This window comes from Amblyraja radiata, chromosome 1 (genome assembly GCF_010909765.2).
Source record: "Amblyraja radiata isolate CabotCenter1 chromosome 1, sAmbRad1.1.pri, whole genome shotgun sequence".
In the NCBI taxonomy this organism is placed as follows: Eukaryota; Metazoa; Chordata; class Chondrichthyes; order Rajiformes; family Rajidae; genus Amblyraja; species Amblyraja radiata.
Window position 1 is genome coordinate 161222028 of NC_045956.1, and position 124429 is coordinate 161346456.

Consider the following 124429-nt stretch of genomic DNA (forward strand, 5'->3'; position numbering starts at 1 on the left):
AGATAGTCTGAGGTTCTCTAATGAAGTAGATCCAATGAGTAGTTCAGGACTACTCTCTAATGTGGGCGGCCCGGTGCGGGGCGGAGACGGTGCTCCGGTGGCTGAGGCGGCGTTCTGGCGGCAGCGACCTGAATCCGGGGCTCGGCCGCAGGCCAGTGGACGACATAGTCGGGAGCTCGCAGGGCACAGGCTGGTGCCTGTTTACCGGAGCTCCCGTGGCAACAGCTGCGTCCGCTGGACTGGAGGGCGGCAGCTTCGACCACCCCCGGGCCGCGGAGCTTGAACCGCGGGACTGACTTACCATCGCCCGGTGGGGTATCGCCTCAGCGCAGAGGGAGAAGAGGAGGGAAGAGACAGTAACTCTAAGACTTTTGCCTCCATCACAGTGAGGAGGTGCTTGGTGAACTCACTGTGGTAGATGTTAATTTGTGTTTATTGTGTGTTGTTTATTATTACATGTATGGCTGCAGGCAACAACATTTCGTTCAGACCGAAAGGTCTGAATGACAAATAAAGGATTCAATTCAATTCAATTCAATTCAATTCAATTCAATTCAATTCAATTCAATTCAATAGTTGTGGTAGCATAGTTCAATTGCCTAATAACAGCTGGGAAGAAGTTGTCCCTGGATCTGGAGGATTGCGTTTTCACACTTCTATATCTTTGGGTCGATGGGAGAGGGGAGAAGAAGGAGTGGCCAGGATGCTTGTCGTCCTTGAGTCTTGAGCAGATGATCACCAGTTGTTTCCATTGGGGTTAATGGATGACCTTTAAGTATCACTGCCCAATTCTTTCCTTAATTTTATGACAGATAAATTTAATAGACTCCTATTTTGTGCATTCATCACATCCATCCTGATCAAATTGATCACAACTTTCTCTTCCCTGCTGAAATGTTGTTCTTTGCTCTAGCTTTAAAAAAAAACGGTTCCCCTTTATCAATGGATATTATCCAATTTGCTGCAATGAATTAAGTAGAATGGGTTTTTTCCTATAAATTGGTCATGTATACCTATGCCTAATGTCTTTGACTTTCCATATGAACAATCTTAGTGTAAATTAATAAATGTGAAACGAAATTTGGGGTTAACAGGAATGGACATCAAAGGTCAGCCCTTCCACTGATGTCAACATTCCATGAATTAATAAAAAATGTTTTTCGAAATGCATTTAATACACAATGGGATTGTTCTGCACCTAGGGTTTGTAATAATTGGTGTAGCTTGTCTAATATGGCTTTTCTTCTATCTTGAATTCTTATTCAGTTATCAATTCTTTTTTGGGAGACTCTTCAGTGAAACTGTGCAAATAATCTGCATCTTCATTCTTCCACTGTTATTTATGCTTCTTATTACTGTGCGTCTCGTTATTTATTAGACATTACAATGTAAAAAAAACATACCTATTTCTTCATATAGTCTTTGATATTTTCCGTTCTTATGTCCACTTTGCTGTATTTTTGCTGATCAGTTTATTCTATTCACTTTACACATAGAAACATAGAAAATAGGTGCAGGAGTAGGCCATTCGGCCTTTCGAGCCTGCACTGCCATTCAATATGATCATGGCTGATCATCCAACTCAGTATCCTGTATCTGCCTTCTCTCCATACCCCCTGATCCCTTTAGCCACAAGGGCCACATCTAACTCCCTCTTAAATATAGCCAATGAACTGGCCTCAACTACCTTCTGTGGCAGAGAATTCCAGAGATTCACCACTCTCTGTGTGAAAAATGTTTTTTTCATCTCGGTCCTAAAAGATTTCCCCCTTATCCTTAAACTGTGACCCCTTGTTCTGGACTTCCCCAACATCGGGAACAATCTTCCTGCATCTAGCCTGTCCAACCCCTTAAGAATTTTGTACGTTTCTATAAGATCCCCCCCTCTTCTAAATTCTAACGAGTACAAGCCGAGTCTATCCAGTCTTTCTTCATATGAAAGTCCTGACATCCCAGGAATCAGTCTGATGAACCTTCTCTGTACTCCCTCTATGGCAAGGATGTCTTTCCTCAGATTAGGAGACCAAAACTGTACGCAATACTCCAGGCGTGGTCTCACCAAGACCCTGTACAACTGCAGTAGAACCTCCCTGCTCCTATACTCAAATCCTTTCGCTAAAACATCTTCTTTTAAAATATATATTTGTTGTGCATACCTTTCAAAATATTGTGTATGTCTTTTAAATTGCACACAGTTTTAATGTTCATTATCTATACATGGCATTCCACTTTTGGCTAGATATCTTTTAATAGAAATATACTTACTTTGAATATTAACTCTGCTTTAAATATTACTGTTAATTTTCCATATTATTCTCATGTTTATCTTTTTGTAGCAATCTTTGTTTCCTTATTGATTTTCATTTGGTGTATCATTTTTATCGTGATAATATTGATTTTTTTTTTAAATTCTGTCTAAAAATTCAAAATTTGATTAATGTTTCCGTGTTGTTTACCCTTCCTGGTCTTTGATCTGCTTTGGTTTATTCCCTGGTACAGTATTTATTTGCTTTTTTCACTTCTTAAATAATGAGCTTTTAAGATAATAAACTCCATTTGAGTTTAGTTTATTATTGTCACATGTACTGAGGTAGAGTGAAACGCTTTTTGTTGTGTGCTATCCAGTCAAGGAAAATACTGCACATGACTACAATCAATCCTTCTACAGTGTACAGATACAGGGTATAACATTTAGTACGATAAAGTCCAATAGAAAATTGTTCAAAGGTCACCAATTAGATGGGTAGTCAGAACCACACTCTAGCTGGTGAGAAGACTGTCCAGTTGCCTGATAACAGCTGGGTAGAAACTGTCCCCAAATCTTGAAGTATGTGGTTTCACGCTTCTGATGGTACTTGGGAGAAGATGGAGTGACCTGGGTGAGACTGGTCCATGACATGATGATGCTGGCGGCCTTACAGACACAGCGTGAAGTGTAGATGGAGCCCATGAAAGGGAGGTTGATTAGCGTGATGGTCTGGGCTACATCCACAACTCTCTGCAATTTCCTGCAATCTTGGATGGAGCTGTTCCCAAATCATCCCGATAAAGTTGGTGAGGGTTGTTGGGGTCAGGCCAAATTTCGTAAGGCTTCTCTCTTCGCCCCACAGCGTCTTCAGGCATGGTTAGATGCGTAGGGGTCTGCTTTCTAATCAATACCTCGTGGTGTTCAGACGTGCTGGTGCTGGCGAACTCATGCTCCCCAGACTTGGAATATCTGACTGTGAAGTGCCGTCACTACTACCTACCGAGTGAATTAATCGCAGCTATCCCGACGGCAGTCTACATCCCTCCCCATGTGGACAAATTAACTACAACAGTTTTGAGTCCAAACACCCTGAAGCTGGGGTCATTGCAGCCAGGGACCTAAATCAAGCCAACCTCAGGAGCCTTCTACCAAAGTACCATCACCATATCTCTTGTCCCACTAGGGTTTAAAACACACTCTAACATGCCACACATCCATTAAAAAAACGCCTACTGCTCGATTCCTCGGCCACCTTTCGGGAAATCTGATCACATAGCTAGCTGTGCCTCTACCCTCTACCTACAAAAACTGAAGCAGGAAGATCCGGCACAGAAAGTTCAATGCAGGTCGGCGGACACAGATGACATCCTGGGTGAATGTTTGGAGTCAGTGGACTAGATGAATGTGGCCAACCTGAATGACTACGCCACTGCTGGGACCGACTTCATCAGCAAGTGTGTAGAGGAATGTGTGCCAAAGAAGACAATCTGAGTGTTCCCCAACCGGAAACCATGGATGAACCGTGAGGTACATTGGCAGGTGAAGGCCTGGTTCACTGCATACAAGTCGAATGATCATGAGCGGTACAAAATCATTCGACTCAAAAAGGCTACCAGCAGTATCAAGGACCCACACCATCCTGGCCACACACTCATCTCTCCGCTGCTTCAGGTGGAAGGTACAGGAGCCTGAAATCTGCAACATCCAGGTTCAGGAACAGCTTCTTCCCCACAGCCATCAGACTATTAAACACAACTTCAAACAAACCAGAGTTTGTTTGAAGTTGTGGTACACATACTATAACAGCCTATTGCACTTTATCTGTTTATTTATCTGTGTATATATATATTCTATGGTATATGGTCACACTGATCTGATCTGTATTTATGCCTACGATATTCTGTTGTGCTGCGGCAAGCAAGAATTTAATTGTCCTATCTGGGACACATGACAATAAACTCTCTTGACTTGACTTGATTTGAAAGCTCGCTATGATCGTCAGAAAGCCATCAAGCACGCCAAGAGACAATACAGGGACAACTTGAGTCCCAGTATAATCATTCGGACAGCCACAGACTATGGCACGGGACGATTACTATAACTGGCTGCAAACCGACATCAGGCAACATTGCTGGTGATAGTGCTGGTGAAAGTCCCACCTGATGAACTTAATGCATTCTATGCTTGCTTTGAGCAAAAGGCCAATGGGACAATTTCATCTTTCCCATTAGACTCAAATGTGTCTTTCCTCAGGGTCACTGTTGCAGAAGTTAGATCGGACCTCTTGAGCTGAACCCACGGAGAGCAACTGACAGAGTCTCTGGCCATGTTCTTAGGAACTGTGTGGACAAACTAACGGGAGTATTCACGGACATCTTTAATCTCTCCCTAGGTTTTGAAGTACCCACCTGCTTCAAGAAGACCTCTATCAACCCTTTTGCCAATGAATAGCAAGATTCCATGCTTTGTCCCATGCCAAATGGCCTTGACATCTACCATCATGAAGTGCTTTGAGAGGCTGGTTATGGAACGCATTAAATCCAGTCTACCAAGCAGCCTTGATCCACTGTAGTTCACCTTCCGCAAGAACAGGTCCATGGCAGATGCCATCCCCCTGGCCCTACACTCATCCCTGGAACACCTGCATAAGAGAAACACCTACATCAGACTTCTATTCATAGACCACAGCTCTGCTTTCAATACGATTATCCCATCCAAGCTCATCTCCAAACTCATGGAACTTGGAATCCGCACTCACCTCTGCAGCTGGATTCTCGACTTCCTGACCAACAGGGCTCAATCAGTAACAAATCAATCTCTGTGATAACCCTCAACAATGATACCCGGCAAGGGTGTGTTCTCAACCCCCTCTTTACTCCTTATACACTCACGACTGTGCAGAGACGGAGTACAGGAAAGAGATTCAGAACTTCGTTACCTAGTGCCAAGCCAACAACAATGTCAGACACAGGAGATTGTTTGAAAGGGGATACTTCAGGAAGTGAAATGGTACGCATACATTGCCGGCGCCGAAGTAGAGATGGTTGAAAGCTTCAACTTTCTAGGAGTAAATATCACAAGTGTCTTGTCCTGGACCAGCCATATTGAAGCAATGGAAAAGAAAGCACACTGATGCCTCCACTTCGCAAGAGGCTTAGGAAGTTCGACATGATCCCAACAACTCTCACCAGCTTCGACAGATGTGCCGTGGAAAGAATTTTATTGGAATGCATCAAATCATGATATGGGAACAGCTTCATATAAGACCGCAAGAAATTGCAGAGAATTGTGGATACAGCCCGGACCATCTTCCTTCCATAGACTCCATGCTGCCTCGGCAAGGTCACCAACATAATCAAGGCCAAGCCTCACTCCGGTCAATCCCCCTTCTCCCCTCTCCCATCCAACGAGAGGTACAGAATTGTAAAAACCGCACACCTCCAGATTCAGGGACAGTTTTGTCGAGCTAGCTGTTACCAGGCCACTGAACCACCTTATCACTAACTGAAGAGCAGTTCTGACCTACCATCTGCCTCATTGGAGACCTTCAGACTATCTTTAATCAGATTTTATTAGTTTATCTTGCACTAAATGTTATTCCATTTATCCTGTATCTATACACTGTGGATGTCTTGATTGTATTCATGAAAAGTTTTTCTGATGACTGGATAGCACGGACCAAAAAAGCCTATATATCGGTGAGACCAAACGCAGATTCGGCAATCGTTTTGCTGCCTTTGCTCAGTCTGCCTCAGCCTACGTGATCTCCCAGTTGCCAAACACTTTAACTCCACTTCCCATTCCCATACTAGCCTCTCTGTCCTGGGCCAAACATAAATTGGAGGAACAGCATCTTGTATTTCACTTGGGCAGCTTACAACTCAGCAGATTGAGTATTGATCTCACTAACTTGAAGTAGCCCATGCATCCCCTCTCTCTCCGTCCCTCCCCCACTCTAGTCATCGTACCAGTTTTACTGCCGTCTTGTTGAGTTCCTCTGTCTGTATATTCATTGACACCTATCCCACAGCCAACAATGGCCAACAATTGCCTATTGTGTGCCCCACATTACCTTATCATTGCTTTTTGTATATCTTCCATTCATTTCTCCTAAGTACCATCTATATCTCTCGTTCCCCTTTCCCATGACTCACAGTCGGAAGAAGCGTCTCGATCTGAAACGTCACCTATTCCTTTTCTCCAGAAATGCTGCCTGCCCCGCTGAGTTACACCAGCCTTTTGTGCCTGTCTTCCCTGAACCTCGGTTCATGTGACAATAAACTAAACTACACATTTGGAGGGGATGCTGTTGTTATCATCATTGCTTCGGGGTCAAGGAAAAAGCGTTCTCGTCGCGGCCCTGTTTCCACCAATGTTTCCACCACCATGCACAAGAAGCGACAAGACAGACACCATTGCATGCAGATGCCGAGAAGTGTGTTCAACTCTGGCTGAACAACTTCTAATCTTGTGTGTGGACTCGATAAGAAGAAGACCATTGCTTCATCTCCATTGCATCCAAATCCCCAATTCCCAATTCCTCACAATATCAGAGTACCTTCATCAAAAAGACTGCAGCAACTCCAGAAGATATCTCGCCATATCTCACCATCTCGCCTAGGACAAAATGTCGGCGAATAGTCCTTGCAAGTAATGATCAGATTTTATATGATTGTTTTTTTAAAGCTGCCTCTTTGAAATTGCTGATGATGCTTTATCAACGGTGGTTTCTGATAAACCAACACCCACTGATGAATACCAATAGCAATACAAACGTACTATTATAATGAGCCTGAACTGCAGAATTTAACAGGTCAAACTGGAAAATCCAACCGAACAGCAAATATGTTTCAGATCCAGATCAAGATTTAAAAAGTGATTTTTAGATATGTTATATAAAATGTTTTTTTTGTAAATGTCTCTGCTGAGAAAATGTAAAGGGCCTGTCCCACTTTCACAATCTAATTCACGGCCACTGCCGAGTTTGCTCTTGACTCATACTCACAGCATGGTTGGCACGAGGTCGTAGGAGGTCGTAGGTAGGTCATGATGGTAGTCGTAGGTACTCATGGCATCAAGTAGGTCGGGGCGTTTTTGCAACATGATGAAAAATGTCCACAAGTAAAAAAGGTCGTGAATTAGGTCGTGAAAGTGGGACAGGCCCTTAAGTATCAGTTCAGTACAGGTTCAATCTATATTACTTCAATCAAGGTGATCCACTGGAATAAAGTTTTGCTTTCTAACGACAGGCCATAGCTGGTGGAAAGCACACAACAGTACAACACAGGAACAAGCCCTCAGCCCATAATGTCTGTGCTGAATGAATGCCAAGACCAACTCTTATCTGCCTGCACATAACTCATATCCCTCCATTCCCTGCATATCCTGTGCCCATCCAAAGTCTCTTAAATACCACTATTGTAATTGCTTCTACCACAATGCCCAGAAGCGTGTTTTAGGCACCCACCACCCTCTGTGCACAAAACCTGCCCCACATATCTCCCTTAAACTCACAGTCTGCGACCCCAGCATTCTTGGTGTTTAAGAAGGAACTGCAGATGCTGGAAAATCGAAGGTATACAAAAGTGCTGGAGAAATTGGTGATCCCTGCGTAACTCCATTGGTCACAGACCTCCAGGCTGAATAAATCCTTCCATCACAACCATCTGCCTTCTATCAGTAAGCCAGTTCTGAATCCATATGTTCAATTCACTGTTAATCTCATGCATCTTAATCTTCTGGATCAGCCTACCATAATAATAATAATAATAATATAATAATATATCTTTTATTGTCATTGCACGTCAGTGCAATGAGATTTAGTGTGCAGCTCCACTGATGTGGACTTCATCAAATATCTCACTAAAATTAATGGAGATTATATCCACCCCCCTACCCTTATTGATCACCCTTGTCACCTCCTCCAAAAAAACAATCAAGTTAGTAAGGCACGATCTGCCATCTACAAACCCATGCTGACTATCCCTAATTAACCCATTCTCTTGCAAATTAGAGTAAATCATATCTCAAAGAATCCTCTCCAATAGCTTCCCGACTATTGATGTGAGGCTCACCAGTCTATAATTCTGTAGATTCTCTTCTTAAATAAAAAAACAACATTAGGCTCGATAGATACAAAAAGCTGAAGTAACTCAGCAGACAGGCAGCATCTCTGGAGAGAAGGCATGGGTGATGTTTCGGGTCTCGAAGTCTCGACCAGAAACGTCGCCCATTCCTTCTCTCCAGAGATGCTGCCTGTCCTGCTGAGTTACTCCAGCTTTTTGTGTCTATCTTCCAGCATCTGCAGTTCTTTCTAATACATTGACTACTCTCGAGTCCTCTGGGACCTCACCTGTGACTAGACTAGGCAAGATCTTTGTCAAGGCTCCCGCAATATCCTCTCTTGCCTCTCAATAACCCGAGATAAATCCCATCAGGTCCTAGGGATTTACCCAACTTAATGATCTTTAAGAGTCCCAACACCTCCACCTTCCTAATCTCAAACTGTCCATGTATATTAATATTCTCCGTACTGATCGCACTGTCCTCCATGTCCTTCTCCTTCGTGAAAACAGTAGTTGAGTACTCATCTGGTACCTCGCCTACATCCCCAGACTTCAAGCACAAATTCCCTCCTTTATTCTTGAGTGGTCCTGCCTTCTCCCGTGTAAGCTTCTTGTTTTAATATGTGTAAAAAGCTTTAGGATTTACTTTGATCCAACTTGCCAAAGTCATTTTGATGCCCTTTTGGCCTTTGTTTCGTTTAGAGATACAGCGTGCAAACAGGTCCTTCGGCCCACCGAGTCCACACCGGTCAGCGATCCCCACACACTATCTTACACACACGACGGACAATTTACAACTTTATCAAGCCAATTAACCTACAACCATGTACTTCTTTGGAGTGTGGGAGGAAACCAGAGCTCCTGGAGAAAACCTACGCAGGTCATGGGGACAACGTACAAATTCCATACAGGCAGGACTCGTGGTCAGGATTTAACCCAGGTCTCTGGCTCGTAAGGCAGAAACTCTCCCACCACGCCGCTTAATCACTGGCTCGAGTTTGTTTTTTCTTTTTTTAAATATTCCTCAAAGGCCCTGTTTGATTCCATCTTCTTAAACATTGCATGTACTTCGTCATTCTTATTGACCAAATGTACCTCTCTAGTAAACCAAGGTTTTCTTACTTTGCTATTCTTATTCCTCCTCCTTACTGGAACATTCAATTCTGAACTACGATGAACTAGCCTTTAAACAACTCCCACAAATCAGATGTAGACATGCCATTAGCAACCACTCTCAGTGTATCCTCCCGAGCTCCTGCCTAATAACTTTGCAGTTTACCCTACAGCAATTTAGTATCTTCCTGCAAGGTCCAACCTTCTTCCATTCAACACAACCTTAAAACTTATGGAGTTGTGATCACTATCTCCAAAATGCTCTTCCACTGAAACACCCGTCACTTGGCCAGGCTCATTTCCCAACACAAGGTCCACTATTTTCCCTTCACAGGTTGGAAAATAGACATATTTTTTCAAGAAAACCTCCAGCATACACCTCACAACGTCTGACTTTCAACGTCTGCCCCATCTAAGCCTTTGGTACTGATCAAGACCCAGTCAATACTGGCAAAGTTAAAGTCACCCAGAAAGACAACTCTGTTGCTTTGACATTTTTGGTAATCTGCCTACATAACTCTCACTCTACCTACCTCTTGCTTGCTATTGAGGGGACTCTAAATCCCATTAGAGTGCTTGTACCTTTTCTACCCACATCACCAACCCTCCAGTAGGTCCTCTCTGAGTGCTGCTGTGCCAATCTCCCTGATTAGTAGTGCAACTCCTCCACTTCTCCATCTGAAACATTGAAATCCCGGAACATTGTCATGACCCCCTCGCCATCCCATTTCAGCAATGGCCACATCATAGTCCCAAGCAACGATTCAGTCCCAAGCAAAGTTCAGCTGCTTTCTCCACAATACTCCTTGCATTGAAAAAACCCACACTTCAGCCGATCAGATCATCATATTCCTTCATCTCTCCCTGCCTGTCCTTCCTTTGAGACTTACTGGGCCTGAGCTCTACCTTCCCACCACTCCTTCCAATGTCTGATCTATTACTCCAATTCCTGCCCCCCAGTCTCTCTAGTTTAAACGCTCCCGAGTAGCACTAGTGAACCCCCCTCCCGTTCAGATGCAATCCGTCCCTCTTGTACAGTTCACTTCTGCCCCAGAAGAGATCCCAATAGTCTAAAAAATGGAATCCCAGTACCCTGCACTCACTCCTGAGCCATGCATTCATCTGTCCTATCTTCCAATTCCTATCCTGACTAACACATGGTATCAGGAGTTATCTGGAGATTATTACCCTCAGGGTCCTGCTTTTTAATCTTCTGCCTAACTCCTTATATTCACTGTGCAGGACCTCATCCCTTTTCTTACCTATGTTTTATTGTGCCAATGTGCATAATAACTTCCGGTTGCTCGCCCTCCCCTTGAAGTGGAGATCGTCAATAGCTTCAAATTCTAGCTGAGGGCATCAGCAATAATTTGTGCTGGTCCAATCAAATTGGCGCCATGGCCAAGTGCAATTGGATCCTCGCCTCGTCACCAGTTCCTTTTCAATAACCATCAGCACAGGAGCACCGCAGGGCTGTGTGCTCAGTCCCCTGCTCTACTCAGTCTATACCCATGAATGTGGTCAGACACAATTCCAATTCCAATTCTGTAAATTGGCTATTGCATGTTTGCCAACTATAATGCTTAGTAATTATAACCGCCTAATTATAACATTCATAGTGTAAAGACTCGCCCACTGCCTGCCAGTAACTGTAGCAGTGTGAACGTGTAATGACCTGCTTGCAAGATCTTGACCTGAATAATAAAGATGCTTGTGTTTCAACCTGTGTGAGTTTGAGATCTTTACATGGTGTCATAAGTAGGACGAATTCTCCGTTCTGAAAGTCTCGTTTGTTCCCACTGACCGCTTGCGCCGCCTCGCCGAACACACCGCCGCCGACAAAACTTCCCAACTGCTGACTTTCATCATCACAGGCGGATGGCCAAACAAACAATCTAACAATCCTGCTGATTTACGACTTTACTTCCTGGTGCGTGACGAACTAGTACTACAGGATGGAGTGATTGTTAAAGGTCACAAGACGGCCATCCCCTCATCCCTGCGAAACGAGTACTATGAGGAGATCCACGGTGGTCATCCAGGCGTGGAGGCTACCTTACAGCTTGCGAAATAAATGATTTAATGGCCCGGAATGACCAAGTACATTCGGGAACAAACAGAATCATGCATGATCTGTAACAGACAGGCACCGCACCAGGAAAACAACCCCTACAGTCGCAACCGGCTCCCCCTCTACCCTGGACATCGGTGGTTGCCGATATCTTTGACAGGCACGGGAAGCACTATCTCGTGTTAGTGGACTCGTACTCTAACTGGTTTGAAATTGACTTTCTGTTAACCATCTCCTCAGAGATAGTCGTCCAAAAGCTTAGGATCCATTTCGCTGCACATGGAATTCCAGCTCGTCTCCAGACTGACATCGGGACCCAGTTCACCAGTCAAAAGTTCAAAGACTTTGCAAAGTGGTGGAACTTTCAACATGTCACCAGCAGCCCAGAATATCCACAGTCCAATGGGCTTGCAGAGAGTGCTGTTCGGAGCGCCAAACAACTCATGGAGCGCTCCTATCTAGCTAAATCTGGTTACCTGGACCTGTTGTACCTGCAAAATATTGCTAGAGATAACATTCTAGGATCTCCAGCCCAGCGCCTGATGTCCCGCAGAACGCGACCTCCGTAGCCTGTCGCCCAAGATCAACTAAAACCTAAAGTTGTCACCCCCGCTGTAGTACAAGAACGCGTGGGTTGATGAGGCAGCTCCATACCGTACGAGGACCGGGCGGGTTAGCAAGCCACCTGTTAGATATGGTGATTCTGTTTATCCCCATTATTATTAGATGTGGCGATTTGCATTTAACATTTTATTTACTCGTTGCAGTAGTAATGCTTCATTTATACAAGAAGAGATGTAGATTGGCTATTGCATGTTTGCCAATTATAATGCTTAGTAATTATAACTCCGCATAATTATAACTTTCATAGTGTAAAGACTCGCCCACTGCCTGCTAGTAACTGTAGCAGTGAACGTGTAATGACCTGCTTGCAAGATCATGACCTGAATAATAAAGATGCTTGTGTTTCAACCTGTGTGAGATAGAGCTCTTTACAAATTCCATCATTAAATTCGCCAATGACACCACTATTGTTGGATGAATAACAGGTAATAATGAGTCAAAGTTTAGGAGGAAGATCAAAAATCTGATTGAATGGTGCCAGAACAACAACCTTGCTCTCAATGTGAGCAAGACCAAGGGGATGATTGTTGATTAGAGAAGGGGTTAGCCGAGCATCCATGAACCTGTCTTCACCGATGGGTTGGCGGTGAGGAGAGTCAACAAGTTCACATATTTGGACGTACATACCTCTGAACATCTGACCTGGGCCCAGCACATTGATGCAATCATAAAGAAAGCCTCTACTTCCTTGAAAGGTTGAGGAGAGTCAGTTTGTCAACAAATGCGCTCTTGAACTTCTACGGTTGTACAGTAGAGGGCATTTTGAATTGTGCATCATGACCTGGTTTGGCATCTCAAACACCCGGGAGCAAAGGAGATTACAAAAAGTGGTGACATCACCTGGTTCATCACAGGTGCAGATCTCCCCCACATAGAAGGGATCCGGTTGAGGCAGATGCAATAGGTGCATTTAAGAGACTATTAGATAGGCACATGGATATGCAAGGAATGGAGGGATATGGAATATGTGCAGGCAGATAAAAGTTGGTCTTGGCATCATATTCAGCACAGACATTGTGGGCTGAAGGGCCAGTTCCTGTGGTGTACTGTTCTATGATCTAAAAGGTAATATGAAAGGATGGACAGGTATTCTTGATTTACATTTGGGTATAGTAGGAGAAAGGTTTTGTGGTACTATTTTTTTAAAGATTAAAGAAGAATTAGTTAAAAAGATGGAGAGGAAAGAGTATGGAGGGAGATAAAGAGTTACTATTTCAAGTTTATGGACCTGGAAAATCCGAAAATTAGGTATTCAATTGGATTGGATGTCATCATGTTACCTTCCATCACTTTCCTGATGATTGAGAGCATTTTGGACAACTTTTACTGTCTATCTTTTTCACTTTTATCTGCTAGATTTTTTATAATGAACTAGACCAAGTGGGACCTGTTGGGCATCGGCGTTCACCCCAGGGGGGTGAGGGGGGTGCGAGGGGTATGGGGGGGGGGGGGGTGTTGGGGGGGCGATGAGAGTTCACCCCCCCCCCCCCGATCGGCTCTACCCACTCCCTGCCTTGTGGCCAATCACCAGGATCGTGGGGCAGCAACCTCATTACCGTTGGCAACGTCCCATTGTGATGTAATTGTGGCAGTCGGCAGATTGAGAGCCCATTGTGATTGGTGCAGTGTGAATGGCATTGTGACGTCATCACTGGAAGCTCCTGGAAAAAGGGCTGTCTGTGAGAAGGCCGTTTGGGCTTTTTTTTAAACTTTAATCATGAATAACTTTTGAAATATAGCATGAAATCTAAAGTGAACCTGATTACGGTGTGGAGAGGAATCAGAAGTTGAGGAGCAGCCCCTTCAGATATTAGTACAGTGGCAGCAACCTCGTTACCATTAGCAACATCCCATTGTGATGTCATTTGTAAATGAGATCCATTGTGATTGGACGTCTGTGAGATGGCATTGTGACATCATCACTGGAAGGTGCTGCAAGAGTCTGCCACTGAAAAGCAATTTTTTTTTCAAATTGGGCTTTTAATTAAACTTTAATCATGAATAACATTTGAAATATAGCATGAAATCTTAAGTGAAGCTGAGTACGGTGTGGGACCAAAATGCAACCAGAAGTTGAGGAGCAGCCCCTTCGGATAGTGGTAGAGGGGCCGCAACCTTGTTACCGTTGGCAATGTCCCATTGTGAAGTCATTGTGGGAGCTGGCAGCCAGCTTGAGAGCCCATTGTTACCGTTGGCAACGTCCCGTTGTGATGTCATTGTGGCTGTCGGCAGCCAGCTTGAGAGACCATTGTGATTGGTGCACTGTGAGAGGCATTGTTACATCATCACTGTGAGAAGGTTGGAAGCTGTCTGTGAGAAGGCAGTTTTGGCTGTTTTTTGAATTTCAAGGATCAATAACTTTGGAAATATAGGTGGGAATGCGACGGGAAGATGTTTATCGCCACCATGGGAGAAATGTGAGTAGGATGTGTGAAAATGAGAAGGCTGTGAACTAGCGTTTGGAAGAAAATAGGAAAACTAGTTTGACATATCGTGGGCACAAACAAGATGAAGACTTTTAGTTAGATAGAGATGAAAAAAAATTAAAATGGGGAAATATTTTGGAAGTTGCATATTTCCCGTAAATTCCAAATGTAGTAAGGGTATAAATTTAGTATGCTCAGTGTTATATGTTATATATGTGGAGTGTGCAAATCTTCTCATTTCTTGAGCAACCTCTCAGCATAAGCAGGCATCAACGATTAAACTCACCATTGTCATCAATGCGCCAGCATAGGCTTGGGTCTATTGAGAAAAATGTGCTTGAAGATGAAGACCTCCACCCAGGCATTGAATTCATGGTTAACTGTGCAGTAATGATCTGCACCCAGTCACATTGTCTTCTACGCTATTCTACCGAGCATGATTCACTGGAATTGAAGAACCGTCTCGACCCGAAACGTTGCCTATTTCCTCCGCTCCATAGATGCTGCCTCACCCGCTGAGTTTCTCCAGTATTTTTGTCGACCTTCGATTTTCCAGCATCTGCAGTTCCCTCTTCAACACTAGAATTAAATGATCATTGCACTCCATGGAGTTACTACCCAATTTTTAAAAAGATTATCCTTTGACAGTTATAGCTCCATGATCATTTCACTTTCTAATTTCCAACCTGATGGGAGGTCTCAGTACATGAACTTTGTCATGCAAATTGTACCTCTTCTTGTTTTTGGATTTTCCATTTTTTAATTGCCTCTCCTCTATTTCCCCTTTCAAATTGGGTATATTATGAGGTTTGAACAACCTTTACAGTTCCAGCACTGTTCTCAAGAGGCCCAATGCAATCTTTGAGAACCACACCTTATCTTCTATTGGGTCATGTGCAGTCTTCGGGACTCAATATCAAAATTTTGTTCTTTAGGTAACTCATTGAGGTATCTTTCTCTATGGATCTGAACTGATCATTTCTATCTATCATAATGTTGTTTGAGTTAATTTCTAGTCTGTTAGTAAACATGGAATGAGACACACCAGGTAAAAGACTGGTTTCGAAAACTTTTATATGGTGCTTTCCAAATACCTTTTGGCAATAATGAATACGCATTTACAGGATCTCCTGACCTATCCTGCTCCTCACATCCTCAAAGCTGTCTAATAAATTTGTAAATTACAATTTCAATTCATACAACTTATAATTTACTTTTTCCACACGTACAATCACGATGACTCTACTTAACAGTTTTGTTATTTTCCAAGGATACTTCCGTAAGATTGGATTCCAGCATATGTTTTGCTATTGACAGATGTTGGGGGAAATTGCAAATGTTTCGTTTTTTTTGCTTCTCTTGAATAAGGTCGACGCAATTTGTGTGCATCGTTGGTACACAAAATTGCTGGGGAAACTCAGCGGGTGCAGCAGCATCTATGGAGCGAAGGAAATAGGCGACGTTTCGGGCCGAAACCCTTCTTCAGACTTGTGTGCATCGTTGTCAGCTTCCCCTCATCCCACACTGAACCCCAGGATATTTCATGGATAGAGTGGATGTGGAGTGGATGTTTCCACTCGTGGGAGTCTAGAATTAGAGGTTCAGTTATTCCTTCAGCCCTTAATCCATGTCTCTCGTTTCCCTGTCCCCCGACTCTTAGTCTGAAGAAGGGCCTCAACCCCAAACCTCACCCATTCCTTCTCTCTGGAGATGCTGCCTGTCCCGCTGAGTTACTCCAGCATTTTGTGTCTGCCGTCAGTTTCTAGCTCGGATTGAATGGATAGTTGAACTGTACACTATGCTATAGGATCTTTGCTTTGCACGTCTCTGCGAGGTTTGTCCCAGGAGGCGTGGGTGGCGGGAAGAGGCGGAGTTGAGGTGCGGGCTGCGTCTGACGGTCGCCGGCTGCGCCTGTATTTTGACTTGGCCTTGGTGTAGCAGCGCTTTGTGGCTGTTTCGCCGTCGCCGTTGCCGTGCCGTCGCCATGGCGTTCACCCTGTACTCGCTGCTGCAGGCCGCGCTGCTGTGCGTCAACGCCGTCGCCGTGTTACACGAGGAGCGCTTCCTCAACAAGAGTGAGTGATGTACCCGGGCCCACTGCCGACACAAAATAACCTCAGCTCAACAACTGGCGCGGGAGCATATACCCGTCTTAAAGGGGAAGGCCTCCGACGTCACAATGAGGAGGCTTTAAATGGGCGAAAGCCCTGCCCTGGGTCTTCCCTTCCCTTTCATGTCATGTCATGTCATACCATGCCCTTACCTGCCCCTCTCCTCACTGCCCTTACCTGGGTCTTCCCTTTCATGTCATGTCATGTCATGCCCTTACCTGGGTCTTCCCTTCCATGTCATGCCCTTCCCTGCCCTGGGTCTTCCTTTCCCTGCCCTGACTCGGTCTTCCCTGCCCTGGGTCTGACCTGTGTCTTCCCTTCCCTGCCATCCTCTTCCCTACCCTGCCTACTTCCCTACCCTGCCTACTTCCCTACCCTGCCCAATTCCCTACCCCCTCCTCTCTCTCCATACTGGTAGTCATTCAACTTCATCCCATGGCAGCGAAGCCAGCTAACCTTTAATTTGTGGTGTTGATTACCTTTAATCCCTATTCCAGGACACCTAAACCAACTGGTTGATAGCCTGTCATCTCCATCCCAGGATATGGAGACCAGCTGCAGTGTTGGTAATCTGTCGTCTCCATCCCAGAGTATTGAGACCAATTGCAGTGTTGCTAACATTGTCTAAGTGGACTTTAACAAGGCCTATGACAAGGTCCAACATGGTTGGCTAGTCCAGAAGATTCGATTGCATGGAATCCAAAGTGAGCTAATCAATTGGTTTAGGTTTATTGACGTCATGTACACCATGCGCAAGTTGCATTTTACATGCTATCCAGTCAAAACATATAATTAGGAATAGGTTTAATTAGGCTAATTTGGTTTTAGGAAATAGATAAAGGTTTCAAAGATCTTTTATTGTCACGTGTACCAATTAAGGAACAATGATATTCAATTTACCATAGTCATACTAAAAAAAGCAACAAGCAACGCAACTACATAAAAGTTAACATAAACATCTACCGCAGCGGATTCCCCACATTCCTCGCTGTGATGGAAGGCAATAAAGTCTAATCTTCTTCCCTCTTTTTTGTCCCGCGGTCCGGGCAGTTGAACCATCCGTCGGGGCGATCGAAGCTCCCGCGTCAGGGCGATCGAAGCTCCTGCGGCTTGGAGCTCCCGAAGTCGGTCTCTAACTAGGGACCGCGAGCTCCACGATGTTAAAGTCCGCAGGCTCCCGCGGCTGGAGCTCCCAGGTCGATCCCTGGCAAAGGGATCGCCAGTTCCACATTGTTGGGGAATGGGTTCCTCGGGAGTTGGAACAGAGTTGAGCTGGAGTTAGCACTTCTTCTCCGCGCTGGCTGTATGTCTGGGGCTGCCACTGCTCCGGGCCGGTGTCCCATCAGTCCAGAGTCACCCCGGATATCTCTGGCCGCCCCTGGACAGGGATGGGACACACGGGAGGGGACGGTAGTGAGACTCCACTCACAAATCTGCCTCCTGGGGTTATGCAGGAGAGAGGTGCGTGGTTCGCCCCTGTATATTAACCCGGAAGCCCGAGTGAGAATGGAACCCATACACCCAGGCTGAGGGGGACCGGACCATGATTGTCAGTGCTGAGATTTCTGCATGGACCAGTGGAGAAGGGAGAAAATGTGTCGTTAACTCCAGTAGCAATTCAACAGTGCTTCCAGGGCCGGAGACCCGGTTTGATCCTGGCTACGGATGAAACACAGGTCTGTGTACACGCAGCAGCTCAGCTGCCGAAAATGTTTTTCTCGAGTGACCCATGACCTGGGCATGCGCAGTCAGAATACTGAACTCGATTATTATTGTAATTTGTATCGAGGTACAGTGAAAAGCTTTGGTTTGCATGCTATCCAATCAGATCAGATATACAATACATAAATACAATCACGTGAAACTCAAGTACAATAGATATGCAAAGAGCATGAGAATGCAGAATTTAGTTCTCAGCATTGTAGCACATCAGTTCCATAGACAAAGTCCAATGTCCCCACTCCGGGTAGAAGTGAATCGGGCAGTACCCTATCTTGTGGAAGGACATTTGGCTACACATATAAGAAGGAATGAACAACCAAACCTTTTTTGAACCAAGGAAGGTTAAAGGGTAACTGGAAGCTTTTTACAATGATTGGTATTTACAAATATTGGTAAACTGAAGTAAGAAAATCAATAAATAATCCAATAGGATGTTCAGAATAAAACTATTTGACCATAGAGAGGTGAGAATGATACAGGATGTGGTTGAAGGAGAGGCTGGGTGACCTGTGTGTACAAAAGTTTCGGAATTGCTTAACGTTAGAAGCAATAGTGAATATTCGGCTTGACCCCTACAACTCTCACCAACTTGTACAGATGTGCCATAGAAAGCGTTTTATCAGGATGCATCACAGCTTAGTTTGGGAACAGCTCTTTCCAAGACTGAAACAAATTGCAGTGAATTGTGGATGCAGTTCCAGACCATCACACAAACCAACCTCCCTTCCATTGACTCCATTTATATCTCACGTTGCCTCAGCAAGGTCGGCAGCATAATCAAGGATGAATCGCACCCTGACCACTCCCTCTTCTACCCGCTCCCATTAGGTATAGAAGTGTGAAAACGCACACCTCCAGATTCAGGGACAGTTTCTTCCCAGCAGTTATCAGGAAATATCCTACCAATACCGGAGAGCAGTCCTGAGCTACTATCTACCTCACTGGTGACCCTCGGAATATCTTTGATCTGATTTTACTGGCTTTACTTTGCACTAAACGTTATTCCCTTATCATGTATCTATACACTGTAAATGGCTCAATTGTAATTACCGTATTTCTCGGCGTCAAAGACGCTATTTTTCTACCCTAAAATAAGGCCCAAAAATGTACCTATGTCTTGGAGGCCGAAGGTTAGATTGTTAGTCAAGAAAGATAGACTTGGCTATCCCTCAGTACAGCAACATCAAGAACGATGTTGCTGTACTGAGGGATAGCCAAGTTTATCCCTCATTGCTGGCAGCTGATTGACATTCTCTGGCTGGGTGGCTAGGTCCAGTGGCTAGGGGGGGGGGGGGTTGAGTTCCTTTCCACGGTGTGTGAGGAGTCTGGCCCAGATCAGCACGGCCTGGGCTGTACAATGTAGCAAACTTGGCTGGGCCTAGAAGTAAAGTTGCGGGGACGGCTGAAGCGTTGAAAAGGAGGGGGTCGGGAATCATGCCAGCAACTCACTCAGTAGCTCGGGTGGTTGCGAGCGGCCGCCAAGACCGGACAGCGGAACAGCGGTGGTTGGCAGGTAGCTACTGGGCGGAAGGCTGGCTGCTCCGTCCCGAGCTCACTCTCTATCTCTCTCTCTCTCTCTCTCTCTCTCTCCCCTTTATGTGATCTCCCTGAGCCAGGAAGTCCCCATCCCTCAGATCTGAACCGCACAGTGCATTGTGGGACAGGCAAAGATGGAGGCTCCCCGGTCCTCATTGCCTCCTTGAAGGAGTTTCACATCTTCCTTTCTACTGACTAAACCAAACACTTGATCCTGTCCCGCCAGCCTTTTTTCAAAATTTAGCAACTCAAAATGGGGGGTGCGTCTTTGGCACAGGTGCGTCTTCATTGCCGGGAAATGTATTGTCTTTCCGCTGACTGGTTAGCACACAATAAAAGCTTTTCACTGTACCTCGGTACACCTGACAATAAACTAAACTGAATGAAATAGAATGCAAATCCCATTGGTCTAGTAGGCACAAAAACTGCAGAAGCTGGTTAACAAAAAAATATAATGTTCTTAAGTAACTCAGCAGATCAAACAGCATCTCTGGAAGGCAAGGATAGGTGACGTTTCGGATCTGGACACTTCTTCAGACCGTAGTAGGGGGAGAATGCTGGAAAAGAGGTGGGGATGGGGCAAAGCCTGACAAGTGATAGGTAGATATAGGTGAGGTGGGGGGTTATTTGCCGATTGGTGGACAAAGGACGGAGATGAAAATAAGCCGGGTGGCGCCGTCAGTGATGGCAGCCTCGCCAACAGTCTGCGTGCCTCTTCATCTTTTTTGTTATTTTTAGTGTGTATATCTTAAAAGTAAAAAGTTAAAAGTATATCTTAATATTATCTGGTTTGTTTTATGTGGGGGAGGGGGTTGGGGGAAACTTTTTTCAATCTCTTACCTTGCCGGAGATGCGATTTGTTTCCGGATCGTATCTCCGGTCGCTCTGCGGCATAACATGGAGCTGGCGGCCTTGCTGGAGACTGACTTTGAGCCCCACAGTGAAGCCGTGGACTTACCATCGGAGCCTGTGATGTCTTGCCTGGGATCAAAGCTCCAACAGCGGCCTGCAGATTTCAACATTGAGGAGCTCGCAGTCTCGGGTAGAGACTGATGTCGGGAAGCTCCAAGCCACACGAGGTTCGACCAGCCCCAATCTGAGATCTCCACAATGCGGGAGCTTGATCGCCCCGATGCGGAGGGCTCGGCCGCCGGCTGCGGGAGCCAAGATCGCCCCGACAACGGAAGGTTCATGTGCCCCGACCGTGGGAGAACAAAGAAGGGAAGAAGATTGAACATTTTTTGCCTTCCATCACAGTGAGGAATGTGGGGGAGTCGCTGTGGTGGATGTTCATGTTATAAATGTATTTGGGTGTCTTGTTGCTCTTTATTGGTATGGCAAATCAAATTCCTCGTATATTGCAAAACATACTTGGCTAATAAATTACTATTATGATTATGAAAAGGATGTAGGATAAGGAGAGGTGAAATGTGAAGCCAGAGGAAAAGATGTAGATGGAAGGGGAATTGGGAGGAGAGGGGGGCAGGGGAAGATAGTGGAAGATTATCTTATTTATCTCGGTTCGATTCAAACTCAGTTCCTGGTGTAACGGTTAATTAAACTTTTATTTTAGTGTCTCTTACAATCTATCCTGTGTTGGACTGGCTGTCCAGGAGATGCAACATACCAACTAATGAGGAGGTAGTTTGGGAGAATTTTCCTTCCTTTCTCGGCTCTGGGCAGCATTTTGGTATTTGTATTAACCAAGAAGCCAGCGCAGATATGTAAATCTATTAAACAAATGTAATAGAAGTTGACTAAATTAAAAACAAAAGTTCATATAATAATATTGTGGAAGACAAATCCCAGAATTACATTTTGGTGTGATAAAGTGACATGCTTATTTGAATATATGGTCATAACTAAATTTCAACTGACAATGTCTTTGTAGTTGGCTGGGGGGCAGACCAGAGTGTCGGTGGTTTTGGAGAAGAACCAGGCATTAAATCACAGCTCGTAAACCTGATCCGATCTGTACGCATGGTCATGAGATGTAAGTTTTACTGTTTTTTTAATTCCACTATTTCAAACTAGACGTTGGTCTTATTTTGTGCTAATTGCAGGTTGCAGCTTGATCTCTTGTACAAAACATTTTTCATTTGGGACTGTGGAGAAGCATGGTTATTGTCCAAGATGCAATACTCTGCATTGCCTTTTTTCTATCTAGTTTTTTTCCCCTGAAAGTAATGGATCCTTGGCACACACGTCACCAGATACTTAATAGTATTTTGCAACAAACACATTCTTTACATTTTAACCCATACCAGCTGAAGCTGATCTTATTTTGTCTTGATATCTGTATTTCTAGCAGAAATCATTAAACAACAGGAATGCATGCTGTTAGGAATGTGTGTCTATTCCTCTATTGAGTCCAAAGAAGTTTAGTTTAGTTTAGAGATACAGTACAGCGTGGAAACAGACCCTTCGGTCCACTGAGCCGCGCCGACCTGTGATCCCCGCACACCTGCCCTATCCTACACACCAACACAAGGGACCATTTACAATTTTCCCAAAGCCAATTAACCTACAAACCTGCCGTCTTTGGAGTGTGGGAGGAAACTGGAGCTCACGGAGAAAACCCACGCAGGTCACGGTGAGAACGTATAAACTCTGTACAGACAGCACCTGTAGTTAGGATCGAACCAGGGTCTCTGGCGCTGTGAGGCAGCAACTCTACCACTGTGCCACCGTGCTGCCCACACCCCACATGTAGTGGTATCCACATCCATTGAATTTGATATATTCATTATAAATGGGATCTCAGATCTTTCTTGACACAATTTCATATTCTGATTCATTATATTATTGGATTTATTATAATATGTTACCACAATCAATAATTAACTTTCCCTTGCTTCTTATTTCTAGTGCCATTAATGGTAGTGAATTCTGTAACAATCGTACTCTTGCTACTTTTCGGGTGAAGAATTGAAAAGGCATCAATATCATCTTCAGTGATGAGAAGAAAAAAGGTTTTCTACAGGAGTGGAGAGTTGTAACACTTCCTGATGTTTGACTCCATATTCTCAAAGATTCCATCAAATATATGCAAGCAAACTCATTTCATTATTTACTGCATTGTTTTATAGTCCACAAAAAAATAAAGAGATCAGTGACAAAAGATGTGTCGATATCCTATGCAAGCTGAACTATGGATCTTTACAAATTGTTTGAAATTAAATGCATTTTCAGTTCTTTTTGAGTTTCTGTAAAGTTGCTGCTTTTCTGTGCACATTTTTACATGTTTAGAGTAGGTTGATTATGTGTGGGAATGTAAACATGGGGAAATCTTATAGTTGTAGGATATTATATAAGCTGGAGTAGCGTGGAGTCTGTGTAACAGTGGAGTTACACAGAGCTGCTGTCAACAGGTCATTGCATTGAAATAATTGATTTATTTTCATTGATGCCAGATGTAAATTAAATAATACCTGTAAGAGCCAGTAAATAACGGCTGGGAGTGCATGAAGCACAAACGGTTGACACGCAGGAACGAGAAGCAAAGAAATGTTGCCCTCCAGCACAAGAGACGTGGAGCATAAATATAGGTCTGAAGATAATTCCTGGGAATAAGAAAAGGGGCAGGCCATTTAGGACTAAGATGAGGAAATGCCTTTTCACCCAGAGAGTTGTGAATCTGTGAAATTCTCTGCCATAGAAGGCAGTGGAGGCCAATTCACTGGATGTATTCAAGAGTCACGGGAAACACAAAATGCTGCAGCAACTCAGTGGGACAGGCAGCTTCTCTGGAGAGATGGAATGGATGACGTTTTCAGTTGAGACCCTTCTGCAGACAGAATCAAGGGATATGGGGAGAAAGCAGGAACGGGGCACTGATTTTGGATGATCAGGCACTGATTTTGGATGATCAGCCATGATCATATTGAATGGCGGCGCTGGTTCGAAGGGCCAAATAGCCTACTCCTGCACCTATTTACTATGTTTCTCTGACCCAAAATGTTGCCTGTGCATTTCCCTCCACAAATACTTCCTGGCCTGCTGAGTTCCTTCAGCACTTTGGCGTTTGCTCAAAACTCCAGTATCTGCAGACTTGTATCTATAAAAATAGAAGAGTGGTGATGCAACTTTGTAAGGCAGTTATGAGACCACACGCCAGGTGTACTGTGTACAGTTTGGTCTTCATTTTGGATGTAACACTTGCATTGGAGGCAAAGGTGAGAAGGTTTACTATGTTGAATTCATGGGATGAAGGCGTTGACACGAAGAGAACGGATCGACTTAACACTCATTTAATTTAAAGGATTGAGGATTAAAGGATTGAAACATAATATTATGAAAGGGGTCTCCCATAGTACATGTATTCAGAACTGGGGGTAGAATAAGGAAGGTAATGCAATTTAAGGAAAGTAAGCCAATTCAGTTTCAGTTTGGTTTATTGTCATGTATACCGAGGTACAGTGAAAGGCGTTTGTTACGTGTTAACCAGCCAACGGAAAGACTATACATGATTACAATCGAGCCATTCGCAGTGTACAGATACATGATAAGGGAATAACGTTTAGTGCAAGGTAAAGCCAGCAAAGTCCGATCAAAGATTGCCTGATAACAGTTGGGAGGACAATGTCCCTGAATCTAGAGATGTGCGTTTTAACACTTCTGTACCTTTTGCCCGATGGGAGAGGGGAGAAGAGGGAGTGGCCAGAGTGCGACTCGTCCTTGATTATACTGCTGGCCTTGCCGAGACAGCATGAGGTATAAATGGAGTCAATGGAAGGGAGGTTGGTTTGTGTGATGGTCTAGGCTGCGTCCACAATTCGCTGAAAAGTCATGATTCTTTATAATTCTTTACCCCAAACAGCTGTGGAAATTGAGTTATTCCAGGCAGTGATTAGCAAATATTTGACCTCAAAGGAGTCAATGGGTATTTGGAGAGCAGGAACGTTGTAGTGAGGACAAGAATGGTTCAGCTGTGATCTCATTGAATGGCAATGCTGGTTTTGGGTTATTCCTACTTTTCTTCTTAACAAAGCCAATAGAATTGTGTCTTATATAAATCTCATTTTAAAAGATAAATAATATTTCTGTTAAAACAATTATGGAGAATATTTAGGTTTCGTACTAAAATGATAACTGAATATGGAACCGATTCTGACCTGAGATAAGACATAACATGAGGCAATCTAATGAAGATCAGAGTGATAAAGGTATATTAATTTAGATATAATGTAGGATTGTGGGCTATATTTAAATTTTATTACAGAAATTTGGAAATCTTTGGCCACTGAAGATGTGCCTGATGACTGGAAGATTGGGAATTGTACCCCTTTTTCTAGAATTATTGAAAAACATTTTGAGGTGCAGGATGAATCTACACTTGGATAGGCTAGCATTACTCCAACCATGCCTTTATCAGGGGTTAAACCTAACCAATTTGTTCAAATTTTTTGAAGTAGTATCAAATTTGACTCAGAACTGCTGTAGCTTTGGGAGCAACAACAGCAGCAGGAGGAGATTAGCAAGAGATACGACTGATTGGCTCTAGCCCAAGTGGGAGGAGAGAAGTGAAAACAGTTTAAGTACAGGTCAAGGACAGGCAGACTTGACTCAGAACTGCTGTAGCTTTGGGAGCAACAACAGCAGCAGGAGGAGATTAGCAAGAGATACGACTGATTGGCTCTAGCCCAAGTGGGAGGAGAGAAGTGAGTCAGTGCTGGGAAAACAGTTGAAAACTGAGGAATTTGGTTTGTAAATTGGTAAATCAGGCAATTTATCAGTCAATTTAAGCAAGACTGCTCTTAGCGAGCGGCAGTGAGTGAGATGCCTTGTGAGGGAAGTGCCCTGTGAGTAAAGTGTGAGTCTTTGGCTCGAGAGTCTTCGGAGAGGAGACTACGCAAAACACTGCAGAGGGAGAGACGAAAGAAGGAGATGACAGGCAAGCTGATTCAGTGTGATGCTTGCAGTATGTGGGAGGTCAAGGACACCGCTGGTGCCTCTGGCTGCTACAAATGCGAAAAGTGCATCCAGGTAGAGCTCCTGAAGGGCCGTGTTGGGGAACTGGAGAAGCAAGTGGATGACCTCCGGTTCGTCCGAGAAACGGAGTCGTTCCTCGACAAGTCCTACAGTACGATTGTTACACCTAAGGTACTGGAAGAGAGAAGGTGGGAGACAGTGAGAACGGGAGGGAAGCATGGAATGCCAACGTCCCCGGGGGTTGTACCTCTTGTGAACAGGTTCACCCACTTAGAAGCTGTCGGGACAGAAGAGGTGTTTACACTGGGCGGCGGACTGGCTTGTGATGCGAATAGGGCTGTTGAGCCAAAACCAAAAAGGCCTAAGGCAGGCAACGCCATTGTAGTAGGAAACTCCATTGTGAGAGGTACGGACAGGGGTTTCTGCGGCAACAGACGGGATGCGAGGACGGTGTGCTGCCTTCCTGGTGCCAGGATCCAGGATGTCACGGACAGAGTGCAGAAAATCCTCAAGGGCGAAGGTGAACATCCGGAAGTGGTAGTGCATGTCGGCACAAACGATGTCGGAAAGAAGGGGATGAATATTCTGCAGCGTGACTTTAGAGAGCTCGGAAAAATGCTGAAAAGCAGGACCTCCAGGGTTGTTATCTCCGGTTTGCTTCCAGTTCCTCGTGCTGGCGAGAGCAGGAACAGGGAGATACGGGACCTGAACGTGTGGCTGAGGAACTGGTGCACGGGGCAGGGATTTAGATTCTTAGATCACTGGGATCTGTTTTGGGGTAAGGGGGAACTGTACAAAAGGGACGGATTGCATCTTAACAGGTGTGGGACCAGCATTCTGGCAGGCAGGTTTGCCACTGCTACACGGGTGGTTTTAAACTGAATAAGGGGGGTGGGGTGTCGAATGGGCTAGTGGAGGATGGAGTTAAAGGGAAAGGGTTTCTTAAATGTGTGAGCGTAGAGACAGAGGGGTGTAAAATGAGGGTAGAATCAATAGGTAGCAAGGTGAAAAGTAAAAGTGGCAGGCCGGAAAATCCAGGGCAAAAATCAAAAAGGGCCTCTTTTCAACAAAATTGTATAAGGGGTAAGAGTGTTGTAAAAACAAGCCTGAAGGCTTTGTGTCTCAATGCAAGGAGCATTCGTAATAAGGTGGATGAGTTGAATGTGCAGATAGCTATTAATGACTATGATATAGTTGGGATCACGGAGACATGGCTCCAGGGTGACCAAGGCTGGGAGCTGAACATCCAGGGATATTCAATATTCAGGAGGGATAGAGAGAAAGGAAAAGGAGGTGGGGTAGCGTTGCTGATTAGAGAGGAGATTAACGCAATGGAAAGGAAGGACATTAGTTTGCAGGATGTGGAATCGGTATGGGTAGAGCTGCGAAACACTAAGGGGCAGAAAACGCTGGTGGGTGTTGTGTACAGGCCACCTAACAGTAGTAGTGAAGTTGGAGATGGTATCAAACAGGAAATTAGAAATGCGTGCGACAAAGGCAAAACCGTTATAATGGGTGACTTCAATCTACATATAGATTGGGTGAATCAAATTGGCAGGGGTGCTGAGGAAGAGGATTTTTTGGAATGTATGCGGGATAGTTATCTAAATCAACATGTAGAGGAACCAACGAGAGAGCAGGCTATTTTAGACTGGGTATTGAGTAATGAGGAAGGGTTAGTTAGCAGTCTTGTTGTACGTGCCCCCTTGGGCAAGAGTGACCATAATATGGTTGAGTTCTTCATTAGGATGGAGAGTGACATTGTTAATTCAGAAACAATGGTTCTGAACTTAAAGAAAGGTAACTTTGAGGGTATGAGACGTGAATTGGCCAAGATTGACTGGCAATTAATTCTAAAAGGGTTGACGGTGGATATGCAATGGAAGACATTTAAAGACTGCATGGATGAACTACAAAAATTGTTCATCCCAGTTTGGCAAAAGAATAAATCAGGGAAGGTAGTGCATCCGTGGATAACAGGGGAAATCAGGGATAGTATCAAAGCGAAGGATGATGCGTACAAATTAGCCAGAAAAAGCAGCATACCGGAGGACTGGGAGAAATTCAGAGACCAGCAGAGGAGGACAAAGGGCTTAATTAGGAAAGGAAAAATAGATTATGAAAGAAAACTGGCAGGGAACATAAAAACTGACTGCAAAAGTTTTTATAGATATGTGAAAAGAAAGAGATTAGTTAAAACAAATGTAGGTCCCTTGCAGTCAGAAACGGGTGAGTTGATCATGGGGAACAAGGATATGGCGGACCAATTGAATAACTACTTTGGTTCCGTCTTCACTAAGGAAGACATCTGCCGGAAATAGCAGGGGACCGCGGGTCAAAGGAGTTGGAGGAATTGAGTGAAATCCAGGTTAGCCGGGAAGTGGTGTTGGGTAAATTAAATGGATTAAAGGCCGATAAATCCCCAGGGCCAGATAGGCTGCATCCCAGAGTACTTAAGGAAGTAGCTCCAGAAATAGTGGATGCATTAGTAATAATCTTTCAAAACTCTTTAGATTCTGGAGTAGTTCCTGAGGATTGGCGGGTAGCAAACGTAACCCCACTTTTTAAGAAGGGAGGGAGAGAGAAAACGGGGAATTACAGACCAGTTAGTCTAACATCGGTAGTGGGGAAACTGCTAGAGTCAGTTATTAAAGATGGGATAGCAGCACATTTGGAAAGTGGTGAAATCATTGGACAAAGTCAGCATGGATTTACAAAAGGTAAATCATGTCTGACGAATCTTATAGAATTTTTCGAGGATGTAACTAGTAGCGTGGATAGGGGAGAACCAGTGGATGTGGTGTATCTGGACTTCCAGAAGGCTTTCGACAAGGTCCCACATAAGAGATTAGTTTACAAACTTAAAGCACACGGCATTGGGGGTTCAGTATTGATGTGGATAGAGAACTGGCTGGCAAACAGGAAGCAAAGAGTAGGAGTAAACGGGTCCTTTTCACAATGGCAGGCAGTGACTAGTGGGGTACTGCAAGGCTCAGTGCTGGGACCCCAGCTATTTACAATATATATTAATGATCTGGATGAGGGAATTGAAGGCAATATCTCCAAGTTTGCGGATGACACTAAGCTGGGGGGCAGTGTTAGCTGTGAGGAGGATGCTAGGAGACTGCAAGGTGACTTGGATAGGCTGGGTGAGTGGGCAAATGTTTGGCAGATGCAGTATAATGTGGATAAATGTGAGGTTATCCATTTTGGTGGCAAAAACAGGAAAGCAGACTATTATCTAAATGGTGGCCGACTAGGAAAAGGGGAGATGCAGCGAGACCTGGGTGTCATGGTACACCAGTCATTGAAAGTGGGCATGCAGGTGCAGCAGGCAGTGAAGAAAGCGAATGGTATGTTAGCTTTCATAGCAAAAGGATTTGAGTATAGGAGCAGGGAGGTTCTACTGCAGTTGTACAGGGTCTTGGTGAGACCACACCTGGAGTATTGCGTACAGTTTTGGTCTCCAAATCTGAGGAAGGACATTATTGCCATAGAGGGAGTGCAGAGAAGGTTCACCAGACTGATTCCTGGGATGTCAGGACTGTCTTATGAAGAAAGACTGGATAGACTTGGTTTATACTCTCTAGAATTTAGGAGATTGAGAGGGGATCTTATAGAAACTTACAAAATTCTTAAGGGGTTGGACAGGCTAGATGCAGGAAGATTGCTCCCGATGTTGGGGAAGTCCAGGACAAGGGGTCACAGCTTAAGGATAAGGGGGAAATCCTTTAAAACCGAGATGAGAAGAACTTTTTTCACACAGAGTGGTGAATCTCTGGAACTCCCTGCCACAGAGGGTAGTCGAGGCCAGTTCATTGGCTATATTTAAGAGGGAGTTAGATGTGGCCCTTGTGGCTAAGGGGATCAGAGGGTATGGAGAGAAGGCAGGTACGGGATACTGAGTTGGATGATCAGCCATGATCATATTGAATGGCTGTGCAGGCTCGAAGGGCCGAATGGCCTACTCCTGCATCTAGTTTCTATGTTTCTATATTGAGGGTATATATTGATGCAGAGATTGACCAGCACGTTGCCTGGGCTGGAATATTTTCAATTACAAGTTTGAATTAGGTTTGTTTCCCTTTGCGCAAAGGAAGTTGGAGTATTTTATTGTTAAAAAGGAGGGAGGGGAAGTTGTTCCAAGTCACAAATCGCATGTACAGCTTCAAGAATCGGAAGGGTCTAGACACAAAACATCACCTCAACATCAACCAGAGCCAGAACATATTCTTCACAAATGCTGCCAGACTCGCTGATGTTCTTACTTTGTAAACCAACATCTGCAGTCTCATGTGTCTATGAATTACTCCAGCATTTGTGTCGTTTTGTAAACCAACAACTGAAGTTTGTGTCTAGTAAAACCAACATCTGCAGTTCCTTGTGTCTACAAGTTACTCCAACGCTTTGTGTCTTTTTCCGTTGTGAACCAGCACCTGCAGTTCCCAGTCCTCCCGCCTGAGGTCAGCCAGTGAGTCAGTCTTTGGTCGCCAGCGTGGGCTCAGGTTGACTCCTCCATTGCTCCACGTTCACGCCGAGGACGAGCCTCGGGCTGGCGGGCGGACGGTGACGCAGGCGGGGAGCGCGGAGTCACAATAAACCGCCACGTCGAGCTTTTAAACAACACCAGTCACGCGGACAATTGAAGTTCGGTTGGAGGGGAAGAAGCCGAGTTATAAATAGAGCAAGAAGCGTCTGCGGCAGGTTGGTTGCGTGAGTGACGCGGCGGGCGTGACGTCATCGGTTAGTGCTTGGGGGGGGGGGGGGCTGCGTCTCTGCGCTGTGATTGGTCGCCGGGGGGAGGGGCCTGCGTCTCTGCGCTGTGATTGGTCGCCGGGGGGGCTGCGTCTCTGCGCTGTGATTGGTCGCCGGGGGGGGCTGCGTCTGCGCTGTGATTGGTCGCCGGGGGGGGGGGCTGCGTCTCTGCGCTGTGATTGGTCGCCGGGGGGGGGGGCTGCGTCTCTGCGCTGTGATTGGTCGCCGGGGGGGGGCTGCGTCTCTGCGCTGTGATTGGTCGCGGGGGGGGGGAGGCCAAGCGGCCCATCAGCTCCATGCTGCCCCACACGTCATGATGTCCATACTGATCCATCACCACCATACTGACCCATCATGTCCATGTCGCCTCGTCAATAGGTTTTGTTCTGTGCTATCTGAAATGGAGATTTAAAAATCAATTAATTCCTTGTACTTACAACTACTTCTTTATTAAGATTCATACATTGTGGAAACAGACCTTAAGGGGTCAAATTCCAGACACTCCTTTCCTAACACACTTTAAGGAGCATTGTGCAGTGATTCAAGGGGAGGGCCCTATGTAACCTTTGTCAGGACAACTCAGGAGGAGAAATTAAATACAGCCTTATCAGCTGCACCCATTGCTCAAGAACAAATACATGTATTTCTGACATTATGAGTGCATGAGATGGTGATTAATTGTCCTCCACCACATTAATTCCATATTAATTTTATTTTTGTTTGGGCTTGTGCTAATAGATTACTCCCTATCAGTGGAGAATGTCAACTCGACGAATATTAAAGGCCGTACTAATAGACCTCAGTGGAACGCTGCACATTGAAGAATCAGCTGTGTCTGGTGCCCAGGAGGCACTGCAAAAGTAAGAAAATCTAAATGTATTGGTCTCTGTCATGGTAACTGGCGTCATATTTATATGTATCACATGAAACTAGGAGTCAGAAAGGTCAGAGGATACATGTTGCCAGGATGTAAAGGAATGGCAGATGAATAAACCAAAACATTTATGTTCAGTGTGCTTGAAGTGTGCTTATTACATTCGGATCCAGGTGAGGATCTGGTATTGGCGACGAGGATGAACTAGTAATTGTTTGTTCAACTTTTGTAGCAGATATGGCATTTAACAAAGCAGCTGGAATTAGAAGTTTGAATTCATTCAACCTGAATGGGGAGGCGAGTGTTGCGAGCGCAAGGTTTGAGGCATGGCTAGAGGAATTCAACTCCCACCTGTTTTTGTTGTTTCCAATGTCGTTATTATTTATTTGTTACGTTGGAGCTCCACTCGGGCAGTGCGCCTGAAATTTTGTTGTATGTATTTACAATGACAATAAAGTGTATTATTATTATTATTATTATGTATTATTATTATTCATGTCCCTGTGTAAATGCCTCTTAAATGCCACTATCGTACCTGCTTCCACCAAACCCCCCAGCAGCACGTTCCAGGCACCCACCAATCTGTGTAAAACTAAAACCTGTCTTGCAAATCTCCTTTAAACTTTCTCCCTCTCACGTTAACGCCGTGCCTAGGGTATTACATTTCTACCCTGGGGAAAATAATCTTGCCATCTAACCTATCTATGGCTCTCATAATTTAATAAATTTATATAAGAGTAGACCGAGTTGGACCCGTTGGGTCCCGTCCCCTCGACGCGCAATTGCGGGGGGGGGGGGGGGGGGGGGGCGGTCTGCGGCATCACACACACACTAACCACCCCTCACACACACCCACACACACACTAACTACCCTCCCCCACACACACTAACCACCCCCCTTGATATTATATTAATATTATTTATTGGCTCCTTTTATCCCATCCCCGCCCTATCCACTGATAGCCCCCAACTCGCAGGCGCGTCTAGAGGGGGGGGGGGTAGAGAGGGAGAGAGAGGGCAGAGAGTTAGGGGGCAGAGACAGAGAGAGTGGGGCAGAGACAGAGAGAGAGGGGTAGAGAGAGAGAGAGGGGCAGAGAGAGAGGGAGGGGGCGGGGTGAGAGAGGAGGGAGAGAGTGGGAGAGGAAGGGGGAGAGGAGGGGGGAGAGGGAGGGTAGAGAAAGTGAGGAGAGGAGGGGGGAGAGGAAGGGGGGAGAGGAGGGGGGCAGAGAGAGGAGAGGAGGGGGGAGAGAGGAAGGGGGGGTGAGCTCGCAGCTCGTGGCTGGGCAGTTCACAGCTCGCGGGGGGGACGTCACTCGCAGCGTGCATATCGAAGACGGCAGCACGCAGAGCCATTGTGACGTCATCAGCCAAAGCCGCTTTATTTTCAAAGTTATTTCAGATTCTTGAACATTTTGATTAATAACTCGAGAAATAATGCATGAAATTTTCAGATAAGGCGATTTTTGACTTCGCGGCATAAATCTCTATCGGAATTTGTAAAAATGTCACCGTTAGCGCATCGTTTTTGCGAGAAGATGTGATCACACACAAATAAATTCACACACATACATACACATTCTGTATGTATGACGCACTTTTATACATTTTGGTCTAATTTTCCCAACTCTTCTCTCATAACTTCACTGTTGTCTTTGTTTAAACTTAGCCCTAGTTTTGCAGTAAAATCCATCACTTTCAAAGTCATTGCCAAATTCTATCTTATTGTGGTCACTTTCCCTTAAAGCTGCTGTAGTTGGAGATGCTTCTTACACACATGGTTTTGTAGAAAACTGGAAGCACCCATGACCTTCCAAATGGTGCAGCAATTGCAGCTCACTTGTCTCAGCTCTTCTATTCTGCTTCATACTAACCTATTAAAGTGTCAGAAAAGAATTGCTGCCCACGGACCCGAATTACACTCTGTTGAACTCTGTTAAGGGATATTTGGACAGCTACATGGATAGGAAACGATATGGGTCAAATGCAGGCAATTGGGACTAGCCTAGATGTGCATCTTGTTCAGCATGAATGAATTGGGCCGAAAGGCCTGTTCATGCTGTACAACTATATCAGAATAGCTAATGTTAGGATTGTCACCTTGCAGACCCTTTCAATCAGACACCGCATTTTGAAGACCATACACCTCTGACGACCACAGTGTATGTTGTGGTTTCTGGAATCACTTTTATTTCAGTTCCCAAGCAAAACTGGATTAATTAATTGTTTAAAAAATGCTCTTTTATTGAACCCACGCTAGATTATAAAAAATAGAAAAATTCCAGTTGTTTCTCCAGATTTGGGTTATAGTGCTATTAGTTTGTATTTAAAGCTGAAATAATGTGATTTCCACATTAGGTAAGTATGCACATATACAGTTCTGTTACAAATGCTTTAATACAGAAGCACTTCTCTGCAAATAATCGACAAGAGGTGCTAACATGTATTTTGTACAATTTGACATGCTTAGGTTACGCAGTTCTCCTGTAGCTGTGAAGTTTGTGACCAACACCACCAAGGAATGTAAACGAACTCTGTTTGAACGGTTGCAGAAACTCAGCTTTGATATCCACGAGGATGAGATTTTCACATCTTTAACTGCGGCCAGGAACTTTGTTGAGCAGAAACAGGTCAGACCTTTACTATTGGTAGACAACAGTGCACTTGAAGATTTTGAAGGTAAGCTGTCTTTTGAATGGGTGGTGCAATGAGCCAAACACCATTTACTTCTAAGGTCCTTTTACCTCTGAAGCTGGGTTACAATTCAATCTACAATTCTGAAGTTGCAATCAATGATCTTGAATCAGATTTTGAGAATTTATTCATTGCAGAATTTGAGAACATGCAGTAATATAAGCTGATTTGTTCTGTAGTACCAAATGAGTCATATGTGGTCAATCTTGTGATTGATAATGATTTGAATTAACTACTTGTTTATGTGAAAAGATCACACAGCATTATTGAAGAAGTGAAAAGTAGCTGTTCCAGAATGCAGAGAATCCTTTCTTCTACAAACAAATTTTCAAGGAACAGGTCACTTATTTCATTGCTATTTCGAGGACATGGCTGAGAACAAATTGAGTACTATCTTGCACCGCACAGCAACATTGATAAGGTTCCTCATGGTACCTGGAAGGTTAGATTGCATGGGATCCAGGGAGAGCTAGCGTGATAGAGAACTGGCTTCACAGAGGGAAGCAGAGGATGATGGTGGAAGGTCATTTTTCAAACTAGAGGCATGTGACTAGTGGTGTGCCGCAGGGACCAGTGCTGGGCCCATTGCTGTTTCTAGTTTATATCAATGGTAAGAAAAAATAGGGGAATCAAGAACCAGAGGGACATAGCTTTAAGGAGAAAGACAATAGACAATAGGTGCAGGAGTAGGCCATTCGGCCCTTCGAGCCAGCACCGCCATTCACTGTGATCATGGCTGAACATCCACAATCAGTACCCCGTTTCTGCTTTTTCCCCATATTCCCTGACTTCGCTAACTTTAAGAGCTCTATCCAACTCTCTCTTGAAAGCCTGCAGAGAATTGGCCTTGACGCTGCCACCGGAGCACCGTCCCAGCCCCGAGCGGGGCCACTGCCACTGGAATGCCGGAAACCACTGTGCCCCCTGGTTTTGGACTCCCCCCAACATCAGGAACATGTTTCCTGCGTTTAGCGTGTCCAAAACCTTAATAATCCTATATGTTTCAATAAGACCTCCTCGCATCCTTCTAAATTCCAGAGTATACAAGCCCAGCCACTCCATTCTATCAACATATGACAGTCCCGCCTCCCCTCGTGAACCTCCCTCAAAAGCAAGAATGTCCTTCCTCAAATTTGGAGACCAAAACTCAACACCTCTTGTTATGAAGGCCAACATGCCATTCGATTATTTCACTGCCTGCTGTACCTGCAAGCTTACTTTCAGTGACTGATGAACAAGGACCCCCAGATCTCGTTGTACTTCCCCTTTTCCCATCTTGATACCATTCAGATAATAATCTGCCTTCCTGTTTTTGCCACCAAAGTGGATAACCTCACATTTATCCACATGAAACTGCATCTGCCATTCATCTGTCCATTCACCCAACATGTCCAAGTCACCCAGCATCCTCATAGCATCCTCCTCACAGTTTACACTGCCACCCAGCTTTGTGTCATCTGCAAATTTGCTAATATTACTTTGAATCCCTTCATCTAAATCATTAATGTATATTGCAAATAGCTGCGGTCCAAGCACCGAGCCTTGCGGTACCCCACTAGTCACTGCCTGCCATTCTGAAAGGGACCCGTTAATCCCAACTCTTTGTTTCCTGTCTGCCAACCAATTTTCTTTCCATGTCAGTACCCTACCCCCAATACCATATGCTCTAATTTTGCCCACTAATCTCCTATGTGGGACCTTATCAAATGCTTTCTGAAAGTCCAGGTACACTACATTCACTGGCTCTCCATTGTCCATTTTCCTAGTTACATCCTCAAAAAATTCCAGAAGATTAGTCAAGCATGATTTCCCCTTCGTAAATCCATACTGACTTGGATCAATCTTGCTACTGCTATCCAAATGTGCTGCTATTTCATCTTTAATAATTGACTCCAGCATCTTCCCCATCACCAATGTCAGGCTAACTGGTCTATAATTCCCTGTTTTCTCTCTCCTGCCTTTCTTAAAAAGTGGGATAACATTAGCTACTCTCCAATCCACAGGAACTGATCCTGAGTCTATAGAACATTGGAAAATTATCACCAATGCATCCACGATTTCTCGAGCCACTTCCTTATGTACCCTGGGATGCAGACCACCAGGCCCCAGGAATTTATCAGCCTTCAGTCCCATCAGTCTACCCAACACCATTTCCTGCCGAATGTGAATTTCCTTCAGTTCCTCCGTCACCCCAGAACCTCTGGACACTGGTACATCAGGGAGATTGTTTGTGTCTTCCTTAGTGAAGACGGATCCAAAGTACCTGTTCAACTCATCTGCCATTTCAATGTTCCCCATAATAAATTCACCTGTTTCAGTCTTCAAGGCTCCAACTTTGGTCTTAACTATTTTTTTCTTCTTCAAATACTTAAAGAAGCTTTTACTATCCTCCTTTATATTCTTGGCTAGCTTACCTTCGTACCTCATGTATTCCCCCAGTGTTGCATTTTTAGTTATCTTCTGTTGCTCTTTAAAAGTTTCCCAATCCTCTGGCTTCCTGCTCCTCTTTGTTGTGTTATACCACTTCTCTTTTATTTTTATTCCCTTGTCAGCCACCCAGATTGGTCTCTTCTCCTGTCAGTCAATGCCATGGCCGGGATGGCAGACAGGAAACAAAGAGTAGGGATTAACGGGTCCCTTTCAGAATGGCAGGCAGTGACTAGTGGGGTACCGCAAGGCTCGCTGCTGGGACCGCAGCTATTTACAATATACATCAATGATTTGGATAAAGAGATTCAAAGTAACATTAGCAAATTTGCAGATGACACAAAGCTGGGTGGCAGTGTGAACTGTAAGGAGGATGCTATGAGAATGCAGGGTGACTTGGACAGGTTGGGGGAATGGGCAGATGCATGGCAGATGAAGTTTAATGCGGATAAATGTGAGGTTATCCACTTTGGTAGCAAAAACAGGAAGGCAGATTACTATCTAAATGGTGTCAAGTTGGGAAAAGAAAAAGTGCAACGGGATCTGGGGGTCCGTGTACATCAGTCTATGAAAGTAAGCATGCAGGTACAGCAGGCAGTGAAGAAAACGAATGGCATGTTGGCCTTTATAACAAGATGAGTCGAGTATAGGAGCAAAGAGGTCCTTCTGCAGTTGTACAGGGCCCTAGTGAGACCACGTCTGAAGTATTGTGTGTAGTTTTGGTCCCCTTATTGAGGAAGGATATTCTTGCTATTGAGGGATTGCAGCGTAGGTTTACAAGGTTAATTCCCGGGATGGCGGGACAGTCATATGCTGAGAGAATGGAGCGGCTGGACTTGTACACTCTGGAGTTTAGAAGGACGAGAGGGGATCTTATTGAAACATATAAGATTGTTAAGGATTTGGACACGCTAGAGGCAGGAAACATGTTCCCGATGTTGGGGGAGTCCAGAACCAGGGGCCACAGTTTAAGAATAAGGGGTAAGCCATTTAGAACGGAGATGAGGAAACACTTTTTCTCACAGAGAGTTGTGAGTCTGTGGAATTCTCTGCCTCAGAGGACGGTGAAGGCCGGTTCTCTGGATACTTTCAAGAGAGAGCTAGATAGGGCTCTTAAAGATAGCGGAGTCAGGGGGTATGGGGAGAAGGCAGGAATGGGGTACTGATTGGGGATGATCAGCCATGATCACATTGAATGCCGGCGCTGGCTCGAAGGGCCGAATGGCCTACTCCTACACCTATTGTCTATTGTCTATCCCAGTGTTCTCGATATGGCCTCCTGCACATCGGCGACACCAAGCGTCGAATTGGTGACCATTTCGCTAAACACTTGTGCTTGATCCACCAAGGCCAACTGGAACTCCCGGTTGCTAACCATTTTAATTCCTCCATTGCCAGAGTGAGGCCACATACAAACTGGAGGGACAGCATCTCAGGTTCTGCTTGGGTAGTTTACAACCCAATGGAATGAACATTGAATTCTCCAATTTTAGGTAACTAAACCCCTTCGTCCCCACACACACCTCCCCTGTGCCTCAACAGGACTCTCACCTATTTCTCCCCTCCCACTCCCCAGCCATCTATATTTCTTCCTGTTGCTTCACAATGCGCAACCTGTATTTTCACCCCATGCCTTTGTCCAACCATCTGTTTATCAATCCATCCCCCTCTCACCTGTATCAACCTATTATGCCAGAATTTGGTCTGCCCCTCCTCTTTCCCAGCTTTCTTCCTCTCCATACTTTTTTTTCACCTTCCATCACAGTGAGGAATGTGGAGGAGTTGTGGTGGATGTTTATGTTCAAATATATTTTGTGTGTCTTGTTGCTTTGTACTGGTATGACTGTACGGCAAATCAAATTCCTCGTATGTTGCAAAACATACTGTGCTAATAAAGTATCATTATGATGATCATTATGATACAATTAGTCTGAAGAATGGTCCCGACCCCAAGCGTCATCCACCTGCTGAGTTACTCCAATACTTTGTGTCTTTTTATGTAAACCAGCACCTGGAGTTCCTTGAAGCAGACTGCTCATGGTTTTTCTTATTATTTGTACCAATATTTGTATCATTAAGCCATTTATGGTGGGTCAAATACCATTCGAAATAAGATGATACTACCCAATCTCATTATTCGCAGGATTTTTGCAGTCAGTTGAAATTAGTTTCTCTTTCAGATTTGTCACCGAGGAACCAGTTGTATGGAAAGAAAACTGAAATAAAAGCAGTAACATCTGTGGGGAGGGTAGTTAAGTTATCGAATACACAAAAGACAGTTGGTGTCTTCAGCAAAAAACAAAGTGTTGTAGGAACTCAGCAGGGAACTAAGTTGGTGTTTAAGTCAGCCACTCTGCATCCGATGAAGGGTCCTTGATGGGAAATGTGAACCACTCTCCAGAGATGTTGCCTGTCCTGCAGAGTTTTGTTTTATCATGTTCAGTTTTATTTCAGATTAAGTTCAAAACTAAAGACGACATCTAATACAGATTTGAAACTTTGAGGCAGAAACTGCTTCAGATTATTTCCAGATTGTATTTTTGTTGCGATCATTTCCTTTCATATTTAATGGGTTCTGGTAGAAGTGAGGCTCCAAAGGTTTGGATGCTATCCATTTAAGAATAGATGCTTCACTGAAAAAAGGTGCAATTTCCCCAGAAAGCAGCTCAAAAGAACCTTTTATAAACCCAATAAGTACCACATCAGATAAACTGACATGCATAGAACATAGAACAGTACAGCACACATGCAAGCCCTTTGGCCCACAATGTCTGTACAGAAGATTATGCCAAAACCGACTCTTATCTGCCTACACATAATCCATATCCCTCCATTCCCTGTATATCCATGTGCCTATCTAAAAGCCTCTTAAATGTCACTAATGTATATGTGTCCACCAGCACCCCGGCAGCACGTTCTAGGCACTCACCACTGCCTGTATAAAAAAAACTTGCCCTGCACATCTCCTTTAAACTTTGCCCCTCTAATCAAAACAATCCAACCCTGTCCACCCTCACTCTGTAGCTAATACCCCCTAATCCTGCCATCTTTCTGGTAAATCGTCTCTGCACCCTTTTCACCGCCTCCACATCTTTGCATTGAGGCGACCAGAACGGCATGCAATCGTGCAATACTCCAAATGTGGACGAATCAAAGTCCTATAAAATTGCAATATGACTTCCTGATCTTCTTATACTTCTTCTTCTTCTTCTTCTTCTTCTTCTTCTTCTTTGGAGTTTTACGGCAGCCGGCATCCACAATGTTGCATTGCTGCCACCTTCTGGCTTCACTCCACAGTCCTCATGTCTTTACATTATATCATTTTTATAAGGCCAGAGGCCCTCAAGAAATTAAACAACACCTTTACTCCTTTTCCTTCCCCTCCATACTCTAGAATGTTCTTTTCTGATATATCTGTCATTCCAATTTTCTTCATTTCATTGATCAAAACTCTTCTTTCTGTTTCATATCTTCTACATGCAACTAGAGCATGCTGAACTGTTTCTGGCTGATGGCATTCCTCACACAGCCCAGTAGGGTATTTTCCCAACATTTTTAATGTGCTGTTCAGGTGAGTGTGTCCTATCCTCAATCTTGCTAATACTACCTGTTCTCTCCTGTTCCCCCCTCTTCTTGCTGTAATGCCCACTGTATTTTGTAGCGAATAGAGGTGTCTCCCATTTGTCTCCTGTTCCCAGTATTGTTGCCATTCCTGATTTATTTTCTTCCACACAATGTGTTTTCCTTCAGATTTGGATAATTGTAGGTTTACCTCTATGTTCTCTTTTTTAACGGCCTCTTTTGCTAATTTATCCACTTTTTCATTTCCTAGCACACCAATGTGTGCTGGGACCCACAACAAAGTCACGTCACTGCCCTTCCTTGTTACTTGGCTTAATAGTAATAGAATTTCATACACTAGGTCAGGCCGCCTATGGGATGCACCAGACCCAATACTCTGGATTGCAGACAATGAGTCGCTACATATTAATACTTTGCATGGTTGCACCTGTTCTATCCACCGAACTGCCATCAAAATAGCGTACAGTTCCACTGTATACACTGCCAAATAGTTATTTGTTCTTTTGCAAATCTCAACATTCATCCCTTGCACTACCACAGCTGCCCCTGTTGTTTCAGCTACTGGGTCCTTTGATCCATCTGTGAAAATTAAGAGGTGTTCCCTGTATCTATTATATATATGGTTATGGTATTCTGTTTTTAGGTCCGAATTTTTTTCCCTCCTTTTTGCCTCCCATATCTCCAGATCAACTTTTGGGATGTTCAGTAACCATATTGGGACAGATGGCCACAATACTGCAGGGCAGAACTCTTTGTCCTCTACTTCCATGTCCCTTGCCACACCTCCTCCAACCCAGCCGAAGCTTCCAGACTGAGCCACCCCTCTCTCCCAGCACTCCTGTACTACCTGTTTTGTTGGGTGGTTCTCTCCATGACCCTTAAGGCTTAACCAGTAATTAGCCATTAGTTGTCTGCGGCGCAGTCTCAACGGCATCTCCCCAGTTTCCACCTGTAGTGCACATACAGGTGACGTCCGCACACCTCCTATACAGATTCTTAGAGCTTCCGCTTGGACTTTGTCCAACTCGGACAACACTGACTTAGATGCTGACCCATAAGCTATACTGCCATACTCTAGTCTGGATCTGATCAGTGATACATAGATATGTTTAAGAGATAATATATCTGCTCCACACTCTAAACCTGCTAAACATCTCATTACATTGATGGCTTTTTTGCATTTTCCAATTATTTTTGTAATGTGGACCCTCCATGTTAATCTGGAGTCAAAATGGACTCCCAGGAAACGGAAATCTTTTACTCTTTCCAAATTGTTGCCGTATAGTTTTAACTGGACATCCTCTTTAATTTTCTTCCTTGTGAAAACCATTGTCTTTGTCTTCTCTATAGAGAATTTAAAACCCCATTTCACTCCCCACTCTTCCACCTGGGCTATCCCTTGCTGCATTTTACCCACGATAAAATCTATATTCTTCCCCTTTCTCCATAGGCTGCCATCATCTGCAAAGAGCGATCGCCCCATCTCTGGTTGAATGTTTGCAAATATATCATTAATCATGATTGAGAATAGGATCGGGCTTATCGCACTTCCTTGGGGAGTTCCATTCTCGACTACACATTTACTAGAGATGTCTGACCCTATTTTAACTTGGATACTTCTACCGTTAAGAAAATCCATTATCCTTCTTATACTCAATACTCAATATATTCTTATACTCAATGACTCGACCAATGAAGGCATGCATACCTATCTTCTTGAGCTATCTTTGCAAGTAGCAGGTAGATTTGTTTGCAGATAACATTAAGCATGATCCCAAGAGATTTTATAAGCACCTAAAGTGAAAAAGGGTAACCAGGGAGAGAGTGGGACCCCTCGGGAATCAAAGCGGTTAACTCTGTGTGGAGCCACAGTAGATGGGCAAGGTCCTTAATGGGTATTTCTCCTCTGTTTTTACCATGGAGGAAGACAGGAGGATGGGGGATCTTGGGGTAGACACTGGAAGTATCTTGAGAACTGCTGTAGATTTGGGAGCAACAGCAGCAGGAGTTTAGCAAGAGATACGACTGATTGGCTCTAGCCCAAGTGGGAGGAGAGAAGTGAAAACAGTTAAAGTAGAGGCCAAGGACAGGCAGACTTTACTCAGAACTGCTGTAGATTTGGGAGCGACAGCAGCAGGAGATAGCAAGAGATACGACTGATTGGCTCTAGCCCAAGTGGGAGGAGAGAAGTGAGTCAGTGCCGGGAAAACAGTTGAAAACTGAGGAATTTGGTTTGTAAATTGGTAAATCAGGCAATTTATCAGTCAATTTAAGCAAGACTGCTCTTAGCGAGCGGCAGTGAGGTGAGGGAAGTGCCCTGTGAGTAAAGTGTGAGTCTTTGGCTCGAGAGTCTTCGGCGAGGAGGCTGAGGAGAGGAGACCACGCAATACGCTTGAGAGGTAGAGATGAAAGAAGGAGATGTCAGGCAAGCTGATTCAGTGCGATGCTTGCAGTATGTGGGAGGTCAAGGACACCGCTGGTGCCTCTGGCTGCTACAAATGCGAGAAGTGCATCCAGGTAGAGCTCCTGAAGGGCCGTGTTGGGGAACTTGAGAAGCAAGTGGATGACCTCCGGTTCGTCCGAGAAACGGAGTCGTTCCTCGACAAGTCCTACAGTACGATTGTTACACCTAAGGTACTGGAAGAGAGAAGGTGGGAGACAGTGAGAACGGGAGGGAAGCATGGAATGCCAACTTCCCCGGGTGTTGTACATCTTGTGAACAGGTTCACCCACTTAGAAGCTGTCGGGACAGAAGAGGTGTTTACACTGGGCGGCGGACTGGCTTGTGATGCGAATAGGGTTGTTGAGCCAAAACCAAAAAGGCCTAAGGCAGGCAACGCCATTGTAGTGGGAGACTCCATTGTGAGAGGTACGGACAGGGGTTTCTGCGGCAACAGACGGGATGCGAGGATGGTGTGCTGCCTTCCTGGTGCCAGGATCCAGGATGTCACGGACAGAGTGCAGAGGGCGAAGGTGAACATCCGGAAGTGGTAGTGCATGTCGGCACAAACGATGTCGGAAAGAAGGGGATGAATATTCTGCAGCGTTACTTTAGAGAGCTCGGAAAAATGCTGAAAAGCAGGACCTCCAGGGTTGTTATCTCCGGTTTGCTTCCAGTTCCTCGTGCTGGCGAGAGCAGGAACAGGGAGATACGGGACCTGAACGTGTGGCTGAGGAACTGGTGCACGGGGCAGGGATTTAGATTCTTAGATCACTGGGATCTGTTTTGGGATAAGGGGGAACTGTACAAAAGGGACGGATTGCATCTTAAAAGGTGTGGGACCAGCATTCTGGCAGGCAGGTTTGCCACTGCTACACGGGTGGTTTTAAACTGAATAAGGGGGGTGGGGTGTCGAATGGGATAGTGGGGGATGGAGTTAAAGGGAAAGGGTTTCTTAAATGTGTGAGCGTAGAGACAGAGGGGTGTAAAATGAGGGTAGAAGCAATAGGTAGTAAGGTGAAAAGTAAAAGTGGCAGGCAGACAAAACCAGGGCAAAAATCAAAAAGGGCCACTTTTCAACATAATTGTATAAGGGGTAAGAGTGTTGTAAAAACAAGCCTGAAGGCTTTGTGTCTCAATGCAAGGAGCATTCGTAATAAGGTGGATGAGTTGAATGTGCAGATAGCTATTAATGACTATGATATAGTTGGGATCACGGAGACATGGCTCCAGGGTGACCAAGGCTGGGAGCTGAACATCCAGGGATATTCAATATTCAGGAGGGATAGAGAGAAAGGAAAAGGAGGTGGGGTAGCGTTGCTGATTAGAGGGGAGATTAACGCAATGGAAAGGAAGGACATTAGTTTGGAGGATGTGGAATCGGTATGGGTATAGCTGCGAAACACTAAGGGGCAGAAAACGCTGGTGAGTGTTGTGTACAGGCCACCTAACAGTAGTAGTGAAGTTGGAGATGGTATCAAACAGGAAATTAGAAATGCGTGCGACAAAGGCAAAACCGTTATAATGGGTGACTTCAATCTACATATAGATTGGGTGAATCAAATTGGCAGGGGTGCTGAGGAAGAGGATTTCTTGGAATGTATGCGGGATAGTTATCTAAATCAACATGTAGAGGAACCAATGAGAGAGCAGGCTATTTTAGACTGGGTATTGAGTAATGAGGAAGGGTTAGTTAGCAGTCTTGTTGTACGTGCCCCCTTGGGCAAGAGTGACCATAATATGGTTGAGTTCTTCATTAGGATGGAGAGTGACATTGTTAATTCAGAAACAATGGTTCTGAACTTAAAGAAAGGTAACTTTGAGGGTATGAGACGTGAATTGGCCAAGATTGACTGGCAATTAATTCTAAAAGGGTTGACGGTGGATATGCAATGGAAGACATTTAAAGACTGCATGGATGAACTACAAAAATTGTTCATCCCAGTTTGGCAAAAGAATAAATCAGGGAAGGTAGTACATCCGTGGATAACAAGGGAAATCAGGGATAGTATCAAAGCGAAGGATGATGCGTACAAATTAGCCAGAAAAAGCAGCATACCGGAGGACTGGGAGAAATTCAGAGACCAGCAGAGGAGGACAAAGGGCTTAATTAGGAAAGGAAAAATAGATTATGAAAGAAAACTGGCAGGGAACATAAAAACTGACTGCAAAAGTTTTTATAGATATGTGAAAAGAAAGAGATTAGTTAAAACAAATGTAGGTCCCTTGCAGTCAGAAACAGGTGAGTTGATCATGGGGAACAAGGATATGGCGGGCCAATTGAATAACTACTTTGGTTCCGTCTTCACTAAGGAAGACATAAATAATTTGCCGGAAATAGCAGGGGACCGCGGGTCAAAGGAGTTTGAGGAATTGAGTGAAATCCAGGTTAGCCGGGAAGTGGTGTTGGGTAAATTGAATGGATTAAAGGCCGATAAATCCCCAGGGCCAGATAGGCTGCATCCCAGAGTACTTAAGGAAGTAGCTCCAGAAATAGTGGATGCATTAGTAATCTTTCAAAACTCTTTAGATTCTGGAGTAGTTCCTGAGGATTGGCGGGTAGCAAATGTAACCCCACTTTTTAAGAAGGGAGGGAGAGAGAAAACGGGGAATTACAGACCAGTTAGTCTAACATCGGTAGTGGGGAAACTACTAGAGTCAGTTATTAAAGATGGGATAGCAGCACATTTGGAAAGTGGTGAAATCATTGGACAAAGTCAGCATGGATTTACAAAAGGTAAATCATGTCTGACGAATCTTATAGAATTTTTCGAGGATGTAACTAGTAGCGTGGATAGGGGAGAACCAGTGGATGTGGTGTATCTGGACTTCCAGAAGGCTTTCGACAAGGTCCCACATAAGAGATTAGTATACAAACTTAAAGTACATGGCATTGGGGGTTCAGTATTGATGTGGATAGAGAACTGGCTGGCAAACAGGAAGCAAAGAGTAGGAGTAAACGGGTCCTTTTCACAATGGCAGGTAGTGACTAGTGGGGTACCGCAAGGCTCAGTGCTGGGACCCCAGCTATTTACAATATATATTAATGATCTGGATGAGGGAATTGAAGGCAATATCTCCAAGTTTGCGGATGACACTAAGCTGGGGGGCAGTGTTAGCTGTGAGGAGGATGCTAGGAGACTGCAAGGTGACTTGGATAGGCTGGGTGAGTGGGCAAATGTTTGGCAGATGCAGTATAATGTGGATAAATGTGAGATCCATTTTGGTGGCAAAAACAGGAAAGCAGACTATTATCTAAATGGTGGCCGACTAGGAAAAGGGGAGATGCAGCGAGACCTGGGTGTCATGGTACACCAGTCATTGAAAGTAGGCATGCAGGTGCAGCAGGCAGTGAAGAAAGCGAATGGTATGTTAGCTTTCATAGCAAAAGGATTTGAGTATAGGAGCAGGGAGGTTCTACTGCAGTTGTGCAGGGTCTTGGTGAGACCACACCTGGAGTATTGCGTATAGTTTTGGTCTCCAAATCTGAGGAAGGACATTATTGCCCTAGAGGGAGTGCAGAGAAGGTTCACCAGACTGATTCCTGGGATGTCAGGACTGTCTTATTAAGAAAGACTGGAAAGACTTGGATTTATACTCTCTAGAATTTAGGAGATTGAGAGGGGATCTTATAGAAACTTATAAAATTCTTAAGGGGTTGGACAGGCTAGATGCAGGAAGATTGCTCCCGATGTTGGGGAAGTCCAGGACAAGGGGTCACAGCTTAAGGATAAGGGGGAAATCCTTTAAAACCGAGATGAGAAGAACTTTTTTCACACAGAGAGTGGTGAATCTCTGGAACTCTCTGCCACAGATGGTAGTCGAGGCCAGTTCATTGGCTATATTTAAGAGGGAGTTAGATGTGGCCCTTGTGGCTAAGGGGATCAGAGGGTATGGAGAGAAGGCAGGTACGGGATACTGAGTTGGATGATCAGCCATGATCATATTGAATGGCGGTGCAGGCTCGAAGGGCCAAATGGCCTACTCCTGCACCTAATTTCTATGTTTCTATGAGAGCGGTCAATATTACGGTTGCAGAGGTGTTGAAGGTCCTGACGTGTATGAAGATAGACAAATCTCCCAGACCTAATCAGATATATCTGAGGATACATTGGAAAGCTGGAAAGAAAATTGCAGGAACCCTTGTGGAGATTTATGAGTCGGCATTAAATACAGGCAAGGTGCCAGAAGACTGGAGGGAGACAAATGTTGTGCCTCTATTCAAGAAGGGCTGCAAGGAAAAGGCTGGGAACTACAAGCCTGTAAGCTTAACATCTGTGGTCGGAAAGTTACTGGAGAGTATTCTGAGGGATAGGAAACACATGCACTTAGTTGGACAAGGGCTAGTCAAGGATAGTCAACATGGTTTCATATGCGAGAGGTCATGTCTCACAAATCTGATTGAGTTTAATGTGGATGTGACCAAAAAGATCGATGAAGACAGAGTTGTAGATGTTGTATACACAGATTTTAGTAAGGCATTCGACAAAGTTCCGAATGTTAGGCAGCTCTGGAAGGTTAGATACCATGGGATTCAAGGAGCGATAGCTGAATGGATAGAAAATTGCCTTCTTGGAAGATGGTGGTAGGTTGCTATTTGGACTGGAGGCCTGTGGCTAGTGGTATGCCTCAGGATTCAGTGCTGGGCCCATTGATGTTTGTCATCTATATCGATGATTTGGATGAGAACGACAATGACATGATTAGCAAGTTTGCAGATGACACAAAAGTGGGTGGTATTGTAGATTGTGAGGCCACATTTCGAGTACTGTGTTCAGTTTTGGGCACCATGTTATAGGAAAGATGTCATCAAGCTGGAAAGAGTGCAGAGAAGATTTACGAGGATTTTGCTAAGACTTGAGGTTCTGAGCTATAGGGAGAGGTTGAACAGGCTAGGACTCCATTCCTTGGAGTGCAGGAGCATGAGAGGTGATCTTATAGAGGTGTACAAAATCATGAGAGGAATAGATTGGGTAGACTCACAGTCTCTTGCCCAGAGTGGGGGAAGCAGGAAGCAGCATGTGAGACTGGGAAAGCACATCACAGACCCGCAAACCCTCAGCATAGGAGCACCGCAAGGATGTGTACTCTCTCCTCTCCTTTACTCTCTCTACACCGACGACTGCACCTCCATAGACACCTCTGTCAAGCTTCTCAAGTTTGCGGACGATACAACCCTGAGTGGACTGATCCAGGAGGGGGAGGGATCTGCCTACAGACAGGAAGTGACACAGCTGGCGTCCTGGTGCCGTCGCAACACCCTAGAGCTCAATGCTCTTAAGACAGTGGAATTGATTGTAGACTTTAGGAGAGGTACCCCTCCCCTCACCCCACTCACCATCAACAACACCACAGTCACATCTGTGGAGTCTTTTAAGTTCCTGGGAACCAACATCTCCAAGGACAAGGCACGACAGAGGATGTACTTCCTGCGGCAGCTGAGGAGGCACAATCTGCCACAGGCAATGATGGTCCAATTCTACACGGCCATCGTAGAGTCTGTCCTCACCTTCTCCATCATGGTCTGGTTTGGCTCAGCCACCAAGCACGACACCTGGAGGCTGCAGTGAATCGTCCGATCAGCAGAGAAGGTTATTGGCTGCAACCTTCCCTCCATTGATGAACTGTACACTGCAAGGGTCAGGAAGCGAGCGGGCGAGATCATCTCTGACCCCTCTCACCCTGGCCATAAACTCTTTGAATCACTTCCCTCTGGAAGGCGACTCCGGATTGTCAAAGCTGCCACAGCCAGACATAAAAGCAATTTTTATCCACGAATAGTTGGCCAAAAATCTGTAGCCTCCCTTTGATCTGGTATTTTGTTGTATCACATGCTTGATCAATGGTGTTTTATCATTAATGTTTTATTACTATTAATGTTTAGTGTTTTCTGAGTCATTCATAACTGTCACTGTATGTCATGTTGTTACTTGTGGGCGGAGCACCAAGGCAAATTCCTTGTATGTGAATACTTGGCCAATAAACTTACTTACTTGAAAACGAGAAGACAAAGGTTTACGGTGAGGGGGGAGGGATTTAATAGGAACCCGAGGGGTAACTTTTTCACACAAAGGGTGGTAGCTGTATGGAATGAGCTGCCGGAGGAGGTAGTTGAGGCAGGTCGCAACATTTAAGAAACATTTAGACAGGTACATGGATAGGACAGGTTGAGAGGGATATGGGTCAAACGCAGGCAGATAGGACCAGTGTAGATGGGACATGTTGGCCGGTGTGGGCAAGTTGGGCCGAAGGACGCTGTAAGACTATCTACTTGTGTTGCAATTTTCAGGGAGCCATGGACGGACTCCAAGATCCCTCTGTAGATCAATGCTGTTAAGTGTATATTCATGCACTAATTAAATTAATTGTATATTTACTCTTGCATTTGATCTCTTTCCCCCCCCTGCCGCCCCCCCCCCCCCGCCCCAATTGAATTGAATAGAATAGAATACTTTATTGTCACGTGTGGCAAGTCACAGTGAAATTCGTTGCTTGCATATCCAAGGTATGCAAATAGTCGCCACATAAAGGACACTGACATAGTTACAAAGTATCCCATACCAGGTCAACCATGTTCTCCCCCCCACCGGTTCCCAACTTGACGACTCCGCGGCACCGACCCAGGTTCCACCGACCCGCGAGGCTCCACTGACCTGCGAGGCTCCGTCTCCGACCAGCGAGGTTCCACTGACACGCCGGGGCCTCCTTGGAGGCGTCACCTCAAACACTAAAGTGCAACACCTCACGCTAACCAAATTAATAAACATTTTGTGATTTTAGTGTTACAAATACACATACACAGGCATCTGCATTTATTTTTACTCCAATCGATCGACATCAAAAGTTCAATGAGAATTTATTTATTTTTCAGGAGTGGACACAACTGATCCTAATGCTGTGGTTGTTGGATTAGCTCCTGAACACTTTAACTATGACACATTGAACAAGGCATTCAGGTAAACATTTGCAAATGACAAAGGAAAATAGTCTGGGAATAAATAGTGATCGAGCTCTCTTTGTAAATCCTAATGTAATTTGGATGCAATGATTATCTTGCCATCATGCAATGACCAGATACTATATCTAATATGGAAGATAAACGTGGATTAAACTCTTACAGATGATTCTTGCCTGACTGGACCAAACACAAAATCAACCTACTTTGCAGCTAGTTTTCCTGTGAAAACTATTATGTTTGCTACATAATATTTTGAAGACAATATTGGCAGTAGATAATAATGGTTGCCTTATTCCTTGAGGTACCTGCAGTATTTAATTTGTGCATAACACAAACCTGAAGAGGCATAGATTTAAAATATCCATTAATTTGCTTATCCTCTGAAGGGTCTGAAGAAGGGTTTCGGCCCGAAACGTTGCCTATTTCCTTCGCTCCATAGATGCTGCTGCACCCGCTGAGTTTCTCCAGCTTTTTTGTGTACCTTCGATTTTCCAGCATCTGCAGTTCCTTCTTAAACAATTTGCTTATCCTGTTCTGTTTTTATTTCAATGGTTCTTTATTATCATTTGTACTGCGGTACACTGAAATTCTTGCTTTGCATACAGTTCAGTAAATTATCACTATTGATAAACACGATCCCAGATTAAGTACAAAGTGTGTGAAAATAGCCCAAGGAGATGGAAATATCCCACGGAGATGCTACACAAGAGTCACTTCAAAGTCCTAGCTGCAGCTGGCTATAAAGGCCCATTGCAGCTGTCGCTTTGTTCCAGGTCGGCCAGCGAACCATAGTCCCTTTCCTCACCCAGCCACCATTCAGTTCTCCGGGGGGCGCCTCTTTGCGGAAGGTAAGATCCTGGTTCCTGTTACAAGCCCTTTTGTTCTTGCATCCTCCGTCGCCAATTCTCTCCATCCTCCTCTCTGGTTCTCAGGGAGGAGCAGGGGCCGGGCTTGGTGGCTTCCCTCTTCAGGCGGATTTCCCGGTTCCATGGCCTCTCTGCAGCGTGACATGACACGTCATATTGGCTCATCATGGAAAAGATGTCCAAATTTCATACTGCTGATTCCATGTTGAATTTGGCACAGATGTTGGAACCGGTCATACATTCTGTTGAACAGTGTGTTTATGTAATGTGGATTCACAGAAAGGAAACAAGGCATCAAACCATTGAACGCCTTGCAAGGCACAAAACCATTGAACGGCATTGAAAAAGGGGAGGAAGAAGAACATCGTAGAGGAATAAATATTTGTAATTGTTGATTGCATAGTTCAACCTTGTTCTGTCTTCCCATGTCTTTCTACAGATTAATTTTGGATGGTGCCCCTCTAATTGCCATACACAAAGCAAGATACTACAAGAAGGTAGATGGATTATCACTTGGACCAGGACCTTTTATTACTGGGCTGGAATATGCAACAGATGTCAAGGCCACAGTAGTCGGAAAACCAGAGAAACCATTCTTTCTTGAAGCTCTTCAAAGTATTGGATGTCAACCAGAAGAGGCAGTTATGATTGGTGATGTATGTTTAATTTTGCCCATCTCCATCACCAACACAGCTCGTCTGCTACTGAAACAAATCCACATTAAAGTATTTGGAATAGTTGAGTTTAGAGATGACAATGCTCTCCTGTCCAACCTCCCACATTCTGTGCTATATCAGTCATGAACATCCAAACCTCTCTTACCTTATCTGAACTCACTCCAAGTTTCCTTCATCCAACTTGTTTGTGCTTTGTTGACTTTCACTGGCTTTCTCTCTTACAAAGACATTTTAAATCTTTATTTTAAAATATTTTTATTTCCGTCAATGAACATGTCCTCGAACACCTCAGTACCACTTTCAGCCGCACAGAGTCTTCACTTCCCAGATTCTGCCTTCTTGCATTCTCCCAATACTTCTTTCGGTTTTCTTTTTCCCCCAGGCTCTGGAATTTTCTCCCCAAAATTCTACCTCTGGCTTTATACAGCTGCCTAAATATACCCTTCTACTGAGCCCTTGCTCATCTTCCTCATGTCCCTTTATGTGGCTCAGTGTCAATATTTGTGTTTGGCCCCTGCTGCGTACCACAAAATGTTTCCTGAAGTAAAAGTTGATTATAATTTCAAGTTGCTGCTGCACCCTGCTTCATCTGCCTTTAGAGATATTTCACCTTGGATGAGATAACATAGGCATGCATTTTAAGGGAGCCCCCTACTTTCCATGGAGAAACACGGAACTATTTGGAAAGGAGCTAACCATTATGGAGTTGGTATTCAGGAATTCTTAGTAGCTGAAGTGACCATCTACAAAACTAAATATTCCTGAGCAGTCAAATCTATAGAAGGCATTACCACAAAAAGGCAACTAGCATCATCAAGGACAGACACCATCCCGGCCACGCTCTCATTTCACTCCTATCGTCAGGAAGAAAATATTACAAGTCTGTAAACCATGACCTCCAGGTTCAGGAACAGCTTATTTCCAACAACCATCATGCTCTTGAAGACCATAAACACCAACTAAATATTGAGCCTTCCCGAGCCCCCGTTCATCTGATGGTATTACTGTCACAGTCACAGAGGCTGTTACGACTCCCGAATGCAAGTACTTCAGAGCCACGTAACACAAGTCAAAAACCAGGTTCAGGTTCAAAAAACAGTTTTAATTATTCATTGGAACACAAAACTCAAACCTGATTTAAACAACCCAGTCAGGGATATGGATAAACCGACAAACAATTTAACAATGCTCCAGCCAGCCACGCCATGGGCCGTCGAACCGGAGATTCCAAAACCTGCCCAAAGAGATACAACCCTGAAACCAAAATACACGAAAACTCTAAGGTCAGCCCTTATCCGTCCCAACTCAATATCTGTTAACAAGGAATGGTGAAAATACACAAAGTTCTATGCCATGTGGTCAGGCTGCCTCGGCCCCCACCAACAGTCTGCTCATCAGTCAGAGTCTACGACGAAGAGATGCATCCTGGGAAGCTCTGGTATTTATACTTCAGATGAGTCACCCGTCACCTGACGCAGCTGGGCCAATCGGGTACAGGAGCCTTTAACCCCTCGATTCCAGACTCACAGCCACGAGGCCTGTACTTGGGATAGAAACAGAGAAAGGTAAGTACATAGCATTCACCAGGAGGGGGAAGCGCCTAAAACCCCCACCCAAAGATACTGAATAAGTTTCTGAAAATGAACAAAAAAAACACCACCAAATTTCAGCAACTATTCAGTAACACAGACATCACTGGCGCGACAATGCATAAGCCAATACATCATCCTTGCCACGGATATGCCAGTCAAATGAGACAACCGCAAGGGAAGCGTCTCCAAAGCCTCAGAGTTACTCAGCTTTCCCTGCGTTACTGCCACAGACAACCGTGCCTCCCCCACATCACCACCCGTGTCAGGGGGCAGCACCACTGCAGCCAAAACAGGCTTAGAAGGACATAGCTCCGACCCATCAACCTCCACAGGCTCCTTCCTGTCGAACCAGTCCTTCATCCTAGACTGAGCAGAGGCAAGATTACCCATTGCCAGTTCGCATGCCCTCCTCAGTCTAGAGCGAAAAGTACAGACGTGGTCTAAAATACTACGTTTTGTATCCTCCTGCAACCATTTCTCCTTCAGGACCCTCAACGGAACACGTACAGTATGCGCGAACACCAGGTCAGCAGGACTGAACCCTAAAGACTCCTGCACGACCTCACGCACCACAAACATAACTAGATGAACCCCCTCATCCCAGTCTTTTTCAAACTCCAGGCAGTAAGTCCTCAACATAGATTTCAAAGTCTGGTGAAACCTCTCGAGAGCTCCCTGGCTCTCAGGATGATACGCACTGGAGTAACAATGCTTAATATCTAACAACTTCATTACCTGACTAAAAACCTTCGACATCAAGTTGGAACCTTGGTCACTCTGCACAACCTTGGGCAAACCGAACAACGAAAAAAACTTAGTGAGAGACTTAACAATTGCAGGGGCAGTAATTCTACGCAAAGGGACCACCTCCGGAAAGCGGGTAGTCGCACACATAATTGTTAATAAAAACTTGTTGCCCACCCTTGTCCGAGGTAGAGGGCCCACACAATCAACTAGAATCCGCTCAAACGGCTCACCGACCACAGGGATTGGATATAAAGGCGCAGGAACAATCGATTGGTTCGGCTTTCCTGCCACCTGGCAAATGTGACAACACCTGCAGTGCTGTTTCACGTCCTTTTTCAACCCTGGCCAAAAAAAATTCCGTAAGATGCGGTCATACGTCTTATTGACCCCCAAATGTCCACCCAGAGGACCATCATGAGCCAAACAGAGTATCTCGTCCCTATACCGACGAGGCATCACAATCTGATCAACCACGCTCCAATCATCATGCCCAGATATATCCAAGGGAGACCACTTTCGCATCAGTAAGCCATCCCTTAGAAAATACCCCTTTGCTGTGGAATCCATATCCCCCTCAGGCACTGCGCAGTCGCACAGATCAGATAAACCTGGATCACTCTTTTGCTCCTCAACCAGCCGGTCACGTGACAGTGACACCGGCACATTTCCAGACACTATCCCATCTTGAGATGGAGAAACACCCTTCACAACACAGGATCTATCATCCTGATCCCCAAAAATGCTCTCACTCAGGTCCACCACATCCTCAAACTTCGCCTGGCTCTTAGCCATAGCCCTCGTGACAGCACAAGCTGCGAAGACCTTTGGATGCTGCATAGCCAATCTATCAGGACTCTGCACCATCGGAACAGCCGTCACCTCAGGAGTGACTAAAACTCTACCTCCTGCCAAGTCATTCCCCAAAATCACAGAAACTCCCCCAACGGGAAAACACGGCCGTAACCCAACAGTTACCCGGCCTGAAACCAACTCGGACTCGAGACGCACGGTATGCAAAGGCACTACCATGTCATCCATCCCGAATCCTACCACTGGGACACTTGACCCAACCGATGATTCCCCAGAAAACGGCAGTACACCATCCAATATAAAGGACTGAGTAGCACCAGTATCACGCAAGATGGATACTGGAACTCTGTCACCCCCATCCTCTAGAGAAACAAAACCATTCATGATGAACGCAGAATAATTCCTACACTCATCAGACTCAGGCACCTCAGGTACGACAGGTGCCTTCTGTGCACCCACCAAAGCCACAGGCTTTGCATTTTTCTGCTTCAGAACGGGACACGACTTTAACATGTGCCCTCTCCTTCTACAATAGTAGCACACAGGACCTTCATCAGTCCTTACCTTTCCGTCAACCTTATCAGCTCGGACCTCCCCCTGTATCAACGTGCTGCCATTTGCAGGCACAGAAACACCTTTGACACTGCCACCGGCGACACCACCACGATCAACCGGCCGTGCACCAAAACTATAGGATCGCCCAACAAAATCAGATTTATGAGTCAATACATACTCATCTGCCAACACTGCAGCCTTAGACACCTCATTCACCTTCTGCTCATTAAGGTAAGTAGTAACCCTCTCAGGGAGACAGTTCTTAAAGTCTTCCATAATTATCAAGGCCCGCAGTAGCTCAAAATCCTTCACTCCACCTGTCAAAAAGTGCCTCCTTCTCCCTAGCAAACTCCACATAAGTCTGACTATCAAACTTCTAAAGCGCCGGAACTTCTGCCGGTACGCCTCTGGAACTAATTCATAAGCCCTTAATACTGTAGACTTCACACACTCATAGTCCAGACTGCTTTCAACAGATAAAGACGAGTACACCTCCCGTGCTTTACCCACAAAGACACACTGCAATAGCAAGGTCCACACGTCCCTAGGCCACTTCAAGGACAAAGCCACCCGTTCAAACACTGTGAAATACTTGTCCACATCCTCCTCACGAAATGGGGGAACCAGGCGGATGTTCTTGCTCATATCAAACTCCCGTTCCCTAGAAGAAACCCGGGAATTATCTATTTCTTTTTCCCGCAGCTGAAATTCAGCCCTTTTGGTTTCCTCCTCAAGCCATTTCATTTCAAGAACATGCATGAGCTCTTTCTCTTTTAACAAAGAGGCAATTCTCTGTGACTCAAGCTCCATCTCCTTCAGTTTAATGACGGCCTCCATGTTCTGAACTGGCTGAACAGAAGGTGGGGGACTGTCTGCACCACCAGGCAAAACCCCAGCCTCCACCAACGCAGCCCACAACTCCGATTTAATGGAGTGTTTCTTTGAATGCTTGTCAATAGTCACGGCATAGTTCTCAGCCAGCAAAATCAAATGCTCTTTCGTACATCTATCAAACAACTCCCGACTAGGAGCCTCAACAAATTCTTTCACCTTAAATTCCATTTCTAATGTAGCCCCAAAGCACCAGCTAAAACTTGGGCACTAATGCTACCACAAACAGGGAAGAAAAAATTCCCTTACAACACACAGACTTCCCCAGTCCAGAAGCCTACCAAAAAACCCCTCTAAAAACGTCTAGGGTCCTCAAAACTTAGGACGAGCCCCCATTTTGTTACGACTCCCGAATGCAAGTACTTCAGAGCCACGTAACACAAGTCAAAAACCAGGTTCAGGTTCAAAAAACAGTTTTAATTATTCATTGGAACACAAAACTCAAACCTGATTTAAACAACCCAGTCAGGGATATGGATAAACCGACAAACAATTTAACAATGCTCCAGCCAGCCACGCCATGGGCCGTCGAACCGGAGATTCCAAAACCTGCCCAAAGAGATACAACCCTGAAACCAAAATACACGAAAACTCTAAGGTCAGCCCTTATCCGTCCCAACTCAATATCTGTTAACAAGGAATGGTGAAAATACACAAAGTTCTATGCCATGTGGTCAGGCTGCCTCGGCCCCCACCAACAGTCTGCTCATCAGTCAGAGTCTACGACGAAGAGATGCATCCTGGGAAGCTCTGGTATTTACACTTCAGATGAGTCACCCGTCACCTGACGCAGCTGGGCCAATCGGGTACAGGAGCCTTTAACCCCTCGATTCCAGACTCACAGCCACGAGGCCTGTACTTGGGATAGAAACAGAGAAAGGTAAGTACATAGCATTCACCAGGAGGGGGAAGCGCCTAACAGAGGCGGACGTCAGAAGATCCTTCAGGGAGGTGAACCCTCGGAAAGCACCTGGACCTGATGGTATACCTGGTCGAGTTCTCAAAACCTGTGCAAACCAACTGGCAGCGGTGTTTGCGGACATTTTCAATCTCTCATTGCTGAGGTCTGAGGTTCCTTCCTGCTTTAAGAGGGCAGCAATAATGCCGGTGCCCAAGAAGAGTACGGTCTTGTGCCTCAATGACTATCAACTAGTGGCACTAACATTTGTGGTGATGAAGTGCTTTGAGAGGTCGGTTATGGGGCATATCAACTACTACCTCAAAAGAACCTCGACCCACTACAGTTCGCCTACCGTCACAATAGGTCCACGGAAGATGCAATCTCACTGGCTCTCCACTCCGCACTGGACCACTTTGACAATAAAAACACTTACGTCAGCCTGTTTTTTATAGACTACAGCTCGGCGTTCAATACCATCATCCCATTCAAGCTGGTTATGAAACTCACGGAACTGCGTTTCCCTTTGCAATTGGATCCTCGACTTCCTCACCCACAGACCACAGACCTCAGTGATGATTAGTACGGGAGCACCTCAAGGCTGCGTGCTCAGCCCCTTGCTTTACTCACTCTATACTCATGACTGTGAAGCTGGACATAGTGTGAACTCCATTATCAAGCCGTTGTGGGACGAATTACAGATGGTGATGAGTCAGAGTATAGAAGTGAGATCGACCGACTGACCATATGGTGCAAGCACAACAACCTGGCTCTCAATATCAGAAAAACCAAAGAACTGATTGTGGACTTTGAAATGGAAGGTTTTGGACCCACAATCCTGTTTACATTAGTAGTGGAGAGAGTCAAAAACTTTAAATTCCTGGGCGTGCATATTTAGGAACATAGAAACATAGAAAATAGGTGCAGGAGTAGGCCATTCGGCCCTTCGAGCCTGCACCACCATTCAATATGATCATGGCTGATCATCCAACTCAGTATCCTGTACCTGCCTTCTCTCCATACCGCCTGATACCTTTAGCCACAATTGCCACATCTAACTCCCTCTTAAATATAGCCAATGAACTGGCCTCAACTACCTTCTGTGGCAGAGAATTCCAGAGATTCACCACTCTCTGTGTGAAAAATGTTTTTCTCATCTCGGTCCTAAAAGATTTCCCCCTTATCCTTAAACTGTGACCCCTTGTTCTGGACTTCCCCAACATCGGGAACAATCTTCCTGCATCTAGCCTGTCCAACCCCTTAAGAATTTTGTACGTTTCTATAAGATCCCCCATCAATCTTCTAAATTCTAGCGAGTACAAGCCGAGTCTATCCAGTCTTTCTTCATATGAAAGTCCTGACATCCCAGGAATCAGTCTGGTGAACCTTCTCTGTACTCCCTCTATGGCAAGAATTAGAAGACCAAAACTGTACGCAATACACCAGGTGTGGTCTCACCAAGATCCTGTACAACTGCAGTAGAACCTCCCTGCTCCTATACTCAAATCCTTTTGCTATGAATGCTAACATACCATCTGCTTTCTTCACTGCCTGCTGCACCTGCATGCCTACTTTCAATGACTGGTGTACCATGACACCCAGGTCTCGTTGCATCTCCCCTTTTCCTAATCGGCCACCATTCAGATAATAGTCTACTTTCCTGTTTTTGCCACCAAAGTGGATAACCTCACATTTATCCACATTATACTGCATCTGCCATGTATTTGCCCACTCACCCAGCCTATCCAAGTCACCTTGCAGCCTCCTAGCATCCTCCTCACAGCTAACACTGCCCCCCAGCTTCGTGTCATCCGCAAACTTGGAGATGTTGCATTCAATTCCCTCGTCTAAATCATTAATATATATTGTAAATAGCTGGGGTCCCAGCACTGAGCCTTGCGGTGCCCCACTAGTCACTGCCTGCCATTCTGAAAAGGACCCGTTTACTCCTACTCTTTGCTTCCTGTCTGCCAACCAGTTCTCTATCCACATCAATACTGAACCCACAATACCGTGTGCTTTAAGTTTGTATACTAATCTCTTATGTGGAACCTTGTCGAAAGCCTTCTGAAAGTCCAGATATAACACATCCACTGGTTCTCCCTTATCCACTCTACTAGTTACATCCTCGAAAAATTCTATAAGATTCGTCAGACATGATTTACCCTTCATAAATCCATGCTGACTTTGTCCGATGATTTCACCACTTTCCAAATGTGCTGCTATCCCATCTTTAATAACTGACTCTAGCAGTTTCCCCACTACCGATGTTAGACTAACTTGTCTGTAATTCCCTGTTTTCTCTCTCCCTCCCTTTTTAAAAAGTGGGGTTACATTAGCTACCCTCCAATCCTCAGGAACTACTCCAGAATCTAAGGAGTTTTGAAAAATTATCACTAATGCATCCACTATTTCTGGGGCTACTTCCTTAAGTACTCTGGGATGCAGCCTATCCGGCCCTGGGGATTTATCGGCCTTTAATCCATTCAATTTACCTAACACCACTTCCCGGCCAACCTGGATTTCACTCAGTTCCTCCATCTCATTTGTCCCCCGGACCCCTGATATTTCCGGCAGATTATTTATGTCTTCCTTAGTGAAGACAGAACCAAAGTAGTTATTCAATCGGTCTGCCATGTCCTTGTTCCCCATGATCAATTCACCTGTTTCTGACTGCAGGGGACCTACATTTGTTTTAACTAATCTGTTCCTCTTCACATATCTATAAAAACTTTTGCAGTCAGTTTTTATGTTTCCTGCCAGTTTTCTTTCATGATCTATTTTCCCTTTCCTAATTAAGCCCTTTGTCCTCCTCTGCTGGACTCTGAATTTCTCCCAGTCCTCTGGTAGGCTGCTTTTTCTGGCTAATTTGTATGCTTCATCTTTTGTTTTGATACTATCCCTGATTTCCCTTATCATCCACGGATGCACTACCTTCCCTGATTTATTCTTTTGCCGAACTGGGATGAACAATTGTTGTAGTTCATCCATGCAGTTTTTAAATGCCTTCCATTGCATATCCACCGTCAACCCTTTAAGAATCATTTGCCAGTCTATCTTGGCCAATTCACGTCTCATACCCTCAAAGTTACCTTTCTTTAAGTTCAGAACCCTTGTTTCTGAATTAATTATGTCACTCTCCATCCTAATGAAGAACTCAACCATATTATGGTCAATCTTGCCCAAGGGGCCACGCACAACAAGACTGCTAACTAACCCTTCCTCATTACTCAATACCCAGTCTAGAATAGCCTGCTCTCTCATTGGTTCCTCTACATGTTGGTTTAAAAAACTATCCCGCATACATTCCAAGAAATCCTCTTCCTCAACACCCCTGCCAATTTGATTCACCCAATCTATATGTAGATTGAAGTCACCCATTATAACAGTTTTACCTTTGTTGCATGCATTTCTAATTTCCTTTTTGATGTCATCCCCAACTCCACTACTACTGTTAGGTGGCCTGTACACAACTCCCACTAGTGTTTTCTGCCCCTTAGCGTTTCGCAGCTCTACCCATATCGATTCCACATCCTCCAAGCTAATGTCCTTCCTTTCTATTGCGTTTATATTCCCAATGATCTTTCCTGGACCCAGCACACTGATGCAATCATGAAGACAGCACATCAGCGCCTCTACTTCCTGAGAAGATTACGGAGATTCGCTATGTCAAATAGGATTCTCTTGAACTTCTACAGGTGCACAGTAGAGCATGCTGATTGGTTGCATCATAGCCTGGTTCGGCAACTTGAACGTCCACAGCGGAAAAGACTTCAAAAAGTTATAAACACTGCCCAGGCCATCACCGGCTCTGACCTCCCCACCATTGAAAGGATCTATCGTAGTCGCTGACTCAAAAAACATCATCAAAGACCCACACCACCCTGGCCACTCACTCATCTCACCATTGCCATCGTGAAGAAGGTACAGGTGCGTGAGAACTGTAACGTCCAGATTCAGGAACAGTTCTTCCCTACAGCCATCAGGCTATTAAACACTAAAACCTCATAAGCTATGAACTACAATAGACTATTATTATTATTATTATTATTGCACTGTTATAGTTTGTTCTTTTTTTCCTGAGTTTTTGTTATATTGTTTTTTATGATTACATATTCTGTTGTGCTGTAGCAAGTAGGAATTTCATTGGTCTATCTGGGACACATGACAATAAATCATTCTTGACTCTTGAACTATGAATGGAATTGGTTGGACCAAGGATTTTAGGCTTTTATTTTATTTTGCACTAATATTGTTTTTAAAAATTTGTTAAACTTATTTTTTTGTTTGCTTATTATGTTGTCTGTGGAGTACTATGATGCTGCTGCAAATAAGAATTTCTTTATTCTGTTTCGGTATACATGACAATTAAACACTCTTGATTCTTCTGCACCTGGGATCTATTGCACTCGGTATCCTAGGATCCTCAGATCCTTTTCTGCGTCTACTTTTCTTAATCTCCTTACCAAATAAAGGTGCCAATATCTGAACATGGAATTCTATCGGTGGTTATGTTTATTGCAACCATAATATTTTAAAATGTGTGCCTTTCTTTGCAAAATCTCAGATCTTTTAAGATGTTTCCAGCCTGATAAATGTTCTCTCTTTTCAAATGTGTGTATCGGACCTCTGCTTCTTGCTCCACAAGGGTAACAAGAACATTATTTGCTGAATCTTTAACTATTATTTTGCTTTCTTTAGTTAGGTTTCAACTGAGTAATTCCAAGCTTTTCTCACACCTTGCCTTTTTCATCTTTTCATTTTACTTTCTGTTGTTCCATTTTTGTTTTTGTCACTTGTGGGGAAAACAAAACGCATTAATAGCAGGATAATTTATTTCTGTCTGCAGGATGTGAGGGATGATGTCGGTGGAGCACAAAGTGCTGGAATGTTGGGCATTTTGGTAAAAACGGGTAAGTCTTTGTTTCTAACTAACCATATGAAATGCTTATGGTTGTTTTCCTCTTCCTTTATTTTTTACACAATACAGAATTTGGCAGCAAAAGGGGTGACCAAGGAACTGTTGCTTTTATACAGTTGTCCTTGAGTAGATAATAGTGGAGATAGATTTTTACTATCTGTCATATGTTAAAGCTTTTCACTGTACCTCGGTACACGTGGCAATAAACTAAACCAAATTAAGTGTTACTATTTGTTAATACAGCACACACATCATGTGTGACACTTAATTTTGTCTCTGATTATTTCACTTAGCTGTACAGCTATTACAATATCATGGGTAGATAAAAATGCTGGAGAAACTCAACGGCTGAGGCAGCATCTATGGAGCGAAGGAAAAAGTGACGTTTCGGGTCGAGACCCTTCTTCAGACTTCTTCCTTCGCTCCATAGATGCTGCCTCACCCACTGAGTTTCTCCAGCATTTTTATCTACCTTTGATTTTTCCAGCATCTGCATTTCCTTCTTAAACAACTCTACCACTGTCCCACTGTGCTGTCCCTGTGCTGTATGAGAAAAATGATTGATTTTTGAGCCTTTCTAGCTCAAGATCCTGCAACTTTGTTTCTGATCAATCTTATAACATGGGGAGTTTCCACATGAATTTTCTTTTATGTTATTTAGAAATATACTATACTGCATTTATTTCACTTTGCTTCATCCTCCCTGATAGAATCTATATTCCACAGAAAATGAAGTTTTGTCTCAGCTGGTACCTCTCCTGACTTTTATTCAGAATGTCAGGATTTAAATTCCACCCCAGAGCACAAACAATCTCACTTCAGTACTGAGGGTGAACTGTAGTGAACTTCAACATGGTCTGTCCTCTCTGGCTGAGGTAAAAGCCATTTCACCCTTTCAAAAGTCAGAGGTATCCTGGTACTTCTGTAACACATAGAAAGACATGTGCTATTATTTTCCAAGTTTTTATATGTGAGGCTTTAATTGCAAAAACAATTGGCGATTGTCCTCTCTGTGCTCCAGCTACGTTTCAAATTAATTCGCAATAAAACACTAGTGTATTATTAAATACACTATGTATAATCTGTTACACAATGTTTTAAAATGTAATTTTTTTTGACCATGTAAATGAAAACCTGTTATCTATGTCCCTATACTTTTTCCTACTCTTCTGTTTAATCCCTCAAGGTTTTGACACTGTTAAGCCTGCTTGCCCTTTCATTCTTTCTCCAAACTTGCCATTCCCTGAACTCGCCATCTGGGTTAACTTTCTTTTCTTTTCACTTTTCAGTTCAGTACAACCCTGGCCTCCAAGCCTTCATTCTTCACCTCAATTTCTGATTATGAGCTGCCTTTTAGTTTGCATATCAGATTTTTGTTTATAAACAAAAAGTTTTATTTAAGCAATGAACACATTAAAATGTGGCTATTTAACTAAGTCTTATTGTTTGTTGCTACTTTCTACCCTGCAAGAATGGTATTTGATCCCCTCACATTTACTGTTCATTTCCCCCCCCCCAGGCAAATATCGGCTTGGAGATGAAGGCAAAACAAACCCTGCTCCGTACCTGACGTGTGATGCTTTCCCACAAGCTGTTGACCACATACTATACAATATGCTGTAATAATCCATTAAATAAAAAGATCAAAAGACAAAAGAGTTGGCTGTATCTGATTTCACACCTCTATAGTCTGTTGTCAAATGATGAAATGACAAACGCATCAGATTGAAATTGTTCTCAGCATTATTTAAAACAATATAGGGCTGGGTCAACCAGGAATCCAGCCAGCCATGCAGTGGAACTTTGTTCTCTGCATTGTTGAAAATATCAAGAAACAGAACCTCTAACAGTACAGGACAGCAACAAGCCCTTTGGCGCCACCACTTTGTGTAACCCAATGATATGTACATTATTTATCCATAGTCATGGAGAAATCAAACAAATTACCATGAACATTGACTCCATTCCTTCCCCCCACCACTGCCAACCTAGTTTGCAGATTCTCCCACAAATGGAAATTGTCTTCCTGCATCCTGCATATATCTAGCATTCCCAGTCAAAAGGTTTACAGATCCATTTTCTTCAACTTTTCCTCACAGGTGAACCAACTCAGCCCAAGAAAATTGACCCTGGTCTTAAAGGACAGATTATTAATACCTCTTGTGTGCACACTCTGTGGTCACACTTCAGATTATCAAGGTACTTAAAAATACCACATATTATCAAATCCAAATTTCTGTACATGTTTTATTAAATATAAAAACCAAATACTCATTACAACAGTTACTTCTTACACCACACTGAGTTAGATAAAAGGAATACCAAAAAGGATTATTTAAACATTCTGAAAGGATATCCTAAACTTGTGGACCAAGAATATGAATTGAACATGGCATGATTTGACTTGTTTTTTTAATATCACGGCCAATATACATTGCTCACCTTTGGAAAACGTAGAAAATAGGTTGCAGGAGGAGGCCATTTGGCCCTTCGAGCCTGCATTGCAACCATTAACTGGATGTGAACCACTGCAGTCCTTGTGATGAAGATATGCCTGTACTACTGTATGTAAATTAGTAGTGTTGGCATTTCCTTGTCCTCAGCTGCTCACATTCCAGCAAGCCCTTTACAACCAGCAACATTTTAAAGGATGACGGCCCTGTCATTTGTTGGCCTAGTGGCTTTCTAAAACTACGAGTGGTCACCATAACTAACTATATCAAAAAAAGAACAGGTAACCACAGATGTTTCATGTTTTCAAAAATAATGTTGGACTCAAACTTTAAAGGCAGCAAAGTATTTATCTGTACAATTCTCTGATGATTTACAGACAGAACTATAATTTTACAGAGCATTTAAAAATCCAAACATTTAAGAGAGTAATTTAAATTTTAGAAATTATGGTCAGGTTTTAGAACAATGACATCAAACAAAATCTTCAACCTTGCAAGACACAACTTAGTTTTGGTATGTCAAGTATCAACAGTGGTTGGTGAATGAATCAAAGAATCAACAAACCTTAATTCCAGATAAATCCAAACTGTTAAGTTTTCTCAAATCAGCTCCTAGTGGCCTATTGTCGTAGTGACATAAGAATGTTGATGTTTGGCTGCTCTTCAGGAAAGACTTGTTTTTTAAGTGATTCTCTTGCAGTTGGGTGTGTCTGTATTTTATAAAATCCTTCACAGTGAAGATTGTATCAATACACTCTTAAGTCACCAAACTGTACTTATGGGAATCGTTCTTTTCTGACTGTTGTCTGAACTGCAACTTTAGATCTCAGTTTTAGTTCTCACTGGTGGATCATTCAGAAAGTGTTCCCCTTTGGACTTTGCAGCATAGTAGAGCCTTGTAAACATTCAATGAAACATTGAAAGAGAAAAGTTGACTTTGAAAGTGCCGCAGAAGGTGCTCATAACAAGCCCAGCGTTAGTATGAAAGGGACAATGGACAAGTGTAGGTAATTGTTCCTTGCACCCTTCAGTTCATACGGACTCATATTCATGCTGCCAGGCAGTGTATTTCTGACCAAGACCTTTAGCGGATGGCTTGGTATGAATTATCACATCGAGAACATCGTTTGTAGAGATTGTTTCCAGATGAAAAATGGGCAGACTGCCTTTTCCTTAATGTAAAAGAAATGACAAATTTTAATACATATTTTTGTTGGAATATAGTGATATAGCAGATAAATCATAACTGCTTTCTCACATGTAAAATAGCTCTCAAATACAGTAACCTCCATTTACTTTCATCATTAGGATATACTGAAACATAAATCATATGAAGATGGGAGGATCCCATATGGTGTAAACGTACAAATTATGAGTTAAGCACCCATCTTATTGCAGTGGCCAACAAAGAGGTTCCAGAGCCTAACGTATCAAATTGGTTTGACCAAGACAGCCGACATCAGGAATTCCCAAACCCACTTTACACCCAAATCCCAATCTCCAATTCAACACAAGACCCGAGGACCAATTTTCTTACCAAGTTAGCCTAACGAGTATCAGACATAGAGTCATACAGACTGGAAACGGGCCCTTCTGGCCAACTCGTCCATGCCGACCAAGATGCCCTGTTTACGCTGGTTCCATTTCCCATATTTGGCCCATATCCTTCTAAACCTTTCCTATCCATGTGCCTACACAAGTGTCTTAAATACTGCTATAGTATCTGCCTCAACTACTGTTCTGGCAGCTCATTCCATATACCCACCGCCTTCTGAGTAAAGAAGTTGCCCCTCAGATTGGTAATAAACTTATAAGGCACCTTACCTCTGGTTCTGGATTCCCTTTCCTGGGTAAAAGATTCTGCATTCAGATTCAGATTCAGATTCAACTTTAATTGTCATTGTCCGTGTACAGTACAGAGACAACAAAATGCATTTAGCATCTCCCTGGAAGAGCGACATAGCATATTATTTGAATAAATATTTACATTAGCATATATACAGACATAGTGTTTTTCCTGTGGGAGGAGTGTCCGGGGGGGGGGGGGGGGGGGATTGGCAGTCACCGAGGTACGTTGTTGAGTAGAGTGACAGCCGCCGGGAAGAAGCTGTTCCTGGACCTGCTGGTCCGGCAACGGAGAGACCTGTAGCGCCTCCCGGATGGTAGGAGGGTAAACAGTCCATGGTTGGGGTGAGAGCAGTCCTTGGCAATGCTGAGCGCCCTCCGCAGACAACGCTTGCTTTGGACAGACTCAATGGAGGGGAGCGAGGAACCGGTGATGCGTTGGGCAATTTTCACCACCCTCTGCAATGCCTTCCGGTCGGAGACAGAGCAGTTGCCATACCATACTGTGATACAGTTGGTAAGGATGCTCTCGATGGTGCAGCGGTAGAAGTTCACCAGGATCTGAGGAGACAGATGGACCTTCTTCAGTCTCCTCAGGAAGAAGAGACGCTGGTGAGCCTTCTTGATCAGAGTTGAGGTATTGTGGGTCCAAGAGAGGTCATCGGAGATGTTAACACCCAGGAACCTGAAGCTAGAAACACGTTCCACCTCCGTCCCGTTAATGTGGATGGGGGTGTGCGTGCCGCCCCTGGACTTCCTGAAGTCTACAATGAGCTGCTTGGTCTTCTTGGAGTTAAGGGCCAGGTTGTTGTCAGCGCACCATGCTGCTAAGTGCTGGACCTCCTCCCTGTAGGCCGACTCATCGTTGTTGCTGATGAGGCCAATCACCGTTGTATCATCTGCATACTTGATGATGGTGTTAGTACCATGTACAGGTGTGCAGTCATAGGTGAAGAGGGAGTAGAGGAGGGGGCTCAGCACACAGCCCTGTGGAACGCTGGTGTTCAGGGTGAGGGTTGAAGAGGTGTGCTTGTCTAACCTAACAGACTGTGGTCTGTTGGTTAGAAAGTCCAGTATCCAGTTGCAGAGGGAGGGATCGATGCCCAGGTTACCAAGTTTGGTGATCAGTTTAGATGGTATAATGGTGTTGAATGCTGAGCTGTAATCGATGAACAGCATTCTTACGTAAGTGTCTCTGTTGTCGAGGTGGGAGAGGGCGGAGTGAAGTGCCGTTGAGATGGCATCCTCCGTACTCCTGTTCTTGCGGTAGGCAAACTGATAGGGATCCAGTGTGGGGGGTAGGCAGCTTTTGAGGTGTGCCAGGACCAGCCTCTCGAAGCACTTGGTGATGATGGGGGTAAGTGCAACTGGGCGGAAGTCGTTGAGGCTTGCCGCAGTGGAGTGTTTTGGCACTGGCACGATGGAGGTGGTTTTAAGGCACGTGGGGACAACTGCTTGGGCAAGTGACAGGTTGAAGATGTCAGTCCAGACGTCTGTCAGCTGCGCAGCACAGGCCCTGAGCACGCGCCCGGGGATGCCGTCAGGGCCAGCAGCCTTACGTGCATTAGTCCTACTCAGTGCCACGTATACTTCGTAGGGGGTGAGTGTGAGGGGTTGGTGATCGGCAGGGAGCACAGCCTTGATGGCTGTCTCTAGATTGTCCCTGTCGAAGCGGCCATAGAAGTGATTAAGCTCCTCAAGGAAGGAGGCGTCGCTGGATGTGGGGGTGGTGTTGGAGGGTCTATAGTCCGTGATGGCCTGGATGCCTTGCCACATGCGTCGGGGGTCGGAGTTGTTGTTGAAGTGCTCCTCAATCCTGAGCTTATGGCAGTGCTTGGCCTTCTTGATGCCCCTCTTCAGGTTAGCCCTGGATGAGCTGTAGGCTCGAGCATCGCCTGACCTGAAAGCGGTGTCCCGTGCTTTCAGCAGTAGCCTGACCTCGCTGTTCATCCATGGCTTCTGATTCGGGAATATGGTCACCTGTTTGAGGGAGGTGACACTATTGATGGTGGAGTTTATAAAGTCCAGAATAGAGGATGTGTAGGAATCAATGTCCGTGTGGGAGTCGAGGGTGGCCTGGGCTGCAAACGCCTTCCAGTCAGTGTTTCCAAAACACTGCTGAAGTGTGAAGTCCGCTTCCTCTGACCAGACTTTAACTGTCCTCACAGTTGGTTTAACCCGTCTGATGAGTGGGGAGTACTTGGGGAGCAGGAACAATGAGACGTGATCAGACTGATCAAGGTGGGGGAGGGGGATGGCTTTGTAAGCTTCAGCCATGTTGGTGTAGACTTTGTCCAGTGTCTTGTCTACTCTAGTGGGGAAGGAGACATGTTGGTGGAATTTGGGGAGTACAGTCTTCAGGTTAGAGTGATTGAAGTCACCCGCAACAATGAAGGCTGCCTCGGGGTTGTGCGTCTGTTGATTGCTAATGGAAGTATGCAGCTCTTTCATTGCAAGCTTGGCATTAGCATCAGGAGGGATATAGGTTGCAGTCACAACAGTGGAGGTGAACTCTCTGGGCAGATAGAACGGTCTGCATCTAACCAAGAGGAACTCAAGGTTAGCTGAGCAGTGACTCTCGATGATGGTGGAGTCCGTGCACCATGCTTTGCTTACATAAATGCACAGACCCCCACCTCTGGTCTTACCGGAGTCTGTTGTCCTGTCCGCTCAGAGTAAATGACGCCCCGTTAGCTGGGTGGCGCTGTCAGGAACGTCAGTGTTGAGCCAAGTTTCCGTGAAGATCAGGATGTTGCAGTCTTTGATCCAGTTGTGGGAGGTGATCCTTAGCCGGAGTTCGTCCATTTTGTTTGCCAGTGAGCGCACGTTGGCGAGGAAAAGGTTAGGAATCGCTACCCTGTGTGGGGCTAGCTCTAACCTGGCCTTTAACCCACCTCTGCGTCCCCGGCGGTGCTTTCGTACGCATCGCCATCTGTTGGTGCTTCTGGTCGGCCGAGCTGGCTTGGTACGCGCTGGTGTTCTGCCGCTCCGTTGCTCCGCGTCTGCGTCTCCGTGGCTCCGCAGGCGTTCTACAGCCCCGCAGCTCTGCTGATGGTCTCGAGCCCCGGGGCTCACCTGGCGTTCTCCAGCCCAGCGGGTCGGGTGGCGGTCTCCAGCTCCGCGGGTCGGGTGAGCTCCACGGGTCGGGTGGCGTTCTCCAGCTCCGCGGGTCGGGTGAGCTCCACGGGTCGGGTGGCGTTCTCCAGCTCCGCGGGTCAGGTGAGCTCCACGGGTCGGGTGGCATTCTCCAGCTCCGCGGGTCGGGTGGTGTTCTCCAGCTCCGCGGGTCAGGTGAGCTCCACGGGTCGGGTGGCGTACTCCAGCTCTACAAGTCGGGTGGCGTTCTCCAGCCCCGGGGCTCACCTGGCGTTCTCCAGCCCCGCGGGTCGGGTGAGCTCCACGGGTCGGGTGGCGTTCTCCAGCTCCGCGGGTCAGGTGAGCTCCACGGGTCGGGTGGCATTCTCCAGCTCCACGGGTCGGGTGGCGTTCTCCTGCTCCGCGGGTCAGGTGAGCTCCACGGGTCGGGTGGTGTTTTCCAGCTCCGCGGGTCAGGTGTTGTTCTCCAGCTCCGCGGGTCAGGTGAGCTCCACGGGTCAGGTGGCGTTCTCCAGCTCCGCGGGTCAGGTGAGCTCCACGGTTCAGGTGGCGTTCTCCAGCTCCGCGGGTCAGGTGAGCGCCACGGGTCAGGTGGCGTTCTCCAGCTCCGCGGGTCAGGTGAGCTCCACGGGTCAGGTGGCGTTCTCCAGCTCCGCGGGTCAGGTGAGCTCCACGGTTCAGGTGGCGTTCTCCAGCTCCGCGGGTCAGGTGAGTTCCACGGGTCAGGTGGCGTTCTCCAGCTCCGCGGGTCAGGTGAGCTCCACGGGTCAGGTGGCGTTCTCCAGCTCCGCGGGTCAGGTGAGCTCCACGGTTCAGGTGGCGTTCTCCAGCTCCGCGGGTCAGGTGAGTTCCACGGGTCAGGTGGCGTTCTCCAGCTCCGCGGGTCAGGTGAGCTCCACGGGTCAGGTGGCGTTCTCCAGCTCCGCGGGTCAGGTGAGCTCCATGGGTCGGGTGGTGTTTTCCAGCTCCGCGGGTCAGGTGAGCTCCACGGGTCGGGTGGTGTTTTCCAGCTCCGCGGGTCGGGTGGTGTTCTCCAGCTCCGCGGGTCAGGTGAGCTCCACGGGTCGGGTGACGTACTCCAGCTCCACAAGTCGGGTGGCGTTCTCCAGCCCCGGGGCTCACCTGGCGTTCTCCAGCCCCGCGGGTCGGGTGGTGTTCTCCAGCCCCGCGGGTCGGTTGAGCTCCGCGGGTCGGTTGAGCTCCGCGGGTCAGGTGAGGACCGCGGGTCGGGTGGCGGTCTCCAACCCCGCGGCTCACCTGGCGGTCTCCAGTCGGGTGCTCTGTTGCTCTGATGAGCTCAGACGGAAGACGGAGATCGCCCAAAAAGTTGTTGCAGCCGCAGGAACCGAAGTCCAGAAGTTCCTGTCGGCTGTACGAAATGGATACAAGGGGAATCGTCGCTATTTTTCCCATTTTTGGGAGACACAGGGCGTCGCGATGTGCCCGCGCCGCCGCCATTTTTCACCCTATCCCCCTGTCTTTTAAGTTCATTACAGCCTTTTCTAGCATTATAATTAAATAGAAAAAACTACTCTCATTTGTTCTGAAGTGTTCATCAATAGAAAATAATGATAATCCTTAGATCATTATAGTTAATTGTAAACTACAGAAATAAGCATTAAGCGTACATATCCCAATTATATTTTTTCCTGATGAGTGTGCACAGCTGAAATGTTGTGAACATTTACCTCAACATACCTGTTTGATGATTTTCTAACGCATCAAAGATTTTTCTTACAGGTCGCATAGCTGACTCTTTACAAACTAACTTGAGATCAGAACCAGAATAGCCTTCAGTTTCCTGTTGGAGGAAGTAATGAATTATGAAAGCATTATTCCAGTAATGTAGCTGAATTTTTGTTAAGTCCAAACTCTGGGCTAGAATCGTTAGAATATTATACAAAGGAAATATTGGTCCAATTTTAACTGGTAGAATGTTGGAACATAGCAATAGGGCAGTTTAGACTAAAAAAGATTAATTGTAAATAAAATAATAAAAATGGTAATGGGATAAAAAGTAATGAAAGTAATGTGCCACGGTTTGATCAATCCTCTTTGCTGTCATAGAATTAAACAGCAAAGAAAAGGCCTTTCAGCCCAACTAATGTGACCAGGTCATTTTACTGAGCTCATCCCATTTGCCTGCATTTAATCCATTGAACCTTTTCATGTTTAAATGCCTTTTAAATGTTGCAACTGCACCCACCTCTACCACTTACTCCGGCAGCTTGTTTAATATACGCACCACTCTATATGAAAAACACCCTCTGGTCCCCTCTAAATCGTAAACGTATGCTCCAATATACCAATTCAACCACCCCATGGGTTTTCTTAACCAACTCAGCCACTCGCATAAGAGGCATAGAGAGGATATATGGCTTTGTCCTGCCTGTACCTCTCTTCCAGCTTTCTGCCCCCCAACATAATCAGTCTAAAGAAGGGTCTCAAACCGAAACATCACCTATCCATACTTCCACAACCTTGCGATCCCCAGCTCCAATAGACAATAGAAATTAGGTGCAGTGGGCCATTTGGCCTTTCAAGCCAGCACCGCCATTCAATGTGATCATGGCTGATCATCCCCAATCAGTACCCCGTTCCTGCCTTCTCCCCATATCCCCTGACTCCGCTATATTTAAGAGCCCTATCTAGCTCTCTCTTGAAAGTATCCAGAGAACCGGCCTCCACCGCCCTCTGATGCAGAGAATTCCACATACTCAAAACTCCCTGTGAGAAAAAGTGTTTCTTCGTCTCCGTTCTAAATGGCTTACCCCTTATTCTAAAACTGTGGCCCCTGGTTCTGGACTCCCCCAACATCGGGAACATGTTTCCTGCCTCTAGCATGTCCAAACCCTTAACAATCTTATATGTTTCAATGAGATACCCTCTCATCCTTCTCAACTCCAGAGTGTATAAGCCCAGCCGCTCCATTCTCTCAGCATAGGACAGTCCCGCCATCCCGGGAATTAACCTTGTAAACCTACGCTGCACTCCCTCAATAGCAAGAATGTCCTTCCTCAAATTAGGGGACCAAAACTACACACAATACTCCAGGTGTGGTCTCACTAGGGCCCTGTACAACTGCAGAAGGACCTCTTTGCTCCTATACTCGACTACTCTTGTTATAAAGGCCAACATGCCATTCGCTTTCTTCACTGCCTGCTGTACCTGCATGCTTACTTTCATAGACTGATGTACAAGGACCCCCAGATCCCGTATACTTCCCCTTTTCCCAACTTGACGCCATTTAGATAGTAATCTGCCTTCCTGTTTTTGCCACCAAAGTGGATAACCTCACATTTATCTACATTAAACTTCATCTGCCATGCATCTGCCCACTCCCCCAACCTGTTCCAATTCACCATGCTTTCTCATAGCATCCTCCTCACAGTTCACACTGCCACCCAGCTTTGTGTCATCTGCAAATTTGCTAATGTTACTTTGAATCCCTTCATCCAAATCATTGATGTATATCGTAAATAGCTGCGGTCCCAGCACCGAGCCTTGTGGTACCCCACTAGTCACTGCCTGCCATTCTGAAAGGGACCCATTAATCCCTACTCTTTGTTTCCTGTCTGCCAACCAATTTTCTATCCATGTCAGCACTCTACCCCCAATACCATGTGCCCTAATTTTGCCCGCTAATCTCCTATGTGGGACCTTATCAAATGCTTTCTGAAAGTCCAGGTACACTACATCCACTGGCTCTCCCTTGTCCATTTTCCTAGTTACATCCAGTCTTGCTGTCATTTTACAAGGGGAGCCTTCTGACCAAGTCCCCTCAGATATGGTTGTCTGCCACTAATGAACCTGTCAAGTTTTAAACAGATCATGGAGAGACCATTTACTTGACAACATGCCAAAGTTCTTTGAATTTGTTATCCTCCATCAGTTTTGACACTCTTACTGCTTCTTGTATCGGAAAGAACTGCAGATGCTGGCTTTAATCGAAGATAGACACAAAATGCTGGAGTAACTCAGCGGGGCAGACAGCATCTCTGGAGAGAAGGAATGGGTGACGCTTCGGGTCGAGACCCTTCCTCAGACTTTTACTGCTGCTGTTCCTGCCACTGCAAATATCAGCATGCCTCAGTAGGCGCTGTACTTATCACTAAGGTAAAAGGTTGTGGGTACTAGTCCTATAACAGATAATTAAGTAAAATGGTGCTTCAGGACTGGTATGGCACAGTCAAAGGATCCACTGTCCCTATGACACACCTGCTCTCTCACTTGGGTAAAAAATATTCCATGGCACCATTTTGAAGAAAATTCTGGAAGTTAAACCTGACATGCTAGCTAAAGTTCATTATTAATCAGCATTCATAAAGAGATTATCTAGTTATTGTCACTTTACACTTTGCGAGTTTGCTATGCATAAAATTTCAGGTGCGATTCCAACAGCAAACACACTTTGCCTCCGCCATTTCCGCCACCTCCAACGTGACCCCACCACTCGCCACATCTTCCCATCTCCCCCCATGTCTGCCTTCCGCAAAGACCGCTCCCTCCGCAACTCCCTCGTCAATTCTTCCCTTCCCTCCCGCACCACCCCCTCCCTGGGCACTTTCCGTTGCAACCGCAAGAAATGCAACACCTGTCCCTTCACCTCCCCCCTCGACTCCATTCAAGGACCCAAGCAGTCGTTCCAGGTGCAACAAAGGTTCACCTGTATCTCCTCCAACCTCATCTACTGCATCCGCTGCTCTAGATGTCAGCTGATTTACATCGGGGAGACCAAGCGTAGGTTGGGCGATCGTTTCGCCGAACACCTCCGCTCAGTCCGCAATAACCTACCTGAACTCCCGGTGGCTCAGCACTTCAACTCCCCCTCCCATTCCCAATCCGACCTCTCTGTCCTGGGTCTCCTCCATTGCCAGAGTGAGCAACAGCGGAAATTGGAGGAACAGCACCTCATATTCCGTCTGGGGACCTTGCGTCCGTATGGCATTAACATTGAATTCTCCCAATTTTGCTAGCCCTTGCTGTCCCCTCCCCTTCCTTAACCCTCTAGCTGTCTCCTCCCACCCTCCCACCCTCCCAGCCCACAGCCAAGCCCAAGCAGCAGCCACAAACGTCGGGTGGGGGCCTAGTACCGTGAAGGCCACGGACAGGTCCAGAGAAGCCACCAACAAGAGGACCGTGTAGCCCACGGCCAGCCCCAGTAGCAGCCACAGACGTCAGGCGAGGGCCTAGTACCGTGTAGGCCACGGACAGGTCCAGAGAGCCACCGACAGAGGCTGAGTCTTCAGCCCAACCGGGAACAGTCAACCCGGTGGGGGGAGAAAACAGAGAAAGCCCGGTCGGGATCAGAGTCAGCCCGACCGTGAACAGAAAAGCGGACAGGCCCGCGAGAGAAGTTGACCTGCGGCTAAAACTTGAACAGTATAATCTAAGAGACTGTCCTAAAAACTGCCGCGATCGCCAGCAAAGGCATGCAGGACTGATTATCTACAACACCCGATTAGCAGCCGGTTTTTAACCTGCTAAAAGACTAAACTGTTAAATACCTTAAGACCTACAACATCCAAATGCCTTCAAAGTAATGGCTGAAGCAATAAGTCAAGTGGAACTGTAAACTAATTGCTGAATCTGCCAAATTATAAAGGGAAAAAAAAATGGAAAAGAAGTGTTTGGTCATTGAGTGAAATCCAGTTCATCATTTCGGGGTGGATGAATCAGATCCCTTTCAAGCGGGGAATCTGCACAAAAACATTAGAAGACTTGACAGTTACTATTAGTATATTATAGTATTTTGTTTAGATATTTCTTGCTGTATATTTTTTCTATGCTTGTGGGAGGGATTTTGACACGTAGATGGGCGTGTCTACATCTGAGGAGGCTAGCGAAGCCACAGGGAGTGGTCAGATCAGATTAGCCTCGGGGATTGAAGAGACAGTTCTTACCACACAACACAGTTAGTAAGAACAAAAAGTTACAGCTGGTATAAGAATTAAGAGGATCGGATATATTCATTTATTATCCATATTACCACTTCAATAAAGGACCAATTAAACTGGAAATAACGAGTGGAAGATTCGTTTTTACTATCAGCGACTGCGTAAGTTCTTTCACTCTGACATTCCAGATTAGTAATGGTAATTAATAATTGGACATTGTAAAGTTAAGAAATTGCCGTTACACCTAGATTATCTTCATTATCAAGCAACTGCAATTCAAAACATCCAGAAGAGACCATCAACCAGAGGTAATTTTCAAACCTATGTACCAAAGACTCAACTGCACTGGTATAAATCGCTTCACCCCTTTGTCCCACCTCTTCTCATACTCTCTATCAGGATCTTGACAATTATAACCAATCAAAATTCACATTCTCTTATATCTGCAACCAACACAATAATCGTAATACACACAGTTAATTATGTTTATGTCGATCCAGTACTCACTTGTCCTAGTACACTATAATCCAGTGCAGTCCGAAGCTCTACACCACCACTGTTACTCACAGGAGGCAGCCAGTGTGAAATCATTGCCTGCCGTGCTTCTTTGGAAGGAAGATCTACTAAAATTCGTTTCTCCAATCGCCGTAGCATTGCGTGATCCAATTCCCTAAAAAGTGGATAAGTATCAATAAACAATTTGTACATAAGATATTCAGAAGTTGTCAGTGAGCCTATCGCTTGGAACGTTTGAAAGATCCCTTCAACCTCCTGCCAGAACTTCAGCAGGTAACCCAGTGGAAATTGTGTGTGGCAATTCAGATCTTACAGAATCTAAAATTTGCATGTTTCAAAGTTTCCTGTTGATAACTTAGTCCTCTCCCATTAGTGTGAATGAATCGGACTTCATTAACACTATTCCAGGCCAATAAATTATCAACACTTACTTTGCAGGCTGATGAATATGGGAATTAAAGAAGTTGGGCCAATTGTAACCAAATAGAACTACATTTCCAAAGCTTTTTGACATGAGGGAGTGGAAATTTTGCAATGATCATCTATAGCAACCTTCATTTTTTCTTAGCCCCAACATTGATTACCAAAATCAACACAAGCCAACGAAGACTTTCCTGATTGTCATTGTTTAATATTACATCAAGCTGTGTATTTATCAAATATATCGCATGTTGAAATTTCCACAGTTGAACCAGCTTTATTTCAACAGTGGTTTTTTTAGATACAGCAACTGCATTTTATAAAGTCAAAAATACATTACTGTTGATTTCTCATAAATACACCACAGTTTATCTTGTAACGAGTCAACGTGTCACGAGTCAAGAGACTCTTCACAAAGTGTACTACAGAGCGCCTGGTAGAATGACCCAATTAAAAAGATTTAGGAAAGTTTTAAAATTTGCATCTGAAGGACACTCTGTACCCATCCAGAAAGCTTCCTATGCTTCAATAATCTATGTTTATTCACATACCTGTTAATTTCCTCTTGTTATTCCTCAACGCTTTGGCACAACCAATTAACTAGCCTGCAATTTCCAGGTTTATCTTTCCCTATTTCTAAAAAGACATCAAACCTCTGGAACCACCTTTAAATAAGTAATATTGGATGCATCCTATCTAGCCGAGGGTCATACAATTCAAGTACCACTATCCTTTCTAGTACCTGCCTACCACCCCATTCAATATCCTTGCAACTTCCTGTTTTTTCACTGCTTTGGTAAAGTCCTCTTCTGCAGTAACCACCAAACATACTTGAGCCTTCTACGATCTTTGATAAACACTAAGGCAAATCAATTGCTTATAACCTTAGCCAAGCCTTCTGCTTCCACCAATATGTTTCCTATCTGGATCCTTATCTACTCTTCATCTACTTGGAAATTTGCCATCAGATAATTCACAAATTACTACCCATAAGTATGAGATATAAAATAAGATGTACAGTCATTCAATTCAAGTGAAAAAAGTTAATAAATAAACACTAATTAGGCTGGCAACTGTCAGGAAACTGAACCATCCTGAACTAGACAGCGGGCCAGACCTCTCATCTACCCCAGTGGAAACCTTCAAACTATCTTTCTTCTTCTTCTTTCGTGTCCATCTTGCTACAAATGTTGACCTCGCTGTCATCGTCCGTCCAAAACAGGACGCAAGCCTCCGGCGACAATCAGTGGGAGCCATCACTTGTCGCAATAGATCTTTAATCTGACTTTACTGGACGTTATCCTGCACTAAACATAATAACCTTTATCCTGTATCCGTACACCATGGACGGCTGATTGTAATCATATATAGTCCTTGCACTGACTGAACTAAACTAAACTAACAAAACTGAGGGTGATTACAAATGCAGCAACTTGCATCCATTGATCTAGTGTGCTGATTACATTACTGAATAATAGCTCATAAACAAAAAAAAGAGGTAAACTAAGAATGAGCCAAAGAGGGCAAATGAGTGCAGGGATTTTTAAAAATAATGAATTTCTCACCAGGGCATATTAGATGCTGCCAGAACAAAGACAAGATCATCAGAACGAGCCAAGCCATCCATTTGGACCAGGAGTTCGGTCTTCATCCGCCGACTTCCTTCATGTTCGCCACTGTAAGAAAAGACTGAAATGATATCCCCGAAGACCTTTCATTCATTATTTTCTAGTTCTCTTATTTTATTTTTCTCTCTTCTTTAATACTACTGGCTGAAGACCTTTGCTAATATTACTTATCTCCAATATTGCTTATTTTCTAAGACATTACTAATCTTTTTCCCCCCATAAGGATGGTTTGTAAAATTAGAAATACAGTAAACTTCATTGGCTATATTTAAGAGGGAGTTAGATGTGGCCCTTGTGGCTAAAGGGATCAGGGGGTATGGAGAGAAGGCAGGTACAGGATACTGAGTTGGATGATCAGCCATGATCATATTGAATGGCGATGCAGGCTCAAAGGGCCGAATGGCCTACTCCTGCACCTATTTTCTATGTCTATGTTTCTATGTAATTCAAGAGGTCTCTTTGCAAGGCTAGACTTGAAATTATGACAATTTCTGGTTAACCCTCCTCTAGATATATTATCAGATTAAAAAAATATATTTTCTTTATTGTCTGGAAGTCGGGTGTGATTGACTCCAGTCTTCCTCACTTCTCGAGCATCAATGTACATTCAGATTGTTTATTCTAACAAATATAGAAGGGCAAAGAAAAGAGAAGCAGGTAATCACAATCCTTACCTATCCAATTGACTGCTCTTAAAAAATATGCGATTCATTGCTGATAAGCTATGATATGTGGAGTGAAAAAACAAACTTGGACATACAAGATAAATGGTGGTGATCAGTTTATAAAATTTTAAATGATCGATTACACTGACCCAGGGACGCTGCCACGCTGACTCATCACCGACTCCAATTCATCCAGAAAAATGGTAGAGGGAGCATGAAACCGAGCAAGTTCAAACAACACCTGGGAAATATAAGAAGGGATACGCTTAAAAAACAATGTCAGAATAAAGAAAATACAATTCAAACTGGAACAATTGGGCGTGTTGGGGGGAGGGAGGGGCAAGGGGATCTATGAATAAAAAACAGAATCTGAACAGTTCCAAAAAAATGAAGTTATATTTCACAAAATATCTAAATAGATTTGGTTGACGAAGCCTCTCCAATTTATTTAAACTTAAGACTTCCAAAAAAACAATCCCACCACCCTTTGGTTGTTTCCTTGACATAGTCCTGCTTTAATCTCCGAACTGAATACTTACTGTTTTTGTGCAGGTTTGACAGCAGATATGAAGAAACTGTTTAAGTATTTTCACCGAACAACAGAATATTCCTGTCGGCATCACTATATAAGTATGGAAGGAAACCAATATGTTCCTTTCTCATTAACACAGAACTAAGTTAAGTATAGATTGGAGCTGTTGCAGAATGGGTTAGTGCCATAATCACACATTCCATTAAATATACTTACAATTAAGAGGTTTAACAGGAAACCAATTGTAGGAAAAAAAAGCACATGACAGAGCAGATTGAATGGCCCTTACCCGGACAAGTTTCTCAGAATCCCCTCTCCATTTGCTGACAATGGTAGAGGCTGAAATGTTGAAGAAGGTTGTATTACATTCAGTAGCCACAGCCTTTGCAAGCAATGTTTTCCCGGTACCTTAATAAAATGCAGTTATCAATATTTGACAAAACGTCCCAAAAATATATTTTCCCCACTTTCATTTAAAAAAACACATTTCTTTAGAAATTCTAAACATTGCATAGTTTGAAAAGTTATAGAAACAATGAAAAATATTATAATTATAAATCATATGAGCATGCTGCTCATGGACCCACAACATCAAGCAACATATTTTAACTTAACTTTGGCACCTGACTCCTTAATGTGCCAATGACTAAATTGGCAAAATGTACCATCCTAAGCACACCAAAGCCCAATGAAACAGAAAGCATAGGTTCCGTGCCTCTTTGGTACCAAAGTAGTTAAAATGTAGTCTCAGAGTACTGAAGGTATTCCAATCACCATCAGCACATGTCAGGATTGGCAAGTAGGGAGGGGGAAAAAACTCAGTCCGCATTTCCATTCGTGGATATACATTCCAATGGTTAATAACAGAGGTCTTGTTAACCAAGTATGTAGTCAAAAATGATCCTCAGCTTGGTCCATCCTCACATGTGTTGAACGGGAACAATTATTGGTGTATTGTCTTAATTTTAATGTGTACTGATCTGTCTCTGCTGTACAACACTGTCTCCAATAATACGGAAAACGAGGATCATTTTTTAATTTCTCAGAAACCATCCCTCAGTGAAGGCAGACATTGACAATGAAATCCAACAACGCCTCTACTATGCCAGCACAAGCTTTGGCGGACGAAGGAAAATGTTTTTGAAGATCAAAATCTCAGACTTAGGACAAAGTGCATGGTTTGCTGGGCAGCAGAGATCACCAGCGTCCTGTAACTTGGGAGATATTGATGACTTGCAACAGGAACCTCAGAACACGGAAGAGGTACCAACAACCCTGCCGCTGCAAAGTTTCCTGGATCCATTGACAGGAGAAGTGAACAAACATCTGCATTCTCTCTCTGGCCAGCATCTTCAGCACAATCTATCCTCGGGTAGCTCCAACAGGCAAGCCACATCACTCACATGCCAATGGCAAACAACCATCAAGGTAGCAAATTACAAGGTTAACAGAGGAAATGCATCAATTGATAAATGTATCAAGAAAATCCCACCCCAAAGCCTGCAAATCTGCAGTATCATCAAAGACCCACACCATCCTGGCCACACACTCATCTCCCTGCTACCTTCAGGTAGAAGGTACAGGAGCCTGAAGACTGCAACAACAAGGTTCAGGAATAACTACTTCCCCACAGCCATCAGGCTATTAAACCTGGCTCGGACAAAACTCTGATATCAATAACCCATTGTCTGTTATTTGCACTTTATCAGTTTATTTATTCATGTGTGTATATATTTATATTATGGTATATGGACACACTGATCTGTTTTGTAGTCAATGCCTACTATGTTCTGTGTCCTGAAGCAAAGCAAGAATTTCATTGTCCTATCAGGAACACGTGACAATAAACTCATTTGACTTGACTTGACTTGGTCACTTCAAAAGTAAAGTGGGATTGAAGGGATTTCCCCAAAAAATAGACTGGAAATTAATTAATAAACAACTTGTTTCTCAATGACAAGCCATAAAATCCCTTACCTGGTGGTCCATAAAGTAGCAGTCCTTTCCACGGCGATAGAATCCCAGTAAAGAGCTGAGGATACTAGGAGATAAGAAGTATAGGACTAAGCATCATTTGAAGAAGGCATAAACAGAGAACAAGCTATCAATTTAAATTAACTTGCCTTAATAGGGTATACAACAGCCTCTTTAACTAGTCGCTTGGCTGGCTCCAGCCCAATTATGTCATCCCATCGCACATTTGGATTATGGAGATAGATATCCTTAATTAAAACAAAATTAATCAAAACATTTTAAACTTTTCTGGAAATTATAAATAATATTAAAAATTTCTCACAATTGGACCTTATTATTATAGGCACTTTTGGTGTGAAATTTTAAAAAGATTTTGGCAATATATAAAAGGGGCTCTTCATTAGAGGGAGCAACATAACAGGGCAAGAACCATCGGTGGCAGGAGAGAAGAGAGGAATTGTTGACATTTCAGGTTGAAACCCTGTATCATCAGTACTCAGTAGAGAAGGAAGATGGCCAGTATAAAGGGAGTGGAAGGGTGAGAAAGGAGCCAGGGGGTGATTACCTCATAGTTTAATCTTCACCATGAATGTCCTGTCCATATGTACCTTAATCCCGGATCAGGAAGATATTAAAGTCCTCCACTCCTTAGTGCAATAAAGATCCCCTCCAACAATATTCTCATCCACCTGGCTGAACCCGTACTTACTCTAAACAATTTATCTTTTGATTCCTCTCATTTCTAACAAATCAAAGGTGTCGCCTTGGATACTCGCATGGGCCCCTGGGTATGCCTAGCTTTCCATTCAGTTCCAGATCTTCTCTGGTACTACTTCCCAACTCTTTCTCCCTTCGTTTAGTTTCGAGATACAGCGCGGAAGCAGGGCCTTCAGCCCACCGAGTCCGCGCCGACCAGCGATCCCCGTAAACTAACACTATCCTACACACACTAGGGTCAATTCCTCTTCTCATTCCCACGCTGATCTGTCCATCATCGGCCTTCTCCACTGCCAGGGTGAGGTCCAATGCAAACTACAGGAACAAAACCTCCTATTCCACATGGCAGTTTACAATTTTACAAGTTCAGGTAACCTTCTCTTCTGGTGTTTCCTTCCCCACCCTAATCCCGCCCCAATCTTCCTTAGGTCCTCCCATTTTTGTCCCACTCCCCATGCTCTCCTCTAGCTCCCAATCACCCCACCCCTCTCCCTCCTGGTTCCATCTATCTACTACATACACATTTCAACAACTGTGTCGTCGTCCCCCAATCTTGTTCTTGTTCTATCTGCATTATCTCTCTCCCAATGGTTCCCATTATCACCCTTCCTCCTCAGTTTCCAGCATTGGTACCCCTTGTGACCCTAGTGTGTGTAGAAAGTGGTCTCCACTTTCACCCTTCTTTCCCCCTTACTCACTCCACCTGGCCTTTTTTCCATCTACCATCTTCTATCGTCTGAAGAATGGTCTCGACCAAAAACGTTGCCTATCCATGTACTCCAGAGATGCTGCCAGACCTGATGAGTTACTCCAACACTTTCTGTCCTTTTGTGTATAACCCAGCATCTGCAGTATATATCACCCACCTGCCTCTAGCTTCCAACTCCATGCCTCCCCCTCCCCTACCTGGCTCAATCTGCTCATCATCTTTCGCCTCTCCTTGGTCCACCTATTGCTCTCTGTCCCGTCTCACCACTCCACTTCATCTCTTTATATTGGCCATTTTCCATATCCCCACCTAGTCCTGACGCAGGATCTTGACCTGAAATTGCGAGAAATCCTTTTGTCTCAAAGATGCTGTTCTACCCATTGAGTTCTGCCAGCAGATTGTTTATTGCTCCAGATTGCAACATCTTCAGTCTCTTGCATCTTCATCTTCATATTTGCATATTTATATCATGCTCTTGTTCAATTTATGTTTGCATATTGATCTTTCCATCAATACCATGTTACAATTAATGCTTATATGGTATGCTTACAGTTTGAAGCTAACTATACTGGAAGGGATCATAGAATAGGAAAGGTTTAGAGAGATGCTAGTAAATGGGACAATCTTAGGCCGGCATTTTGTAGGTATGTTACAAAACTTACCGTCAGCGGCGCTGCAGTTCTGCCACTGGCCATGTGCGCGACTTTGGTGCCTATGAGGGGGGGGGGCGTGGTTAAAATGTGTTTTTTCTCCTACCTCTCCTGGATATATCTTCTTGGAGTGCAAGCTTTTGCTGAAGAATTGTTCCGACGGCCGTTCTGTGAATTCTTTGGGGGTTTTTTAAATCGCTCGACAATTTCAGCACTGGAGTAATTTAAAAATCAGTTTCTAATGCCGTGAACGCCGACAACGGGGACGGATTTCACGTACGGGACAGGTAAAGGAAAGCCGTTTATTTTATGTATAAACGTGCTTCTTAGGATGCCTTTAATCCACATTTTACGTTCCGAAACGGTGATTTAGGACCCATACGAACTGGCAGTATTTTTCCTGCCGATATGGGGTTTAAATTCACCGCAACCGCAACGTTCCAATCGATCCCGTTCCACAAAAACCCACTCGCAAGATGATTTAAATGGCCATTAATTTATGGGAATTAAACACTAATTTCCTTCCATTTGGCCTATAAATCCATGACAATTAGATTTTTAAATCATGTTATATTGTGAATTCTTTTGTGAATGTTATTTGGACACTTAGGCTATTTAAAAATGTTAATCTTTTCTTAAGAAATGGATAGATGTTTAGATCTAGTAATTGAATTTTGTAATTAGCTACAATTGGGTAACTAACTAATTATATGCTTTAATTTCAGGTCATCCAAGTATGATTGTTTCATATTTGTTTCAGAATGCTTCAATCTATAATAACTGAAAATTTATTTCAGTTCTCTTAATTTTTAAGAAAGTTATGGGCTTTTGACTGTCCTTGATCACAGCTTTTGTGTTAAGTCAATGGAAAAGCAATAGGGAACAAGATGCTAATTTCCGAGTATGAAAATGGCCATAATTTATTTAATACTGAAGATATGAAAGTGAATTAGGTGTCAAATTAAACTTCTTTTTATGCTTTATCTGATGGGATAAATAACAGACTTGATTTTTTTAAATCTCAAAATTTTGTAACATTGCTACATTTTGCTCGCCATAGGCACATTGCGCCAAAAGGTCTGTATCTGTGCTGTATGACTATAGATACACTCTGGGCAAAATTAATTTAGGCAAGGGCACCCAATTATCATTTAGCATATAACTGATACAACTATCCATAACAGAATTAATTGATCTCTCCAAAAGCAGTCAGATTTAAATGTTATTACATATCCTAGATGTTCAAACTTGCAGGATATAATTTTGAAATGTATATTTCCGTGGCTTACCCTGCTAATAACAACAGCAAGATCTCTCATTTCACCAGTTGCTCCTATGAAAGCACCCAGTGGCTTTATTAATCTCTCCTGCCAACACAAGACAATGTTTTCAGAAGAATTGCTTGAGTACAGATTTAGATTATTTAAAAAACACAGGGTACTGAAGTAAAGCACCATCAATGACATACAGTAATAGAAAATTCAAACATATACGTGCCCTTTCATTTCTGGTGTTTATTTAAAGCTAGCAAGTATTTACGAAAAAACATTCATCATTAATATTTTGTGTGTAATTCCTAACTGTCACTGTATGTCATGTTGTCCAACGAGAGAGCAGGCTATTCTAGATTGGGTATTGAGTAATGAGGAAGGGTTAGTTAGCAGTCTTGTTGTGCGTGGCCCCTTGGGCAAGAGTGACCATAATATGGTTGAATTCTTCATTAGGATGGAGAGTGACATTGTTAATTCAGAAACAAGGGTCCTGAACTTAAAGGTAACTTTGAGGGTATGAGACGTGAATTGGCCAAGATAGACTGGCAATTGATTCTTTTTTTTTTTTTTATATTTTATTTTATTAGAAGTAAGTACAGTCATATGGCACCAAAGTGCCTAATATATATTTTCATAATACATTTTATGTACAATTTCTTTTTGTTTTTTTTGTTGTTACATTGAAAAAAGTTTAGAATAAGAAAAATAAGTTCGATAGTAAAGGATAGAAAGATGTGAGAAATATATAGTTGTGTGAAAAAAGAAAACGAGTAAATGAAGAAAGTTGAGAGAGAGAAATAGAGAAAAGAAAAGAAAATAAAAAAGAAAAGGAGATCATTATTTATAATCTTGACCAACCCTCGTCCAGTCCTGAAACAGTTCTTCTTTTACAATTGTGTTGCACCATATGATTCCAAAAAAAACGACGAATGGAGACCAACTCGTTATGAATTGGTCTGATTTATCCATTAGGAGGAATCGCATTTCCTCGAGATGAGCGGTGTCCAACATACTTGCAATCCACATTTTAAGCGTTGGTATTGATGTACCCTTCCAAATTTTAAGAATTAATTTTTTTGCTCTTATTAAACCATAGTTAAGGAATAGATTTTGAGATGTGTTCAATTTATTCCCATCTTCCATTACACCAAATATAATCGTTTCAGTATTAGGTTCCATTCTTGTCTTGAATAATTTTGTAAATATTTCAAAAATATAATTCCAAAATCTATAAAGTTTTATGCAGGAAACTAAGGAGTGTGTTATAGTTGCCTTTTGGGCTAGACATTTATCACAAGTGGCGGATATATTTGGATAAAATTTGTTCAATCTTGTTTTTGAATAATATAATCTAAGTACAATTTTAAATTGAATTAGATTATGTCTTACATTAATTGAACATTTGTGAATATATATCAGGTATTTTTCCCATTTAACCTTCATAATTTTTATCATTAGTTCCCGTTCCCACTCTTCTCTAAGTACCTCTGTCGATGGTAGGTCTATATTTAGAATACTATTATATAAATATGATATTAATTTTTGTGAGTCAGCTTCAATATTCATTGCTTCTTCCAATAAGTCAGGAGTTACTTTTTGATATCCTTGTATATATTTTTTCACGAAATCGCAAATCTGAAGATATTTAAAATATTGGTTGTTTTTCAATTTAAATTTTAATTGTAGTTTTTGGAATGATAGTAGGTTTCCCATTTCGTACATATCCCCGATCCTTCTAATTCCGAGACTTTCCCATTGGTTATATGTCTTATCAATAAGAGATGGTTTAAATAAAGGGCTATTCGCTATTGGCATTAACAGTGATAGATTTCTTAATTTTAAAGATAATTTTATTTGTTTCCAAATTCTTATTGTACCATATATAATTGGGTTCTTCTTATATATTGTGTTATTCGTTTTTTTTGGGGAGAAGAGGATCGTTCCTATATTACAAGGATGGCAATCCTCCTTCTCCATTTTTATCCATTCTGTCTGTTGGGTAGAACTATCCAACCAATAAATCATATTCTTAATATGCACTGCCCAGTAATAATACATAAAATTCGGAAGTGAAAGTCCCCCGACCTCTTTTGGTTTACATAAGTGTTTTTTTGTTCATCCCAGTTTGGCAAAAAATAAATCAGGGAAGGTAGTGCATCCGTGGATAACAAGGGAAATCAGGGATAGTATCAAAACAAAAGATGAAGCGTACAACAGGGGAGGACAAAGGGCTTAATTAGGAAAGGGAAAATAGATTATGAAAGAAAACTGTCAGGGAACATAAAAACTGACTGCAAAAGCTTTGATAGATATGTGAAGAGAAAAAGATTAGTTAAAACAAATGTAGGTCCCTTGCAGTCAGAAACAGGTGAATTGATCATGGGGAACAAGGACATGGCAGACCAATTGAATAACTACTTTGGTTCTGTCTTCACTAAGGAAGACATAAATAATCTGCCAGAAATAGCAGGGGACCGGGGCTCAAATGAGATGGAGGAACTGAGTGAAATCCAGGTTAGCCGGGAAGTGGTGTTAGGTAAATTGAATGGATTAAAGGCCGATAAATCCCCAGGGCCAGATAGGCTGCATCCCAGAGTACTTAAGGAAGTAGCCCCAGAAATAGTGGATGCATTAGTGATAATTTTTCAAAACTCTTTAGATTCTGGAGTAGTTCCTGAGGATTGGAGGGTAGCTAATGTAACCCCACTTTTTAAAAAGGGAGGGAGAGGAAAACGGGGAATTACAGACCAGTTAGTCTAAAGTCGGCAGTGGGGAAACTGCTAGAGTCAGTTATTAAAGATGGGATAGCAGCATATTTGGAAAGTGGTGAAATCATTGGACAAAGTCAGCATGGATTTATTAAAGGTAAATCATGTCTGACGAATCTTATAGAATTTTTCGAGGATGTAACTAGTAGAGTGGATAAGGGAGAACCAGTGGATGTGTTATATCTGGACTTTCAGAAGGCTTTCGACAAGGTCCCACATAAGAGATTAGTATACAAACTTAAAGCACACGGTATTGGGGGTTCAGTATTGATGTGGATAGAGAACTGGCTGGCAGACAGGAAGCAAAGAGTAGGAGTAAACGGGTCCTTTTCACAATGGCAGGCAGTGACTAGTGGGGTACCGCAAGGCTCAGTGCTGGGACCCCAGCTATTTATGATATATATTAATGATTTAGACGAGGGAATTGAATGCAACATCTCCAAATTTGCGGATGACACGAAGCTGGGGGGCAGTGTTTGCTGTGTGGAGGATGCTAGGAGGCTGCAAGGTGACTTGGATAGGCTGGGTGAGTGGGCAAATGCATGGCAGATGCAGTATAATGTGGATAAATGTGAGGTTATCCACTTTGGTGGCAAAAACAGGAAAGTAGACTATTATCTGAATGGTGGCCGATTAGGAAAGGGGGAGATGCAACGAGACCTGGGTGTCATGGTACACCAGTCATTGAAAGTAGGCATGCAGGTGCAGCAGGCAGTGAAGAAGGCGAATGGTATGTTAGCATTCATAGCAAAAGGATTTGAGTATAGGAGCAGGGAGGTTCTACCGCAGTTGTACAGGGTTTTGGTGAGACCACACCTGGAGTATTGCGTACAGTTTTGGTCTCCTAATCTGAGGACGGACATTCTTGCCATAGAGGGAGTACAGAGAAGGTTCACCAGACTGATTCCTGGGATGTCAGGACTTTCATATGAAGAAAGACTGGATAGACTCGGTTTGTACTCGCTAGAATTTAAAAGATTGAGGGGGGATCTTATAGAAACGTACAAAATTCTTAAGGGATTGGACAGGCTAGATGCAGGAAGATTATTCCCGATGTTGGGGAAGTCCAGAACAAGGGGTCACAGTTTAAGGATAAGGGGAAAATCTTTTAGGACCGAGATGAGGAAAACATTTTTCACACACAGAGTGGTGAATCTCTGGAATTCTCTGCCACTTAAGGTAGTTGAGGCCAGTTCATTGGCTATATTTAAGAGGGAGTTAGATGTGGCCCTTGTGGCTAAAGGGATCAGGGGGTATGGAGAGAAGGCAGGTACAGGATACTGAGTTGGATGATCAGCCATGATCATATTGAATGGCGGTGCAGGCTCGAAGGGCCGAATGGCCTACTCCTGCACCTATTTTCTATGTTTCTATGTCACTTGCGGGCAGAGCACCAATGCAAATTCCTTGTATGTGAATACTTGGCCAATAAACATTCATTCATTCATTATTGTTGAACAATTCAAAAATATCAGAATTTCAAAAATGTTACATCAACCATTCCCTCAGATGAACTGTAATTCAGCTCTGTATTCATGACATTACACAATACATATCATTACTCACTGATGGATCTTGGTTGTAATTCAAACTATTTACTGCTATTTCATGAGTCGAATCTTTAACTGCATCTTGAATGATGCCACGCAAGTCAATGATCTGGCCCTGAGAACAATTTAAAAGGGGAAGAAAATAAAATCAATAAAACATGCTCAATTATCTGCAACGGTATGTACAACTTCTCTCTTAGCAATTATGGGTCTAAACACGACCAATGCAGGACTAACCCGTCTGTGATGAAGCCCATCTCCAACTTTAATAGTGGACACATTCAAACCAAATTCTGAGGTTTCGGGAGCAGATGATCCATTCTCCTGTATCAATCACAGTAACAACACTATTTTTATTGATAAAGATCAAAAAAGTGATCAACACTTTAATGCTGCTACTACAACATGTGGGAGTTTGTGGTCACGACAATAATAGTCTGAAGCTCAAGGCACTTCGGTATTGTGATGCGGAGATGGAGTGCAAATAGCAGACATTGCGAGATATCAGAAAGAGTGAGTGTTATTTACATCATATGCATCAGGAGCCAGTCAAACCCTTTAGATTACGCACCTTACAGTGGAAGGTAAGACCTTTTTTTCACCCAGTTTTATTCCACCAGGGAAGGTCTTACCTTCCACTACCTGCAACCTCCGGCAACCATCTTCAACTAGCATCGCAACCAGGTTCGACTAAAAATTTACCGATTTTTAAAACGGCAACCTATTTTTAGTCGCGGCCGGTTTTGAATTTTTTGAAATAATCGCCGGACCATAGAAGAAGCGGGAACCATTTTCGACCATTAAGGAGACGGACAAAAACCTCCGGGAACTGCACGGAAACCTTGGGTGAGGCGCAAAGTCTCCAGAGGTTTCCGTTCAGGTTTCCTAAGTGGGACAGGGGCATAAGGAAGCAAAGCAGTTGGTGTGCCTACTTGGCTGTCACTTAAGTGTCATTGATCAACCACACTAATAAGTCTCCATGGATCCCTTCTGCCTTAATCTTTTGAATCATCCTACTTTGAGGGACCCTGTTGATCGATAACCACAAATTATTACCCGAGCCATGTGTAAATCGATGCAGGATCAGGCGGGCCCTAGCTATGCCTGCCTCTTTGTAGGGTACGTCGAACAACCCTATCCCCGACCTCTACCTCTGCTACATCGACGATTGCATTGGTGCTACCTCCTGCACCAACACACAAATCACTGACTCCATCCATTTCACCACTAACCTCCATCCGGCACTCAAATACACCTGGACCATTTCCGACTCTTCCCTACATTTCTTGACCTCACTATCTCCATCGCAGGGGATAGACTTCTGACCGACATCCACTATTAACCCACTGACTCCCATGGCTATCTAGACTACACTTCTTCCCACCCTGCTTCCTGTAAGGACTCCATCCCCTACTCCCAATTCCTCGGTCTACGCCGCATCTGCTCCCAAGGTGAGGTGTTCCACACCAGGGCATCGGAAATGTCCTCATTCTTCAGGGAACGGGGGTTCCCCTCCCCCACTATAGATGAGGCTCGCACCAGGGTCTCTTCAACACCCCATAACACTGCCCTCTCTCCCCATCCCCCCACTCGTAACAAGGGCAGAGTCCCCCTAGTCCTCACCTTCCACCCTACTAGCCGTCACATACAACAAATAGTCCTCCGTCATTTCCGCCACCTTCAACGTGACCCCACCACTCGCCACATCTTCCCATCTCCCCCCCCCCCCCCCCCCCCGTTTGCTTTCCGCAAAGACCACTCCCTCCGTAACTCTCTGGTCAATTCTTCCCTTCCCACACGTACCACCCCCTCCCCGGGCACTTTCCCCTGCAACCGCAAGAGATGCTACACTTGTCGCTTTACCTCCCCCCTCAACTCCATTCAAGGACCCAAGCAGTCGTTCCAGGTGCAACAGAGGTTCACCTGCACCTCCTTGAACCTCATCTATTGCATCCGCTGCTCTAGATGTCAGCTGGTCTACCTCGGTGAGACCATGCTTAGGCTTGGCGATTGTTTCGCCAAACACCTCCACTCGGTCCGCAATAACCAATCTGATCTCCCGGTGACTCAGCACTTCAACTCCCCCTCCCATTCCGAATCCGACCTTTCTGTCCTGGGCCTCCTCAATGGCCAGAGTGAACACCACCGGAAATTGGAGGCAGGGCCGGCCTTAGGGGGTGCGGGGCCCAATTGGGAACAATTTTGGTGAATCCCAGATTCCCAGCCAAGGTCTGTCAGCCCAGTTCATTAGTATATATTATGAAATTGTACACTAGGTGCTATGGATTATACACTGTGTGAATCTCTCCTGCTCCCTCCCGTTTGACTGTCAGTGGCTCCGCTGGCTTCCAACATTTACCGTAGCTGCTAATTATGTGATTGGACACAATGCCCTTGAAGACAACGGCTGATTGGACGGGACGAGACCTATTTGTTGATTGGACGGGAATTTTAAGGCAAGCTGGTTGGTGATTGGATGCAACCCCCTTAGAGGCAGCGTTTGATTGGCCGCCAAATAAAATTGTCAAATAGGAAAACAAAAATCGCTGGTCGGTGCGAACTCAGTGGACTATCTGGTTGTATCTCCAAATTAAACAGTATAACATGCAGGTACATTCATTTAAAATTAAATTCAGTGATTATTTCACATGAGCTCAATATCTGACCAATTTCTGTTTAACACGTTTGGTCTGCCGTGAGCATTTTTCTCTCCCAAAACAGTTCATATCTAGCAAACCGATCAACGAACCAGACAGCAGTTGGACGCAGTCATAGAAACATAGAAACATAGAAAATAGGTGCAGGAGTAGGCCTTTCGGCCCGTTGAGCCTGCACCGCCATTCAATATGATCATGGCTGATCATCCAACTCAGTATCCTGTACCTGCTTTTTCTCCATACCCCCTGATCCCTTTAGCCACAAGGGCCACATCTAACTCCCTCGTAAATATAGCCAATGAACTGGGCTCAACTACATTCTGTGGCAGAGAATTCCAGAGATTCACCACTCTCTGTGTAAAAAACGTGTATCTCATCTCAGTCCTAAAAGATTTCCCCTTTATCCTTAAACTGTGACCACTTGTTCTGGACTTTCCCAACATCGGGAATAATCTTCCTGCATCTAGCCTGTCCAACCCCTTAAGAATTTTGTACGTTTCTATAAGATCCCCCCTCAATCTACTAAATTCTAGCGAGTACAAACCGAGTCTATCCAGTCTTTCTTCATATGAAAGTCCTGACATCCCAGGAATCAGTCTGGTGAACCTTCTCTGTACTCCCTCTATGGCAAGAATGTCCTTCCTCAGATTAGGAGACCAAAACTGTACGCAATACTCCAGGTGTGGTCTCACCAAAACCCTGTACAACTGCGGTAGAACCTCCCTGCTCCTATACTCAAATCCTTTTGCTATGAATGCTAACATACCATTCGCCTTCTTCACTGCCTGCTGCACCTGCATGCCTACTTTTAATGACTGGTGTACCATGACACCCAGGTCTCGTTGCATCTCCCCTTTTCCTAATCGGCCACAATTCAGATAATAGTCTACTCTCCTGTTTTAGCCACCAAAGTGGATAACCTCACATTTACCCACATTATACTGCATCTGCCATGCATTTTCCCACTCACCCAGCCTATCCAAGTCACCTTGCAGCCTCCTAGTTTAGAGGGATTTAAACGGTTTAGAGATGTTTAGAGGGCTTCAGATGGGTCCAGGTGTGTTTAGAGGGGCTACAGGGGGTTTAGAGGGGGGTTAGAGGTGTTCAGAGGGTCCCAGAGGGGTTTAGAGACGTTATAAGCCCCCCGTGAGAAATTGTATTTCTCTGAAATTGAAGATAGACATAAAGCTGGAGAAACTCAGCAGGACAGGCAGCGCAGCGACTCTGGAGAGAAGACCCTTCTTCAGACTAAGCTGAACTCTCGTCTGTGAGACTACTTGTGATTGTCTGAAGAAGGGTCTCGACCAGAAACGCAACCCTCTCCCCAGAGCCCATGCCCGTCCTGTTGAGCCACCTTCAACTTCAGAGCCAAACAAAAAACACAGAGTGCTGGAGGAACTCAGCGGGCAAGGCGGCTGCCTCACCCGTTGGGTTTCTCCAGCATTTTTGTCTACCGCAAAACGCTAGAGAGAGACGAGATGGGGGGCGGGAGAGAGAGCGCAAGAGAGAGAGGGAGGGAGGGAGAGAGCAAAACACAGAGAGACACAACGTGGGTCGGTAGGTGAACAACTAACCTGCACACCAGGAAGAAGCCCTTCTCGCAGTCCGGGGCCCTCACTCATGATGGTGTGTTTAAATAAATTCTCAACGTGTCATCGATCTACATTCCTCAGTAAATGTAATTGTGTTTTAAACAAGTATTTATGACGCCGCGTTAATTTTATTCAAAGGAACACGGCGTCATTAATACGTTCAAAACACAATAACATTTACTGAGGAATGCGGATGGATGCATTGATGACATTGTATAACAACGTGTTAAGTACTTGCTGTTAAGAAGTGCTAACAGTACTAGTTAATGAATCGTTTGTGTCTGATGGCCGTGCAGCGGTTGTTATACACAAAGATCCTATAGTGGAGTTCTGCTAGAAGATCTTTGGTTATACATGTTCGTTTAAAAAAAAAATCCGGATGGCGAATTTAAAAAAAACTTTATTTAACAAAGAGAATTCGTATTTCCGTACGAAATACTGAACATTAGTGCGGGGCCTCCCTTAGGCGCGGGGCCCAATTGGGAGCAATCGGTCAAACCGGCTTAAGGCCGGCCCTGATTGGAGGAGCAGCACCTCATATTCCACTTGGGCAGTTTACACCCCAGCGGCTTGAACATTGACTTCTCCAATTTCCGGTAGCACTTATTATCTCCTTCCCTTCTCAGAAACCAGGTGAATGTTGGTTTTACAGATCACTATGAGAGAAATAGGATTCAATTTGTGAACATTAGCATCACTACTGGGAAAGGAGAGAATTGTTTGGTTGGGGCAAACAGCACCTGAACAATCTTCAGACCAGAGTTCTGGTAAGTTGGATATCGAAGGAACTAAATAGAGCTTTAAACTAAATAAGGAGCAAGTGAATACCAGTGGAAGGAAATCTGGAATGCTGTAGACAAACAAGAAGGAAATAGAATAGGAAAATAATTGAAGTAAGGATTTATTCCAGCATTTTATGTTTTTCCTTGGTAAACCAGTATCTGCAGTTCCTTGTTTCTACACTTGGGAAATATCTAATGGATTGGACAAAGTCATCATGGACCCGGTTTTGATTAATTAATGGAGTTTTTGCGAATATAACTCGTCCACAGTTGGGCAACTTTCTCACGGTGGGTATATGGAAAGATCTGTCAAAGGAGGTAGCTGAGGCAGGTATAATAGCAACATTTAAAATAATTGAACGGATAATGGATAGGAAAGGTTTATAAGGGTATGGGCCAAATGCAAGCAGGTGAATCGAGTGTAGATGGGACATCGTGGTCGTCATGGATGAGTTGGGCCGAAAGGCCTGTTTCCTTGCCGTATGACTCTATGACAAGAGGTCTAGAACCAAGATGAGCAGAATTTATTTTTACTCATGGGCAAGGTTTATTTATCTCACTTAATATCCATGGATCACCCAGTTCTGGGTTGCATACCCACACTATATGCTGGATCACATAATTTAAATTTAAATCTATGTGAACTTGATGGGTAATAGTAAGATTAAACGAGAACTTACCAGTTTGAAGTTTGATCTGTATTTTATGAGGAGTTAAGATGAGGGATTACGTGAAGAACCCGCTCAGCACGCATGCGCGGCATACTTCAAAGCAGCGGTGTGGAATCACAGATAGACACAGTTATTGAAATAAACATAGTAAAGACAAGGAGACATCAGTTTATCAGTTTGACCCATATTATTGAGGGTGGGAGCGGAGGGCACGTTATCCCTCATCGTAACTCCTCATAAAATACAGATCAAACTTCAAACTGGTAAGTTCTCGTTTAATCTTACTATTTTACTTCGGAGTCACGTGAGTGATTCCGTGAAGACTTCAAAGCTCTGTGATTTCAAACCGTGTAAGTTATTACTTCACGCACTGCCGAAGTCTTTGAGGGAGGAAGTGTGTTATCGTAATCAACCAATGAATCTGTTTGTAGAAAAACACAATGGTATTTTTTAACAACAACAACAAAGAAATTAAATTGCTCCCCTGGGCTTAAATTAAATATTTGCAGTCTGTAAAATCTTTCCTGCAAATAAAACAGGTTTTGCCAACGGCTTATTATAAAATTTCTGAACGGTCTTTCCCCCGACCATCCTGCTGTAGCCAGGATGTGGTCTATAGGCACGTCCATTCTTTTAGCCGTCGACGTGGATGCTGCCCTGGTGGAATAAAATTTGTACATGTTAATGTTTATCCCAGCAGTTTTTAGCAACTGCTTGAGCCATCTCGCAATGGTTTGGCTCGTCACCCGACCATAAGGTTTTTTATGACTGACCCACAAGGCTTTTCATCTCCCTCGAATATTTTGGTTGTGTCTATGTAGGATAGTAGGTGGGTCATGGCACATAACCATGGTTCTGGTGGGTAAGCCCGGAATTCCACGACTAGATTAGGTGTTCCTGGTCTGCTCTGTTTGATCAGTCCCTGGATAACGACAGAGATCTGGTCTGGAGCTGTGAGCATGCTGTCCAGTCGCAATAGGTGTAGTGACTGGACCCTCTGTGCAGATACAAGTGCCATCAACATGAGTGTTTTGAGCATAGATTGTTCCAGGTTGAGGGATCTGGCTGGTGGCCATCCCCTGAGGTATGTCAGGACCACACTGACATCCCATGTATGGGTGTACCTTGGTCTAGGGGGTTAGAGTTGTAAATACCCTTCATTAGTTTGACCACCAGCGGGTGGGACCCCATGGCCTGTTGTCCTGGAGCTGGTTTTAAATAGACAGGCAGGGCACTTCTAGCTGTGTTGATGGCTCTGTAGCTGAGTCCTTCATCGTGGTGAAGGTTCGCCAGGAATTCCAGTATGTTGGTAACTGTAGCGGTTGAGTAGGTGGTCCCTGTATCCAAGCAGTACTTCTCCCATTTCTTGATGCTGGACAAGTGCTGTTTTTTAGTGGATGTTCGGAGGGATGCTGACATGGTGTCGACGGTTTGTTCTGATAATCCCAGTCCCAGAAGTGGTTTGTGCAGAATCTGCAACCCAGGAGTTTGATTTTTTCATGGCACGGGTGGCTTGTGCCCGACACTGGGTGTTAATAACTCTGGGTCACTGGGGAATACCATCGGAGTTTCAACAACCATGTCATGGAGTTTTGGGAACCATGGCTGCATAGGTCAGTCGAGTACTATCAAAATACCTGAAGCAGAGTCCATTTGTTTTGTGCGTAGTCCCCAACTGATGAGGCAGAAGGGAGGAAATGCATAGAAGAAGAATTTCCCCAATCCAGCGCGAACGCATCTACCGCTGCTGCCTCAGGGCCTGGTTCCCAAGCGACATACATCGGTACCTGGTGATTTAGCCTTGATGCAAATAAATCGATATCTGGCGTGCCATATTGCTTGATAACTTTTGCAAATTTTTTGGGGTTTAACATCCATTCGATGTTGTCATTAAATTTACGTGACCTGGTGTCTGCCACTGTATTTAGCTTACCTGGCAGGTAAGTTACTGATAGCCAAATATGTCTTTCGACACACCATTGCCAAATTGTGTTGACCAACCTGTCGCATGATACCGATTTTATGCCGCCCATATGGTTAATGTAGGCCACCACCGTAGTATTATCTATTTGTAACCGTACATGCAAGTGATGCATATTTGTGCATATGCTTTTAAACCATAAAAGTCACCCAACATCTGTAGATAATTAATGCCCAGTGTAAGTGGTAACGATGACTCTGGGTTAGTCCATCTACTACTTGTTAGTGATGATAATAGGTTGAAATTATGCCAAACGTTTTTTGCCCACCACTGTAGTTATGATATTGCTTCAGTGGGTAACTTCATGACACAATCATAATGACCTGTATGTCGTTTTGGTGCCTGTACCTTTGCTCTTTGTAAGTTTTGACAGTGCAAAGGTCTGAATTGTGTAGCCGGAAATGCTGCTACCATTTTCCCAATTACTCTGTTACTTGTCGAATAGTTGGGAGTACGTGGACCATTAAATTGTTGCATGATTGTGCCAATTCAACAGTTTTGTCTCTTGGCAATGTTACAGTCACGTAGACTGAATTAATTGTGAAGCCCAAGTAGTCCATGATTGTGGATGGCTTCAACTTAGATTTATCTGGATGTAAGACAATCCCAGGGTTTCGAATAACTGTTTGGTAGCTGATACAGCTAACATAGTCAATTCCATGGTCTTGCCTATTTTTTTAAGATATCATCAAGATATGCCATGACAATATGTTTTTGTCTTGTGAATATTGCCAGAGCTGGTTTTAGTATCTTGGTGAATAATCTTGGGCTGATGTGACCCATTGGGTAACGCTTTAAATTGCCATAGCTGCCCCATCCAGGTAAATTTCAGGTATCTGCGATGATCCTTGTGAATGGTACTAAATAGTAAACATCTTTAAGATCAATGCTTGCCATGAAGTATCCTTTGGAAATTAGTTGTTTGGCAGTAACAACCGTTTCCATTTTGAAATGTATATACTTAACAAACATATTTAGTGAAGTTAAGTCAATGATGATGCGACATCCACCATCTTTTTGGGTTTAGTGACGAATATTTGATACGAATTCCAAGGGTTCATGTTTCCCATGATACCCTTTGTAATTAGTCTCACCAATTCAGCTTGTCCCTCTCGTTTCTTTAACGGAGAGGGAAAATACCCTCTGGGGTAAATGTTGAACTGGTGGCAATTTTTCTAGTATGAATTGTATTTTGTATCCACTAAAGCCATTGAGTATATACTGATCACTCGTGATAGACTCCCGTGCTTCTTAAAACAGGTGTAATCTCCCCCTGTTAGTATTAAGCCCCTATTTTCTATACGTTGGTAGGAACCAGACCCACCTACCTCCATGGTTATGGGTATTCTTCTGTTTCCTGCCGGTCCAACGAGTCTTGCACGTTGTCTGACGTGGCGGTGATGTTGGGGGGTGGCGCATTTTCCATGGGGCCTGCTCTGGGCCCTGGCCTGAAAGGCTTACGGGATTGGCATGCAGGCCCCGAGCTTTCACCAGTACCATGAGGTAGACCCTCCTGGTGGACGCGTTAGAGGTACTGCTGACTGGTTTACGTGTGGTGCTCATTCCAGACCCTGCCCTCTAGCGCCGATATTTTGGACACTTCGTCCAGTTTTTTAGGCTTGGTTTGGTAACTTAGCCAGACAGCAGGATCTGTGGTTGTGAGGTCGGCGTTCTCACAGTCCTGTAAAATTTTTTGAGTTGAGGGCAGGTTTTATAACTTCCTGAGAAGTTGCGGAGCACTGCGAACAGTAGGGTCAGGTGTTTTGCCATACTACCCTGACCCTCTGGAAAGAGCATACGTAAATGATAACCGACGTCACGGATATCAAATTCATTTAAAGATATTTGGGTTTTTAAAAGCGATGCTCAATGTACCCCCCAATAACGGTGGGCACTTTGAGTAAATCCAATTTAGGGGAGGCGTGATGAAATCCAACACCTCATGACTACCTGTCTTGGAGAGGTTTTTTGAAAAGAATAGGTAGTAAGCTGGCCGTCAGTTGAGACTGAAAAGCCATCTCGCTAGTGGTGGAGCCACAAGCGGCCACACCCAGCAGCTCTTCCTGATCCTGTACCTCAAGCATACTCCCGATGTTGTTCAGCCAGTGACCCCTCTTCTTGACCAGCCCAGCTCTGGTTCCCATCAATCCCTCGACAAGGGAGATGGCCAGTGCTGTTAGGCACTGGAGTGGGAGTGTTAGCTCCCTTGGCGGACTTGCCCCTGCTCCTGAGGCAGTCTCGCTGGAGTTTTTAGCTCCATGACCTTCCTCTGGCTTGGAGAAACAGACATTCTTGTTTCTTGTTTGAAGTGCTGATCCCATCTTCCGTGTCTGTCTCCAGCCTGAGGTTGGTCCTGACCTTGCTGTTAGAGGCTGTCTGCCGTTTTCAGGCGGCATTTCAGCGGTTCTCGGGCGGCGAGTCTCATTGTCGGGAGTCTGCAGGGGTGCCGGCCGGTTTTTAAATTTCCCTCCAATCCGCTGCTGTTGGTCAGACAGCTGTTTTAGCGGACTGGGCATCAGCGCAGCACCCGTGTCTGTGGACCGCAGCGTGTGCGGTCCCGTTGCCGCCACTCCCCCCTCCACTGTCGGCTCCTTCCCTGGAGTCGAACGGGGGCCGCTTCCCTCTGCTACTTTGCTCCCCCTGGAGCAAAAACAAACGCAAAGACCGACTTTACTCTGAAGGTAAGTACTTACCTAACGTTCCTTTCCTTCAGGCTCGTAGCGGGAGCGCCTGACTCCCGCTGCGCCACTGTTGCACTGCTGGCGTTAATGCCGCGCATGCGTGCTGAGCGGGTTCTTCACGGAATCACTCACGTGACTCCGAAGTAAAATTCTCTATTTAGTCACGAAACAAATTCATGTGCATAGAGAAAAAAACAGAGACCATGTCCAAATCCCTCAGGAACACCGGATATCATTTCACCAATCGGAATAAAAACACGCTGCAACTTCCCCAATGCCATCCACCTCATACATGCATCCTCAACATATCATCTTCCACTGTATCTACCTTGATGGGGCCATTACATCATTAATTGACATTGTGGCACAGTTACATTGCGCTTGAGTAACTGACAATTTGATAAAAACCACGTTTGCCCCTAGAAACATAATTTGTTACTGGTATCCCTCTGACATGAAGTGTAAGCTAGAGGAGCAATTCAAGGAAAGGAATAATTTGACATTTGTAGAGTATCATAATGTTTAGCCGTAGCTTGAGACAGGAGCACAAGATTTATACCCTTAGTATACAAAAACAGGAATTGTATTGAGGCTAACAGTTACACCGTAGATCACAATAAAATCCATGGCTTTACTATATACGAGATCATAAGGTCATAAGGAATAGTAGAATTAGGCCATTCGGCCCATCAAGTCTACTCCGCCATTCGATCATGGCTGATACATCTCTCCCTCCTAACCCCATTCTCCTGCCTTCTCCCCAATAACCACTGACAACTGTACTAATCAATAATCCATCAATCTCTGCCTTAAAAATATCCACTGACTAGGCCTCTACATCCTTCTATGGCAAAGAATTCCAGGAGGAGTTGAAAAATACTATTTAATAATCATAATGCATACTATTTTAAGGAAAACAGTTATAACAGAAAAGTCACAATATTTCAATTAGTCTCCTTCTACTTATGAAGGAGAATTACAATTTAATAGCAAAAAACACAGCGATGGAGATATTCAGTGGGTCAGGCACCATCTGTGGAGGAGATAGATACAAAAAGTTGGAGTAACTCAGCAGGACAGGCAGCATCTCTGGAGAGAATGAATCGGTGACGTTTCGGGTTGAGACCTTTCTTCAGACTGGTTAGGGATATGGGAAACGAGATATATAAACGGTGATATGGTCTGTGTAGGAATAGGAAGTAGAATTAAAGAGTCCAGCAACGGGGAGACCATCTGTGGAGGAAGTGGACAGATGACATTGCAGGATAGGACTGGAAAAGAGCCCCGATCCAAAACATCGTCTGTCCATTCCTTCCACTGATGTTGCCTGACCCGTTGAGTTGTTCCAACACCTAGTTATTTTGCTCAAGATTCCAGCATCTGCAGTCTCTTGTGGCTCCATCACAATTTAACAAACCCATCCTCACAATCTTGCACTGCCGCCCAGAGGCTTTATATTGCAATAACATGCTGACAGACAAGCTGGTTCAAAATTTGAAATGCTTCCCAAATTAGTACAAGCTGAGTATCATGGACCCTTAATAAAATAAGAGAAGGTTGATCTTCACTTCTGTATCAGCAATACGCTGCTTGCAAAGCCATTGCACCGACTGAAAAGGAATACACATGAAGCAAAAACATACAAGTGCATGCGAATGATGAGATAAAACCTCTGCAACCTGATCCAAGAAGCTCATATCGTGTGTACTTGTGTACCCAGGGCAAATTGAGGAGGTATATGCCACACACTTAAATGTACTGCGCTATTACTTATTCCCTAAATAATGTCTGTAACAATATGAATCTCTAATTAAAAGATACAAATCTTGAAACTTTATCTTAAATCTTGATCATATTCTGCTAATAAAACATTGGTTAATTCTGACCTGTTTTTGAGGTTTCAACTCAGCCTTTTTCATTCCGATTTTGGAATTTGGGCGCTGTGTTGTGGAGATTTTAGGGAGCATCTTAGAAGTACAGCTTATAGTCCTTGAATTTAAAAACAATGTATCAGAAAATCTTATGTAGCAACGTGCACAGACATAAATAAGATTTATATTTAAACGTTGACACTGACTTCACCATCTAGCTTTTAATGTTATATTTGTCACACCCATCACTGTTTTTTCCATTATGTTCATACAATTACAGTGCAAATTGACATACATACAGTACATGCATGTGAATTTTGCTCCTATAGTCATTGTATTTAGTTACTGAACCTTCAGGTAAGTAGTGGGGGCCAGTGGATCAAAAGGGAAAACTTAATCAATGAAAGCTGCAACATGTTTAGGAGCTTTGTGCTCCTCCATGCCACAAGAACACAAGAGCATTAGTAGAATGTCCTACAAGTGCATAGAGGTAAATCCCACTGAACATTCCTTTAAAGTATTAAGGAGATTCTTTTAATCAAAGAGCATTGCAAGATGTGAGTACCACTGGCAAGTCCAACATTTAATGTCCATCTCCAGTAGGTGTCAGTGCACCACTTTTTTTTACCAGTGCAGTCCTTGGATGAAGATAATCCCACAGCGCTGTTATTTGGATGTTTGAGAACTCTGATTTACTGATTTGGAATAACAATATTTGTATAAATAAATCCATGTCAAGATGCTGTATGACTTAATGAGGAAATGGTTCCTTGTGACAGTTCCACATACCTATTGACTCTTGTCCTTCCAAGTTAAGAGGTTGCAGTTTTGGGAGATTATGTCAGAGAAACCTACATATGTTGCTGCAGTGCATCTTACAGATTGTATAGATTTTACCTATTCCTTCAGCACCAATTTTCAATGATTGACTCGTGTGATACAGCCATAAATATGGCATAGATTTAGAGTACATCTACCTAATTAAGGTGGACACTCACAAGTTGAAACAAGCATTAAGAACGGGAAGAATCCCATCATAACATGTTATCGTACAACATGACCTTTCTTTCACTTGAATTCCAACCATGGGTCAATTATAGTTGTACACTTGTGGGCCAGAAGCAGAAAACTTAGTAGACAACTTGGTGAAGCTACAACCCAGATCTATATGCAGTCATCTTCAACCAGAAGAATCAAAGATCCATTTCAGCTTCCTCCTGTGTACTATCGGAGAAGCCAGCCTAATTTAAAACGGCACAATGAAACCGCTGAGCAAACTCAGCTAACAGCAAAAGTTATAGGTTTAAACAAAGGTTCAACTGTGGTGCCTAAAATCTGGGCTCCAGAATAATTATGCTGTTCAAGCTGTTCCAGTACAGCGACAAGATGATCATCTATCTGATAAAATGGAAAATTGAAAAAAATATTTCCTGCCCATACAAAGCAAGACAAATCATAGCAGTGTAATTGATGAGAGATGTTATCACCATTAACTAATGTCCTCTGCTTGTTGAGTACAGTAAATTGATTGTTGAATTTACTTGGCCTGTGTTGCCCAAGTTGATAGATGGAAAAGAAAACATGCATTTTATTTGATAAAATATAATTTACAGAATGAAAATACAAATAAGAACTTCATAACAACAATTTTGCAAAAAATACTTTTGTATAATCTATGCCTCATAAGATTCTACACAAAACCTCAATGTTATCCTTTGATTTTTTTACCTTTTTATTTTCCCTCCATTTCGGGGCTGTAATTTTGCATTTTCTAGAAGACCAAAATAAACAAAGTTAGCCAATACTATACATTTTTTTCCTTTCACTTAAAGCACATTCGCTTTGTATGATTCATGTAAATGAATACTCTTTCATTGGTATATCAGGCATAAGAAAGTGGCAGATAATCATTTTTGCCTTCCAATAGTTGTGTGCTACGGTTAAAGTGGGCTAGCTCATTGTTACGAAAGACAGAATATTGGAAAAAGAACATAGGGAAGTACATCAGAGGAACAGATCCTCAGCCCTCCATGTCTGCACTGACCACAAAGCCAAATCAAGGTAATCCCATCTACCTGAACAAGTTCCATATCACTCTATTCCCTGCCTGTGCATAGGTTAGTCTAAATGCCTTACAAATCTCCCTTATATTTTTGCCCTCTCACCTTAAACCTGCTCTCTAGTATTTGACATTTCCACTCTCAGAAAATAAAGACTCTCTTCCCTTTCTAAGGTGCAGCTGGTACCTCACAACGTCGGAGACCTTGATCCTGATGTCGGATGCTGTTTGTGTGGAGTTTGCATGCTTTCACTGTGACTGCATGGGATTTCTCTAGGTGCTCTGATTTCCTCCAATATCTTCTATACATTGTCCCCAGTGTGCAGAGGTGAAAAGGGGAACTAGTGTGAATGAGTGTTTGATGGTTGGAGTTGACTCAGTGGGCCGAAGAGCCTGTTTCGGGGTTGTATCATTCCAGCAATCAATCTATGCTTCTCATGAGGTTATACACTTTTACCAGTAGCCCCACAGCCTCTAATCCTCTAGAGAAACATCCGGGTGAACCTCCTCTACAACTATTCCAAAGCCTCCACATCCTTCCTCTAGTGTGGCAACTAGAAGTAGAGACAATGCTCTAGATGTAGCCTAACCAAATGTTATACTTCTGCTGTATAATTTGCAATTTCTATACTCAATATCTGACTGATCAAGACACCTTCTTGACCACCTTATATACTTGAGTCACAATTTTTCAGGAGCATACACCCCAAGTACCTTCTGTAAATGTTGTAATGTTTCTAAGTATCCTGCCATATACTCAATACTTTCACCTTGCATTTGACCTCCCAAAATGTAACACCTCAATTTGTCCTGATTAAACTCCATCTGCCATTTCTCCATCCAAATTTCCATCTGATGTATATTCTGCTATTTCTTTTCTGAACATTTCTCTCTATCCTCAACTCAACCAATTTTCAGAATGTAGAAAAAAGAACTGTAGATACTGGTTTATACCAAAGATAGACACAAAGTAACTTTGTGGAAAGTGAACCAATGTGGTCAAATGCAAGATGAAAGTATGGAGTATATGGCAGGATACTTAGAAACATGAATGTACAGAGGGATCTTGAGGTGCAAGTTCCTGAAAGTGGTGACAAGAGTGGATAAGTTGGTAAAGAAGGTGTATAGCACACTTGCCTTCATCGGTCAGGATATTGAGTATAGAAATTGCAAATCATATAGCGGAAGTATAAAACTTTGGTTAAGCAACATTTGGAGCATTGCCTGGGGTTCTGATTGCCACATTGTAGGAAGGAAACAATGTAGAGAATTGTGGAACTGGTTGGTGGAACTCCATTCATTCATTCATCATGGTTGAAAACATTAGCGACACAGTGGTGCTGGTTTCCGATGGGAACGGTGACGGACGCACCACACATCTCTGTCCTCCAGTTCCTGCGGACATCTGCCGCTGGAAGTATAGGATTTTGGTGTGTGTGCTTTATCATCATTCCTTACAATGCCATGAACGACAGTGATCGCAACTACTACTGAAGTGCGGATGGCCCTCGGCTCGCTAGTAGCTCATCCGCCCGTTGACAGGTCTTGTTTTTGGTCCTGCTGAGGGTCCACAGCCCCCTCCTCCTGTGGGGAAGATGGTTTAGTCACCGACTATCCAACCATGGAGCAGGCAGCACAGGATTACATGGTACACGACGGGGGGAACTCCGCCCGACCTGACCACCATCCTGGATGTTTAACCAGTTCCACAGTTCTTCACATTGTTTCCCTCTTGAGATCACACGTTCCCTAGCCAACAATGGGCCTACCAGAGCACCGCCTTACCTGAGGTCATTAGTGGCCAGCCCTGATTGATCCAGGTCTTCCTGATATTTTCATGCCTCCAGCTCTCTTCATCCTCCTTCCCCCCAACCCCAGTCCTACTTCTAACCAGAAACGTCACCCATCCTTTTTCTCCAGAGATTACAATTAACGGAGTCCCAATACTGATCCTTGTGGAACACCACTTATCACAAACCTCCAGTCAGGAAAACATCCAATTACCACAACCATCTATCTACTAACCACGCCTTTTGTATCCAATTTACCAACTCACTGTAATAATAATAATAATAATAATAATAAATTTTACTTGCGGGCGCCTTTCAAAGTCTCAAGGACACCTTACAGAAGTTAACAAGAGAGAAAAAACATATAGTCGGAGTAAAATAAATAATAAGGACATCACCAATACACAAATTAAAGACAGAATTCGCTCCAAAGACAAATAAATCAAAAACACAATGTGAAGAGAGAGCAGCGGCAGCTAAAGCGCGCCAACGTCCACTCTCCCTTCCGACAGCCATCTTGGACACAAACTAACATATTCACATTACACACAAAAAATCATCCCCCCACAATGGATACCAAATTTGAGACGAATCCTACTTCCTGTCTCTGCACTACTTTTCAGATTTATATGGCGTTCTATAATACAACGTATGCAAATATGTGAAAATGGCAGACAAGAAAATTCCCGCTGGTCCACCTTGACTGCACTACATAGTCGATAATACTATGTATGCAAATATGTGAAAAAGGCAGACATGAAAATTCCCGCTGGTCCATCTCGACCGTACTACATAGTTGTGATGCCATATTCATCACATCACAAAACACTCTTTGCAATTTGGAGCAAGGATCTCCATTCTTTAGACTTTGCTTTAGACTTTAGAGATGCAGCACAGAAACGGGCCTTTCAGCCCATAGTCTGCGCTGACCAGCTATCTTCCCTTATGCTAACAATATTTTATACACTAGGAACAATTTACAATTTTACCGAAGACAATTAACCTAAAAACTTGCAGGTCCTTGAAGTGTGGGAGGAACCCGGAGAAAACCCACGCGGTCATGGGGAGAACGAACAAACTCCGTACAGACAGCACCCATAGACAGGATCAAACCCAGGTCTCTGGTGCTGCAAGGCAGCAGGTCGCCGCCATGCCACTGTGTCGCCCTAAGAGGCTACAAGCACCCAGGTAATCTGGAATGTTCTTTTTTGATTCAGGTGGCAAAATTATGCCTAAACTATATGAAATAATTTTTGACTAGTACAGGAGAACCCAACTTTTCCTTAAAAAAATACAGAAAATTATATTGTACATTCATATGATTACAATTAAAACACAAACTACTTGTGCTATAACACCAGGCTAAGCGCTCAACCAAGAAAACCAAGCTCAAAACCAAAGTACTATTTAAACTGATCATACCAACTTAGTAGGCCCCCTTCAGTCATGACTGACCATGGGTGATGCATCCTAGTTTGCAGGTGATGTGTGGTCAGATGCAAGCCTGGGCGATGTCATATGGAGGATAGGCTGTTGCCCATGCAGCACGTCCCCCCTCTCCACGTCGCTGATCGATCCAAAGGAATAGCAGGGCCGTTACAGTTTGGCACCAGCGCCGTCGCAGGAGCTGCCAGAGCGAGGTTGTAGACAACGACGAACTGCCTTAGAGGCTCCGGCTCCAGATTTTCTTGAGGTTTACTCCAGGAACCTTTTCCATGACTGGATATGGCCACAAGGCAGTGGAAATTTTAAATCAGAGTTTTCCCTCTCCTAAGTGGACTGCCTTCCCAGGCTGACGAGCCCCATCTGCCCGAGAGTTAGTTATACCAACTTATACTAAGGATAATAACTAACTCCATATGCAATAATCAGCTACCGACATATTAACAAGCACAAATTTAAAAAATGATCATGTAGATGCAAGTGGACAAAAATGCTGGAGAAACTCAGCAGGTGAGGCAGCATCTATGGAGCGAAGGAATAGGTGATGTTTTGGGTCGAGACCCTTCTTCAGATTGATGTGGGGGTGGGGTGGGGGGGGGCAGGAAGAGAAAGGAAGAGGCGGAGACAGTGGGCTGTGGGAGAGCTGGGAAGGGGAAGGGAAGGAGGGAGAAAGCAAGGACTACCTGAAATTGGGGAAGTCAATGTTCATACTGCTGGGGTGTAAATTACCCAAGCGAAATATGAGGTGCTGCTCCTCCAATTTGCGGTGGGACTCACGCTGGCCATGGAGGAGGCCCAGGACAGAAAGGTCAGATTCGGAATGGGAGGGGGAGTTGAGGTGCTGAGCCACCGGGAGATACAAGTATATCAGTGGGGTTATCAAGTGGGCACTTCCCTTCACTGGTGTTTCGTTGAGTCCCAGAACAACCCCCCTCAATACCTGCTCTCACCACCTATGCATCCAGTATCTACTAAATAAAGGAAACTATCGACGATTAATTCGCTGTAACAAATGCTAACCATTCACATCCTATCTTCCACTTATCCTATCCCATCATTAAACTCGTATTTTGTATTTTTCCATTATGTTCTGAGAAAAGAATAACCAAACATCAAAACTAGTTCTGCCTTTGGTGGTCTGAAACTGCACAAAATCTCAATGGTCTAACATCAGGGGACTGATGGTTACACAATCTAAATGCTGGAATCATATATAATAATTTATTCTATATATATGCGTGTGTGTGTGTGCTGTATGCTGCGACCCAAAATATTTAATGTCCAAAATATGAATTTAAGTGCAATTTAAAAATTGATTTACAATGGCTCTGAATTCACTTTATTAATGTAAATAAACTAAGACCCCTTTTTCTTGTAAAATCTTGGGTTTATGCCTAGACCCGTGACTCAATTGTATCACTTATACAATACAACATTTTTCTCCAGTTTCTGAATTGATGGTTGTGAAAGAGAGAAGGGAGGGGAGGATGCAAAGAAGGGGGAGGAGTGTAGTCATGGAGCAATTTCATTTTACTGTTAGCTCAGCAAGTTGAATTTTAAAGCCAACTAATTATCTACCTGATGATTGAAAAAGGCAAGTGTTAATTCTTTGCAAATAACTTCAAGGTACAAGGAATCCTATTTGCATATATATATGAATAGTGAAAGACACACACAGAAAAGCAATATTTAGCAAACATTTCCACCAAATATTCACTTGCCGCAGTTCAGATCTGAACAAAGTCCATGCTTTACTTACCATCATCAGCTGATTTTTTAGTTAATTTTGGAAACCGTTGAAACTTGACATAATAGTAGCTTTCATATTCCATTAAGATCGTTTCCAGATCAATATTATCACAAACTTCAAATTTTCGCAATCCGAGATTGGTTTCTTGTTCCAAAGTATTTGCTGTATCTATATAACTTGTAATTTACAGAAAGGAAAAATACATTGAATGACTATGATTCAGATGCATAAAACACAGTAGTTTTAGCTTTAGAGACACAGCATGGAAACAGTCCCCTCCAGACCACCGAGTCCGCACCGTCCAGTAATAACACCAAACACTAGCACTATCCTACACATTACGGACAATTTATTTTTACAATCACCAAATTACTGAAGCCAATTAGCCTACAAACCTGCACATCTTTGGAGTATGGGATGAAACTAGAGGACTTAGAGAAAACCCATGTGGTCACAGGGAGAACGTATAAACTCCGTACAGACAGAACTATGTCAATGATTTGGATGAGAATGTGCATGGCAAGATAAGCAAGTTTGCAGATGGTACAAAAGTGGGTGGTATTGCAGATAGTGAAGATGGTTGTCAAATATTGCAGCAGGATCTTGATTGGTAGACTAGGTGGGCTGACAAATGGTTGATGGAATTTAATAGAGAGAAATGTGAGGTTGCATTTTGGTAAGTCCAACATGGGCAGGACCTACACAGTGAATGGTTGGGCTCTGCGAAACGTTGTAGAGCAGACGGATATTGGAGTGCAGGTACATAGTTCCTTGAAGGTGGCATCACAGGTAGATGGGGTAGTCATAAAGGTTTTTGGCACATTGGCCTTCATCAGTCAGAGTATTGAGTATAGACATTGGGAGGTCATGCTGCAGTTATCTAAGACATTGCTGAGACTGCATTTAGAGTATTGTGCTCAGTTCTGGGCACCATGTTATAGGAAATATGTTGTTAAGTTGGAAAGGGTGCAGTGAAAAATTACAAGGATGTTGTAAGGACTCAAGGGTCTGAGCTATAGGGAGAGGTTGAGCAGGCTGCAGGAGGATAAGGCGCGATCTTATAGAGGTGTATAAAATCATGAGAGGACTAGATCGGGTGGACACACAGAGTCTCTTGCCTATAGTGGAGGAATTGAGAACCAGAGGCAAAGGCTTAAGATGAAAGGGGAAAGATTTTCTAGGAATCTAAAGGGTGATCTTTTTTCACGCAAAGGCTAGTGGGTGTGTGGAATGAGCTGCCGGAGGAGGGAGTTGAGGCAGGTACTATTGCAACGTTGAAGAAGCAATTAGACAGATACATGGATAGGACAGGTTTAGACGTATATGGTCCAAAGGCAGGCAAGTGGGACTAGTATAGATGAGACATGTTGGTTAAAGTGGGCAAGTTGGGCTGAAGGTTCTGTTTCCACACTGTATGGCTCTATGACTCTATGACAGCACCCATAATCAGGATTGAATCCTGGAATCTGGCACTGTAAGGCAGCAACTCTACCGCTGCACTGCTGTGTCGCCCAACTTAGAGCATTATTTTACTCCAAAAGAAATGTAAGACCATAAATACTTAAACATTGCCCAGATTAAAAATACTTGAAATAAAAGACAAAGAAAAGTAGGAATGAAATAAAGGAACACATGCAGTTCATTAACTCCCTGCCATTTAATGAGATGAAATAACTGTACATACTGGTGCAGTTTACCAGGGAGTACAAATACTTGGAGTGTACCTGGACAGTAAACTGGACTGGTCCAGGAACGCTGAGGCCCTGTACAAGAAGGGACAGAGCCAGTTGTACTTTTTAAGAAGGCTCCGTTCCTTCAACGTCTGCTGTGAGATGCTGCAGATGTTCTACCAATCGGTGGTAGCCAGTGCCATCTTCTTCGCTTGCATGTGCTGGGGCAGCAGGGCAAAGGCTGCGGATGCAAATAGGATCAACAAACTCATCAGGAGGCTGGCTGCTTCCTGGGAGTGGAGTTGGATTCATGGGAGGTGGGCTTGGAGGGGAGGATTCTCCTCAAAATGCAGAGCATCCTGAACAATACAGCTCCCCCCCCCCCCCCCTCTATGACGCACTGGTCAACCCGAGGAAAACCTACAGAATCAAACTGGTTCCACCAAGATGCAGGACAGAACGCCACAGGAGATCTTTCTTCCCTGTGGCTATCAAACTTTATAACTCCTCCCCCTTCTGTCGTGGGGTAGACGGAGACTGAGACTGACTCCACTACCTCCCCCCCCCCCCTCCCTCCTCAATCTTTGCACATCCCCAAGCCTTTCCACTCGTCTCTTTAATTTCATGTTTCATGTATTTTGTATTTTTTATGACTGTTGGCAGATCAAATCCCCTCCTGGATAAAGAAAGTTCTATCATATTGTATACCCACCTGAATAAGGGTCCCAACCTGAAACATCATTCATCCATGCTCTGCAGAGGTGTTTCCAAAGACCCGCTGAGATTTTCCAGCACTTTGTGTTTATCTTTTACCCCATATACCCATCTCAGTCCTATCTCTTCAATTAATAAAAATCTTTGGCCAAATAATTCAGAGTAATGAAGCAGAAACAACAATTTTTTACCATCATTGCCCCATGAAATTGATATTAAATTCTGGATTTCATTCATGTGTGCAGACAATGAAATTTGGCAGTTGCAATAAATGATTTTTCCCGAACCAGCTGGTTGCACTGACACTAATTTAAGACACAACAACTATTAAGGTCACGTGTACCAAAATACAGTGAAAAGCCTTGTGAACGTGTTAGCGAGCCAAATCATACTCTGCAAGTGTACAATTTAGCATACACAAGTATAACAAGTAGTGCAAAGAGAAAAATACCATTGTGCAGAATATAGTTTGACAGCGTTACAGTTATCAGAACGTGCAGATAAAATGATGCAGTCCACAACAAAGTAGGTTGGAAGTTCGAGGCCACATCCTAGATTATGGGAGGACCATTCAGTAGTCTGATAATAGTGTAGAAACTGACCCTGGTGGAACGTGGTAATAAGCTTTTGTATTCTCTGCCCAACAGGAGAGAAGAGAAAATAACCGGGGTGAAAATTGTCGATTGTGTTGGCTGCTTTACAAGCAGCATGATGCATAGATGAAGTTGGTTTGTGTTATAGTCTGGACAACATCCACAATTCTTTGCAATTCCTTGCAGTCTTGGGCAGAGCTGTTGCCAAACTAAGCAGTTATGCATCCTGTTAGGATGCTTTCAATGGCACATATGTAGATGTTGGTAAAAGTCCTCGGAGGCATGGCAAACCAAGTCTTCTGAGGAAGTAGAGGCATGGGTGTGTTTTCTTGACTGCAGCTTCAATATGGCTGGTCCAGGACAAATTGTTGGTGGTTTCTATGCTTAGGACCTTGAAGCTCTCAACCATCTCCACCTTGGCACCATTGATGTTGACCAGGGCGTGTACATCACCTCACTCCCTGAAGTTAACGACTACCTCTTTCATCTTGCTAACATTGAGGGAGAGGTTGTTGCCTGGACCCCAAGTTACTAAGTACTTCATCTCCTTCCTGTTTTCTGTCTTGTCAAACCAAATTATTCTTAAATCTTTACATGAAATTTTGATTAAGAGTGTTTCATGAGAAATATAGTTAATTGTTTTGACCAGAAAAAAAAGCTACAGTCGACGAAGAGAAATACTTCTAATAAAGTGGCTAAAGCAATTACCACACTCACCCTTCTTCAGTTAGGTGGTGCAGAATGAGAATCAAGAGATTCTTACGGCGACCTTCTGTTCGAATTTCTTCCTGCAGGTAAGAGATGGAAATATTAACGACATCTGGGATAATGAAAGTATCAATTTGTTTGCAACTAGAAAATAAATATTTATTGTAAAACAAGTAGAGTTAAAAAAAATTGTATATTGCAGTTCAATTCGGAGATCACAAGAATTATGAGAGTCAACAGAAGAGCCATTAAACTTCCAACAATCAAACAGGAACTTGTATTTTAGATATATCCTGTTTGCTCGCTCAGCCAGAAAATCTGGCATCTGCCTACCATAGTCTTTTTTTTCTGGACCACAAACCTCTATGATTTATTGACAATCGCTTCAAACAGCCAAACATGTTTGTTTTAGATGACTCCTGTCAAGATTTGAAAAATAATTTGCACAACTACCATCACATCTCTCAAGAGAAAAAATGGACCACTGAACAAAGAAATGGGAACATATCATGGAAGCAAAGGAGGCATATCATAAAGCAAAGATTCTGACAGGATTTATAAAGTAAAAATTGCAGCGTAATATAATAATAGAACACTGGCAACTGAATCAAAAGCAAGGGAATATCTAGCAATACATGCATAATTATAAAGTTGGAAAAGATAATTCAAGTTCAAGTTCACATTTATTGCCACATGCACCAATTAAGGTACAATGGAATTTGACTTACCATGCAGCCATACAAACAAAGGAGCACAATACACAATAGAATATAGCAAGAAAATCCACCACAGTGAAATCAACATTCTTCACTGTGGTGGAAGGCAATAACTTTGTCAGTCCTCCTTTGTTCATCCGTGGTCGGAGCCATGAACCCTCCGCTGTCAGCGCTACGGATGGCCCGATGTAGAGGCCCTCTCGTCGGGATCCTCGAAACTCCGACGTTGGGACGGACGGACACTCCATGGCTTGGAGGTCCCGAATCGGCCGCTTTACAAGATTAATTCCCGGGATGGCGGGACTGTCATATGCTGAGATTATGGAGCGGCTGGGCTTGTACACTCTGGAGTTTAGAAGGATGAGAGGGATTCTTATTGAAACATATAAGACTGTTAAGGGTTTGGACACGGTAAAGGCAGGAAACATGTTCCCATTGTTGGGGGAAGTACAGAACCAGGGACCACAGTTTAAGAATAAGGGGTAAGCCATTTAGAACGGAGATGAACAAAGAGTGGTGAATCTGTGGAATTCTCTGCCACAGAAGGTAGTTGAGGCCAGTTCATTGGCTATATTTAAGAGGGAGTTAGATGTGGCCCTTCTGGCTAAAGGGGTCAGGGGGTATGGAGAGAAGGCATGTACAGGATACTGAGTTGGATGATCAGCCATGATCATATTGAATGGCGATGCAGGCTCGAAGGGCCGAATGGCCTACTCCTGCACCTATTTTCTATGTTTCTATGTTTCTATGAGGTAAAACTTTTTCACACAGAGAGTTGTGAGTGTGGAATTCTCTGCCTGAGAGGGCGGAGGAGGCCGGTTCTCTGGATACTTTCAAGAGAGAGCTAGATAGGGCTCTTAAAGATAGCAGAGTCAGGGAATATGGGGAGAAGGCAGGAATGGGGTACTGATTGTGGATGATCAGCCATGATCACATTGACTGGCGATGCTGGCTCAAAGGGCTGAATGGCCTACTCCTGCACCTATTGTCTATTGTCCATTGTCTATTATGAGATTTTAGAGTCAATTATAAAGGATGAGGTTACACAGTACTTGGAAGTTCACGATAAAATAGGCCAGTCAGCATGCTTTTGCGAAGGGAAGATCTTGCCTGACGAATCTGCTGGAGTTCTTTGAGGAAATGTTAATAGCAGCACAGACGGGGGTGAGGGGGGGAGGGGGGGGGGGGTGGTTGTAGATGTTGTTTACCTAGATTTGCAGAAGGCCTTCGTTAAGGTACCACACGTCAGGCTGTTGTGGAAGATGAGAGCCCATGGTATTAAAGGGAAGATACTAGCATGGTTAGCGAATTGGCTGGATGGCAGAAGGCAAAGAGTTGCAATAAAGGGCACTTTTTTAGGATGGCTGCCAGAGACTAATGGTGTTCCGCAAAGGTTGGTGCTGGGCTGCTTCGCTTCACGTTGTATTTTTATGATTTGGATAAGGGGATTGAAGGTTTTGTGGCCGAGTTTGCAGTTGATGCTAAGATAGGTGAAGGGGCAGGCAGAGTAGAGGAAGCAAGGACTCTGCAGAAGGCCCTGGACAGGTTACGAGAGTGGGCAGAGAAGTGGCAGATTAAATTCAGTATAGCAAAGTGCGGAGTCATGCATTTTGGTAATAAGAATTAAAGGCGTAAATTATTTTCTAAATATAGAGAGAATCCAGAAATCGGAGGTGCAAAGGAACTTGTTAATTTGCAAGTCAAATTGGTAGTAAGGAAGGCAAATTCAATGCTAGCATTTATAGCAAGACGACTGGAATACAAAAACAGAGATGTTATGTTGAGGCTCTATGAGATGTTGGTTAGGCCGCATTTGAGGTATTGTGAGCAAATGGGGACCCTAAATCCGAGGAAAGATGTGTTGGCTCTGGAAAGGGTCCATGGAGGTTTACAAGAATGATTCCAGGAATGAGTGGGTTAGCATATGATGAGCGTTTGACAGCACTGGCCCTCTACTCGCTGGAGTTTAGAAGGCTGACGGGGGACCTCATTGAAACTTACAAAAGGTGGGCAGTCAGAACCTTGTCAGGGTAGAAATATCAAATACTTGTGACCATCGATTTAAGGTGAGAGGATCAAAATTTAAAGATGTGTGGGACAGATTTATTTTTTTAAACGGAGGGTGGCAAGTGTCCAGAACGTGCTCCAGGGGTGGTAGTAGAGTGAGATATGATAATGGCATTACAAATTTTTTTTTGGATAGGCATATGGATATGCAGAGAAAGGGAGGGATGTAGAGTATGTGAATGCAGATAAGGATTGGCCTTGGCATTATATTGGGCAGTCTTTGTGGGCCGAAGGGACTATTTCGGTGGTGTACTGTTATATGTGCTAAGCTATGCTCTTCTTATTTCAAATGACTTTATGATGAAAATATTGTCCGATTGTGATCATTTTTGTTATGCATTCAAATTTTGCTGATCAATAAGATACATTTGTTTTACTATTTCAACAAAATATCAGCAACATCTTTAATGAATCCTTAGATTATTAATTAGAATTCATTTGGCAGAGCCTTATTTGCTTCGATTTGGTAAAGATATTGGTTTAAATTACGTGACTTTATAATCAATGTATCCGACAAGTGGACACAAAATGCTGGAGTAACAGGCAGCATCCCTGAAGAACGGGGATAGGCGACGTATTCGATCGGAACACTTCTTCAAACTGATTCCTGTATAGCTACGTTATATTATGCAGCTTTGTCTTATGCTGCACACCAATGTTGTATCTGAAATCCGCACGTCTGCGTTTACTGTATTTTTCCGTACATACATCTCTACGAGTTGAAAGTGCAGTCACCAGCAATTTGACAATATTGTACATGCAGATATAACCAACATCTGCAGTTCCTTGTTACTATATCTGACACATAGATTGAGAGCGAACGCCTTTCGATCATGTCGACCTCCTCATCCGCACACTGGGAACCGCTGGGACCGAACTCCTGTGTAAGTCCTGAAGGAACTGCAGATGCTGGTTTAAACCGTAGATAGACACAAAAATCGGGAGTAACTCGGCGGGTTAGACAGCATTTCTGGAGAAAAGGGTCTGAAGAAGGGTCTCGACCCGAAACATCACACATCCATTCCTTCTCTCCAGAGATGCTGCCTGTCCCGCTGAGTTACTCCAGCATTTTGTGTCTGTCTTCACTGGGAACTCCTCCCTACTCGCAGGGGCGCTCTAGAGCAGATGTGAAGCGGTTTCCATAGCAACAGCTGATCCCACGGGCCTACCGCAGCCGCTAAATCTTAATCAAAAAATGACAACACTGAACCCTCTCACTCAGTATAAGTTATTCAATAAAAGAGAGCTAACCCCGTTACTTTCGGACAGCTCCCAATTCCGTACTACTCAAGCCCAAGTAATGCCCAACCGCGATACAATTAATAATTTGAAGATTCCTTTGCAATAATGTTTCAAACAACTGAACCCATTCATCAACAAAACCCAAACAAGTGACGAAAGAATATCGCTCGCGGAAAAAGAATTATTATTATAAATTCACCTGGAATGGGGAAAACTGGAGGGAATTCGTCTCAAATTAAACAAATACTTACAAACTCTCAAACTTTTTAACATTGTTATTTTCACCGCCGCAACTTACCGCTTCTCTCGCTTGATTAGCAGTTTTTAATGTTTGATAGGAGAGTTCAAAAGACATGTTGTGTTCTCGCTCCCTTTACACTTTGGCGTTGAAGCCGCGGGTGGTGGGGGGGGGGGGACCCACCGGAGACCAAAGTGACCCTCAGCGGGTGATTGGCATCGGAGTGAACCAATCGCCGCCTCGGGATACCACACCGGAAACCCTTGGTGGGGCCGCTTGTCCAATCCGTGGCGTGGGCGGGACGTTCGGCGACAGTTTGGTTCCAACAATGCGGATCAACTTGAGGACACAATATTTAAGTCAAGAGTTCACTACCTGGCACCAGAATATACAAGTCTGAAGAAGGGTCTCGGTCCGAAACGTCACTCATTCCTTCTCTTCAAAGATGCCGGCTGTCCCGCTGAGTTACTCCAGCATTTTGTGTCAGTCACAGAATATAAGAACTGAGGTGGACTGGTACTGCAGTCTTTCGTTTATAGCTCCACACCAACTTACTGTAATGCTGCATCTGAAATCCCCATGCCTGCAATTACTCTACTGTATTTTTCCTTGTACACATCTCTACCAGCTGAAAGTATAGTCACCCACAATTTGTCTTACATTGAAGTTACAGCCAAGAAAGCACACTAACGCCTCTACATCCTCAGAAGACTTTTGCCTTCCATCACAGTGAGGAGGTGTTGGGGATTCACTGTGATGGATGTTTGTGTAAACTGTGTTAAGCGTGGGTCTTGGTTTATTTGTAATGTAAGACTGTAGAAAATGCAATTTCGTTCAAACCAAGCTGCTTGAATGACAATAAAAGGCATTATATTCTATTCTAAGACTTTGGATGTCTCCAATGATTGAATTTCTCAAATGTGTTCAGGAAAGTTTCCTTGCAGACTGAGGTCAGGATGTGAGTGGGTGCGAAGTGTTGGTTGGGGTGGGAAATGGTCCAGTCTTTTCATACTGGAGTTTTGCCTTAAGAAGGTGTGAAGTGGTGAATGGGAAGGAGAGGGTGCAGGGTCCATTCTTTGTAGACTGGGGTCTGGCTGTGCTGGTTGGGGAGGGGGTACTGGGGTTACGTTTCTGATTTTCAAACCTGCAGTAAAACTCATTCAGGTCGTTGGTCAGCTGATGATTGTCCAATAGAGGCATAGATCAGGACCACTCTATAGCTTGTGAGAGGACAGTTCAATTGCCTGATTGCAGCTGGGAAGAAACTGTCCTTGAATCTAGAAGTGTGTAAGAAGCTGGTGACCTTGCCGAGGCAGCATGAAATGTAGTTGGAATCATTGAAAGGGAGGTTGGTTTGCAATAATGGGCTGTGTCCACCAATCTCTGCAATTTCTTGTCGTTTTGGATAGATGGAGCTGTTCCCAAATCATGTTGTGATGCATCCCAATAAAATGGTTTCTACGGCGCATGGACATAAACGTTGACAGGTTGGTTGGTAAGTTTGCAGATGGTAGCAAGATTGCTACGTTCCAGACTGTGAAAAAGGCTGCAAAGTATACAGTGGGATACAGATAAGCTTCAGAACTTGGTGTAGAAATGGCAGATGGAATTTAATCCGAGCAAGCGTAAGAGGTTGCATCTGGGAGGTAGAACATAAGAGGAAAATATACAATTAACACCATGACCCTTAACAGCATTGATGTCGAGAGGGATTTCGGGAATAAGTCCATAACTCCCTGAAAGTGGTAACCCAGGTAGAAAGATTGGTAAAGAAGGCATATGGCATGGTTGTTTTCATAGATCAGGGCAGTGAGTATAAGACAGTCATGATGTAGGTTAGGATACATTTGAAGTATTATATACAGTTCTGGTCATCCCATTACAGGAAGGACATGAAGTCTTTGGAAAGGGTGCAGAGGAGGTTTTGCAGATTGATGCCTGGATTAGGGGTATTAGCTATAAGGAGTGGTTGGATAGATTTGGATTGTTTTCTCTGGAATGCTGGAGCTTGTGAGTAGACCTGATAAACGGATATAAAATTAGGAAAGGCATAGGGTAGACATTCAGACCCTTTTTCCCAGGATGGAAAAAATCAAATACTTGAGGGCATAGCTTTAAGGTAAGAGGAGCAGAGTTTAAAGGTGATGTGTGGGGCATGTTTTTTTACACAGAAGGTGGTGAGTGCCTGGAACATGCTGCCGGGGGTGAAGGTAGAGGCAGAAGTGATCGTGGCATGAGATCTTTGGATAGGTAAAAAGATATGCAGAGAATGGAGGGATTTGGATTATGTTCGGACAGATAAAAGTTGGTTGTGGCATTATGTTTCACACTGACATTGTGGGCTGAAGGGCCCGTTCTTGTTCTGCATTGTGCTATGTTCTATGGTCAAGCAGCATCTGTGGGGGTAAAGGAATTGTCACCGTTACAAGTTTTGTGATAATATTTATATATTAATGCAACAGATCCTGATGCAGGATCTCGACCCGAAAAATTAACAATTACTTTCACCCCACAGATGCTACTTTGCCCGAGTTCTGACAGCAGTTTGTTTTTTGAATGTTACTGTGAAGGAGCTGATGGGTCCGTTTGAAAGCAAATAGAAAAAAATAAATATTAAATTAATGTTGCATTTCTAGGTCTGTCAGATTAAGTAAAAGCACTTTATCCAATCATTGCCTTCAGATTCAGATTCAACTGTAGTAAACACTGCCCAGTCCATCATCGGCTCTGACCTTCCTTCCATCGAGGGGATTTATCGCAGTCGCTGCCTCAAAAAGGCTGGCAGTATCATCAAAGACCCACACCATCCTGGCCACACACTCATCTCCCTGCTACCTTCAGGTAGAAGGTACAGGAGCCTGAAGTCTGCAACAACCAGGTTCAGGAATAGCTACTTCCCCACAGCCATCAGGCTATTAAACCTGGCTCGGACAAAACTCTGATTATTAATAACCACTTTCTGCTATTTGCACTTTATCAGTTTATTTATTCATGTGTGTATATATTTATATCATGGTATATGGACACATTTATCTGTTTTGTAGTAAATGCCTACTATTTTCTGTGTGCTTAAGCAAAGCAAGAATTTCATTGTCCTATACAGGGACACATGACAATAAACTCACTTGAACTTGAACTTTAATTGTCATTGTCAGTGTACAATACAGAGACAACGAAATGCAGTTAGCATCTCCCTGGAAGAGCGACATAGAATATGATTTCAATAAATAAATCTATTTACATGTATACAGACATAGTGTATTTTCCTGAGGGAGGAGTGTCCGGAGAGGGGGTGATTGGCAGTCACCGAGGTACATTGTTGAGTAGTGTGACAGCCGCAGGGAAGAAGCTGTTCCTGGACCTGCTGGTCCGGCAACGGAGAGACCTGTAGCGCCTCCCGGATGGTAGGAGGGTAAACAGTGCATGGTTGGGGTGAGAGCAGTCCTTGGCGATGCTGAGCGCCCTCCGCAGACAACGCTTGCTTTGGACAGACTCAATGGAGGGGAGCGAGGAACCGGTGATGCGTTGGGCAATTTTCACCACCCTCTGCAGTGCTTTCCGGTCGGAGACAGAGCAGTTGCCATACCATACTGTGATACAGTTGGTAAGGATGCTCTCGATGGTGCAGCGGTAGAAGTTCACCAGGATCTGAGGAGACAGATGGACCTTCTTCATTAGAATGGTGAAGCTTCATAACTATTATTTACCACATTTGGTTTTACAGATGATGTTTCTTAATGTGTCTTCAGTTCTGCACTAAACGTTATTCCCTTATCATGTATCTATACACTGTAAGTGGCTTAATTGTAATCATGTATTGGCTTTCTGCAATGGTATGCAACTAAAGCTTTTCACTGTACAATAAACTAAACTGTAACTCACCTGAATCTCTTCTTAAGCTTTACACATTTCCTACCCTCTATCTTAAAGCTTTGCCCTCTGATTTTAGACACCTTTGTTTCGGGGTAATGCTTCTTACGATTTACTCCATCTATGTCCATTGTTATCTCAGTGAGATCACGCCAGCCTTCTCTGCACCAAGGAAAATAAATTCAGCTTATTCAGTCTCTCCTCATACCCGAAACATTTCATCCCAGGCAACATCCTGGTAAACGTCCTCTCCAACGCAATCACATCTTTCTTACAGTGCAGTAACTAGAATTCCACGGTACCCCACCTGTGATCTAACTCATGTTTTGTGCTTTGGACCATAAACACTTAGAGTCAATGCCCTAGATAACAAAGGTAAGTATCCCATATGCCTTCTTATCCACCTTAACTGCCAGTGTTATACCTTTTGGAATCACTGAACTTGCATATCGAGGTCGATCTGTACTTCCTAAGATCCTACTACTCACTTTGTATATCCTAGCCTAATTAGACACCCAAATTAATCTGTCACATTTTTTGGATTAAATTCTACGTGCCACTGTTGTGTCTATTTTTCCAATGGATTAATATCATTCTACAGTTTAATTCTACCCTCCACAATGTCATCAATACCACTAATTTTCATGTTATCTGTAAAGTTACTAATCATTTTTCCTACAATCACATCCACATCTTAAACCTATATAACTGTAAAGATCCTTATATGATTTCAATTGTATAAAATAGTGCTTCCACGTCATTAAATAGTCCTTCCATGTCCATGTCCATGTCCATGTCAGTGCTGTCTATGTCCGGTTACACTGAACTTTATCTGGGCACCGAGACTGATGTGTTTTCTGAAGGATACTAAAAAAGAGTTGTTTTGACCAGTTTTGACAATAAACAGCAAAATAAACAATTCAATGAACTGCTCATTACAACATCCTTCACATTTACTAATTTTTTTTATTTTTTTAATTTATTTTTTATTAGTAGACATATTATAAAGTAGTTACATATTATAGTAAAAAAACTTTTCATATACATCAATCATACATTATTAACATTTTCAATTATCAATTACTTCTGCTTCTAGTGTTTTTATTTTTTATAGAAAGAGAGAGAAAAAGAGGGTAGAAAGTTACAAATTTAAAAAAAACAGAAAAACAGAGGAGGTGGAATGGGTTACCTGTAATACGTCAATGGAGATAGGTTCGTAGATTATAAAGTATAGCTTTTCATCTGATCCTGAGTTCAAGTTTCTGTTGGGTCCTCGTGCTGTGCCAATCTATCCCTTCAGATAGTTAATGAATGGAGCCCAGATTTTATCGAAAATATCTTGTTTGTCCATTAAGACAAGTCTAATTCTTTCTAAGTATAGGGTCTCCGACATTTCCGTAATCCACATATTAATTGTGGGGGTTGTAGGGCCTTTCCAAAATTTTAATATTAATTTTATCCCGATTATTATACTGTAGTCGAGGAAATTTCTTTGGTTTGTTGTGAGTGTTAAACTTTGTTCTGATATTCCAAGTATTATTAATTTTGTGTTTGGGTCCAGTTTTGTATTAATAACCTGAAGTTATTTCAAAAATATCAGCCCAGAATTGTTTAAGTTTTATACAGTTTGCAAACGTATGTGTTAAATTAGCCTCTAGATGTAGACATTTATCACAAATAGGAGAGATTTATGGGAAGATTCTATTTAGCTTTATTTTAGAGTAGTGTAGTCTATGTAAGACCTTGAATTGTATTAAAGTATGTCTGGCATTTAATGAACATTGATGTATTTGTTGTAAACTTTCGTCCCACATATCTTTCATTATAGGGTGACCTATTTCATTTTCCCATTTGTATCTATATGGTTCGGTCGGTGGTACCTCGTTGTTTAGTAGGGTGTTATAAATATAAGCTATTAGTTTTTCAGTATTAGGATGCTTGTTCAAACATTCATCAAGAATTTCTGATTCCCTACTCCTGTAGACTTGTGTATTAGATTTAACATAATCTCTAATTTGTAGATATCTGAGGAAATTATTTGAGTGCAGTCCATAATTCTGTTGTAACTCTTGAAATGAAAGAAAAGTGCCTTTCCCATAAAGATGTCCAATATTTTTGATTCCATAATTTTTCCATTGTGTGAAACCTTTGTCCATAAAGGATGATTTGAATGAAGGATTATTTACAATGGGAAGGCATAGTGGTATATTATTCAATTTTAAATCTTTTTTTTATTTGTTTCCAAATTCGTATTCCACTATGTATTATGGGGTTTTCTTTATAGGTTTTTTTGTGAAGTTTTGTGGGGGCAAATATGATCTGACCTATTTCAAAAGGTAGACAGTCTTCCTTTTCCATCATTAACCAATCTGGTTGTCGATCCATTTCTTCCAGCCAGAAATTCATGTTTTTAATATGGACTGCCCAAAAATAAAATAAGAAATTTGGCAAAGCCAAACCTCCATTTATCTTTGACTTACATAAATGTTTTTTACTTATTCTATGATTCTTATAATCCTAGACAAAACTTGTAACAATGGAGTCGACTTTTTTGAAAAAAGTTTTTGGAATATATATCGGAATTAATTGAAATAGGTACAGCAGTTGCGGTAAAAAATCATTTTTATAGCATTAATTCTCCCAAGCATAGAAATGGGGAGTGTTTTCCAGTATTGAATATTCTTATGTAGTTTATTCAGTAAGGGTGGGAAATTTAGTTTAAATAAAGAGGTATATGTCTTAGTTACATAGATTCCTAAGTATTTAAATTTATCTTTAACTATTTTAAAAGGGGATTGTTGTATTGTATGTAAATTGAATTTTGTTATTGGCATGATTTCACTTTTATTCCAATTAATTCTATATCCCGAAAACTGACCAAATTGAGTTATTAGATTTAATAAGTTTGGAATACTAGTTTCTAACTTTGTAATATATATTAGTACATCTTCTGCATATAAGGAAATTTTATTCCTTGTGTCTCTAGTATTGTATCCATATATTCCTGGATGGTTTCTAACGCTTTCTGCTAGGGGTTCGATTGAAAGAGCAAATAGTGGGGATAGTGAACATCCTTGTCTACAGCCTCTAGAGAGATTAAATTTAGTTGATAACATTTTGTTTGTTAATATTCTAGCTGTTGGATTAGAATATAACAATTTAACCCATGTACAGTACTTCTCTCCTAGTTGAAATTTTTCCATCACCGAAAATAAATATGGCCATTCTACCTGGTCAAATGCTTTTTCAGCATCTAACGAAATAATTGCTAGATCTGCATTAGGAATTCTATTGGAGTATATAATATTAAATAATCTTCTCAGATTATAAAATGAATAACGTTTTGGGATAAACCCTGTTTGGTCGGGATGTATTAATTTACTGATCACTAAGCTCAATCTATTAGATAAAATTTTAGCTAATATTTTCTGATCAGTATTTAAAAGGGCTATAGCTCTGTATGAACCTGGGTCTTCAAGATCCTTGTCCGTTTTTGGTATGAGTATGATTGTAGATTCATTTAGAGTTTCTGGGAGTTTCTGTTGAGTGTAAGCGTATTTGTACATTGTCTGTAGGCGTGGGGAAAGCAAATCATAATTTTTTTAATAAAATTCAGAATTTAGACCATCTGCAGCCTTTCCGTTTTTTAAAGATTTGATTGACTCTTCGATGTCTTTTATCGTAATTTCAGCCCCTAGTAATTCTCTCTCTTTCTGATCTAGACCCGCAAACTTACAATTCTGTAAAAATGTTTCCATTCCCGTTGGTTGTTCTGTTATTTTAGATGAATACAATTTTTGGTAGTATTGTAGAAATCTATCATTAATATCTTTAGGCAGTGTTAATGTTTCTCCCTTGTCTGTTCTAATTTTGTATATTGTTTTTTCCCCATCCAATTTACGAAGTTGACGCGCTAGTAGTTTTTGTGGTTTATCACCAAATTCAAAATTTAATTGTTTTGTATGTTGATAACGTTTTATAACTTGGTCTGAATATATCTTGTTTAATTTATATTTCAGTACTGCAATTTTATTGTGTTTTATCGTGGATGGTGCTACTGCATTTTCTGTGTCTAATTGCTTTATTTCCATTTCCAGTTTCTGTTGTTTGGCCCTATTCTCTTTATTAAAAAATGATTGGGAAGAAATTAATGCTCCTCGTACAAATGCTTTAAATGTTTCCCAAAGAAGGGAAGCAGAGATTTCAGGGCTATCGTTAGCCTCAAAAAACATTTAAATCTGTTTTATTAGGTATTCATTACATAACTTATCTTTTAAGATTTGGGGATTAAATCTCCATTGTGACTGTGTCTCTACCATTCCGTTTAGTTTGATCATAAATGTTAGTGGAGCGTGGTCTGAGATTATGATGTTATGATATTGCGAATTATAGGTAAATGGGATAAGTTTTGAATCTACTAAAAAATAGTCTATCCTTGAGTAAGTTTTATGTACTGGTGAGTAAAATGAATATTCTCGGCCCGATGGATTTTCAATTCTCCAAACATCCTTAATATTAGTAGTATTAATGTATGAGTTTAAAAATTCACTTGATCGAGATTTTAGTTTTCTTTGAGTTGATGATCTATCCAAACAAGCATCCAATGTACAATTTAAATCTCCACCGATTATTAAGTTTTGTTGTGTACATTCCGGGATATTGTTAAGAATTCTCTTAAAAAACAGAGGGCTATCAAAATTTGGTCCATACATATTGAGGAGAGTCACCTTTTTTAAGTATAACTCCCCTATTATTACAATATATCTGCCTTCAGTGTCTTCTATCGTTGATATATGTTTAAAGGGTATACCTTTACGAATTAATATTGCAACACCTCTAGATTTATGTGAGAATGAAGAGTGGTACGCTTTAGCACCACTCCATTTTACTAATTAACCCCAAACATTGAACATAGAAAAGTACAGTTCTTTCACCCACATCTGTGCAGACCAGGATGTCAAGACAAACTAATCTCATCTGTATGCACATGATCCATATCCTTCAATTCCCTGCATATCATTATGCCTCTTAAATGCCACTTTGTATCTTTTGTTTGTGTTTAAACTTTTTTCTCCCCACAACTCGATGTGCTAATGTTATCCCACTTTTTAA

The 124429-nt window shown here is 43.5% G+C and overlaps 3 protein-coding genes across 3 annotated transcripts; 2 read left to right on the forward strand and 1 right to left on the reverse strand.

Annotated features, from left to right (window-relative positions):
• Positions 1-16407: 16407 nt before the first annotated feature.
• ier3ip1 (immediate early response 3 interacting protein 1) lies at positions 16408-23113 on the forward strand. Its single transcript, XM_033033986.1, has 3 exons — positions 16408-16622; positions 21808-21909; positions 22785-23113. Exons 1-3 carry the CDS (start codon positions 16532-16534, stop codon positions 22838-22840), a joined length of 249 nt encoding a protein of 82 aa, XP_032889877.1. The 5' UTR covers positions 16408-16531; the 3' UTR covers positions 22841-23113.
• Positions 23114-30312: 7199 nt separating this feature from the next.
• On the forward strand, positions 30313-63182 carry hdhd2 (haloacid dehalogenase like hydrolase domain containing 2). The gene is made up of 7 exons (XM_033033974.1): positions 30313-30590; positions 31341-31462; positions 33944-34152; positions 49488-49572; positions 50880-51096; positions 61460-61523; positions 63051-63182. Exons 2-7 carry the CDS (start codon positions 31362-31364, stop codon positions 63152-63154), a joined length of 780 nt encoding a protein of 259 aa, XP_032889865.1. The 5' UTR covers positions 30313-30590; positions 31341-31361; the 3' UTR covers positions 63155-63182.
• Positions 63183-63508: 326 nt separating this feature from the next.
• On the reverse strand, positions 63509-115657 carry katnal2 (katanin catalytic subunit A1 like 2). The gene is made up of 16 exons (XM_033033998.1): positions 115508-115657; positions 111194-111264; positions 107509-107675; positions 102186-102228; positions 100473-100575; positions 88460-88546; positions 88239-88337; positions 83923-84000; positions 80707-80805; positions 80561-80624; positions 78873-78991; positions 78201-78292; positions 77324-77434; positions 75330-75492; positions 70624-70726; positions 63509-65156 (listed from the first exon to the last, which is right to left on the reverse strand). Exons 1-16 carry the CDS (start codon positions 115562-115564, stop codon positions 65017-65019), a joined length of 1596 nt encoding a protein of 531 aa, XP_032889889.1. The 5' UTR covers positions 115565-115657; the 3' UTR covers positions 63509-65016.
• Between the last annotated feature and the right edge of the window lie 8772 nt (positions 115658-124429).

What these genes read in the sequence shown, in the direction of transcription:
- katnal2 (XM_033033998.1), bottom strand. Translation starts at nt 115,564, where the DNA reads ATGTCTTTTGAACTCTCCTATCAAACATTAAAAACTGCTAATCAAGCG. An exon ending in AGTTGAAACCTCAAAAACAG is followed by an intron (nt 88,547 to 100,472) that starts GTCAGAATTAAC and finishes TGATTGATACAG; the next exon opens with GAGAATGGATCATCTGCTCC. An exon ending in TTGCTGTTGTTATTAGCAGG is followed by an intron (nt 80,806 to 83,922) that starts GTAAGCCACGGA and finishes GTTTTAATTAAG; the next exon opens with GATATCTATCTCCATAATCC.
- ier3ip1 (XM_033033986.1), top strand. Translation starts at nt 16,532, where the DNA reads ATGGCGTTCACCCTGTACTCGCTGCTGCAGGCCGCGCTGCTGTGCGTC. An exon ending in GGAGCGCTTCCTCAACAAGA is followed by an intron (nt 16,623 to 21,807) that starts GTGAGTGATGTA and finishes ATGTCTTTGTAG; the next exon opens with TTGGCTGGGGGGCAGACCAG. An exon ending in TGTACGCATGGTCATGAGAT is followed by an intron (nt 21,910 to 22,784) that starts GTAAGTTTTACT and finishes TCTTATTTCTAG; the next exon opens with TGCCATTAATGGTAGTGAAT.
- hdhd2 (XM_033033974.1), top strand. Translation starts at nt 31,362, where the DNA reads ATGTCAACTCGACGAATATTAAAGGCCGTACTAATAGACCTCAGTGGA. An exon ending in GCCCAGGAGGCACTGCAAAA is followed by an intron (nt 31,463 to 33,943) that starts GTAAGAAAATCT and finishes TGACATGCTTAG; the next exon opens with GTTACGCAGTTCTCCTGTAG. An exon ending in ACATTGAACAAGGCATTCAG is followed by an intron (nt 49,573 to 50,879) that starts GTAAACATTTGC and finishes GTCTTTCTACAG; the next exon opens with ATTAATTTTGGATGGTGCCC.